Here is a 113,600-nt window from a genome sequence, read left to right as displayed (position 1 = left end):
AAAGACGAACACAGGAGAAGTGACAATGGTGGGTGATTAAAGTACAACACCGCTTGTTGAACGTGGGAATAAAGAAGCAAAACGACTACTATCCGCCATTATTGTTGACAGACTGATGGTTCCGGTCACGCGAGAATTGGCGCATACGTCATCAATCTGCGATAATGCGTCGTCATCCAGCTGCGGCCATTACGTCATCACTGGAGGAGTATCCTGCATATGGTGTCCAGACGGACACGTACGGGGCGCGTTTTAAAATCTTTCCACTCTGGAGCCCGGTTTCAAAAGTGATCGGTTTCAAACTCCGAAACCGCGCCATCGTGTGGCCTAAACGGTAAGAAACTTTTGAGGATACATTGAAACTGGCTTTCGTGTGGACGGGGCCTAAATACACACACACACTAATGACAAAACAAGACACACTTGGGGCAAGACACAAGTGGCTGAGGGCACTGATTGGTTGACACGAGGAAGGGCAGGGTTACACTTAACGAGACCAAGGGGGACACACAAGGAAAAACAACACAACAGATCATGACAGAAACTTAAAGAAACATGACAAAATCAAACAGAATCCAAACTAAACCTGAACCATGACAAAAAAAAAAGAGAAAAAACTAACCAAGACCTAACCCAAACCATGACAAAAACGGGCACATCTTATTTATTTATTTATTTATTTAATTCAGTGCCATGTCTAGTTTGGGAATTTGGCAGACTGTGCCTTGCTGGGAATTCCTGCAGACCCCTGGTGAACCTAACAATTTGGTGAGAGTAGACTAGACCATAGACCAGGTGAAACTAGGTCTAAGTTATGTTGCAGGTGGTGTAATGTGATTTTGGTGGCTTTGATCCAGGCACATGAGGCATAGAAATTCTGCGCTCCGCTGATGTGTGGTGGATGCCATCATATTTCATTCATGAATATATGAGTGCATCGAACCCTATGTATTATTGTAGAAATCGAATAATCAAATGTATGGTTGGGGCGCACTTCCAAGTGGAAATCTTGTTGCAGTTCCTCATAAATGTACGTGCCGATCTCATTAATAGACTTCCGCAAATTATTTATGGTTCAGTCATGTGAACAACACAAATCACCTGTGCTGAATTTAAAGGGAATGAGGTGGGAATCAAGTCGGCTGTGTTCATACCCACAACGGTGCAAAAAGTACCGGTCTATGAAAATAGCAAAACAATGAAACTTCCATTCAACAGTAATACTGCATTTTGCACTAGACTTTCATCGGGCACAAAAATAGGGCCCATTACATCCAAAAGATTTATTAGTAAGAAAGGAATCCTCTTTCCAAAGTTACAAAGCTTTTCTGTCACAAGTTGGAACTCAAACTTTTTTATGCTGGTTGCCGAGTCTTAGTTTCAGATAGTTTAATTACAATTGTGCTTCTGTGTATGCGTGAGAGTGTATGTGCATGTGCTTGTGAGTGTCTTATCTGTCCCCAGAGTCCTGACACTACATCATTACATTCAATTACATGCAGGCCCATTTTTGTCAGTGTGTGCGTGTGTGTGCGCGCGCAAGTCTGAGTGTACAGTATGTGTATGTAGTAGACGTTGTGGTGCCTCCACAAGGACACCCACTTTGCCACTGCCTTGCACCCACTGGTCCTGCCCTGGGTTGCCCACAGGATGCTCGCCTTCTTTGATGCTTTCTCTCATCAAGACACACACACACACACGCACACACACACACCCGCACACACACGCACACACGCACACACGCACACACACACTGCTCTAAAGATCATTCAGTCAGCCGAGTCCTCTTGAGCCTGCCCGGAGCCATGCTCACATTTATCTGATGTTCAGAAGTTTACTTTAGGCCAGCGAAATGTTTTGATCAGTTATGTTGTTTACAACAGGTTTCTCTGGGATTCTTTTAAAATCGTTCCATTTGCTTTTCCAGGATTTTACCACTGTTTATAAATCAATGTTGCTTGTTAACCCCTTCAAGGTAGTAAAGATAGTTTCCACAGTCCAAAATCTTGCCTAGTAGTTTCACTGAAGATACTAATGTAGTAAGTGTGACTAGTGATCTCTCCTACGTCCTATCATTGACAGGTGATCAATCTTGGGTGTAACGTGTGTCTCAGCCGGGATAAGCTCCAGCTCACCCTAAACAGGATAAGCAGTAACGAAAATGGATGTCTGGATGGTCAAAACTGGATTCATTCCACAATTAAAGACATCCTGTCTGATGGTGGATGGCATGGGAAATGGCGCCATTCACCGACATTCTGTCAAACATAAAGGTTTTAGCCTCATTGTCATGGTCATTTGCTAAATTGCCCGTGTATATTCGATGTCTTTGTTAGATACGTGCAGGCTGCCCTCCCCAGGGTCATATAGAATACTGTGGACCACAAATGCTCATGCACTGATAACATGAAATGTATATGGCACACAACACACACACCCGCACACGCACCCCCCCCCCCCACACACACCCGCACACGCACGCACGCATGCCCCCCCCCCCCCCACACACACACACACGCACACACTTTCAATTTCACTTCAGTTACACCCAAAGTGATCCATAACCAGACCATATTTTGAGTTTAAAGAAATGCTAGCTGCATTTTCCAGCTGGAAATTAAAGTAGCAAAATTACTATGTGAGAAGTTGTGTGATGGCCAGACACACCTGGATCAATCAGTTTGTCCAATCATGAAAGTTAGGAAATGAAGGAGTGGTATTGAGTTCAGGAAGTAGTGGATTTGTGCAAAGAGCCCATTATAGATAACTTTGAAAACAGTTCACACATGATTTAGTGCTTTAGTAAGCTACATCATGAATCTATATGGTTAGCATGATACTGGCTCAAAACAGCTGTGGGATGCATTTTTTTTCAAAATGGTGGGTTTAGTGCCAAAAGACCTGGGTTAAGTTGTGCCAATTGCGCAACTCCCCCTAAATTGTGATTATTTATTCTATATTACTTTATTGTATTTCATTGTTGTTGTAAACTGTATTCTTACATTTGACCACTAAAAGAATGTGCCATTCTTAATTTTTGACCAAAATTCATCATGCCACCAGATACAAAAGGAAGACAGACAGGGTTTCAACTCCTCTTGAGGAGTTGGAAAGAGAAGTGACAGAGGGGAAGACCATACGTGAGGTTGGAAAGGAGATACAAATCTGCAGGATAGCAATAAAAAAATATAGGGATAAGAAAAACATAGGCTTAGGCTTACCCTCCCGAGCACTCAACAAGTGACAAATCTGGTTGTTCTGCTCACTTGGGTTGTGTGTCTTCAGAAGTTATTTTTCCCTTGCCAAAATCTACAGAAAGAAAGAACAGAAATGTAAAAAAGAAAAAGAAAATAAGAACTGTGACTGACACACCTGAAAAGATGGAGTTGGAGAAGGCTCACAAAGAAAGAGAAGATAAAAAGGCTGAACACGAAAGGAAAAAAGAATGAAAGAAGAAAAAACCTCTGAAACCTGCAAATCAAAGTTTTGTATTGCATTTGTCTTCGTTTTGTATAGTATTATCGTTTGTGAGATTAAAATTACCTTCTTTTTTTTTTTACTTCATTTATCAATGGCACAACCTACCCCACACCGGGAGCAAGTTGTGCCACAAAATCACTTTTTTTTCAAAAGCTATATTTTCTCAAACTGTTTATTAAAGATCCAAAGTGATTGTTTCCAGGGATGCACCACATCCTAAACTATATGAACATATTTTAGTTGGAGGCATTCCTGTAATCCACTTGCGTAAAAGACACTTTAAGTAAAAATTGGCACTACCTACCCCGCTTTCCCCTACTAATAAATAAATAAATAAATAAATAAATAAATAAATATATCTGCCAATGGGTTAAGCAAAATTTGCTTGGCAAGAATTCTTAAAATTTGTATATAAATATAGCCCTAAAAATTAGAAAAACTTGCCAAAAGATTTAGTAAAATTTTCGTAATACAATCAAGAAATTCTTTTCATGTAAGAAAAGTTTACTTTGAAAAAGTAGTATCGTTCTATTAGTAAAGGTTTGCTTCTTAATTTGAGAATTGACAACTTACTTGGGAAGTAAATACTGTAAAGCTTACATTAGGACAGGGGTGTCAAACTCATATTAGCTGAGGGGCCGCATGGAGGAAAATATATTACCAAGTGGGCCGGATCGGTAAAATAATGGCATATAACTTAAAAACAATTGCCGTCAATTATACGCAGATTTTCGCTATTTGTGGGCCAGCCCTAAATTACGGAGCTCAACTGTAATGATATTGTTCCAAAAAACAACACAAATGCAAATGGTATGCGGCAACACTTTGCCTATATGAATTCCGAATGCGTTGAATCTACCAGTTTTGCATATATATGCATTGTGTGGCGCAGTTAATGAAGTTATAAGGACGTTAATCCTTGTCATATGTGTTTATGTTACCAGTAATTAAATTTGTGTCGTATTTAACACGTTTATGTCGGTCTATGACTTGTTGTTATTATTATTATTTTTAAACAAACTGTAATTTTAGGTTGTGTATAAAATAATGACATCCAGGCCGATTCCATAAACAAGTTGCATTGCTCATCTGAGGAGTGTTTGTGAAATTACAAATTTATATGTTGATTGTGGCTAGTTGCTTAATTGGTCCGACATTACAATTTTTTTCTTACGTTACATAATCGTCCCACGGGCCGAATTAAACCTCTTTGTGGGCCTGATCTGGCCCACGGGCCATATGTTTGACACAAATGTATTATGCCATATTTTCTGGAAACAATTCTGATTCCAACCCTTAATGCAGAGTGTCAAGCAGCGAGGTAACAACATTATAGTCTTTAGTATGACCCATCCAGGGATCGAACTCACAACCTCCCAGTTCCAGGGTAAACACGCTACCACTAGGCCACTTGCAGAGCTGGTAATGCTTTTTATGATACGAAATTATGAATAGCGCGGCTCTGATTCAGCAGCCACGCATGCCTGTCAATAATGGGAAATGTGCTTGAAAACAAAAACAGCTGTGTTCAAACTTTCATTTGGTATGTTATTCCCTAATTTTTCGACTGAGAAGTTAAGGTAATTAGTTTTCCTCATAAAATAAGAAAAAAAAGTATTTCTCCTCTGCTGGTCATCATTGTACAAACCTTTATTTGAGCTTGTTATGAGTATTTTTTTTCTTCTTATAATCAGTTGTAATGTCTTATTTAGAAAAAGTTAGACATTTTTTCCTTAATTTGAGATACATTTTCGAATGCAACAATTTTTTTTTCAAGATTAATTTTCTTGTTGGGCAAAAAATGAGGAAAAAGGTGTTGTGTGTGTGTGCTTTAACTTTCTTAAAAATCATTTTTTTGCAGTGTAATGAAAAGAGCAAATTTCCTTTCCTAAGGAATAGTTTTTAATGTTTGATGTTCTTATAATGTGGTTTTTGTTGTTTTTTAGTCCACAGTGCACCCCGCCTCTCACCTGTGACTCTAATAAGGATAAAAAGTATAGAACATAGCTGAAGATTTCCAATAAAAAAACGACAACAGATTTTATTGGCAGGCTTGTGAATAAAATTTCTGACATACACACACGCACACTTACACACACACACTCAGTCACGACCCACCCAGGGTGTCTACTGAGTTCCGGGCTTTGGGGCAATTAGCAGTAATAGCAGGAAGCTAGTTAGCGTTATCTGCGCCATGGCGGCCTCCATTGGCACTGATGGTCCTGGTTCGGTCACGTAGGGTTACAGTCAGACAGACAGCAAGGGAGGGGGAGCCGTGCCCGGTTGCGAGATGATAGGCGAGCGGCCCCGGATACCGTATGAGAACATCCAATGTAGGGTCCACGCAGCTCCAAGAGAACAATCTTAAAAAAAATATTCCTTGGGTTTCTAGAAGTTGGTCGGCTCGTTAGTTGTTTGGTGGTGTCGACATTTACAAGATGTAGCAATTGTTTCTCAGATTAAAACTTTGACTACATTTGCTTTTATTGAAACGGGTAACAATATGCTTTTGTTTGATTTGCACGAAGGCTCCTGTCTGCGGCAGTAATGTCTCCATTGTTTTAGGAGCTCCCTTCCTGCATTCCTGCATGCATTTACTGTAAGTACGCACGGTGCCTGTCTTGAAGCAGGTGACGGAGTGCCTTGGTTTTGGGGGAACTGGCACGGGCATCATGTTATGAGTATGTGCTTGAAAGAATTTGAGGATGTAGTCAGGGAGGCCCAAAAGAGATCCAACAAAACAAACAAGAGAAATCCCTGAATGGAGCTCAGACACAACAGTCACGTAGCATTCGCTCAGCAGGCAGACAGGCGGGCGCGCGGAGGATGCTGCACTCACTCTTGCATCGACTCTGATTGTATTTATGCTCTATTTGTATCAACATCTGGTAGGGTTGTTGATACAGTAAGTCATGTGTCACCAAAGATAGAGTAAATATGGTCCAAATGTAGCTACTGGCAACTAAATTGACCAAACACCTTGAAATGGGTATGAGTTCATTCCTGCATGGATTCTCAAATTATAAAATAATATTTTTGCAGTCAACAACTGCTCAAAAAGAAGGAAAATTGAAAATATTAACGTTTACAAAAATCAAACAGTATCTTTATTATATGAAAGCTGTTTTTTTGTTTTGTGTATGTCTTTACTTTGTTTCGTGTTTTTTGTTTGGAGGATGGCATCCTCCACTGCAATGTTTGGACATGGACTCATTCACTTATGAAGGCATGCAAAATAAACGTCGTGGCAAACAAACACCTCCCCACTTGAGTGAAATGTTATTTGTTTGTGTGTAAATTCCTGTTTTACAGTGATAACTTTCCATTCAGTGTTCAAAAGTCATCTTGGAACATACTAGACTACACAGTAAATTCTATAGAGTAAATTTGACTCTTTTGAGAGTGGGACCAAATAGACTCAGTTTTAGAGTAATATTTACACTTGGAAGAGAGTAAAATGAAGAATAGAAAAAAATAAAAATGACTCGAGGGTTGATGGACGAAGGGTTCAGGTTGGTAGACAGCCAATCTACTCCCTGAGCCACGTAGCTCCCCCTGTGTATTATGCTCGCGTCAACTGTAATCTTCCTAACTCCAAGAGCAAAAACCACAAAAAACAATCAATTTGACCCAATTTTCTGGGTTTATACAAAATGACCAAATTTTCTGACCCAAGTAAAGGATCTGACCAATATTTATTAGTTGTTTTACACTAAAAGACCCATTTCTTGACTCAAAGTTGAGTCAAATTGGCCCAAGTAGAGAATCAGGCCATTTTTTAGTCATTGGGTTATTTTTGACCCGTTTTTAGAGTGCATGTTTTTGGTCTCCTCTTGGTGATAAGCAAACAGTAGGAGGGGCATAGCTCAGGTGGTAGTGTGGCAGTCTCCCAAGCTGAAGGTCGTGAGTACGTTCCTCAACCCTTGAGTGACTTTTGTTTTTATTTTATTTGTTTCAATTCTTTATTTTATTCTCTTCCAAGTGCAAAAATATTAGCCTACTCTAAAACGGAGTCTATTTGGTCCCACTCTAAATAGTGTCAAATTTACTCTACAGAATTTACTGTGCAGAATAGAATAGAATAGAAGATTTCAAATGTCGTTACAGTACATGAGAGAATTGCAGTGCCAACCAATGAGCTCAACAGTTTGTCGACAAAGGACGGATATGGCAACATCGCGCATCTGGAGCTGGCTCTTGCAGCATGGGTTTAGATGTTGTGGCTGTTCACATTAAGACTCTGATGAGAGAATAAAAGGCAGCAGTCTGGGTTGTTTTAACTACCAAGTTGGATGATGAGTGATGTGTCTTTTACTGGAAAATCCTTTCTTTGTGTACTTCCATACCATGCTGATGTCATTCCTAAATTTGTACTTTTCATGTCATCGAGTCAGAACCACAGAACAGGAAGAATCTTGATTAATCACAATTTGTAGCGTATTTCCCGATGATCTGTCGAAAACTTGGACAGCTCCTGAGTTGACAACGAAAACATGCATACTGTATTTGCACGTGAAGGAGAAAGTACAGTACGCTAAAGCTTCTGTTTATTAGTGACACAATGGTTGTTGTAAACGAATGCTCAAATGACCTCCCAATGAGTTCACTGTGTAAAAACATAATGCGGATAAATATAGCGAGCAGCGTTGCTGTCACTTCTAGAAGGATAACAACAGAGACAATGAGGTAAACGAATGCATCCCTTTTGCTCACAGTTCAGACTACAGAATTGCTTCTCCAGTAAGACCTGAATTTTCAACCTGTACCTTTATCACAGCTCCAGGTATAGGGGAACAAGACAATGATTATTTTAATTACTTAAACTTGGAGGCAAAGATATTTTTGTATGTATTGAGTACCAACCAGTATTCAGATGGTATTTCATTTGGATTTATTGCCAGGGAGTCTTCTTTGGCCTCAATTATATCTGCCACAGTGCCCCATTTTCCAATTAAAAAATTCCAAAGGGGAGTGCCGCTGAGTGGGAAACTCTTACAATAAATAATAATAATAAAAATAAATAACATTTTCTGCATTTACATATATTAATTGAATCAACCAAAGTGAATGGGCAATTTACACACCATACCCTATACCGATAACACATGTTTGTCTTTGTATTGTAGTGGGGACATCTCATTGACGTAACGCATTTCCTTGCCCCTTACCCTAACCCAGGGATAGGCAAGTTCGGTCCTAGAGAGCCGCAGTCCTGCATGTTTTTTATGTCTACCTCCTTGAACACAGTTGAGAGGCTCCTGCAGAACGTAATTATGAACTGATGATTTGAAACACCTGGGTTGGAGGCAGGAGACACCGAAAACATGCAGTACTGCGGCTCTCTAGGACCGAACTTGCCTATCCCTACCCTAACCTTAACCATCACAAAAAGAGGTCTGAACTTGTGGGGACCACCAAAATGTCCCCACAAGATCAAGTCGGCCCCCACAATGGTAGCTAAACCAGTAAAAACACGCGTGTATGGCCCCCATAATGTAGCAAAAACAAAGACACACACACAGAGTTCATTGAGCGGTGCATGGGAGGTGTGTCTTGTCCAGTCGCGAATCTGTGTATGCCTCGCCACTTCCTACTGTCACGCCGGCATATCTTCCCTGTCTACTCATTGTTTTGATGTGTCTCTACCTAACATTGTGCTGTTTATTCAGTCTAGCATGTGCTGAACAAAAATGTATAGATAGAATATATAATTATTTACCACAGTGTATACACAGTAGATTGCATGTATTGTATTGTCTGTTATAGCTGGAAAACAGCAATAAACTACAAAAATAGTACAATGTATTATATATAACGTATTTGAAGTGCATATGGGATTTTGGAACAGGGACGGGTGGCAAGCATCAAATCATATAAAGTGATATAATATCATAGTGATTGTGGGAATGCTTCCGCATATGTTATTGGGATTTTTATTCTCCACACTTTTTTCCGGTGATACAACTCCCACATAATACTTTATTTACACCGTTTAAATTTCAATTTGCTTCAAAAATTCACGCCTCCCGGGGTATATATTGTCTGATTCTACATACAGTATTTGCACAATTTAATGTTAAATATCATCTTTTCCCCATTCGTTTTTAATGGGACAGACATTGAAATATCATCAGATGACAGTTTTCAAAATAAATACGCCATTAGCCATGAATTTCAACAAGTCGAGTTAGATCAGTGCTTAAAAGCAATTGCCTGCCACCACGGACAACCTTGGTTCAAACTTCGCTTGGACCACATTTTAGTACATCTGATGGTTCAATACCAACTAACTATCAGGTTAGGAAATAGATTATAATTTCTCTGAAATGATTAAATCCCACTTTAGACAGATTGCAGTTCAAGTTTTCTTTTTATTAATTTGTCATTTAACCACAATAATAACAAAAAATTCACATAATTTATCTTTCAATTTACTTCATAAGCACATTAATTCAAATCTTAGCATTCAGCTAATAGCATTCAGCTTTTCAGCATTCCCACGCAATTTCTGCTGAAATTGCACTTTGTCTTGTTACATGTTAATATGCATATAATAATAATGATGATATTAATAAATAAGCTGTTTGACATAAGACATTTGCGATTCGGATCAAAAGATGAATATGAGTCCAGCTTTTATTTCATGGCATTTACATCGACATTTGTTAAACATCTCAGGAGAGAGCCCCTTTTGTTTGAAGCCGCCCACTTTTCAAGTGAGTAAAAGTATTGGAACATACCATATAAGATTAACTTAAAGTGAATAACATTTGGTGGCAGTAATGCATCAAGTCTGCGACCCATTCTTGTTTCTTTTTTTTTCTTTTTTTGCGTGCGTGTGTGCGTGCGTGCGTGTATTTGTTAGCTCACCAAAAACCTATTAGAAAAAATCTCATACCGTTCACCTAAACCGAACACCGCCGTCAGGAGACCCGAGGGGACCAAAGAAAACCAATGAAGGTGAAATCCAGCACCGACTAGACACCACCCACCGGGCCACCCACCAGAACTCCTCCCCAACCCAAGGAACATCCAGACCTCAACAAATCCAAAAAACATAAAATCAGGGAGGCCTCAAGAGACCGAAGGAGAGACCGAGAAAAGGAAGGAAGGACAGACGAAGCCGAGTGAGATCCACAGACACCAGCCTCCACCGATTCAATGACCTGAGGAGGAAACAGATTGTGTCTGAGTTTCGGTAGATGCTGGTGTGGTGGATCTGGCATGCATGAAAATCTCCACCAAAGAGGGGAGCCGTCGACCCCCGCCAGAACAGAGCAAGCGCAACACCTCAGGGCCCCCCAGGCCGCGGCAGCGCCAAAGGACGACCCCCAGGCCCCGCCAGGGCCACCGGCCGGAGAGCAAACCCAGGAGCAGGAGCGCCCCCCGCCCCAACACGGCCCGCGCCCCCGACCCAACGCAGCAGGACGGGGCACTGCAGGCCCGCCAGGCACCCCACCGGCCCCCAACCCCCGCACCCCCCACGACCCCCCCGCCCCCCATCCACCCCCGCCACCCACCCCAACCCAGCCCCAGCCGCCCCCAGGTCCCCAATCCCCCAGACACCCCCCACCCCCAGCACCCCCCACCCCACAACCCCCCCCAACAAAGCCGCCCCCCCCGACCAACCGGCAGCCCCCCAACCCCCGACCCCCAGCCCCCGGGGACCACCCGCACCCAGGCACCGGCGCCGAAGAGGGGCCGGACAGCGGAGCGGAGAGGGCAACCGCGCCCACCCCACCCCCCGCCGTGTGGAGGGACGGAACACCGGGGGCAGAAGGGGGAGATGGGGGCATCGTAGGGCGGCCGACACCCCCGAGGAGGAGGAAGGGTGACGAGGGAGAAGGGACAGGGAGGCGGAGGACGGGCGGGGAGAGGCGAGGAGGGAGAGGCAGCAAGGGGGAGGAAGGGGGAGGGGAGAGGGAACCACTGGGCACCCCGGCGGCCCACAGGCCCCGAACCGCGTCGCCGGGCCCAGAGCGACGGACCGCGCCGGAACGGCGCCGCCCCCGACACCAGGGAAAGCCCCGCAACGCAGCACCCCCCAAGAGACCCAGGGAACGGCCAAGACGCAGCCGCCACCCAGCAGCCAACAGAGGGGCAGACCCGCCCACGCCCAGCCAGGGGGGACAGCACCCACAGAATTAACCCACTGGCATGCCGTGAATCCGAATATCAACCCCCGGTGCCCATCGGAGGCGAATCCGCTCGATCCCGCTGGCAGCAGCCGGGTTCCTGACTATAGAAACACAACCATTAGTTACAAATTGCCAAATACAGAAACATCAATGCAAGTTATCACGCTGCTGTGGCTCTCGCTAACAGGCAGAATTAAGATCCAAGTTTAGGTTAAAAAATTCTATATACGTAGACCATGTTTCTTTAAATTTTGACATTTGGTTTTTATTTGAGGCAGATATTTTTTCCATTAAAATATGATTTATGAGGAGGTTAGACCATTGGTCGATATTCAGAGTTTGTTTATTTTTCCAGTTAACAAGAATTGTTTTTTTTGCGATAGTAAGGGCTACAAGTATAGATTGAAATTGTTTATGTGGTAAGTCAGTTGTTGTTAAGTCACCTAGCAAACACAAGTTTGGAGAGAACGGTATCCTACAGTCCAAGACAGCGGAAAGTTTTTCTAAGACTTTAGTCCAGAAACACATAACCGGAGTACATAACCATAAAGCATGAAAATAAGTGTCTGTAGTGTTTTGTAAACACTGGAGACAAATGTCGGAGTCTGAGAGTCCCCTTTTCTTCATCATATATTGAGTAATGTATGTTCTGTGAATAATTTTATATTGGATAAGTTGTAAATTTGTGTGTTTTGTCATTTTAAAAACGTTTTCACAAACTTGAATCCAAAAGTCAGATTCCGGAGCTATAGACAAGTCTGTTTCCCATTTCGAGATGGGTAAAGACGTTTTATCAGTATATGAAAGTAACTTATATATTTTTGAGAGTTTTTTTGTTGTTGTCGGAGAAAGCTTGGTAATATCTTTAGCTAAAACAGGCGGTTGGAGCGTACCCTGAAGTGTTGGAATTTGTTTCTTTATCATACTTTTAACTTATAATAATGTAAAAAGTTTCCGTTTTTTATTTTGTATTTTTGGAGCAAGGATGTATATGATATAAACATATTATCTGAGAAGAGATGGTGGAGATGTGTAATTCCTTTCTGCTCCCACACATTCAAATAAAACGATTGGTTGTTAATTTGAAAGTCGGGGTTATGCCATAGGGGAGAAAGCCCATTCTTGTTTCTGCTTTTCCAGGCCTTTGCTGCATCCTATTTTTCAGTTCTTGTTTGATTGACATGGCCAGTCCTCGACCTTTTGCTTTTTTCTCCTGATGAAGTCCTTTGTTGTGTTGGCAGTTTGTTTTGAGTCATTGCCCTGTTGCATGATCAAGCTTCTCCCAACTATAAAAACGGCTGTTTTTCGCTGGCCTCAAACCGCCTCTTTTCTCACTGAAGTATCTAACAGATGATCTATTTCCCCCCTTAAAAAGGTTAAAGTATAAAGAAAATATGTTTTACTTAATTATTCTCAAGTCTCAGGACAGACTGCTTTACCAGCTGTCTTTATTGCGGTAAAATCCTCCCAGTCACTGCTTGCACTTACTATGCAAATAGAATACTTATATACATGGTAGAAATTATGTCAATGGCATCATTGCCACAAATCGTGTTGAGTGAAAGTCACTACTGAAGAGTGGCGGTCAGTGGATGCCCACCCATGTTAATGGCCCTCATTTTGAACACGCTCCAATTTAATGAGCCATAATAGCACCTCCTGATAGTCAACCTGATAGGTACCCCCAAAGGACTATTTATGTTTTGATTAGCTGCTTGGTCTCTAGCGTGGAGATACTGATAGGCTATCAATGTGAGGTGGGAGGGGCAGGCTGGGGGCAGCAAATGGAAGGGATAGGACCCACAGGAACAGGTACTTAGACTGTAGTAAGATGAAAGAGCTGCAACGTCAAAAAGCCCAGTAATTCCTAGTGTGATATTTGGGTGTGACCGAATTACTTTTGTGTGTGTGGGGGGTGTTGCTAAGACCTTTTTATTGCGAGCACAAGCAACAGTTGTCCATGTATGCAATGGCACTTCACATAACACTAATGCTGAACTATTTCATGATAAAGCATATCATGTCTGTGTTAAATTTGGCAAGAAATGTTTATTTAGTTTTAGTTATAGTCTTTTGATTAAAATTAATGTAAGTTTAAGTCATAATTTTGACAAAATTGACAATTTTGTCAATATTTTCCTTCAGTATACATTTCACCTTTTGTACAGAAAATTATACATTATTATTATTATTATAAGTTATTTGTAACTGTAGTTTAACACGCAAGACACATGGCATTTAAAGTAAAGGCATTTAACACAACGGTGTCTTTATTTTTACAAATTTTGTTTCAATGAAACATGTTGAACTGACAATAATATGACGTCTTAAAACTAAGTTTTCACCTAAAATAAAAAGTGCATAATTGCCTGAGATTAATCTTACAGCTGCACAATGAATGGAAACATGTTTAAATATTAAATAAAGTGCAGTGAACTGTCCCTGAGTGGTTCTTTTCTCCCACCCGCGTTTCATTCCTTTTTCGTCACTGTGTTGTTTTCGTTTTAGTCATTGATGAAATTGTCAGTCAATTTATCGTCATCGTCTTAATGAATGGCCTCTATTTTAGTTTTTGTTTCATTTTCATCTGAAAAAAAATCTGGACGAAAAATACGATGACAAATTTTTGTTGCAAAATTATCACTGCATCATGTACACATCTGACAATGTGAAAAAAATCACGTCATAAAGGGAGAATAGAAAACATAAAATTATAACAAAATATAAAATATAAAATATTAATATGAAATAATTTCACATACTATAAATCTAAAATAATTGTCCTGTAATGAGACGGAGGCCAGATCAACAGCTAAAATATCCTTATAAGAGACTGGCATTTCTTTATTATTTTTGACAAAATAACAAGTGCAATGTAGTGCAATGGGTAGAATTTTTTTTTCTCACAGCCATTTCCCCTCAAATGACAAAATTACATGTTAAGTGGCAGTGTTGTATGAACGTTGAACACAGAAGAGATGAGACGCACATGCTCTCTCTCCGCCCACTTCTTGTTTCCTTTCATCCCTTCTTGAGTCCCTATATAACCTTAGATACAGACCCTGCCTGCCTGTGGTAATAACCCTGAATGTAGGTGTCATATTTGAGGCTGTAAAAAGTATCTTAACCAGCTAACCTGACAGGAATTTTGCGGTGACCATGGCAAAAGTGACCATTTCTGACATGACAACCGCCTTGTTTTTCTTGTTTCTGGTTGTGTGTAGCACAGGTAAGGTCTGCTATTTATTGTTGTTTGTAGTAAGCAATTGCAAACAGCAAATGTCATTAAAATAGATTAATTGATGTATTGTTTTGATCTATTATTGAAAGTGGGCAAAACAATTATTATTTTTTTTAATCTGTAGTACAAATAGAGTAGATGAAAATCGAATGAGAGATGACTAACTCGCAACTTGTAGTTTTAGCTGATAAACTTGAAGTGGTTATTTAATATGCTGTAAATAGTTAAATAATTTGACAAGCATTTGATGTTTGAAGTTAAACTTTCATTTTCATCTCGTTGTCAGATGCCAAAATGGACATCATCACCAGCAAGCAAGATATTCAAGTTGGAGATGAGCTTTTAATGTTGTGTAAAGGTCAGTTTTCCACCTCAAATTAAAATATGGCTGACTTTTACATTACATTGAGCGCATGGCGGATGTCATGTTTTCCTTTCATAGCCGGGGGTGAAGGACAGATAAAGTGGCAAAAGGATGGCGAGGACATTCATGAAGAGTTAATATCACCGGTGGATGAGTCCTCTTCTAAACTGGTCATCAAGAGCGCCACAGTGGCGGATGCAGGAAGCTATACCTGCCTGTGTGACTTTGAAAACGGCCACACGGATGATGTTCAGACACAGATGTATGTTTATGGTATGTACAGTAAGAGTATCATACACTTTGGTGCATGTGCAGAAAATTTGCACTGGCTGCTACATCTGCAACACCTAATGAGCTTTAGCAACAATTCTGTTGTTTTAAGTCTAAGAAGTATTCACATAAGCAATGTGTTCACTAGAAATTAGTGTAGTTTACTTTGTTATATTACTGTATTGCATAATACTGCGGGCAGTAATATTTTGCCCCCCCCCCCCCCCCACCCCCACACCCCCACCCCCACACCCCCACACCCCCACATGGGAACAAATAAGTCAACCAGCATGTAAGTGATGCTCTGTGGTTCCAATACGGTAAAATTGACTTCACTTAATTGGCAGTGTGTAGTTGCTGCTAATATAGCATTCCTGGCAGAGGTTACCTCTCTGACAGGCAGCATCACTCTAACTCAGTATAGGTAGTGCTCAAGTTACGGCGGAGTTCCTTTCCTACGCTGGCGATGTAACCTGAATTTCGGCTTAAGTGGGATTTCCCTGTTAAAGTCGACATTTACAACAAAATACGTTGTACAGTATTATTATTATTATTTTTTTTTTAAGAAAAAACATTTGCGCGACCCGGAAAACGCCGGAACCAATATTTCGTGTTTCCGCACGGACATTCATTGCTGACGAATGGCAGAGCGGAGCTAATTCAAACTTAAACACGGAAATTTGACATTCCTGATGGACGTCCGTTGCTTGAGGTAACAACAACACTACTTTAAATAACTTTAAAATGGCATGATTACTGTGGGAAATTAACGAAAAAGAAGGCGCTACAGACAAGGCACGGGCGCCGTAAAGCCGAAACGACGCAGGTCGCCTACGACGTAACTCGAGGACGGATCAACTTAAAAACTGAGAAATTCATTGGGTTGTGCCGGTTCTCGCTGGTGGATTTGTAAAAGCGCTACTAAAATCATACTGGTTTGTATAAGAAATCTTGCATTTGTTGCCAGAGGGTCCGTCATTTGAATCCACCCCCACCTACCATGAGTTTTTGGAGGGTACAGATGGAGCGGTGCCATGTCGGGTGTCTGGTCAGCCAGCGGTGGAAGTCCGCTGGATTTACAGCAAGGAAATGCCATCTCATGGTGAGTGTATCGTCCAGGAGCTCATTTCCATATGACAAACCTTACTTGAGATTTGGAATGGAATTTTGGGGGGGATTTTCTTAACTTTTTGTCTTTAGGTAAAAATGTGCAACAGTTGTCTGATAACACACTCATCATTGGGAAAATGAAGCGGCAGGATGCTGGGACGTATGTGTGCCAGGCACAGATCAGAGGAAGGCCCGTCTATAAGCAGCTTTCCATATCTATTGTTGTCAATGGTGTGTCATCTTTGCATCATTTATGAAATCAATCATGGCATGATGAATTTGAGTTTACTAAAAAACATTTTGAATTGTATATTAAATTTGCATTTTGCAATTGATGATCTGAAACTTGTACAATAACAAGAACATTCTGAATACAGCTCCTCCTACTGTGCATATGAAAGAAGAGTCCCATAAAGTCATAGCTGGACCAGAAACCAACGTTTCCTTGCTGTGTTTGGTCGATGGCCAACCAAAACCCAATATCACCTGGAACATGTAAGACATGATTTTAACAGTTTGGATGCATCCATTTTATTGCAATACACATACCATGATTAATTGAAAAAATAAATCACACAGAATTTGCCTTTATTCATGACATCGCGGGACTACAACAGATGAACGTTACAGCGGGGGCTTACTGCATTCTCTCTCACAGGCCAGCATTATATGACCCCAAGCATCACAAGTTCAACTCTGACCGCAGCCAGTTGACCATCAGGTCCGTTGTCAGGGACGACTACGGGGAGTACTTCTGCACCGCGACCAACAAGATTGGCGAAAGCCGCGCTACCGTTATGCTTCATGTCTTTGGTTGGTTTTATTCTATTCCCGCTCCATATGGACTGTAAAGTACAGTATCAAAATTGCATTTCAATAAAAAACACAGCTGCTGTGGCGATGATGGAGTTGTTCCATTTCAGAGGCCCCAGAGGTGTCTTTGGCTGTAGAGCAGCAGAATGTCAGCGTGGGTGAGAGTGTGGCAGTGGTCTGTAACGTCTCCGGCCGTCCTCAGCCTGATCTGCACTGGATCAACAAGCGAAATGGACAGACACTGGTACAAGTGATACACACATATGTGCTTGTGTGCATGCACACCCACATCAACTATGTGGCGGCGACGTAATTTATACGTAAAGTTGAATAACATATCACAAACGTTTGCTAACACAGTGGTGAAGGAACAATTACAGTACATATTCTTATGAAAAACACTTTTGTTAGGTGGCGTGAGGCAAAAACAAAGCCAGGACCCAAGATGCAGAGAGACAGGAGCAAACAGTTTATTTGTTCTCAAAGTATCTAGAGAAAGTCACCTTGCTCAGATAAAAATACGAGAACACAAAGTAGCAACTGAAAATCACCTTATTCAGGGAGATACTAGAAACAAAAGTAGCAACAGAAAATCACCTTACTTAGACCAGGGAGAGACTCACAAAAAGAAATAACAACAATCGGATAACAGGAACTTCCTGACTGAGGCGTGTGGCAGGAGGAGGCAAGCAGCAACGTGTCAAGAACACAGTCAGCATAGCAAGGGAATCTTCCAGTGCAGAGCAAAGGCTTGGTTAAGTAGACTCAGGTGTGTAAGCAGGTCTGCGATGTTGGCGACACCTCCTGCCACGCTCCGGAACTGCAGAGAGGGAGAAACAACCATGACATCTTTATTTTATAAATATAAGAGTAAAGCTAAATATGCTTTCCATCTTGTGCCACGTGTTGACAAATTATTCTGAAAGCCTTTGGCACATTAGAATATTGTTAGAGTTTGTCGTGATAAAAAAAAAAAAACACTTTATATCATATGTTAAAACTGTCTGTTGACCTAACAGTAGAATATTATTAAAATATTTTTTTCTTTTAAGGGAAAATCACCACTCTCTGACGCCTTTTTATGGCTCTAATTCAATTTTTTGTTTTTATTTCTGAACTAGTTTCTTGGTCAGTTATTTAACTGGTTAGCAACAGAAGTTAAAAAGAAGAAATTGGAAAGCGCTCTACTTTATGTCAAGGGATACACAACAACGTTGGTGTTTGAGGCATGTACGTCTGCATATGGACAGCTACATACAAATGTAACTGTTAATTGATGGTAAAATCCCCCCCAAAAATGCTACATCCAACCGGTACCATTTCATTTTTGGCAATACAAATAAATCATGCTAGCAATGAAGCAGTCTTGCTGTCCCGTCGTGGATGGGCATTAATTCGTTTATTTTGCCAGACGTGAGGGGTGAAGTGAGGCTAGATGAAAATCTTGCTTGCAGTTACAAGACTACTACATATTCCGAATGGCAGTACACTGAGGCTGAAATCTAATCTCATTGCACAAAACAAATAACATCCACATACATTTATTTGACTGGAAACAGTACAACCAAGAGAAATGTTACGAAAAAAGAATAGACTGTTTGGAGTAGATCTATACAGTTTTGGTGGTAAATGTATGTCAGTGTTTCTCATATTGTTTAGGCCCACAGTAAAGGCCTTGCTGGCTCAGCTTACTTTCATAACTTAAACATTTTGTATATAAACACTATACGGACTCCCACCACATTGGTTTCATCAACTTATGTTTAGTCCAACATGTGTATAACAGTACTGTATATCTCTTGCGTTTGGTTAGGACTCACCTTCTGGTCGCATCCGTGTTGAGGGCGGTGTTTTAGTGATTGATGAAATAGCGCCATCTGATGGTGGCCTGTATTCTTGCATGGCTGTTGGCATCATTGGGAACGCGTCAAGAGATGTTGCAATTTACAGTGAGTTCTGAGCTTTTTCTTTGCACTGCACTCACATTTGTGGACAATCAATTAAACCAAACATTTGCTTAATAATGCTCCATTTTGTAAAACTTGTACATTTTATCTACAATAAGAAACATACATACATTCATGTATACACCTCCAGGACATAATTAATCAAAAATGGACATGTATTATACTAGATCAGGCATAGTTTTTAGCACTGATATTGGATCTCTGTCAATCATGCAAGTGTATGCCAAGTGACGTTACATGTCACATGTGTATATACATATTTCATTTTTCCACTATGTTCTCCCGACCCACAGCTCAGCCTGGTCCACCCCCCTACCTGTCAGTCACATCTGGACCCGCATCAGCCTTCTTCTCCCTCAAAACACCACCCATCAATGGGGGAACACCAATTACACACTTTGTTCTGCAATGGAGACAAAATGCTGCCGAGCAATGGCAAGAAGTCACAGTCCCAGCTTCAGGTAATTGTAACTTGTACATATCAAAGTTAACTACTATTAGATGTGCATTTTCATGTTTGTGCTCGTAGATACCCTGGCAGTAACCTCCCTCATGCCCTACACATTATACACTGTGCGTTTGGCTGCCTTGAATGCAGCGGGACGGGGCCAATTCTCAGACGCAAACACTGTCCGAACCAAAGGGATACGTAAGTATCACACATATACACCATGTTAGTAACACATAAGGTCAGCACACAAACGCACATTCCAATGCCATGCAAAAGTGTGGTCACAGAACTTATAGCCATGCTATTATACAATATGTCATCTCATATTGTATTTATAAATAGTCTAAACAGAGGTGGCAAATCCAGGCCCAGAAATTAAAAACTCCGCCAAAGTTTGGCTTTAGCCCCAGGTGCTAGCTATCGAGCTCTGTAGCTAGCTCCCGGATGCTCATTTACCTACTAGGTAGCTAGCAAGCTAGCTAACAGCCCCTTAGCCCCTTGTGCTAGCTAGCAGGGTTTTTACTTTCTGGACCAGAATTTGCCACCTCGGTAAATAGATATGTTTAATGTTATTGCAAAAATATCCCTATTCATGTTTGCTAATATTGTTATATTGCTTTATTTATCTAATCTGTTGTCACTTTCTGATTAATCTCTTACTCTGTTTTATATGCTTCCATCATTACCATCATCATATGTGCTGCCCAATGCTGTCCCTGACACCATCCGATCTCCCATGATCTATCTATAGAAGGTAAGACAGACACCATGGTTATCTGAACATGCTGAAGTTGTGATTCATGGCTGTTAAATGTAAATAATTCTACACAATATCAAGGAGGCGTAATGTTCTCTTTTTTTTCTTCCTACATTACCATCTAGGTGAACCAGATAGCCCGGTTTTGTTGTGTGATGAGATGAAAATAGGGGGCAACTCCTTCTTCATCCCCCTCAAACATGCTGATAATGGCGGGACTCCTCTCCTGCACTACAATCTCCGTTATCAAGAGGTCAGGTTCATGTATCTGCATGCTTTTAAATTCTTTGAATCATTTAATATACCGTGTGTTCATGTAGGCAAAGGACTGCTACATAAAATGTAAAAGTAAAAACACAGTAATTTAAAGACCCAGTGTGTAGTCCCTAGCGTTATCTAGTGGTTAAAAAATAATAAGAAGAATTAGAAACACGCAGGAGCACGCAACTACGGTGGCTCAGAGAGACCACATTTCACAAGCCTATTCACAAGCCAATTCTTATTTTGCGTGAGCAAACGAGCATGTTGGCGAGCAACGGCGACTTGGCAGCCGTTGTGAAGCCCGGCGAGCGATGCCGAAAGACCAAGCGAGACGGAATTAGCTGGAGCAACTAAGAAGAGCAACTAGCGGGAGGAGATAGAAAACCAAAAAAAAGCTTGTAAAAACTTGCGAGAGCAAAGCAGAAAGTGACAAGCGACGAACCCGAATCACGGGAGTTAGTGAAAACCACCTGCAGGCCCCAGCTGTGGAAGGTGAGCTGCGGTCGACCAATTGGGTCAGACACTCAAGCACCACCTGGGCTCACTACAATAGCAAACTTGTCCTTTGGGCATCCGTAGCAGAAAGATGGCAGTTCTAGTAAGGTGAGACTACAGCCATGTAATATAATTAGTGATTATAAGACATACAATTATAAAAATACGTTTATAGGACACAATAATTTTTTTTTTGCATGCTATTGACATAAAGTCGTTTTTTAAAATGAATGAATTATTAGTTCACCACTAGATGTCGCTAGGGATCACTGGATGTCCCTTTAATTGCACATAAATGTATATTATCGGTAATCATTTTGTGTTCCATACCTAATGCCTCAAAGTTATGTCTCTGTCCAGGATAAAGATGGGGCTGAGTGGAAAAAGAAGCAGTTGTCATCCAACACCGACTCTGTTAACCTCATAGATCTGAACTTTGGCTCTCACTATCAACTGGAAGTCATAGCAGTCAATTCAAACGGATCCTCTTTCCCTGCAACATTCAACTTCACCATTGCAGAGAAACCTGGTAATACTCACATAATCATCTCAAATATAAATGACAACATCGCCATTCATGATGAATCTCTGACAGTGCGTAGCAGCATGACGAAAGGCAGCGTGGCAGGCATCGTCATGGTGATCTTCCTGGGGATTTTCTTGGTGGTGGATGCCACCTGCTGCTACAGAAACCGTTGTGGCCTGCTTATGTCCATCGCTGTGAAATTTTTTGGACAGAAAGTTCCAGGCCTCAAAGTGTTTGAAGAAGGGGAGGGGAGTACGAATGGGTAAGTACAGTAGCTGTGTAGGTTTGTATATATATATTTTTGCACTAATCTTGAATTTGGAAGGAGGTTAACATGATTCTAACCCTATTTGTTGTGCGTATGTTGCTCCAGGGAAGTTAAGATGAATGGGATGTCCACTCCAAGAGTCAACAGGCACCATACAGAAGTTCAGACGCTTCCTCCAAAGGAAGGCGGCACACTCACAGAGGTCACCTGTGACAAAGCCTCTCTCACTAAACAGTATGTACAGTCACACTCAGTAACAGTAAATCTATCGGGATTTTTTTTCTTTGTTACAAAATAAAATAATAAAAAAACTATAATGTTGATTGTAGCTCAGAATGTGTCTGTTTATTAGATGTCCTCAATTATTTCATTTATCATTTTAGCTGTGACAACATCCCCAAGCTTTTACCTGCTATTTCTGAGGAAACTTTTTGTTCTAGTAAAAAATACTGAATCTGAGCTTCTGATAATAATAAATCAATTTGCTAAGTACACCGGGTAGTCCTAAATATAATCAGATGAATACTGTATATACGCCAATGGAATGTATATCTTTCTCCAAATCAAACTGTTTTTGCATAATGGAGCAGAAAGAATAGATGACTGAATGGGTTCATTTAAAATAAAACAAATCTTTCAATAATTATCTATAATGATGGAATGATTTTTTTTAATTCATCATATTTTTCCCTCCACAGGAAAACTCAACCAGACAGAAATCTACCTGCTACAGACCCATGAAGCCAATTTGTATAAACGAAAAAGAGACAACCAAATATATATACTTTTCAAAGAGAAAATAACAATTCAAAGCGTTCATTTGAACAGTCAGTAATACAGTATAAACAAATTCATGATTATTTCTTGTATGTGCTGCTGATGTTTAAACATTAAGAGGACAACAAACACGATGAGCATTTCTTGACATCATATCTTCTTCTCATAATGTAAACCTCCAAATTGGTGTGGACCTTTTAAGGTGACGTGATATTTTATGTTATTATGTCATGTTGGTAATTTCCTGGCTCAATTGAGTTTAACCTAAACTGTAATGCATTCATGCTCGGGTAATCTTGACATCGGTCTTTTACAGGGTAAATGTGTTTGTAATTTATTCTTGAAGTGTTCTCCAATAGGCATACATTTGTTTTGAATGTCAAAAACAGACAAGGGTTTGTTTGTTCGGAAGAGGATCAAGTGCAGCTGTTAAAAGTGCCTGTCTGTGGGCAACACGGAATGCTGGCTCACAATCGAGAAGTTCCTGGTTAGAATCTCAGCTTAGGCCATCCTGTGTCCAAGTGTACACGGTCTCCCTATGCTTATGTGAGTGTCTCCGGGTACTTGCCTTTACTCCCACATTCCTTAAAATGCATGCTTGCTTCATTGCAGTCTGTAAATTATCCATTGGTGTGAATGGTTGCTTGTGTATATGTGACCTGCGATTCGCTGGTGATCAGGACTGGATAGACCTATCCATGCTGGGCTGCTCGCTCAAAGTCAACTGGGATAGGCTCCAGTTTATAGGACAAGCGCTGTAGAAAATGAATGGATTGATGCTTGTCTCTGTTAATATTATTCATATTTTACATTGTTATTAACTTTTTATAAATATTGTGCTGAGGCTGCTATACTGACTTTCATGTTTAGCTATAACCAACTAACACAGGCCATGTATTACTGTTATGACTGTACATACAAAACCTAAGTCAATAAAAAAAAACATGAATTAATATTATTTTAACTTTGCGCATAGTTTATATAGTCTACTTTCAGTTTGCCTATAACAAATAAACTCTGATGCAGTATTTTTACTTTGACAAAAAGTTGTTCATGCTTGCAAGTCATATAAGCTATGCTTGGTTAAATATGTATGTTTTTTGTTTTTTTAAATCTGTCGGAGTTATATCAAGTAAAAGCTTTAACACTATGTTTTGAAGTCAATCTTTATTTTCTATAGAGCACTGTTATTGTGCAATCTGCCTATAGGCCGTCTTGAAAGCACCAGTTCATTTTTCAGATCTTCAGAGAGTTCTTTGCCATGAGGTGCCATATAGTGAGCAGAGTACTAAATGTAACACACCTGCTCCCCATTCAAACCTGAGACCTTCAAAGACGAATGAGGCACAAGGCACTTAGGCTCAATTTGGACATCTTAAGGGTGTACTCACTTTTGTTGCCAGCGTGAGTGGTTTGGACATTAATGGCTGGTTATTTTAAGGGGAAGGTAAATATATACATTTAAACAAGCTGTTGTTGACTACTTAAGATTGTAGCAGTAACATTTCTTCAGTGTTGTCACATGAAAATATTTTTTTTAAATATTTCTTTCTTCATGTTTTATTTTTATTTTAGTACTGATGGTTTATTTAATTGTGATATAAAGAGGTGGATAAGGTCCTACACTTCTACAGTAATAATGATACCGAAACCCGCCAATGAATGTTAAAAACACTGATAAATTGTGTTAAATAACTACATACGTTGTGTATTATGCTCATAATATAAGTAGACAATCGGAAAATTCTCAAAAGAAAGAACAGGCAGGTACAGTATTCCTACGGTAGGCAGCGGTATGCAACACACTGTTGGTTGCATCCACAATATCAAAGAAGAGGTGGCACTCGTGGGCGTGACATGACGTCACATCGCTGATTTGTTCCTGCTGACCAGAAGCACATGACCAGACGTGTTTACATCTGCACACACAACATACAACGCTCGCTGTCACACTTTGCGAAGGACGAACCGTGCCAAAGCATAGTTCAGTAGTAAACTTGGTAAGTAAAGCTATTAATCGGGCTCCCCTTTCACTACTCTTTTGTGTTGATGACGTGTGTGGCGCTTCCGTAGCAGTAGCTAAAGCTAACAGTGAATTAAGGGACTACGTAGAAGTGGGAGGTTTTTGACATACATTGCTTGTGAAAACAAATGCTTTAGGATTTTATACATTATGTTTGTTTCCGACGTTATTGCGAAGTTGCTGCGTCAGGTGCTACTATTTAAAATATTTTTTAATGCCCATTTTTTTCAGTAAGATACTCCACCACTGCTTGTGGCCCTGCAGAATTTAATAAAAGCTATTACAAACGTCTTCATTCGTCATACGTATTGCTGGTAGGGAGTTAATAATGACCATGCGAAAGAAGTAACGTCTACTATGCTTGCAGTTGCTGGTCTAAGGGTCATTGGGCCCAGGAAACCAGTCCACTGTCCACCATGGGCGAGACAGATGTGGAACGTGAGTTTTTTTCTCTCTCTCAAAGTGTACCTGACTTAGATTTATTAGCTTTACTCATTATACACTTCCAACATGGTTATGTGGTGACTAATATATATTTTTCAGACAACAGTAAGTATCTGCAGTTCTGCCTCATGTTCTTCTAACCATTTGTGTTGCACGTGTTACTCTGCAACAACTATAACGATAACCGTTGCGTTTTGTTACTGGCATGTTGCATTTTACTCCAGAGGTGACCCTGGCTCTGCTCGATGCGGCTAATGACAAAGACTTTGATGTCCAGGCTCAGGTCAGGAAGTCAATGCTGACTCTGGGAAATGAGCAGCCTGACAGAGTGCTTGCTATGTGTCAGGACTACCTGCTAAAACACCCAAAGGTAACACCACACTGGACAGTATATCTTCATTATTAGAAAATGATGTCAAAAACACTGCGTAATAGTGATGTAACAAAAACAGTTTTGATTTACAAAATGTGAATGCATCGAATCAAACTGAATTGGACTCATTCCACTTAAAAGCAGCACGCCACTGAAAAGTCATTGTCCTTTATTTGATTAGTGTAAGCCTGCGATCCTCCAAAAAGGGGTTCAAAAACCATGATCGATTGTCACCAAAATTTGTGTGTACATCTCTACTCATAGCCAAATCATACTCTGAAAATATTAAAATGAAAGTGGCAATAATTTTGATTGAAACTGGTCAAAATGGTGCTGTACAGAACAGGGTACGTCATTATTGTATTTGTGATACTTAATCGGTTTAAACTATTTTTCAGGAAATCAGATGTCATTGAAATTTGCACTGTTAAGGTTTTTACACACTGCAAAATTGTGTATAACACACACTCATGAAGTGTCCCAGACGCCAGATGACCGATTGTTGAGTTATGACACACTACACGGGCTGCGGCGCGTCAAGACAATTCAAAATTGACCTTTAGCAAACCACACACCCAAATAGTTAAGATACGTCAAACTCGTATTCAGCCCGTTGATTTCCAGTCTAATGTCGACCTAAAAAAGTCAAATAATAAGTCATAAAACCTTCCCAAAAAACAAAAAACTTCTAACAACCTGTGGATCTCCAAAATGCAAAATGGTGAAGCGATGTGCCCATGGTTTATGTAAATCGGACACTAGGTATCTCAAGAGTTTGTCAGGTGGAGTCCGATTCTTCCCATCTCCAAAGCCAAAAACACAGCTGGACCAGTGTCTTTAAACAAGTATTCTTACGTTTGCTCGATGGGAAGGACCTACGAAGTCACTGTAATGGGCTAGGCTAAAGCCACATCGAGAACTAGCAACCGAACGAGCAGCTCTGTTTTCAAACTAACTTTTGCATCATAAATAATTCGCCAAGTTTGTGATCATTTTTATTAATGTTAGCTGGGTAACTTGACATCCTAGGTAGTTTACGATGAGTCTCATACTGGGAGTTCAGATCTGTAATGTTTGTTCAAAAGTTTACACACAAGGGAACATAACATTGTAACAAGCCCTTTGAACTTATTTAGTTTTCATCTTTCACATAGCATTTTGTGTTGCCTGAGAGAGGCGCCATTATTGTTTACCTCAGACTTAGCAAGAGACCTTTATTCTTTCGCCTCGATAGTTGTGAAGTCCGCTTTTATGCATATTTTAATATTATGTATATATCCTTCCACTGCATTCTGTGTAGACCCTTTTACCTCGACCTGGAGGATATTGCTCCAAAAACACACTCTGACATGCTCTGGTACGTTCATTTACATTGGAAGTGTCCAGAAGGATGTCTGACCTGGACGCATCAACTGAGCGCGGGGCTTTTGCGTAAGGTCAATTGGCCATGACAGTGAATGCTTGCTGGCGACGCGACGCGTCTGTAGGGTCCATATTTGGCTATATTTGTGTACCGGTAGTCTGACCTCATCATTAGACACTTTTCTTTCAGTAAAGAAATGTGTTCCTAGCACTTGGCCTTTGCTTCAGGTCAAATGCAGATGATCTACCATAGTTATGTAACCCAGTTTGTCCTGAAATTTTATTGCATATTTTGATAAATAGTTGTTAATGTCCTTTTTCTTGCTGTGTTTTCTGCCTCACCTCCACCATTTCAAGTTGGTAGTGAGTCACAGAGTTTTGATTCTTCAAACCATTCAGCTGATTGTTGGCAGCAGGATAGATGCAATCTCTTACCCCAGGATCAAGAGCATCATCTCCTTGGCCTCAGATGAGATGACGCGATCAAAGGTGAACAATGTCACATAAGTTTTGTTCAGTTTTTTTGTGGGGAAGTTGATCATCTATTTAGGCTTTTTCTTTTTCACAAAGGATGTTGTCCCTGACTGGCAGCAGGCAGCCAGTAACATTCTGGTAGCTGTGGGTAACAAACACATCAATGACATAATGGAGGAGATACTGAGCAAGTTTCAACCTGGAGTCTTGCCTCACTTTTTTGTGGTCCAAACGTTAGCCAACCTCTCTGATTCCAATGGTATGAAAACTATTGCACATTCAGGCTCAAGCACACAAGAGCTATATATTTTGAAGTTGTTCCCCCCCCCCCCCAAAAAAAAGAGAAACATGTCTCAAACATCTCAAAGTATTGATGGGGGGTGCATTTAGTATTTGTTGTAAAGTTTGATCTAGTGTAGTATTTGCCAAAATAATTCGACTTGTTAATTTTAGTACTCGTTGCCATTTTTGTGGCGGGTGTGATGCCACCACATTGACAGGCTGTCACTCACACCCATTAGTTACTATTGAGTGAGACGCCAGATCGCTTGTCTATGGATGTAAGTCTGTCATCCAGACTCGATTTATTTATTTATTTATTATTATTCATTTAAATGGAAAGGTTATAACCTGATCCGGCTTCCCGCTTTCATACCGTGGGGAGGAATACAGCAGCACCTCCTCATGTCTCATCTCTTCGTTAGTCACATATTTATGGCCCGTCTGAGTATTGACTTTAGAGAGTTGCAAGAATGACTCGGATTTGTTATAAAAAATACCGCGTTTAATCGGGGGAGTTCGGTTGAGGTGACGTCATGGGGCTTCTCTCGTTGCCTGCAAATATGGCATAGCATCTCGACAAATATGTTGCGGGGAGGTATTACTAGCTCGTTGTATTAAAACGTGCGTAGCAAAAAAATAGTTTCAATGTAATTTTTCTTGATAAACCATATATATTTCTGCTTCTGACTACCACAGGTACACTTTAGTATTTACATGCACATGTACATACCAGTTACTGAGTAGCTGTCGTCTTAGGCCAGGCTAAATTATTTTTGTTTATTTGCTATAGGTAATGCCATATTTTTAAAAGGGCCACTGTTTCTTTATTAACACTGTACTCTTCCTTTTTCTCCAGTTTTTGGCATGGTGCCTTTCTTAAATGCTATTCTTGGTACCATGTTGCCTATGTTGAGCCTGACCAAACAAGACAACATGAAGTGGGTCTTCTCCTCTGGTACGAACCGACTTTGGTTTCCAAGTTGTTGATAGTATTTAACACTCTCCTAAAGGTATATTGAAATTCTGCAGTAAATATTCACCCTATCAGTAAGACAGGAGCAATTTCCAGTTTTATTTTCGACAAAAAAGTTGCATCTTTAACTCATTCACTCACAGCCATTTTCACTGAAGCAACCCCCTTCGTTCCCGACTGTTTTACTCGATTTTGACTGATTTCGCAAGGCTCACAGAATATTGTGGTCTATTGCTTTAAAAACATGAATGATGGACCCTACCAAAAGGAAGGTAAGAGTCTCTTCTTTCATCAGGAAAGAAAAGTATATTTGTATCTGTTTCCGTTTTGCAGCAATTAGCATTAGAATATCGTTTCATCATTATTCACTAATCTGTTTAAAACCGTGGGTAAATGAACTTTTTTGCAACATGGCCCTGGTTGATCTCTTATACTCTGCTGCCACCTGCTTGCCGTTTTTGTAATAACTACTATTGCTTCAAGCATTCTCTTCAGTTCAGAGGCTGCATCAAAGCCTTCTGCATGCTCTAGCATTAAATAAAATTAAAAAAAACGTATAAATGCGTCTTTGAGAGCATTGTCATACTGTATTTAAAATGGAACGTATTTATACGTTTTTGGAAAAAATTAGTTAAAATGAATGCTTCTCTAATTATTTTCCTTTTTTTGTGGCTTTCGTTCAGCTCTGTGCCATTTCAGTGACAGCATCTTGGAGTACCTTGCCAATCTCGACAAGGCTCCAGATCCCACAGTCAGGCAGGACACATTCTCAAGTGAGATCTGTGCTTCATTTGACATCCTTTTCAATAATTGGTTACAGAGCAGAGAATCGAAGGTAAGAGCTTACAAGTTTTTCAAATATTTGCCTTTCTGCACAGTCGTGATTAGCACCATCAGCGAGATATCTATTTGCCACTCCAACGCTATGCTTATCACACTTTTATTTCCCCTCTGTTTGAAGACAAAGACGTGTATAAAGTGATGTCCTGTTCTCCTTTTTTCTCTGTCCTTCAGTTGAGGCTAACGGTAGCTGAGGCAGTGGGCTCAATGTGCCATCTGATGGCTAGCGATAAACTCGAGGAACAGATTCCCAAGCTCATCCCCGCCATTCTGTCCTTGTATAAGAAAAACAACGAGCACTACATCATTAGCAAGGTGCCCCTTAGTTGCAACGGCAGTAAAGTTGACTCTTTGGCTTTTAGAACAAGGCTCATAAATGCTAAAAAACAAAACACACCATCTTTAACTTTTTTAACTATTTGATTAAATAAATCTTTCACATTGCATGAAACACAATTGTAAAAGTATAATAACGTCGACAATTGACCTAATTCAAAGAACTACGTTTGTGTCTTTCATCTTCCTTTTTATAGAGTCTTTGCCATGTTCTTGACGCGTCTATTAACATGGGAAGCAGGGTGCTTGAGACGCAACTGGACGGCTTGCTCATTGCACTGCATCAGCAGGTACAGTCTTCAGAAGAGCCTTTTAACTTAAAATGAGCTGACAATTAACAAATGCTCTGCCTTTATTATTCAGTGTGATTTGTCACACTTAAAGTAAAAAGTCTCAACGTTAGCAAGCTAAACATAGCCATGTAGTGCTTTCTTTTAACACATTATCACAGTCATTGTTAGGAAGCATAGCCAACGGTAGAAGGAAAAAATAACTTCAATCATTCATTATTACTAAAACTATTACCGTAATTTCCGGACTAAAAAGTGCTCCTGATTAAAAGCCACAACTGCTAAATTGAGCCATTTTTTGTTGGTCGAGTTTTTTGATATGCTACATATGTAATAATATTGGATGAAGGCTTAATGTAACTGTACCCAGGGCTTTAAATTAACCCGCCAACCTGCCAAATGCCAAACGAGCCCCTTATGACACACGTACAAAAACACATAACACACATCACATGTTGCCATCATCATCATTGAAAACAGACTATATTACTTTTATAAGGTCCTTACTATGAATTACGAGTTAGCGGTTACCTTCGTACCTTATGAGAGACTCTGGGGGACGGTGGCGAGTGCTCGTACGTGGCTTGATTTCAGAAAACTACGACCAATTGTAAACAAACCGATCATATTGCTATTTTAAGAGATTGATGTAGGCCTAAATTAGAGTCGTATGCCCAGTTCAATCTCTGAAAATATAAAAACAAGCGCCATGGTATTTTTGATTATATTGACATTCAGCCTTCCTACCCATAGGCGCTCACTATAAAAATCTTAATGTGTTAACTACGACCAGTCGTCACCAACATTGTTATGCACATCTTTAACTTAGGCCTACATCAATCTCTTAAAATAATAATGCTGCCATATACATACTGTTATTACTTTATATTTAGGGGCTTTGAAAAGAAAAAAAATCTGGGAAAATTTTCACTGGGGGAAAAAAATTGGCTGGTTGAAATTGTTTCTAGTAACTTTAGAGAGTCACCAGCCATGTTTGCTGGTCATCAAAAAAGTTAATTAGGAGCCCTGGCCCTTGACTATACGAACAATACTGCTTTGGTGTACTGTCTTCCGCAAATAAGCATTTACAGTGCATTGCTGGTGGAGCATGGATATAAACAATACTGCATATTAAACTACATTACATTGTACACAAAAAGTGTACATTCTGTGAAAATTAGTTTGACCAAATATTTTTTAATTATATTTTTCCTCTTGATAGTGTTTTTTTCCCTAGCTTTAATCAATGCACGGTAATTGTTTTTCTTATTTATTTATTTATTTTTTCTAACTAAGTAATGTAATGTATAAAAAGGCGCTTATTTAATCTTTATATTGTCCAGCTTATTTGACTTTTTCATAGTTGTAAGAGTTTAAAAAGAAAAACAATATTTAACCATACCAACTGATATGAAACATTTATATTGTGATAATTGTGATATACTTTTCAGCGCTATTTCCCTATGAAAGACTACAATGTTTCCCCCCCTCAGGTGTCCACCTCTGTTGATTACAGCAACCCTCCGACAGTCAAGAACCACAATGAGGTTCTTCGTTGCTTCAGTCTGTTAGGTAGCAGACTCTTTCCTTATATTTTCTGATTAATGTGATATAGACTATTATTTATATCAGCCCCTATGGTGGGTGTATTACTATGGAGTCACAAGATCAGTAATGATATTATACATTATTTGTGTCAGACATGATGTCCCTTTTGAGGATTGTACAGTATTAACTATGATGCTGAACATATGATGTAATCATTTGTTCACTCTTGGCCAATTTGTCCACACTTGTTAAAATCTTATTATGTATGCTATTTTGGTTACAATTTATGGGTTTTGATGCCTGAATATCTTTCCACTTATCCAGCAAACGCCTTCCCAGACCGACTGGTCATGTTTGTTCTTCAGAGACTAGAGAACAGCAATGAGCGGAGTCGGTTTGGCTCCCTGGCTGTCCTGCGTCACCTCATCAACTCAAGCAGTGAGCAAATACACTCACCATATTTATCCCAAACTCATCCCATTCACATTTTTATTTGGCAGGGGCATTCTGAAGTATGTATTTACAAGTTTTATGTAACAACACAGTGGGGTGGTGCTGGTGGGAGCATGCGTCTCACAGTTGAGAGAGTCTGAGCTCCAATCTCGACTCAAGCCCTCGAGTGGAGTTTTGCACGTTCTCCCTGTGCTTTTGGGTTTTCTTGTGTTGATGCATTATTATCCATCCATCCATCTTCTTAACTGCTTGTCCTCACAAGGGTCGCAGGGGTGCTGGAGCCTATCCTAGCTGGCTTCGGGCATTAGGCAGGGTACACCCTGAACTGGTTGCTAGCCAATCGCAGGGCACACAGAGACAAACAACCATCCACAATCACAATCACACCTATGGACAATTTGGAGTGTTCAATTAGCCTGCCATGCATGTCTTTGGAATGTGGGAGGAAACCGGAGTACCCGGAGAAAACCCACGCAAGCACGGGGAGAACATGCAACAGGAAGGCCGAAGCCCGGACTTGATCTCACGTCCTCTGCACTGGGAGGCGGACGTGCTAATCAGTCGGCCACCGTGCCGCCCTGCATTATTCTTATTATTATTATTACTACTACTACTACTCCAGCTTTCATTCCAAAAATAAATGCATTTTTGGGTCAATCGAAGGCTCTAAATTGTTCATGGCAGTGGGAATGGGAATTGGTTTAATGTCCCCTGGCAACCAGTCCAGTTGTGTACCCTGCCTCTTGCCCAAATTCAGCTGGGCTAGGCTCTCACATGTGACCCTAACGAGGAGAAACAGTATAGATAGTGGGTGGATGCATGGATAGAAGTTTTGTGCACTCTCAATTCGTGTATAACTGCCCTGTTAGTTTAATTATGTGATAATATGATAATTGTGCATATGTGTTGCAGCTTCCATGATGGAGACTAAGAAGCTTCTGATACTAGCCAGCATTAGGCAACCAATGGCTGACCACAGTAACAAGGTAACACCTGTATGCATTCATGCAAATGATTCTCATCTAGACAAGCATGAACTCTGTCTCTCGACTTAGGTTAAGAAGCGCGTGGTCCAGGTTATCAGTGCTATGGCCCATCATGGTTACCTGGAGTTGGATGGAGGAGAGTTACTGGTGCGATTCATAGTTCAACACTGTGCATTACCGGACACATATCAGGTATAGCGGTTTTGCTATTTTATTTTTTATTTTTATGAATCTCGGTATTTTATTTTAAAGTATTTCTCTATATATTTGTGTATAGTCAGGACATTTGGTTAGGTTACCAGAGAGTAACAGTGAACACCCAATGTGCGTGTGCCTTATGTGAGCCTTGGGGCGAAAGAAATTGCATTATTTCAATTCTTCATTTGGCGAATCAGCTTGCATAGACTGCAAAGGAGGAGGAAGTGATATGTCTTCATTCTGTCGCGTGGCTTGGTAGTGCCAGGCGAGCGGAAGACAGCTGTGTTTTAAAGTGAGTTAATAGAGTCCTTCATCTTAGCGAGTAATTTAATAGCAATGCTAAGTCCACGTCCCTCGCCTGGAAATTATTCAGGCTTGACAAGACCAAAATAAAATCGTAATGTGTGCCAGAAAATGTTCACTGTAAAGAGCAATTCACTGACACTTTGTTCCACCATGAACCATATGGAGGATAATGCAAATCCACAAGTACGACTACTGCACTACCTAGTAAAGCTGCCGAACACACATAAAAAACCTGCACCGAGATGAGCAAACACACACTATGATTGACAAAGCAAGTAAATGTTGGCAACGCTTCACTAACGCAGCTTCTATGCGAGCGGGTAAAAGTTGACCGGATGTTAGATATTTACTTAATATTCAGTTTTTACACACTTTGTACTCTGCATCATAACTACAGTACATTTGCAACTATATTGATTTTTTTTTTTTGTACCTATATATCACCGACCCCTACACTTTACATTTATACATTTACACATTTCATGACAGCACTGTCATGTTTAATTTAATTCTTTGGACTTGCCTTGAAAATAACTTGATCAACCACAAATTTTAATCAAAAAACAAATAGTGTTGTTCTGGCCACATAACACTCAGCGAATCAATCGGCAATGTGACATATCGCAATGACATATGTCGCAATAATAAATATAAACTAAAGCCAACACATTGTGGAAACGTTTATCTATTTAAAAAATGACAGTGACTGGAAAACTATTTCAGGTTTATCGTGATGCTTCCAACTGTACTCTCGGTTTCAGGATATTGACAAAATAAATGTGTTCAAGAAATGTAAAAATTGTAGCCTCTCTTACTTACGTCTGTCTGGATCTTTCTTTTATGTATGTGCAAGTCTTATAAATGGCACAAAGTATACCTGTCGGTTTGTCACTTAAAGAGTAACTCAACACTAAATCAACTTTTTGTTGTTGTTGCTGATAAACTGTATAAACTGGTGTTTACAAATGCTGTATACATGTCCTGGTCATTTTGACATTTTAGTGCATGTTTGTTGAAAGCTTGAATTTGGGGCAAAAACCGTGTTTGGAGTGCCATCTTAAGGTTAAACACGGAGATAAACACAATTTGGCTGTTTGTCCTCTCATTACACAAGACAATGCGTACTCCATCACTTGTTCCGCATGATGTAGTCGACCCCGCCACCCACTGGCTCATTCTCATACGCCTCTTTAAACGCCTTCTTAGTGAGTTGCTGCTGTCAATCACAGTCAAACCACGCCCAACCCTCTCCCCATTCGCAACCCAAAGGTCCTCCAGGCTACACTCCCTTTGAGCGACGATTTCAAATCTTAGTGAGGGGTGGAGCAAGAGTCTGAGAGTTACTTTTTAAGGCTTAAAGCCGTTAAAACGATTCGGTGTACAGTTACACATACACTTCCAGCACTCTAATTTCCACCATTCAAATCACGGCTACTTTGGTAGCCAAACGTTGTTTTTTTTTACTTGATTTTCACGCATGCGCAAAACATAATGTGCACTTGCTTATGTATAATATACAAAAGTTATTTTTTATTATGAATAACCTTATATTTTACGTTGAATCATTATCAATGATCTTTTATTTTGTTTTGCCAAGTGCTTCGTGGTGTTGTGCTTGTGGTGTTAAAGTGACGAGTTTTATTGATGTGCTGTGTTGACGTCATCATCCCTTTTTAAGATACCTAAAAAAAATAGATTGTTCAATTATTGACAATGCATTATCAAGGAAAGCAAACTATTTTCGAAACTCCAAATTGGTGAATAATTTGTGGTGGGAAAAAAAACATGTGGGGACCGACTAATAGCATAGATTTTTGAAAAAAGATTAAATTGACCAAATTTTAATGTGAGGTATTGGCCCAATGCCAGCAATATACAGGGCCAGTGCTGATTCTGGCAAGGCCACGTTGGGCCACCAACCGAAAAGGCTGAATGTAGAATCCTGCAAATGGTTGTAGATGTATTTTGAATGTACAGTAGCCAAATTTGTTCGGTTTGCAACCAAAATTGCAATGAAAATCACATCAATGAAAATTAAACATTTGCTTGTCTTCCTATAGCGTGGACAGAAACCTGCAGACCCAGAAGAGGTAACAAATGAGTCGTTGCGGACGATGTGTGGTAACACTCTTCATCTACTGACAACAACTGTTGGACGTCTGGCTGATGTATGTAAAAGCAGCAGTCACTCAGTTTTACTTCTGTCTGTTGTAACCATTGATGTTATGTCCCTGGCGCTGATATATTCATTTGATCTTAGGTGCTTTGGCCAAAGTTGCTCTACTACCTAACCCCGCCACAGTACAGCAATGCCACCACGCCACTGTGTAAGAGTCTGATTGTACTTGGCAATAAAAAGAAAGACAACAAGGAACCTACCTTCAATATAGACTTTTCACAGGAAGGTAGGTGCAACATCAGATGTGTGGTAACACACAAATTGGCAAGTTAACTTTTTTTTTGTCTCTTGTAGTCAATCTTCCTTCTCCTCAAACTCTGATGATCAAACTGCTAGTAAGTACAAGCCACGTGTAAACACACATAGAAAATAAAAAATACAAAGTAATTGTTTTCAATTATTTTATTTTAAATCCTTTAATATCCAATCGATCTTAAGAGTACGGTTTAACAAAGTAGCAGCTTCTATTCTTGCTTGGCGCTTCTATTCACTAAACTTATGCCTGATGATGTTTTGTTCATTCCAGGTCAATGCAGCATTTCCATTCAATAACAGAGGTCATGGCGCTCCATCACTCTCCCTCCTACAAATCCTCTCTGTCAACATTCACCGCAACACAGAGGCTGTTTGGGACCAAGAGTTCCCTCCTCTCCTGACTGTACTGGAAGGTAAGATGTTTCGCTGAGAGCAAAAATAGATCCTACTTGATGGAAATAATCTTTAAACCAAGTCAGTTCAAAGAAGTGTTTTTTTTAAATTGTCATTATTTGAATTTCTCTCAAAAGCAAATGTCTTTTTCTGACTTTCTTGGCCGTTTTGTTTTCAGAGTCAACGGCAGAGAGCCTCGATAAGAAAAGTTGGGATGAAAATCTGTTGAAGGTTGATTTTTTTTGTATAAAAAAAATAAGATTATGTGCACTAGAGTAAATTGAACATTCATCCATTATCCATACCGCAGCGTTTACTAATATCCAGTCTGTGGTGTAACCATTGATTTCATTTGAACTGGTGTATTTTAGACTTATTTCATATTCTATCACAAATCTGTATAATTGCTTAATCTCAATGGGTCTGTTATTTTTAAGATTTATTGACCAATATAAAGTGTCAAGAATGGCGTGGTCTTTTTTTAACGATGCGATGTCACTGGCTCGACAAATACGCTAGCTGTATGGTTTCCCCAATCAGAGCCATGAATATCCTTTGTAAATATTATTTTAACAAAATTTATGTTTGACTGAAGTGCCTCTATAATTGAATTGTCTCCAGCTCCTGTCTAAAACATTGGGAGCTGTTGACGATGACAAGTGGGTATGCCAGTTTGCAGCAGAATCAACAAGTTATCTTTCCACCTATAACAATGCTTTGGAGGAGAAGGTACACACCTACTAACTACTTTATAATCAGAAACCATTGCAAGTTGAAGTAATATTTCAAAATGTTCTTTCTTTGACAGAGTTTCCTTTATCGGTGTATTGGAGTCACCCTCCAGCATACTTTTAATAAGGACTTTGTTAAAAAACAGTTGCAGGAAATCCTCCTCACAGCACGACACAATGATGCTGTTGAAAGAGAGGTATTGTCAACTAAATTACTACATTCTCTTGAGCTGATTTTTGCCTAGAGTAATTGACTTGAATTAAACTCTTAGTGAATTTCTCAAATGATGCAGGTTTAGTGGTAGCACTAAGCCAAAATGGCAGCTCATGGGCACTTAATACTATTCAATATTGATACACTTTGCATTTAAAGATGATCTATTTTACAATGTAAAATTTTATGTTCAATAAATATTTATTGCAAGATATGACTAAATAGCACATTAAAAAACTAAAGATTATTTTCTTCTTTTTTTTATGTTTATGTTGAAAAGGATCACCACTGAGAAACTAAATATTCTTGCTAAATGAATGCAGTTGGATAAATATAGGAAAGAAGAACATTTGGATAACATTTTTCCCATAAATTTGATTAAATAGTACTGGACTTAACTTAGATCTGGATAAGGTGAACATAACTCATTTGGTTTACTCATTTGGTCAGGGTGTGGCTCTATGCATTGGATTGTGTGCCAACAGCCATTTAGAAGGAACTCTGGCCAAGCTTGATGAGTTTGGAAAGTCTGATGCATTCAAGAAATCCCCAAGCATCTTCAACCTGCTCAAAGTAAATAGAACATTTCTAATAAATTCCAAATCCTAAAGTTATCAGTTGATCCTCAATTTCTCTTTGCGGCTCCTGTCCTCAGGATCGTAACGACGTCGAGCTGGAGAAGGTAAAAAGCACATTAATCTTGTGTTATGGTCAAGTGGCTGTGAATGCTCCTCCAGAAAATATCCTGAATCGCATAGATCAAGACATTCTTCGCTGCATCAGTAAACACTTCAACACTAAGGTAATACAAATATTGTGGCGATACGCTGTAAAGATGTTTACCGTTGTGATCACAAAATGGAAACTTTAACAATTTATCAGTATTCTCAGAAAGTATTTTTTTTAAGTGTGTTGAATCAATTATATCCACACAGGGAATTACGCAGTCATGAATAATGCATACCGGTACATTTAAATGAACATACTGTATGTCTGTGAAACTTTTGTGATTTGTCCTCTATCATTAATTCTCGTAGATTATTTTTTTTCCTAACAGGCAAAAGCTAATAAATGTAGTTTTATAGGTTGCAACAATTTTTGGGGGGGGGGTTTCAACCCCAATATTCATATTTGGGCTTGTGACTATATTACCTCTATTTCATACAGGTTCTGGGGATTAAAGTAGAGACAAAGGTATCGTCACAGGGATAAGAAGGGCTATTTCAATTCAATTTCAACTTGCAAGTTAACTTTCTCACTTTCCTGGTCTTTTTCCTTTTTCTGGTGCACACGTTTGCAGTGATGCTGTCTTTGAAATCTTACCTTAACTCCTAAAAATCTAAAATATCTTTGTTGCATTAAACATTTTCATTTGTATCCAACTTTTTTAACAACCTTACAATTTTCCACTACAAGGGTATCATCTTGTCAATGGGATTGGCACTATGATGGGAGCATTTTTTGGTTGCCAAAATGCTTTAAGTCTGCGTTAAAGTCTTTCTCAGTTGCTTACGAAAGGTAAACGGAACAATAATGAACAACATGTGAATGCTGAGCAGGCTACTTCTTATTTTCTTTTTCCTAGCAGCTTGTTCATGCATCTCAGCTTCAAACGGGTCTGTCACTTTCTATGCCAGAGCCTGTGGGTGGCTGTTGAACTGACCTCCTCTAATCAACACTGATTCATTCTCTTCATCTACAACAGGTGTGTCCAAATCCGGTCTTCGAGGGCCTCTATCCTGCATGTTTTAGATGTCTCCCTCCTCCAACACACCTGATTAAAATGATCAGGATCGTCTTCAGGCTTCTGCAGAGCTTGATGATGAGCTGATCTGAAGCAGGGGTGTCCATGTCTGGTCCTCGAGAGCCCCAATCCAGCCGGTTTTCTATGTTTCACTCCTCCAACACACCTGATTCATAATCAGTATCGTTATGAGGCTTCTGCAAAACTGGCTGATGATCTGATAATTTGAGTCCGATGTATTGGATTAGGGAGACATGGAAAACAGGCTGGATTGAGGCTCTTGAGGATCGGATTTTGGGCACCTCTGATCTAAAGCATGCAGGATAGTAGTGGCCCTTGAGGACTGGATTTGGACACCCCTGAAGAATGGCAGCTCAATCTTCAGGTCTAGAAGGTTTACATTGCATATTGCTCTTAATTCTCAAATTTACTTTTGCTTTGCTGTTAATAAAATCTGCTACTGGTGGTGGAATACATATTTCATTCTTCAGAATTGGCATTTAAATCTGTCAACATAATGTTGCGATGTTTGTGTCCTCTCACCTTGCTCTCTTTTGTGTCCCCACCTTTTTTGTGTACCTGCAATTGTGTGTCTGTGTGGCCAATGTTAGGATTTGACAATGAAACTAAGTTTGATCCAGAGTGTTGGCCTTGTTGCCAAAGCCATCAGTGAGTGTGTAAAGAAGCAAGGCTATGTCTTCTCTCGCAAACAAGAACTCATTGCTATGATCCAGGTGAGTGATCAGCACTTTTAAGTTGCTTCATAAAACAAATGGTGGAGCATGTGGTTAATGTGGCATCTGCTAGTTTGCTTAGCCCTACCTCTGTGGAGGCTGTATGCTCTCACCTAGTTTGTGTGGTTTTCCTTTAGGTACTCTGAATAATTCTGACCACATACCAAATACATGTTAGGTTAATTAAAGATTTAATTGATTGGAAATTATTATTTGCCTGATTGTTAAGTAACAATAGGGCCAAAATCAGAATGGCTTGGTAACAGACGGGCAGATCAGATACAATTTGAATTTGTTGTATAATTTCATAATTGATACGATATATTTAGGCAAGCAATTAAAAAGTAAATTTTCAATTATATACTACACTGCTGCATATTCACCCTTTCACAAATGTTTGGTAGCATAATTTTGGGCTAATTCTGCTAACTAACTAACGACAAGTAGAACAAAACCTTGATTGATTCTTGCTGATTGGTTTTCATGGACAGGATTTTATAAAGGCAGAACCTGCTGATGCACTTCGAACTTCAGTGCGCCACCTGGTGATGAGCACTTGTGCCAACCTAATGTATCCTCCTACAGTTATGTTCCTTAGGAGTTTCACATTTGAAGTAGACTAGCTATTGACATTTATTCTCTGCAATGAATATGTTTTTTTCCCGCCTAACAAAGAACTACTGACAGCTGATCTTGGCTAAATGAAAGAAACAGTTTTATGAGATTGAGTTTGTACAGCTTATTGCAAACAGAGAGTTGTCATTCTTTCTGGTGTGACACTCATTTCATTTTCCAGTGTTTTATCCTTTGACCTTTTAGTGCTTCAGGCCTCTCGACCCGGCATTGAGTGAGAATGAGAGTTTTGACTTGTTGAAGGTGTGTGTGAACAGCGTGTTCTCTCTTCCACCGGAGACACACTCTCCAGAGAAAACAACAAAAGAAGAAGAAATACTTGACCCCAAACAAAGAAAGGTGAATTGAGTAAATTTTTACCGCCTACCTTAAGATACAAACACGCTTGCACATGTACTACATTTTTATGACACCACATTGTTAATCAGACCAACATGTCATGTGTGCAGGCCTTGTATAAAGACACATTGTCTTCACTGCATGGGTTACTGAGCAGTGTGCTCGGCAAGGATCCCACGCCTGATAGTTTACAGTGTGTATTCAAGGTAGGACTCTTTCCCATGTAGCTCTCCTAATTTGAAACATTGCCAGTATTCATTATCATGAATTATTAATTTACTGTGCACAGAATAAATGACATACATCCAGTTCTCTGAATAAGATATGTTGTACAGAAATTTTGTTGAAAATAAATTTTCGCTTCCAAAACATTGAAGTAATTTCACATCATAAGACTGCGTAATATATACAACTGACATTTATTAGGAGTATCTTCATTTGTGCGTCATCATTTCAAATAATGTTATCTTAAACAAAAATCTCATGAGCCAATCGCAATACTAGTCTTTACTTTCATGTTCAAGCAATGTGGAAAAACCAGCATACCTAGTTTATTTTAAGTTAACATTAACTGATAGAGAAGACTTTAATTTGTGACGGTGCCATTGTACATAAAACAGACCGTTTAGAGGAAATTGTCCGATGTTCGTCCTCCAACACACCTGATCCATATAATCATCTCAAACCTGCAGGGCTCCGGTCCTCAAGCACCAGGATTAGGGAAGCCTGATGTCTATCTTTCTTTATTCTAAAAGGAGATATAGGACAAATCGATTGAGGTGCTCACATTAGCATTACATGAAAAATTGTCACAGCTTTTGTTAGTCAGTTTTAGTTTCATATAACAATAAGATTATGACTATCTATAAATGCTTTGTTTGACGCAGATTAAGCGCATAAATGTCTCAAATTTGTTGTGATTAATTCCAAGTATTTTTAATGTTTATAATGCATCTTCCTCTAATTGGATATTTAATACTCCTGAAGTGGATAAAAGTATATATTCATTGAATGCTAATAGATAGATAGATAAATAAATAAATGAGTACAAGTTTAATACACAAACAAAGCCAAGCATTGTCATAGTTATGTACTGTCACATTTTTACACAGATTTTAAGTTCATTGCATTGACAGTCTGTCATACTATAGGGAATTAAATGATAAACATAACAGATGTATTGTGTTCTTTGTAACCTAATAATAATTAAATCTGTCTGATGTTTCCCTCCGTTGCTCTTTATCGACTAACATCATCATGTTGTTATGTCTTACACAGCACGTTGAATGCTGGCTGACCTCAACATTAGACCACGAGAGAAAGAGAGCTATCTCGGCCACTGCTCACATGCTGACTCACTACCTGGACAACATGACAGTAAAGGTGAACACGTAGCTTGTTTCCAAATTCACAAGGCTGGGTCCTCCAAAGGCCAAATTTGTCGGCTGCATGACTCGACAGCACGCGCGGACTTACATATGAACGGATTGTCGATGCTGCTTGTCGGTAGCGCATTGACCGACACTTCATTCCTGTGTAAATCTGTGTGTGTTGTCAAGTCGCGCCAGGAGTGGCGTCATGCAGCCGACAAATTCGGCCTTCGGAGGACCCATCTTTGTGAATTTGGACACAGGCACAGATTCAAGTGTTGATTTACTACATGACATCTAATTTAGACTTTTTCTTGCTTGCAACCTTGTCTAGAACATGATGTCCTTCCACAACCTTGGAGCTCTGCTCGGTCGACTGTCTCCACGCTGTTCCGACCCTCATCTTGCTGTCCGCACCACCGCTATTGACTGTGTATACATACTGCTTTCTATCCAACTACACTATGAAGGTGAAAACACTTTTCTATTTTTTTTTTAAACAAAAAAACATTGATGAGCTTGTCATGTGTGTTATTATGTAATATAATGTGTGGGCTCTCAGTTTTTTTGTTTTTATTTATTCATTTTTAAAATAGTTTTTAGTTTCAGGTTGACATACACTGACAAAACTGGATCACTGGCAATTACAGCTAAAAGGAATTAGGATGTCAGGTTCTTCCACACCCAACTAACCCAACTATGGAGAATGCTTTTCTGCACTGTGTGCCAGGCATGTTGGAACAGGAAAAAAAATTGCCAATCAAACTGACTAAATCATAAATTGTGCAATAAGACTCAGCTGTAATGATGATGTATAGTATACAGTAGTCTCATTTTTTTTTTTTTCAAATGCATGCCTTTTAATTAAATTTGTCCTGTTGAATATGAAAATCAGGTTTCGCCCTTGACTATAAAGATGAAGCAGTGGACGGTCTCTTACACCTTAAAACACAACTAGAAAACCCTGACCATTCAATCCTCTACAAGACCTGCTCTGAGCTCACCAAGGTACATTTCAGCACATACTCAGTCATTAACAGGCTCTTTTGGGATGAATGTAGCTTTAATCTATAATTTAGAACCACTAAATGTATGAATGTAGTGAAGTGAATGTAACACATGTGCTGTCACTGTGTATTTTCTCATGCACTTCAGGTGATGAGTAAGCGTCTACCTCAGCAGCAAATGACCACATTGGTGTTCATGTTGTTCGAGGGGCTGGTTGACAGTCAGACGAACTGTTGCAGAGCTTCATCCGTCATCCTGAACACGTTGTTGAAGAACAGAGGAGGCGGACTACAAGAGATGGTAGCGCTATTGCTTACAGGCGGCACACCCTTGATTGCTGGACACTGTGCTTGTTGCGTCATTTGAAATAACGGTAGTTTTGGTCTCACAGAGTCTGAATTTATTTGTGCCAGGTACCAGAGATGCTGGAGGTGCTTCATGTGCGACTGCAGAGCATCACTGAGGAGCAGGTAGGCTAAGGCAATACCACACATCAATATTTATTAGCTTTTATTGAATGTTTTTTTTAATACAAAACCTATTCCAATGAAGTTGGGATGTTGTGTTAAACGTAAATAAAAAAACAGAATGCAATGATTTGCAAATCATGTTCAACCTGTATTTAATTGAAAACACTACAAAGACAAGATATGTAATTTTTAAAACTGATAAACTTTGTTTTTTCGCAAATTATCATTAACTTAGAATTTTATGGCTGCAACATGTCCAAAAAAGCTGGGACAGGTGTCAAAAAAGGCTGAGAAAGTTGAGGAAACACCTGTTTGGAACATCCCACAGGTGAACAGGTTAATAAAGATCCGGACATTGAAGTCACACATCCCAAAATGGGCGTTAGCGCAGCCATTTTGGCAGCACAGAAAACGCGTCTGCCACTTTAAATAAATGGCAAACGCCACACTTTAACAATGATTGACGGCTGTTGTGGATCAGCTGCCACAACGAGAAAAGGCAAAAAAAGAATCCACCATTCATCAGGCTACCAAAAGAGGAACCAATGCGTAGCCAATGGATCACAGCAGCCATAAAAAGGGTCAACAACAAGGATTTGGGATCCTCCTCATTGCTTGTGTAGAGATCACTTCATATCAGGTGAGTCAATTACTGAATCACTAATCGAGTAGCTCGATCCGGATCTCTATTGGGAACAGGTGGGTGCCATGATTGGGTATAAAATGAGCTTCCCTGAATTGCTCAATCATTCACAAGCAAAGAACAAGAAGAAGTGAACAACTGTGTGAGAAAATAGTCAAACAGCTTAAGAACACTGGGCCTCATTCACTAACAAATGCACAGGAATGTTCGTACTCTGCGCACAAGTTGGACATATACACAAAATCACCGTTGGACTCACAACACGTGCACACCAGCTCGTTTTGTTCGCACGACTGCGTATGTTGATGAATCAGAATTCGTTCTAAATAAAAGCACACGTGCCTGCGGCGCCCCAATTCGCATAACCCGCGCTTATTTCCACCCTAAAAAGGGCATCCGTTTGACGTATCTCAGCCAATGCACAGAGGTTAGGAAAAAAAAAGATTCACGAGAGATTTTTTCAAAGTTATTCTATTTTCAAAATATTTGTGTGCGTACACAGAACACACATAGAAAATATCAATTATGAGGCAATCAATAAACAAACCCCACACAAAAATTATTGTTAAAATACATAGTAAGGGATAAATATAGCACGGAAAAGCAGCGTTTGCAGTTGAAGAAATGCATGCCGAGCAGATCACAAGCAAGCCAGAGACGTGTGCCCCCTTTTTGACGGTCATTTCTCAACTGTAAATTTCTAGATTTTTTACGTGCATGTGTAAGGCTACTAGATTCATCCGAGTGGTGTAGTGGTGCGGCTGCACTGCTCTTGAGTGACAGCCACAGCGCGACGGCGGACACACTCAATCCAGTACATAATCACATACAAGCACTTAAGCAGAACCAGACTAAACGTGACTAATGTCCTTTTTCATGTTTATTTAGGACATTAGTCAACTCATTGGCAAATTATTGATTTAATATATTAATTTTATTATTAGTGTTTTAATGTAGTTCCAAGTATGTTGTGTATATAGGGTAAAGGATAATTTTTTTAAATGTTTTTTTATTTTTTAGATAGTCTGTCATTATTTGTGCGAACGCATGGTCAGAGGATGTTCTAAATTTGCAGAATACATTACGATCAAGTTCAAGTACGAAGATATTGATGAATCATCCATGTCATGCTTACGCATGTTTTGATTTTATCATCTATGGTCAATAATATCAAAAGGTTCAGAGAATCTGGAGAAATCACTGCAACATCGGCATCAACATCATACAGATAAACCAGATAAAAATCTGCCGATAATAATAGACATGCCACGTTGGTCCATCTGTTGTGGTTGTGCCCAACTCCTCAACCCCTCCGCTCTCCTATGTAGTGTCGCATTTGTGACATCATAATGCGCACAACCTCGCGTTCACAGAAGATGCATAATGGCGACATTGCAGTCGCCAGTGTGGGCTTTCTTTACTGTGTCTCCCCAAAATGTTACCCTTGCAGTTTTTTGTTGCATGTTTTAAACATGACTTTTGTTTTGAAAGTCAAAATGAGTTACTGGTTGTCTTTGAAGCAGAGATGTCAATAAAATTCAGCTTCATGGTTTTACACAATGTTTCAATGTATTTGTACATGTTAGACTTATAGTAGGACTCAAAAGTATATTTGTATTAAAGTTAATTTTGCAATCAATTATCGGCTAACTCATCGGTTATCAGCATTGACACTTTTTAAATGATTGGTTTACCTTATCCGTTGAAAATAGCATTATCATGCATCCCTACCGAAAACATCCCTCAGGCAGCACTGCACCAAAAACCGGCATCAATGTGTAAAAAATATCACCACATGGCCTCAGGAGCCCTTCAGAAAAACAATGTCAGTAAATACAGCTTGGCACTACAGCCTTAAGTGCAACTTAAAATGCAACTCTGCGAAACAAAAGCCGTTTATCACTAACACCCAGAAATGCCGCCAGCTTCTCTGGGTCTGAGCTCATCTAAGGCTGCTTTTCCACTAGCCCCGCACGACACGCTACCACACCACACTGTACGGAACGACACTACACGGCCTCCATTGCCATTGCAGGCGCGTGGCGGGAAGGGGGCGGGATCATGGTTTTATTATTGATACATACATCTATACAATAACCTTGTATACTTCATGAAATTTGTTGATAAAGTCATACTATGGACTTGTCATTCAAAGCAGAGTAAATCTTAATAGCAAAAGTTAGGAAAGGGGGGATAGTTTTATGCATTATATATTAAAATAATCGCCCGATTCATCGATAATCTGCATTTTTTTTCTGCCAAAAATCGATATCGGCATTGGCCTAAAAAAAATGCATAACGGTCGGGCCCTACAAATCATATTCTGAAGGCGTTTCAACAGCTTGGCTTCGCAGTAAAACAGTGCGGGCACTAGACTGGCCTGCCTGCAGTCCAGACCCGTCCGTCTCCCATTGAAAATGTGTGCCGCGTTATGAAGCGTAAAATACAATGGAAAACCCAGACTGTTGAACAGCTGATGCTGTAAATCAAGCAAGAATGGGAAAGAATTCCACCTACATAGCTTTAACAATTAGTGTCCTCAGTTCCCAAACATTTATTGAATGCTGTTAAAAGAAAAGTTATGCAGCAGTGGTAAACATGATGACCTTGTCCCAGCTTTTTTGGAATGTGTTGCAGTCATAAAATTCCAAGCCATAAAGTTACCGGTAATCATTATTTGCTAAACACAATAAAAAAATTCTGTTTGACCATTAAATATCTTGTCTTTGTAGTTTATTCAATCATATAAAATTTTAACATGATTTGCAAATCATTGTATTCGTATATAATTTATGTTTAACAAAACATCCCAACTTCATTGTTTGTATTTTTTTTACGTTTGAAATGGCAATCGTTTTATAAGATTGTGTCATGCATTATGGTCATTTAAAAAACTTGCGCATGAATTTAGGTGAGAGTGGCAGTTGGGCAGACGGTGCTAATCATGGCCTCTCAGCATCTCCAGATTGTTGTTAATACACTTGTTGAGCAACCACTACCATATGACAGGTAAAAGTACACAACATTTTTACATTTGGTCACCACACACTTTAGTGCCATGAAAGAGTTAATGCAAATACTTTTGCCCCTCAAATAGTCTTTCAATGCATTTTTTTTCATATCTTTTCAGCTGGACCGGCGAGATGTGGATGGCTTTAGGAGCAGACCCCATAGTGGCCAGTCAAATCATAGAGATAGTGATGGAGAAACTTGCCGTCATGGCTCCCTATGTGGACAAGAAAGAGTCAATGATCAGAGGAGGAACAACCAAGGTGGCTACTAATAAGCCACTTGCTGTAAGTGATAAACACACTGCATGCTGCCACCCTGGTATTGTAGTACATCACTGTCACAAATGTGTGTGTTTTTTTTTTTTCCTTTCTAGATGACATGTGGTCTCAAGGAATTGTTATTAAATGGCCAGAGTCAGGAGCCGGCCGTAAGCAAGTTTTCTCAGCTCTTCTCCTGTCTCATTGTCAGACTGGCAGTGAGTGTTGGTGTATTTGCACCAAAGGATAACGCCACCAAACGCACCGCCTCCGTCCACGTTGCAGGGTTGGCATATTTGTCGTCTTGTATCCACAAGATTATAGTGACTAATATTTTTGTCTTCTCTGTGTGTCCAGAGTGGCGGTCGATGCACTGAGAATCTTGCTAGCGAGAGCTCAGTTAGATGAAGTGCTGAAAAGACTAGATGAGGATAAAGCTTGGGAGGCAATGAGGGAACAGAATACGCACATCACTGGAGTAACACTACTAGCAAGGTAAATGCATTACACATTGTATCTCTATTTTCTGACAAGTATTATTACAAATATTCTTAAACACAGCTAAGATGCATTGTGGTGTGCCAATCTATATCCACTAGTTGGTATGACTTGACAAGAGGGCACTGCATATAATAATAATATTAATAAATTTTGGGGATGCACAATATTTATCGCACGTATAAAATATCTGCCGATTTGGGAACAGATTGTCATTTTGATCGCCCGGATAGATATAGATTCATTAAAGTCTGTAAAGTGTTTGCAAGGCGAGCAGCCCTCGATAGACAACGTCGCGCTGCTTCCGCCATCTATTACGCCTCTCGCTCCAGACCGGCCTCACTTGGCATAACCCAAACCTGGCCCACACTAGTAGCAAACTAGCACGTAGCAATCAACATGTCCTCACCACTGTGGTCAGTTTTTCTCCATGGCAGAAGATCAGAACCTGTTTAGCAAAGATTCCGAGAAAGAGAAAGAAGGCTTCTGCTCACCCGAAAATTCGTCATTGCGGCGAAGCCATTTTGAAAGAATTGGAAGGATTGAGTCCCCGGCTGGAGTGCTCTCCAGCAACCCCTCGGAGGTCTTCCAAAACGTTGGGCACTCTGAACTGTTGTTTGGTGCACAAGTACAAACAACATGACCTGTCGGAGCGAGGCTATCCTCTCCTTTAGGCCGTGAGCCAGGTCCACTCCTAACAATGTTTCTTGTTACGTTTTTTTTTTACTATGATTTCCTGTTATCTCATACCTTGGGTCATCACAAGTTAATAGGGACCACCCTCAACTCGGGGCCGTTTGGTCACAGGGGCCAAAAAACACCCTTTTTGGGAAAAGCTTCTGGCGAAATTGTGTAATTGCAAATTTCAAGGTACTGCAACTGTATAAATGGTTAGAAAACTCTCAAAATGTTGCATAATGTATCTATCCTGACACATGGGGGAACTAGCAGGAAAATAATCATGGGCTTCCTGTATTTAAATTCTCAAATATCACCCTCAACATACCCTAAAATACTATTTTTTTTTTAAATGTCACTCCGCCTAACGAATTACCATCAAAAGTGATCCATTTCAAACATTGTATTATACATCTCACTGCCTTAAATGCATATTAAAGACTTCCCACATTTGTAACCTTCAATGTAAGTCCAAGATGAGCTTTCTATCTGAAATATTAGAGGAGCTATGGCCAAAATACTCCCATGTACCCTAAATCGGGGGGAAAAAAAAGAAAATTCCAGAGTTACCATTTCAAATGGGATTAAGCAATTTTTCTGCATCTAAATAAAATCTTAAACAATATTTGAAACATGGGTTATGTAGTACCATATTATTTAAAGTATATAGGAGATTTAGAAAAGAACAAGATTCTGACAAGGAATAAAAATGACTTGTGAACATTTCTTAACAATAGATTAACATTTTGTGTAGCCAAATTGAGAAATAGTAAAGTGCGGTTTAACCATAAAATTGAAGTATGATTAAAATATAACTGAAATTCAATCATCCTCCTCTTCCTGATCATCATCATCCATATTTGTATGGATTTCATCAGTTGGCTCCTGCATGTTTTAGAGGTTTCCCACGTTCAACGCAGCTGATTCATATTTAAGATCATCAGCAAGCCGTGCAGGAGCTTGATAATGATCCTGATCATTGAATCAGGTGTGTTGGATTAGAGAAACTTCAAAAACATGCACGACTTCAGGCCCTCGAGTACCGGACTCTGACACCTGTGGCTTTGGGGATGACATCACCCTCAAACCAGAGTGGTCCTAACTTGCCAGTCTCTGTGTTCACGTGAAATCCATGGTTGAGATGGGATGGGATCTCTGTAGTGTTCATGAGCCCTCTTACAAACACATACCTGGAAGTTGACTCTTCTTATGTGCTGGAAGGTACTGTAAGGGTCTCTCTGTTGAACTCTCCACCTTCCCCTTGAGTTTTTCAACATTCTGGCACGGTACGACCACAAACAAATATATTTTATGGAAATTTTATGTGAAAGTTAAACACAAAGTAGCACACAATCTTGAAGTGAAACAAAGGCCCAATCCCAATACCGCTCCTTACCTCTTGTCCCTCCCCCTTATGAATGCGTTCATGTGGACAAAGGAATTTCCCAATTCCCCGTAAAATGTAGGGGGAGGGTTAGAGACAAGGGCTGCAAGTCCCTTTTCACGAAGATAGACCTCCGTCGGTTCTCCCTTACTACAGTCACGCCCTCTCGGCAACACCGCGGGAAGCAATGGCGGAAGTAATGGCGACACCAGTAAATAACGAAACGCAGGAGACACGTAAATGTAAGTATACTAATAGTTATAGTCATAATAAGGATAGTGGTTTTATTGAATGTTCTATACTTTGGCAGAAATTGGCACAATTGTGTGTTTTAGTAAATGCTCGCTTTTGTCGCGTCCGTTAACATCATAACCAGCCCGCACCTGCGGCGGCTCGAGGTGACAACGTAGCGGATTGGATAGCGATAGTACGTTACCAATTCCTCGAGGGATTTTTTTCTTTGCCTCCCCGAAGAAGTAGAAGGGAGAGGGTGCAGGGTGAAGAGGAAGTAATAGGATTGGGCCAAAGTGTCTATCTTATTTCAAACTTGTTTTATAAAAAAAAAAAAAATGGAAAGTAGGGTGTGCAAAAGTATTCAGCTCCCCCTGAACTAATACTTTATCGAACCCCCTTTTGCTGCAATTACAGCTTCAGGTCTTGGGGTATGTCTCTATCCAGTTTTGCACATCAGGAGGCTGAAATGTTTGCCTATTTCTCCTTGCAAAACAGCTCCGGTTCAGCTAGGCTTAATAAAGAGCGTTTGTGAACCGCAACCTTAATCTTTAGTCAGCATTATGAAGACTAAAGAACACACCTGGCTGGTCCAGAGCAATGAGAGATTTAAAGCCATAGAAGTATACAAAAGCATTTCAAAAGCTTTGATCATCACAGAGTACTGTTCAATCAATCACCCACCCAAGTGGATGGTGTACCAAACAACCACAAATCAACCAAGACAAGGCCGTCCCTCCAAAGTTTCTGACAGAAGAAGGAGGGCACTCATCAGAGAAGTACCCAAGAGGCCTTTGATCACTCTAAATCAGGGGTGGGAAAACTCGGTCCTTGAGGGCTGGTGTCCTGCAGGTTTTGGATGATTCCCCTTCTCCAACACAGCTGATATATTATCACCTCATCAACACACTATGCATAAGCCTGATAACTATCCTGTTGATTGGAATCAGCTTGGGTTTGAAAAGGGAGACCTCCAAAACCTGCAGGACTCCTGCCCTCGAAGACCGAGTTTGCCCACCTCCGCTCTAAATGAACTGCAAAGATCAACAGCAGTGGTTGAGGAATCTGTCCATAGAACAACCATCAGCCGTGTACTGCACAAATCTGGCCTGTATGGAATGGTGGCAAGAAGAAAACCTTTTCTAAAACCGAGCCACAAGAAGTCACGTCTGCAGTTTGCCAGAAGCCATGTAGGAGACACTATTGAGTGGAAGAAGGTGCTCTGGTCAGATGAGACCAAAATTGAACTTTTTGGCATACATTTCAAACGCTATGTTTGTAAGAACAACACTGCTCATCAGTCTCAATACACCATCCCCACTGTCAAACATGGTGGTGGGAGCATCATGCTCTGGCGATGTTTCTCTTCTGCAGGGACAGGGAAGGTGGTGTGAGGAGAAGGGAAGACTGTTAGTGCCAAATACAGGGCAATCTTGTAAGAGAACCCGTTGCGTTCTGCAATAGACCTGAGACTGGGACGAAGGTTCACCTTGCAGCAAGCCAAAGTCCTGATCTAAAGCCAATAGAAAATCTGTGGATAGATCTCAAGATTGATTCACAAACACTCTTCATCTAACCTACCTGAGTTGGAGATGTTTTGCAAGGAGAAATGGGCAAACATTTCAGCCTCCTGGGCCCGGTTGTTCAAAACTCGGTTATATCTCTAACCACTGGTTAAGTAGATTTAACCGACCGTTAACTTTAAGAGCACTGTTATCTTGTTGTTCAAAACTCTGTTAACTTTAACCGGCTGTTAAGATTCTGTTAAAGTTAACACACCTAAGGACCGCAGCTAACTTTTTAACAGTGTGGTGTGCAGTTCTGCCTTCGTAGCTAATGCTGCCTTCATTATGCCTGTTGAGCGAGCAGGGGGGAAAGAGTATCGAGGGCTTGACTTTGACATTGGTGATTATTCTGATGAAGAGTTACACACATGCTACCACTTAGCAGTAATACAATGCCAAGTCTCATGCTGAGTCAAAAGAGAAAGAATACTTCTTTTTTTTTTAAAGATGAGTTCTAAAAGGGGGCTTGCCCAACATTTAGTGGGAGGTGATTCCAAAGAGGGGTTTTCTGCGATGTTTCTTGTTTGTTTTCACGTCAATAATTAAACAACACTGTGAACAGCGGCTGATTATTTCAGTTAAATTATTTTAAATTTAAATTAAATATAATAATAATAATAATAATAATAAAACATTATTTTCTATTAATTTTAATTTAAAACAGTAATTACAAATATTAGTAATAATTATAAATAGATGAAAAATACACACAGAAGTATGTAAATACAAAAACAAGACAAATAATTCAAAACTATTCTATCAAAATATAAGAAGAAAAAAAATACAAACATTGTAGAAAAAAACATGCAATATTATATGCTGCAAAAATATTACACAAAATATTCACTGAAAATACACACAGTAGAAAAAAATTATTATAATGAATAATAATAAAAATATATTATTTCACAAAAACTCCTAAGTTGCTTCAACCATTGAACCATTGAATAACATTTTCTTCATCAGCAAAATACCTCCTGCTTCTTTCTATTCTGCAAGTGCCAGGAGTCGTTTGGATAGTGTCCATTTCTTTCGCTCACCTGGAAGTAAACAAAAAAAGGGATTGTGGGATATATCGCTGCTAACCAGTGACGTCAACGGCATGGTTAACTTTGACAATGCCGTAAACAAACAGCGTGACTAACCATGTATTAAACAATGCACATTTAACGACCGGTTAGTTAACGGCGGGTTAAGAATTTAACCGGCGGTTAGGGGTTAAACAGTGGTTAGAATAACTGAAAATTGAACAACTGGGCCCTGATGTACAAAACTGATCAAGAAGTACTCCAAAAGACTTGAAGCTGTAATTGCAGCAAAAGGGGGTTCGACAAACTATTAATTCAGGGGGGACAAATACTTATGCCACACCCTACAAGTTTGAAATGAGATATACAGTTCCTTCCATTTACTTCACGATTGTGTGCTACTTTGTGTTTAACTTTCACATATAATTTCAGTGAAATATATTTGTTTGTGGTTGTTTCGTGCCAAAAATGTTGAAAAACTCAAGGGGGTGAATGCTTTTGCAAGGCACTGTATATGTCTGGAAGAGGGCTTATGAGCACTATCCAAATATCCCATCCCCTCTTGACCATGGATTTTCACATGAACACAGAGACTGGTAACTTTTTAAAATCTCCTATTTGGTTCCCGAATTTTGTGTGATTTAATGTTGTGCCTTGATACCCTGGTCCACCTGGGGGCATAACATTATTCACTTTTTATGTAATTCACTTCAGATATTATAGTACAACATAACCCATGTTTCAGACAATATTTACGATTTTATTTAAATGCAGAAAAATAGCTTAATCCCATTTGAAATGGTAATTCTAGAATTATTATTTTTTTTTCCAATTTAGGGTACAGTGGAGTATTTTGGTCATAGCTCCTCTAATACTCGAGAAAGAAAGCTCATCTTGGACTTACATTTAAGGTTATAAATGTGGGAAGTTTTTAATATACATTTGAGGCAGTAAGATGTCCAATAAAATGTTTGAAATGGATCACTTTTGATAGTAATTTGTCAGGTGGAGAGACATTTTTTGTTTTTTTTAGGGTATGTTGAGGGTGATAATTGAAATACAGGAAGCCCATGATTATTTTCTTGCTAGTTCCTCCATGTTTTAAGATACGCCAACCTTTTTATTTTTAAAGAGTTTTCTGACCATTTATGCAGTTGCTGTACCTTTTGCAATTACACAATTTCGCCAGAAGCTTTTCCCAAAAAGGGTGTTTTTTGGCCCCTATGACCAAATGGCTCAGAGTTGGGGGTGGTCCCTATCAACTTGTGATGGCCCAAGGTATGAGATAACAGGAAATAATAGTCAAACAAAGGTAACAAAAAACATCCTGAGGAATGGACCTGGCTCCCGGCCTACTTATTTCAACTTTCAATTCATTGAATGAATTCAATGAGTATCTGAGGGTATGGATACTTATTTGATCCACAAGGTCAATTTCAAGGTCAACTAAAACAAAAGGTTTCTAAAATATGAACCAGTCTTGTAAATGATTGCAGATTTCAAACCATTGTTAAATTCCCTTTAGATGTTTTGTGAAGATTGACTCGGTAGTTCCTAAGATACACAGCTTCAAAGAAAAGTGGCCACACCCCTTTTTGCAGAAAATGTCAAAATTCGTCAGGCCATAGCTCCCAAACCCCTGTTTCGATTGACATAAAATTTGTGTCATCATTATCAACAAGTACACCAAGTTTCATTAAAATCAAGATCTGCTTGGTTAAAGCCACTGGGTGATTTGGCATGGTACGACCCCTTCATTAGAAATGGGGTTTGTCTTTAATTATGTACGTTCTATACTACTGCTTACAGAACAATAACGGGATAGTAAGTATACACTCCTCCAATCATCGGTGGTAGTTAGTAGAGCTTCGATCGATCAGCCCATCGATCATGATCCGATTAGCCATCAATCATGATTGGCCGGTTTACATGGAAAAGTACGTGATCGGCATATGTCAATGTCTTTCATTGTCAATCACAAAAACAATCACTCACAGCTTGTACTTTGCAGTCTGCAGCCAACTCGAGACCAATCCGTGTGCAGTGTATTGTGTTTTCCCCGGTTTCGTGTTCAGACCAAACCAGTAACTGAATCGTAATACGTTTGAACCTTTTCTGCACTGGCAATTTGAAATAGAGGTAGTTCTTTTTTGTATAAGAAAGGGACGAAAATTTGGATAGAATTATTATTATTTTTAAGTCTGATTCTTCAGTTAATCGAAAGTTACAAGTTAACTGGTTATTAAAATTAGTGAGCAGCTCTAAAAATTCAAACATGCAAGAAATCCATGTGATCGGTATTGATCGATCTCACTGATGGATGATCGATTTTGTTATCGGTAACATAAAACCCTGATTGGAACACCCTTTGTGGTCATGGCTGTTGTCTCAAGAATTCGGTTATTTTCATCAGTCTCCCTTTCCTCTATACCTCGCTCTGCCCAAGCGGTCTTAATAAAGGTACCGGTATATTTCTCTTGTCAACAGGGCTATGGCGAAACATGCCGGTCCCAGGTTGCCTGCCATTGTCGAGTGTTTATGCCCTTCCTTGAACAGTATTTATGAATGTCAGCGAATCACCGTCACTGCTTTCTTCTCTGAGGTGACAACTACAGAAAGATGCCACTTATGTGAATATTCACAAAGTTTTTTGTTTTTTCTTAACAATATTTTGAATCAAACGACTCTTTCTTTCTAGCTCTTGAACCATCATGTGGCTACAGAGTTGATGTTTATTGACGTGTTAATGAATAACATGATGGAAAGGATATCGGATCCTTGCTGTACTGTCCGCATGTTGGCCGTGCGGGGTCTCGGCAACATAGCAGTCGGATCACCTGAAAAGGTACACGCGCTTGCAAACACGTGCGAACATTGGCATGACTAGATTAAGATCACTATTCATCTCTCCTTCTCTACAGGTGAACAAATATGCCAAAGAACTGCTGGCGGCCATGAGTTCAGGCATGGAGGAGAAAGATGACCCAGGTAATTGTCATGTCGGACAACATCATAGTTTGAGAATCTTATGGGGATTTCCTGTTATCTGGTCTGATACAATTCTCTAAACTTGGTCTTGGTTACTTTTCTTGATGTAAAAAGAAAATCCATCCATCCATTTTTGTAGCTAGGGGTGCACATACTGTACCTGTAAGTGGTGCACATCAAAGTTGTTTTAGCGAATGAAAAGTGATAAAATAACAAATAAAGATGACTAGACTAAAATAGAAAAAATCTCTTTGACTAAATAAAATTAAATTAAGAGTGATTTAAAAATAATAATAATAATAATAATTTTTAAGATGACTATCTGAAATAAAATTTTACTTTTATAAAATTAGCTATAAATATAGCAAATTTATTTTGTTGTCATCTTTTGTCAATTAATTTCATATATGAGCTTTCGGGCTTAATTTTTTTATTTTGTTAATTTTTTATCACTACAAATACAAAAAAAAATAATAATAATTAAATGCAGCATAAGGTGGGTTACCAGCCACCTTTTTTTTTTCTTCTCCCCTTTAAAATGTTACTTAGAAATTACAGAACGTGTGTATTTCTGAATGATTTTACAAAATAATTGACTGTAATTTCCCCCCCAAATATGTAATGTCGGTGTGAAGCGCTTTGAGGGCCTTAACATGTGAAAAAGCACTATACAAGTGAAAGACCATTACATTGGGATTTTTAAGAATTGCGATAATAAACCAGAATGGTAACGCTACAAATGGAAGAAGAAAAAAAAGGCACACAAACGTGTTTACGCTTGGAGGGATTTTTCAGCATATCAAAAAAAGGAAAATGTGAATTTTGGCTGTGGAAACAAGTTTTGCAAATAAACGATACCACGTTGCATGTTTTGACCAGATATTACGCACGTACATATTGTTCTCACACAAATTGGCAGTGGCTGGTAAAGTAAGGTATGTTTGGGGAGTTGAAGAAATTGAAATGTTTCTGGAAGAAGCAAACATTAATGCCATTCTTGATAGAAAACAATAAAGACCGTGACTGCATGACGGTAACACGCGGTGAGAAGGCGAACTTCAAAGTAAACCAAATAATACATGGCCATCAGTGCCTTGGACTGCTTTTATTTTGAAGTTGTTCCCAGCAGCGCGTGTGGTGGCGTGGCGGCTGTCTTAACTTGTAGTTTGAGGCAGTTTGTCATTGTCACAAATTGTTGCCACCATTATCAACATGACATCCCCAAATCATCTTCAGTTGCTAATTAAGGATGCTTAAAAAATATTAATAATTAAGCTGACAGTCAGCCGGTGTCTTGTGGCAGAGAGATGCTCTCATATCTCAAAATAATAACAAATGGAAACGGGGATAAGTTCATGTTCATTTTGCTAATTTTCACATAAAAAGTTAAACATTTGGATGTAAACCCCATTATAGAGGGACCGCTTTATTTTAAATGTCTTTATGTCAAATTAAATATTACCTTTCGGCCTTACTCTAGAAGGAAGGTCAAGCAGTATTTGGTATTTGTAGTTTACCTTATTAGACAGTACTTTGTGGCTTTTATTTTTTTATCATGCACTCAACAAATTTATTTATGGGAAACAAAAAGTCAAACTAAAGTAAAAAAAGTTTTTTTTAAACGAACAAATTCACTATAAACACTTAAAACTAATTGAATTGAATTTTTTTTTGAAAAATCTATGTATAGATTTTGACTTCTCGAGCATTGGTTCTCAAATGTGTACCATACATGGCGTGCCACAAGATGCCAGCATATCGTGTGATATGCATGTTGTTGGAGAACTGTGAGGCAGACATGAAAGCCACTCGTCCATCATACTGCAGTAAAAAAAAAATCCATACGTAATTTGTTTATTTTGATGGTTGATTTAGATGGTGGGCTGATTCCCTTTCCACCACAATTGAACCAGTGAACTCACGAACTGTAGCTGGACAGCTTTTCATTTTTGTTTTGGTTGCTGTGTGATCTTGTGTGCAGGCAAGCTGATTACTCTTGAGGCAATGTCAGGGCTTTCGAAGGTTCTGCTCTACCTGGAAAAGAAGAATGTCCACCTACTAGTGGTTTATATTTTCATGAAGATCAAACCTTTTTTAGAAAGTGTAAGTTGCAAAACAGTCTTATTTGCATATCAAATGATATTCTGAGAAAAGTGTATGTTCCCATCCAGGAAAATGATGAGATTCGCTGTGCTTCCATTCACCTCATGGGGAAACTTTCCAAGTTCGGCTCTGGTGAGCCAGTGTTCAAGGACCAGATACACAATGTTCTGGTCAGCCTGCTTTTACACCTGGTTGATCCAAACCCACATGTGGTCAAGGTAGGAAATACGCAGGTACACTAACACAAACCTGCAATCGAGATGTCGGTACGATTGTTTCTTCAGATGTGCTCTTATCTGTTTGCAGGCATGTAAGTATGCGATGCGCGTGTGTGCTCCAATGGTGGGCTCGGAGCAGATCACAGCCATGTTTCAGAACCACCTCTATGAGGACAAGAGCTTGCACTATGGGGAGTTCACCAATGATCTCACCAAGTATCTGGTGAGACAGACAGAGACAAGATTTTACTGGCACTAAAGACGTGATCATTCACGAGATTCACATAAGGACAAACACAATAGAGAACTAGACAAAGTGCAATTTCTGCAGAAATTGCGTGGGAATGCTGAAAAGCCACTCGTCCTTTTAGCAAAGATTTGAATGCAAGTGGTTATGAAGTAAATTGAAAGATAAACTAGAAAAATTTCCGTGGAAATTTTGAATGGGCCTGCTGACTCTTTTAAATGAGCTGAACAGTTTAAAATTTAAACCATTGAAATCGCTCAAGAAATGTGGAAGTTAACCATAATCAACAGTATCTTACTGCCCCTTTAAGAAACATGCACATTCACGCACACACATTTGTTTTGAACTAACATTTCAATGAGCTGAACAGTTTAAAATTTAAACCATTGAAATCGGTCAAGAAATGTGGAAGTTAACCATAATCAACAGTATCTTACTGCCCCTTTACGAAACATGCACATTCACGCACACACATTTGATTTTAAGTTGTATAGGAGACGTCACGCACCAACATTCCATTGATTTGTATAGGATTACGCTCACCTCAAACAAAAGCCTCTCACGACTTAACGGTTGAAGATGCAGATTCCAGAAATGGCTCGTTAGAACGGCAAGGGTTTGGGGAACGCGAGCATGTTCTCAGTTTTTTAATCGGATGAAAAATGACCAAATGAGAGCAGGTTGAAAACTTATGATTTATCGAAAATGAAGAAAAAAAGGCGGCGAAATTAACATGGAGGAGATAGGCGCTCAAGTCCGACTTCTCCTCGCTTAAAGTGAAAATAAAGGTACTAAATGACACCTTAGCCAAATAAAACTAGATTTGTCAGAAAGCAGACCCTTGTCACTACAAAATGTGTGAATTTGATAGTCTAGTGAGTGTTGGAAATCATTTCTTTGATTTCTGCGTGTTCAAATAAAATTCAAAGTTGAAGTCTCGTGGAGAAGTTTTGCTAGCTTTATTTCAGAATCTGAAAGACATCTCTAGAACCCGGCTCAAATAGCCCTGGTCCAAGAAGTGTAACATTCTCAACATACACTCACTCATTTATACATAAAACAGTTCCCTCCCCCTTCATTGACAAAGAGGTACCTTTTGCCCCTCCAGGCATAGAGCAACCCATGTGGCACTCTTTGTCAAGACAAGAGTCTTCAAGTCCACACACACCCTCTCCTTATCTCTACCTCAGGATGTGGGTAAACACTTGGCTCCTGGAGCCTCCTGGCACCAGGAATTCACGCAGACGGCCTTTTGGTCAGACACCTCTCATTTAGATTAAATCAGACACCTTACTTCCTCAGGGAAGAGAACAAAGACCACAGACTAACCACACATGGGGAACAGTTGTAACATATCTAACTAAAATCAAAAACACTTTGAAAAATATAAATTGAAACAGCAAAACAATGTCAATTAATCCAACATGAGCAAAGATTGTGGCCATGGTGACGAGTTGAAGTGAAACTTTTGGAAATAGATTTTTTGGTTCCCGTCACTCAGTCCTTAATTAGTCACGCTCTAGCCGATGCAAAAAAGGCTATTTTCACCCCTTCGCTCACTGTCTTTGAACCCGCACAGGGGGGAAAGCTTTCATTCCTTAATTTTTTTTTGACACTGAGCTAAAGATGGGAAAAATTCCAACAAAATGAGCTAAAATTCATATCGGTCGGTTAACGTATGCGCGCCCAGAGTGTCTTGGAAAAAGGTGCTTGATTGGAGTTGATCTCTTTCAGTTTCCAATTCATTCCTATGGGACTTTTTTGGGGAGTTTTTTGGGAATAGCGTCGCCATGGTAACTGGGAATTCTTAGAAAAATAATGCCGCACCGAGTCAGATCGAGCCGCATCGTTTGATACCTCATTTGTCCCGGTGTGATCTACGGTACGGGCCGCATTTTAGCAGAAAAAAACGCGGAAGATTAAAAAATAACTAGAAAAATTCCCGCGGAAATTTTGAATGGGCCTGCTAACTCTTGCAACTCTTTTCAATGAGCAGTTTAAAATTTCAACCGTTGAAATCGCTCAAGAAATGTGGAAGTTATAATCAACTAAAAGTATTACTGCCCCTTTAAGAAACATGCACATTCACGCACATACATTTGATTTTAACCAACATTTCAATGAGCTGAACAGTTTAAAATTTCAACCATTGAAATCGCTCAAGAAATGTAAAAGTTAACCATAATAAACAGTATGTTACTGCCCCTTTAAGAAACATGCACATTCACGCACACACATTTGATTTTAAGTAACATTTCAATGAGTTGAACAGTTTAAAATTCAAACCATTGAAATCGGTCAAGAAATGTGGAATCTACCATAATTAACAGTATCTCACTGCCCCTTTACAAAACATGCACATTCACGCACACACATTTGATTTTAAGTTGTGAGGAGACGTCACGCACCAACATTCCATTGATTTGTATAGGATTACGCTCACCTCAAACAAAAGCCTCTCGCGACTTAACGGTTGAAGATGCAGATTCCAGAAATGGCTTGTTAGAACGGCAAGGGTTTGGGGAACGCGAGCATGTTCTCAGATTTTTAATCGGATGAAAAATGACCAAATGAGAGCAGGTTGAAAACTTATGATTGATCGAAAATGAAGAGGGAAAAAACGGCGAAATTAACATGGAGGAGATAGGCGCCAAAGTCCGACTTCTCCTCGCTTAAAGTGAAAATAAAGGTACTAAATGACACCTTAGCCAAATAAAACTTAGTTTTTCAGAAAGCAGAGGCTTGTGGCTACAAAATGTGCGAATTTGATGTCTAGTGAGCAAAGATTGTGGCCATGGTGACGAGTTGAAGTGAAACTTTTGGAAATAGATTTTTTGGTTCCCGTCACTGAAGCCTTAATTAGTCACACTCTAAATAGGCGACTTTTCCCCTTTGCTCACTGTCTTTGAACCCTCACAGGGGGGAGAGCTTTCATTCCTTAATTTTTTTTTTGACACTGAGCTAAAGATGACAAAAATTCCAACAAAATGAGCTAAAATTCATATCGGTCGGTCAACGTATGCGCGCGCAGCGTGTCTTTGAAAAAGGTGCTTGATTGGAGTTGATCTCTTTCGGATTCCCATTCATTCCTATGGGACTTTATTTGGGAGTTTTTTGGGAATAGCGTCGCCATGGTAACTGGGAATTCTTATAAAAATAATAGCGCAGCGAGTCAGATCGAGCCGCATCGTTTGATACCTCTTTTGTCCCGGTGCGATCTACGGTTCGGGCCCTATTTTTGCGGAAAAGTCGCTGGAAGATAATATAAAAATAATATTAAACCCTTTTTTCTAGGATAGTAATATGTGCCTGCTTGCTCCGCAAGCAGCAGCTTCGCTGCTGCTTGCTCCGCTTAGCAGGCCCATAACTAGAAAAATTCCCGCGGAAATTTTGAATGGGCCTGCTAACTCTTGCAACTCTTTTCAATGAGCTGAACAGTTTAAAATTTCAACCGTTGAAATCGCTCAAGAAATGTGGAAGTTATAATCAACTAAAAGTATTACTGCCCCTTTAAGAAACATGCACATTCACGCACACACATTGGATTTTAACCAACATTTCAATGAGCTGAACAGTTTAAAATTTAAACCATTGAAATCGCTCAAGAAATGTAAAAGTTAACCATAATCAAGATCAAATAAAGTATCTTACTGTCCCTTTAAGAAACATGCACATTCACGCACACACATTTGATTTTAACCAACATTTCAATGAGCTGAACAGTTTAAAATTTCAACCATTGAAATCGCTCAAGAAATGTGCAAGTTAACCAAAATCAACAGTATGTTACTGCCCCTTTAAGAAACATGCACATTCACGCACACACATTTGATTTTAAGTAACATTTCAATGAGCTGAACAGTTTAAAATTTAAACCATTGAAATCGGTCAAGAAATGTGGAATCTACCATAATCAACAGTATGTTACTGCCCCTTTAAGAAACATGCACATTCACGCACACACATTTGATTTTAAGTAACATTTCAATGAGCTGAACAGTTTAAAATTCAAACCATTGAAATCGGTCAAGAAATGTGGAATCTACCATAATTAACAGTATCTTACTGCCCCTTTACAAAACATGCACATTCACGCACACACATTTGATTTTAAGTTGTGAGGAGACATCACGCACCAACACTCCATTGATTTGTATAGGATTACGCTCACCTCAAACAAAAGCCTCTCGCGACTTAACGGTTGAAGATGCAGATTCCAGAAATGGCTTGTTAGAACGGCAAGGGTTTGGGGAACGCGAGCATGTTCTCAGTTTTTTAATCGGATGAAAAATGACCAAATGAGAGCAGGTTGAAAACTTATGATTGATCGAAAATGAAGAGGGAAAAAACGGCGAAATTAACATGGAGGAGATAGGCGCCAAAGTCCGACTTCTCCTCGCTTAAAGTGAAAATAAAGGTACTAAATGACACCTTAGCCAAATAAAACTTAGTTCTTCAGAAAGCAGAGGCTTGTGGCTACAAAATGTGCGAATTTGATGTCTAGTGAGCAAAGATTGTGGCCATGGTGACGAGTTGAAGTGAAACTTTTGGAAATATATTTTTTGGTTCCCGTCACTGAAGCCTTAATTAGTCACACTCTAAATAGGCGACTTTTACCCTTTGCTCACTGTCTTTGAACCCGCACAGGGGGGAGAGCTTTCATTCCTTAATTTTTTTTTTGACACAGAGCTAAAGATGACAAAAATTCCAACAAAATGAGCTAAAATTCATATCGGTCGGTCAACGTATGCGCGCGCAGCGTGTCTTGGAAAAAGGTGCTTGATTGGAGTTGATCTCTTTCGGTTTCCCATTCATTCCTATGGGACTTTATTTGGGACTTTTTTGGGAATAGCGTCGCCATGGTAACTGGGAATTCCTAGAAAAATAATAGCGCAGCGAGTCAGATCGAGCCGCATCGTTTGATACCTCATTTGTCCCGGTGCGATCTACGGTACGGGCTGCATTTTTGGTGAAAAATCTGTGGAATAATAAAAAATAAAAAAAATAAACCACTTTTTCTAGGATAGTAATATGGGCCTGCTAAGCGGAGCAAGCAGCAGCGAATATGTGCCTGCTTGCTCCGCAAGCAGCAGCTTCGCTGCTGCTTGCTCCGCTTAGCAGGCCCATAACTAGAAAAATTCCCGCGGAAATTTTGAATGGGCCTGCTAACTCTTTTCAATGAGCTGAACAGTTTAAACTTTCAACCATTGAAATCGGTCAAGAAATGTGGAAGTTATAATCAACTAAAAGTATTACTGGCCCTTTAAGAAACATGCACATTCACGCACATACATTTGATTTTAACTAACATTTAAATGAGCTGAACAGTTTAAAATTTCAACCATTGAAATCGCTCAAGAAATGTAAAAGTTAACCATAATCAAGATCAAATAAAGTATCTTACTGTCCCTTTAAGAAATATGCACATTCACGCACACACATTAGATTTTAACTAACATTTCAATGAGCTGAACAGTTTAAAATTTAAACCGTTGAAATCGCTCTAGAAATGTGCAAGTTAACCATAATCAAGATCAAATAAAGTATCTTACTGCCCCTTTAAGAAACATGCACATTCACGCACACACATTTGATTTTAAGTAACATTTCAATGAGCTGAACAGTTTAAAATTCAAACCATTGAAATCGGTCAAGAAATGTGGAATCTACCATAATTAACAGTATCTCACTGCCCCTTTACAAAACATGCACATTCACGCACACACATTTGATTTTAAGTTGTGAGGAGACGTCACGCACCAACACTCCATTGATTTGTATAGGATTACGCTCACCTCAAACAAAAGCCTCTCGCGACTTAACGGTTGAAGATGCAGATTCCAGAAATGGCTTGTTAGAACGGCAAGGGTTTGGGGAACGCGAGCATGTTCTCAGTTTTTTAATCAGATGAAAAATGACCAAATGAGAGCAGGTTGAAAACTTATGATTGATCGAAAATGAAGAGGGAAAAACGGCGAAAATTACATTGAAAATAGATCAAAATAGTGCGACTTCTCCTCGCTTAAAGTGAAAATAAAGGTACTAAATGACACCTTAGCCAAATAAAACTTAGTTTTTCAGAAAGCAGAGGCTTGTGGCTACAAAATGTGCGAATTTGATGTCTAGTGAGCAAAGATTGTGGCCATGGTGACGAGTTGAAGTGAAACTTTTGGAAATAGATTTTTTGGTTCCCGTCACTGAAAGCTTAATTGGGTATCAGAGTGGCGATTACACTCACTGTCTTTGAACCCGCACAGGGGGAAGAGCTTTCATTCCTTAATTTGTTTTTTGACACTGAGCTAAAGATGGGAAAAATTCCAACAAAATGAGCTAAAATTCATATCAATCGGTTAACGTATGCGCGCGCAGCGTGTCTTTGAAAAAGGTGCTTGATGTGTGATTTTGTCTTTCCTTTTCCCATTCATTCCTATGGGACTTTTATTTGGGAGTTTTTTGGGAATAGCATCGCCATGGTAAGTGGGAATTCTTAGAAAAATAATGCCGCATCGAGTCAGATCGAGCCGCATCGTTTGATACTTCATTTGTCCCGGTGCGATGTACGGTACGGGCTGCATTCTTGCGGAAAAAACTGTGGAAGATTAAAAAATAAGAAGAACTAGAAAAATTCCCGCGGAAATTTTGAATGGGCCTGCTAACTCTTTTCAATGAGCTGAACAGTTTAAACTTTCAACCATTGAAATCGCTCAAGAAATGTGGAAGTTATAATCAACTAAAAGTATTACTGGCCCTTTAAGAAACATGCACATTCACGCACATACATTTGATTTTAACTAACATTTCAATGAGCTGAACAGTTTAAAATTTCAACCATTGAAATCGCTCAAGAAATGTAAAAGTTAACCATAATCAAGATCAAATAAAGTATCTTACTGTCCCTTTAAGAAATATGCACATTCACGCACACACATTAGATTTTAACTAACATTTCAATGAGCTGAACAGTTTAAAATTTAAACCGTTGAAATCGCTCAAGAAATGTGCAAGTTAACCATAATCAAGATCAAATAAAGTATCTTACTGCCCCTTTAAGAAACATGCACATTCACGCACACACATTTGATTTTAAGTAACATTTCAATGAGCTGAACAGTTTAAAATGCAAACCATTGAAATCGGTCAAGAAATGTGGAATCTACCATAATTAACAGTATCTCACTGCCCCTTTACAAAACATGCACATTCACGCACACACATTTGATTTTAAGTTGTGAGGAGACGTCACGCACCAACACTCCATTGATTTGTATAGGATTACGCTCACCTCAAACAAAAGCCTCTCGCGACTTAACGGTTGAAGATGCAGATTCCAGACATGGCTCGTTAGAACGGCAAGGGTTTGGGGAACGCGAGCATGTTCTCAGTTTTTTAATCGGATGAAAAATGACCAAATGAGAGCAGGTTGAAAACTTATGATTGATCGAAAATGAAGAGGGAAAAACGGCGAAAATTACATTGAAAAGAGATCAAAAATGTGCGACTTCTCCTCGCTTAAAGTGAAAATAAAGGTACTAAATGACACCTTAGCCAAATAAAACTTAGTTCTTCAGAAAGCAGAGGCTTGTGGCTACAAAATGTGCGAATTTGATGTCTAGTGAGCAAAGATTGTGGCCATGGTGACGAGTTGAAGTGAAACTTTTGGAAATATATTTTTTGGTTCCCAGCACTCAGACCTTAATTAGTCACGCTCTAACTGATGCAAGAAAGGCGACTTTCACCCCTTTGCTCACTGTCTTTGAACCCGCACAGGGGGGAGAGCTTTCATTCCTTAATTTTTTTTTTGACACTGAGCTAAAGATGACAAAAATTCCAACAAAATGAGCTAAAATTCATATCGGTCGGTTAACGTATGCGCGCGCAGCGTGTCTTGGAAAAAGGTGCTTGATTTGATGTGATCATTTTCGGATTCCCATTCATTCCTATGGGACTTTTTGGGGGACATTTTGGGGAATTGTGTCGCCATGGTAACTGGGAATTCTTATAAAAATAATAGCGCAGCGAGTCAGATCGAGCCGCATCGTTTGATACCTCTTTTGTCCCGGTGCGATCTACGGTTCGGGCCGCATTTTTGCGGAAAAGTCGGTGGAAGATAATATAAAAAAAAAAACTAGAAAAATTCCCGCGGAAATTTTGAATGGGCCTGCTAACTCTTGCAACTATTTTCAATGAGCAGTTTAAAATTTCAACCGTTGAAATCGCTCAAGAAATGTGGAAGTTAACCATAATCAAGATCAAATAAAGTATCTTACTGTCCCTTTAAGAAATATGCACATTCACACACACACATTTGATTTTAACCAACATTTCAATGAGCTGAACAGTTTAAAATTTAAACCATTGAAATCGCTCAAGAAATGTAAAAGTTAACCAAAATCAACAGTATGTTACTGCCCCTTTAAGAAACATGCACATTCACTCACACACATTTGATTTTAACTAACATTTCAATGAGCTGAACAGTTTAAAATTCAAACCATTGAAATCGGTCAAGAAATGTGGAATCTACCATAATTAACAGTATCTCACTGCCCCTTTACAAAACATGCACATTCACGCACACACATTTGATTTTAAGTTGTGAGGAGACGTCACGCACCAACACTCCATTGATTTGTATAGGATTACGCTCACCTCAAACAAAAGCCTCTCGCGACTTAACGGTTGAAGATGCAGATTCCAGAAATGGCTCGTTAGAACGGCAAGGGTTTGGGGAACGCGAGCATGTTCTCAGTTTTTTAATCGGATGAAAAATGACCAAATGAGAGCAGGTTGAAAACTTATGATTGATCGAAAATGAAGAGGGAAAAAACGGCGAAATTTACATGGAGGAGATAGGCGCCAAAGTCCGACTTCTCCTCGCTTAAAGTGAAAATAAAGGTACTAAATGACACCTTAGCCAAATAAAACTTAGTTTTTCAGAAAGCAGAGGCTTGTGGCTACAAAATGTGCGAATTTGATGTCTAGTGAGCAAAGATTGTGGCCATGGTGACGAGTTGAAGTGAAACTTTTGGAAATAAGATTTTTTGGTTCCCGTCACTGAAGCCTTAATTGCATATCAGAGTGGCGATTACACTCACTGTCTTTGAACCCGCACAGGGGGAAGAGCTTTCATTCCTTAATATTTTTTTTGACACTGAGCTAAAGATGGGAAAAATTCCAACAAAATGAGCTAAAATTCATATCAATCGGTTAACGTATGCGCGCGCAGCGTGTCTTTGAAAAAGGTGCTTGAATTGGAGTTGATGTCTTTCCTTTTCACATTCATTCCTATGGGACTTTTATTTGGGAGTTTTTTGGGAATAGCATCGCCATGGTAACTGGGAATTCTTATAAAAATAATGCCGCAGCGAGTCAGATCGAGCCGCATCGTTTGATACCTCATTTGTCCCGGTGCGATGTACGGTACGGGCCGCATTCTTGCGGAAAAACCCGTGGAAGATAATATAACTAGAAAAAAAAATTCCCGCGGAAATTTTGAATGGGCCTGCTAACTCTTGCAACTCTTTTCAATGAGCAGTTTAAAATTTCAACCGTTGAAATCGCTCAAGAAATGTGGAAGTTATAATCAACTAAAAGTATTACTGCCCCTTTAAGAAACATGCACATTCACGCACATACATTTGATTTTAACTAACATTTCAATGAGCTGAACAGTTTAAAATTTCAACCATTGAAATCGCTCAAGAAATGTAAAAGTTAACCATAATCAAGATCAAATAAAGTATCTTACTGTCCCTTTAAGAAATATGCACATTCACGCACACACATTAGATTTTAACTAACATTTCAATGAGCTGAACAGTTTAAAATTTCAACCATTGAAATCGCTCAAGAAATGTAAAAGTTAACCATAATCAAGATCAAATAAAGTATCTTACTGTCCCTTTAAGAAATATGCACATTCACGCACACACATTAGATTTTAACTAACATTTCAATGAGCTGAACAGTTTAAAATTTAAACCGTTGAAATCGCTCAAGAAATGTGCAAGTTAACCATAATCAAGATCAAATAAAGTATCTTACTGCCCCTTTAAGAAACATGCACATTCACGCACACACATTTGATTTTAAGTAACATTTCAATGAGCTGAACAGTTTAAAATTCAAACCATTGAAATCGGTCAAGAAATGTGGAATCTACCATAATTAACAGTATCTCACTGCCCCTTTACAAAACATGCACATTCACGCACACACATTTGATTTTAAGTTGTGAGGAGACGTCACGCACCAACACTCCATTGATTTGTATAGGATTACGCTCACCTCAAACAAAAGCCTCTCGCGACTTAACGGTTGAAGATGCAGATTCCAGAAATGGCTCGTTAGAACGGCAAGGGTTTGGGGAACGCGAGCATGTTCTCAGTTTTTTAATCGGATGAAAAATGACCAAATGAGAGCAGGTTGAAAACTTATGATTGATCGAAAATGAAGAGGGAAAAAACGGCGAAATTAACATGGAGGAGATAGGCGCCAAAGTCCGACTTCTCCTCGCTTAAAGTGAAAATAAAGGTACTAAATGACACCTTAGCCAAATAAAACTTAGTTTTTCAGAAAGCAGAGGCTTGTGGCTACAAAATGTGCGAATTTGATGTCTAGTGAGCAAAGATTGTGGCCATGGTGACGAGTTGAAGTGAAACTTTTGGAAATAGATTTTTTGGTTCCCGTCACTGAAAGCTTAATTGGGTATCAGAGTGGCGATTACACTCACTGTCTTTGAACCCGCACAGGGGGAAGAGCTTTCATTCCTTAATTTTTTTTTTGACACTGAGCTAAAGATGGGAAAAATTCCAACAAAATGAGCTAAAATTCATATCAATCGGTTAACGTATGCGCGCGCAGCGTCTCTTTGAAAAAGGTGCTTGATGTGTGATTTAGTCTTTCCTTTTCTCATTCATTCCTATGGGACTTTTATTTGGGAGTTTTTTGGGAATAGCGTCGCCATGGTAACTGGGAATTCTTAGAAAAATAATGCCGCAGCGAGTCAGATCGAGCCGCATCGTTTGATACCTCATTTGTCCCGGTGCGATGTACGGTACGGGCCGCATTCTTGCGGAAAAATCCGTGGAAGATAATATAATAAGTTGAAAAATAACTAGAAAAATTCCCGCGGAAATTTTGAATGGGCCTGCTAACTCTTGCAACTCTTTTCAATGAGCAGTTTAAAATTTCAACCGTTGAAATCGCTCAAGAAATGTGGAAGTTATAATCAACTAAAAGTATTACTGCCCCTTTAAGAAACATGCACATTCACGCACATACATTTGATTTTAACTAACATTTCAATGAGCTGAACAGTTTAAACTTTCAACCATTGAAATCGGTCAAGAAATGTGGAAGTTAACCAAAATCAACAGTATGTTACTGCCCCTTTAAGAAACATGCACATTCACGCACACACATTTGATTTTAAGTAACATTTCAATGAGCTGAACAGTTTAAAATTCAAACCATTGAAATCGGTCAAGAAATGTGGAATCTACCATAATTAACAGTATCTCACTGCCCCTTTACAAAACATGCACATTCACGCACACACATTGGATTTTAAGTTGTGAGGAGACGTCACGCACCAACACTCCATTGATTTGTATAGGATTACGCTCACCTCAAACAAAAGCCTCTCGCGACTTAACGGTTGAAGATGCAGATTCCAGAAATGGCTCGTTAGAACGGCAAGGGTTTGGGGAACGCGAGCATGTTCTCAGTTTTTTAATCGGATGAAAAATGACCAAATGAGAGCAGGTTGAAAACTTATGATTGATCGAAAATGAAGAGGCAAAAACGGCGAAAATTACATTGAAAAGAGATCAAAAATGTGCGACTTCTCCTCGCTTAAAGTGAAAATAAAGGTACTAAATGACACCTTAGCCAAATAAAACTTAGTTCTTCAGAAAGCAGAGGCTTGTGGCTACAAAATGTGCGAATTTGATGTCTAGTGAGCAAAGATTGTGGCCATGGTGACGAGTTGAAGTGAAACTTTTGGAAATATATTTTTTGGTTCCCAGCACTCAGACCTTAATTAGTCACGCTCTAACTGATGCAAGAAAGGCGACTTTCACCCCTTTGCTCACTGTCTTTGAACCCGCACAGGGGGGAGAGCTTTCATTCCTTAATTTTTTTTTTGACACTGAGCTAAAGATGACAAAAATTCCAACAAAATGAGCTAATTTTCATATCGGTTGGTTAACGTATGCGCGCGCAGCGTGTCTTTGAAAAAGGTGCTTGATTGGAGTTGATCTCTTTTGGATTCCCATTCATTCCTATGGGACTTTATTTGGGAGTTTTTTGGGAATAGCGTCGCCATGGTAACTGGGAATTCTTAGAAAAATAATGCCGCACCGAGTCAGATCGAGCCGCATCGTTTGATACCTCATTTGTCCCGGTGCGATCTACGGTACGGGCCGCATTTTAGCAGAAAATTCGTGGAAGGATGATATAATAATAACACCAATAAACCCTTTTTTCTAGGATAGTAATATGTGCCTGCTTGCTCCGCAAGCAGCAGCTTCGCTGCTGCTTGCTCCGCTTAGCAGGCCCATAATAAACCCCTTTTCTAGGATAGTAATATGTGCCTGCTTGCTCCGCAAGCAGCAGCTTCGCTGCTGCTTGCTCCGCTTAGCAGGCCCATAATAAGTTGAAAAATAATAAACCCCTTTTCTAGGATAGTAATATGTGCCTGCTTGCTCCGCAAGCAGCAGCTTCGCTGCTGCTTGCTCCGCTTAGCAGGCCCATAATAATAAACCCTTTTCTAGGGTGGATAGTAATATGTGCCTGCTTGCTCCGCAAGCAGCAGCTTCGCTGCTGCTTGCTCCGCTTAGCAGGCCCATAACTAGAAAAATTCCCGCGGAAATTTTGAATGGGCCTGCTAACTCTTTTCAATGAGCTGAACAGTTTAAACTTTCAACCATTGAAATCGCTCAAGAAATGTGGAAGTTAACCATAATCTACTAAAAGTATTACTGCCCCTTTAAGAAACATGCACATTCACGCGCATACATTTGATTTTAACTAACATTTCAATGAGCTGAACAGTTTAAAAATTCAACCATTGAAATCGCTCAAGAAATGTGCAAGTTAACCATAATCAAGATCAAATAAAGTATCTTACTGTCCCTTTAAGAAATATGCACATTCACGCACACACATTTTATTTTAACCAACATTTCAATGAGCTGAACAGTTTAAACTTTCAACCATTGAAATCGCTCAAGAAATGTGGAAGTTATAATCAACTAAAAGTATTACTGGCCCTTTAAGAAACATGCACATTCACGCACATACATTTCATTTTAACTAACATTTAAATGAGCTGAACAGTTTAAAATTTCAACCATTGAAATCGCTCAAGAAATGTGGAAGTTAACCATAATCAAGATCAAATAAAGTATCTTACTGTCCCTTTAAGAAATATGCACATTCACGCGCACACATTTGATTTTAACCAACATTTCAATGAGCTGAACAGTTTAAAATTTAAACCATTGAAATCGCTCAAGAAATGTAAAAGTTAACCATAATCAACAGTATGTTACTGCCCCTTTAAGAAACATGCACATTCACGCACACACATTTGATTTTAAGTAACATTTCAATGAGCTGAACAGTTTAAAATTCAAACCATTGAAATCGGTCAAGAAATGTGGAATCTACCATAATTAACAGTATCTCACTGCCCCTTTACAAAACATGCACATTCACGCACACACATTTGATTTTAAGTTGTGAGGAGACGTCACGCACCAACACTCCATTGATTTGTATAGGATTACGCTCACCTCAAACAAAAGCCTCTCGCGACTTAACGGTTGAAGATGCAGATTCCAGAAATGGCTCGTTAGAACGGCAAGGGTTTGGGGAACGCGAGCATGTTCTCAGTTTTTTAATCGGATGAAAAATGACCAAATGAGAGCAGGTTGAAAACTTATGATTGATCGAAAATGAAGAGGCAAAAACGGCGAAAATTACATTGAAAAGAGATCAAAAATGTGCGACTTCTCCTCGCTTAAAGTGAAAATAAAGGTACTAAATGACACCTTAGCCAAATAAAACTTAGTTCTTCAGAAAGCAGAGGCTTGTGGCTACAAAATGTGCGAATTTGATGTCTAGTGAGCAAAGATTGTGGCCATGGTGACGAGTTGAAGTGAAACTTTTGGAAATATATTTTTTGGTTCCCACCACTCAGACCTTAATTAGTCACGCTCTAACTGATGCAAGAAAGGCGACTTTCACCCCTTTGCTCACTGTCTTTGAACCCGCACAGGGGGGAGAGCTTTCATTCCTTAATTTTTTTTTTGACACTGAGCTAAAGATGACAAAAATTCCAACAAAATGAGCTAAAATTCATATCGGTCGGTTAACGTATGCGCGCGCAGCGTGTCTTTGAAAAAGGTGCTTGATTGGAGTTGATCTCTTTCGGATTCCCATTCATTCCTATGGGACTTTATTTGGGAGTTTTTTGGGAATATCGTCGCCATGGTAACTGGGAATTCTTATAAAAATAATAGCGCAGCGAGTCAGATCGAGCCGCATCGTTTGATACCTCTTTTGTCCCGGTGCGATCTACGGTTCGGGCCGCATTTTTGCGGAAAAGTCGGTGGAAGAATAAAAAAGAAAAAAAATAACTAGAAAAATTCCCGCGGAAATTTTGAATGGGCCTGCTAACTCTTGCAACTCTTTTCAATGAGCTGAACAGTTTAAAATTTCAACCGTTGAAATCGCTCAAGAAATGTGCAAGTTAACCATAATCTACTAAAAGTATTACTGCCCCTTTAAGAAACATGCACATTCACGCGCATACATTTGATTTTAACTAACATTTCAATGAGCTGAACAGTTTAAAAATTCAACCATTGAAATCGCTCAAGAAATGTGCAAGTTAACCATAATCAAGATCAAATAAAGTATCTTACTGTCCCTTTAAGAAATATGCACATTCACGCACACACATTTGATTTTAAGTAACATTTCAATGAGCTGAACAGTTTAAACTTTCAACCATTGAAATGGGTCAAGAAATGTGGAAGTTAACCATAATCAACACTATGTTACTGCCCCTTTAAGAAACATGCACATTCACGCACACACATTTGATTTTAAGTAACATTTCAATGAGCTGAACAGTTTAAAATTCAAACCATTGAAATCGGTCAAGAAATGTGGAATCTACCATAATTAACAGTATCTCACTGCCCCTTTACAAAACATGCACATTCACGCACACACATTTGATTTTAAGTTGTGAGGAGACGTCACGCACCAACACTCCATTGATTTGTATAGGATTACGCTCACCTCAAACAAAAGCCTCTCGCGACTTAACGGTTGAAGATGCAGATTCCAGAAATGGCTCGTTAGAACGGCAAGGGTTTGGGGAACGCGAGCATGTTCTCAGTTTTTTAATCGGATGAAAAATGACCAAATGAGAGCAGGTTGAAAACTTATGATTGATCGAAAATGAAGAGGGAAAAACGGCGAAAATTACATTGAAAAGAGATCAAAAATGTGCGACTTCTCCTCGCTTAAAGTGAAAATAAAGGTACTAAATGACACCTTAGCCAAATAAAACTTAGTTTTTCAGAAAGCAGAGGCTTGTGGCTACAAAATGTGCGAATTTGATGTCTAGTGAGCAAAGATTGTGGCCATGGTGACGAGTTGAAGTGAAACTTTTGGAAATATATTTTTTGGTTCCCAGCACTCAGACCTTAATTGGGTATCAGAGTGGCGATTACACTCACTGTCTTTGAACCCGCACAGGGGGAAGAGCTTTCATTCCTTAATTTTTTTTTTGACACTGAGCTAAAGATGGGAAAAATTCCAACAAAATGAGCTAAAATTCATATCAATCGGTTAACGTATGCGCGCGCAGCGTCTCTTTGAAAAAGGTGCTTGATGTGTGATTTTGTCTTTCCTTTTCCCATTCATTCCTATGGGACTTTTATTTGGGAGTTTTTTGGGAATAGCGTCGCCATGGTAACTGGGAATTCTTATAAAAATAATAGCGCACCGAGTCAGATCGAGCCGCATCGTTTGATACCTCATTTGTCCCGGTGCGATCTACGGTACGGGCCGCATTTTAGCAGAAAAAACGCGGAAGATTAAAAAATAAGAAGAAAAACTAGAAAAATTCCCGCGGAAATTTTGAATGGGCCTGCTAACTCTTGCAACTCTTTTCAATGAGCTGAACAGTTTAAAATTTCAACCGTTGAAATCGGTCAAGAAATGTGGAAGTTAACCATAATCTACTAAAAGTATTACTGCCCCTTTAAGAAACATGCACATTCACGCACATATATTTGATTTTAACTAACATTTCAATGAGCTGAACAGTTTAAAAATTCAACCATTGAAATCGCTCAAGAAATGTGCAAGTTAACCATAATCAAGATCAAATAAAGTATCTTACTGTCCCTTTAAGAAACATGCACATTCACGCACACACATTTGATTTTAACTAACATTTCAATGAGCTGAACAGTTTAAAATTTCAACCATTGAAATCGGTCAAGAAATGTGGAAGTTAACCAAAATCAACAGTATGTTACTGCCCCTTTAAGAAACATGCACATTCACGCACACACATTTGATTTTAAGTAACATTTCAATGAGCTGAACAGTTTAAAATTCAAACCATTGAAATCGGTCAAGAAATGTGGAATCTACCATAATTAACAGTATCTCACTGCCCCTTTACAAAACATGCACATTCACGCACACACATTTGATTTTAAGTTGTGAGGAGACGTCACGCACCAACACTCCATTGATTTGTATAGGATTACGCTCACCTCAAACAAAAGCCTCTCGCGACTTAACGGTTGAAGATGCAGATTCCAGAAATGGCTCGTTAGAACGGCAAGGGTTTGGGGAACGCGAGCATGTTCTCAGTTTTTTAATCGGATGAAAAATGACCAAATGAGAGCAGGTTGAAAACTTATGATTGATCGAAAATGAAGAGGGAAAAACGGCGAAAATTACATTGAAAAGAGATCAAAATAGTGCGACTTCTCCTCGTTTAAAGTGAAAATAAAGGTACTAAATGACACCGTAGCCAAATAAAACTTAGTTCTTCAGAAAGCAGAGGCTTGTGGCTACAAAATGTGCGAATTTGATGTCTAGTGAGCAAAGATTGTGGCCATGGTGACGAGTTGAAGTGAAACTTTTGGAAATATATTTTTTGGTTCCCAGCACTCAGACCTTAATTAGTCACACTCTAACTGATGCAAGAAAGGCGACTTTCACCCCTTTGCTCACTGTCTTTGAACCCGCACAGGGGGGAGAGCTTTCATTCCTTAATTTTTTTTTTGACACTGAGCTAAAGATGACAAAAATTCCAACAAAATTAGCTAATTTTCATATCGGTCGGTTAACGTATGCGCGCGCAGCGTGTCTTTGAAAAAGGTGCTTGATTGGAGTTGATCTCTTTCGGATTCCCATTCATTCCTATGGGACTTTATTTGGGAGTTTTTTGGGAATAGCGTCGCCATGGTAACTGGGAATTCTTATAAAAATAATGCCGCACCGAGTCAGATCGAGCCGCATCGTTTGATACCTCATTCGTGCCGGTGCGATCTACGGTACGGGCTGCATTTTAGCAGAAAAAATCGTGGAATAAAATATAAAAAAAATAAAAATAAACCCTTTTCTAGGGTGGATAGTAATATGTGCCTGCTTGCTCCGCAAGCAGCAGCTTCGCTGCTGCTTGCTCCGCTTAGCAGGCCCATAATAATAAACCCTTTTTCTAGGATAGTAATATGTGCCTGCTTGCTCCGCAAGCAGCAGCTTTGCTGCTGCTTGCTCCGCTTAGCAGGCCCATAACTAGAAAAATTCCCGCGGAAATTTTGAATGGGCCTGCTAACTCTTGCAACTCTTTTCAATGAGCAGTTTAAAATTTCAACCGTTGAAATCGCTCAAGAAATGTGGAAGTTATAATCAACTAAAAGTATTACTGCCCCTTTAAGAAACATGCACATTCACGCACATACATTTGATTTTAACTAACATTTCAATGAGCTGAACAGTTTAAAATTTCAACCATTGAAATCGCTCAAGAAATGTGGAAGTTATAATCAACTAAAAGTATTACTGCCCCTTTAAGAAACATGCACATTCACGCACATACATTTGATTTTAACTAACACAACTAAAAGTATTACTGCCCCTTTAAGAAACATGCACATTCACGCACATACATTTGATTTTAACTAACATTTCAATGAGCTGAACAGTTTAAACTTTCAACCATTGAAATCGGTCAAGAAATGTGGAAGTTAACCATAATCAACAGTATGTTACTGCCCCTTTAAGAAACATGCACATTCACGCACACACATTTGATTTTAAGTAACATTTCAATGAGCTGAACAGTTTAAAATTCAAACCATTGAAATCGGTCAAGAAATGTGGAATCTACCATAATTAACAGTATCTCACTGCCCCTTTACAAAACATGCACATTCACGCACACACATTTGATTTTAAGTTGTGAGGAGACGTCACGCACCAACACTCCATTGATTTGTATAGGATTACGCTCACCTCAAACAAAAGCCTCTCGCGACTTAACGGTTGAAGATGCAGATTCCAGAAATGGCTCGTTAGAACGGCAAGGGTTTGGGGAACGCGAGCATGTTCTCAGTTTTTTAATCGGATGAAAAATGACCAAATGAGAGCAGGTTGAAAACTTATGATTGATCGAAAATGAAGAGGGAAAAAACGGCGAAATTAACATGGAGGAGATAGGCGCCAAAGTCCGACTTCTCCTCGCTTAAAGTGAAAATAAAGGTACTAAATGACACCTTAGCCAAATAAAACTTAGTTTTTCAGAAAGCAGAGGCTTGTGGCTACAAAATGTGCGAATTTGATGTCTAGTGAGCAAAGATTGTGGCCATGGTGACGAGTTGAAGTGAAACTTTTGGAAATAGATTTTTTGGTTCCCGTCACTGAAAGCTTAATTGGGTATCAGAGTGGCGATTACACTCACTGTCTTTGAACCTGCACAGGGGGAAGAGCTTTCATTCCTTAATTTTTTTTTTGACACTGAGCTAAAGATGGGAAAAATTCCAACAAAATGAGCTAAAATTCATATCAATCGGTTAACGTATGCGCGCGCAGCGTCTCTTTGAAAAAGGTGCTTGATGTGTGATTTTGTCTTTCCTTTTCCCATTCATTCCTATGGGACTTTTATTTGGGAGTTTTTTGGGAATAGCGTCGCCATGGTAACTGGGAATTCTTATAAAAATAATAGCGCACCGAGTCAGATCGAGCCGCATCGTTTGATACCTCATTTGTCCCGGTGCGATCTACGGTACGGGCCGCATTTTAGCAGAAAAAACGCGGAAGATTAAAAAATAAGAAGAAAAACTAGAAAAATTCCCGCGGAAATTTTGAATGGGCCTGCTAACTCTTTTCAATGAGCTGAACAGTTTAAACTTTCAACCATTGAAATCGCTCAAGAAATGTGGAAGTTAACCATAATCAACAGTATGTTACTGCCCCTTTAAGAAACATGCACATTCATGCACACACATTTGATTTTAAGTAACATTTCAATGAGCTGAACAGTTTAAAATTTAAACCATTGAAATCGGTCAAGAAATGTGGAATCTACCATAATCAACAGTATGTTACTGCCCCTTTAAGAAACATGCACATTCACGCACACACATTTGATTTTAAGTAACATTTCAATGAGCTGAACAGTTTAAAATTTAAACCATTGAAATCGGTCAAGAAATGTGGAAGTTCACCATAATCAACATCAACTAAAACATGCACATTCACGCACACACATTTGATTTTAAGTTGTGAGGAGACGTCACGCACCAACACTCCATTGATTTGTATAGGATTACGCTCACCTCAAACAAAAGCCTCTCGCGACTTAACAGTTGAAGATGCAGATTCCAGAAATGGCTCGTTAGAACGGCAAGGGTTTGGGGAACGCGAGCATGTTCTCAGATTTTTAATCGGATGAAAAATGACCAAATAAGAGCAGGTTGAAAACTTATGATTGATCGAAAATGAAGAGGGAAAAAACGGCGAAATTAACATGGAGGAGATAGGCGCCAAAGTCCGACTTCTCCTCGCTTAAAGTGAAAATAAAGGTACTAAATGACACCTTAGCCAAATAAAACTTAGTTCTTCAGAAAGCAGAGGCTTGTGGCTACAAAATGTGCGAATTTGATGTCTAGTGAGCAAAGATTGTGGCCATGGTGACGAGTTGAAGTGAAACTTTTGGAAATATATTTTTTGGTTCCCGTCACTGAAGCCTTAATTAGTCACACTCTAAATAGGCGACTTTTACCCTTTGCTCACTGTCTTTGAACCCGCACAGGGGGGAGAGCTTTCATTCCTTAATTTTTTTTTTGACACAGAGCTAAAGATGACAAAAATTACAACAAAATGAGCTAAAATTCATATCGGTCGGTCAACGTATGCGCGCGCAGCGTGTCTTGGAAAAAGGTGCTTGATTGGAGTTGATCTCTTTCGGTTTCCCATTCATTCCTATGGGACTTTATTTGGGACTTTTTTGGGAATAGCGTCGCCATGGTAACTGGGAATTCCTAGAAAAATAATAGCGCAGCGAGTCAGATCGAGCCGCATCGTTTGATACCTCATTTGTCCCGGTGCGATCTACGGTACGGGCTGCATTTTTGGTGAAAAATCTGTGGAATAATAAAAAATAAAAAAAATAAACCACTTTTTCTAGGATAGTAATATGTGCCTGCTTGCTCCGCAAGCAGCAGCGAAGCCGCTTAGCAGGCCCATAATAATAAACCCTTTTTCTAGGATAGTAATATGTGCCTGCTTGCTCCGCAAGCAGCAGCTTTGCTGCTGCTTGCTCCGCTTAGCAGGCCCATAACTAGAAAAATTCCCGCGGAAATTTTGAATGGGCCTGCTAACTCTTGCAACTCTTTTCAATGAGCAGTTTAAAATTTCAACCGTTGAAATCGCTCAAGAAATGTGGAAGTTATAATCAACTAAAAGTATTACTGCCCCTTTAAGAAACATGCACATTCACGCACATACATTTGATTTTAACTAACATTTCAATGAGCTGAACAGTTTAAAAATTCAACCATTGAAATCGCTCAAGAAATGTGCAAGTTAACCATAATCAAGATCAAATAAAGTATCTTACTGTCCCTTTAAGAAATATGCACATTCACGCACACACATTAGATTTTAACTAACATTTCAATGAGCTGAACAGTTTAAAATTTAAACCGTTGAAATAATAAACCCTTTTCTAGGGTGGATAGTAATATGTGCCTGCTTGCTCCGCTTAGCAGGCCCATAATAATAAACCCTTTTCTAGGGTGGATAGTAATATGTGCCTGCTTGCTCCGCTTAGCAGGCCCATAATTAAACCACTTTTTCTAGGATAGTAATATGTGCCTTCTGCTTCGCAGCAGGCCCATAATTACTAAAGTACTCAAATGTGGTCCAAGCGGGATTTGAACCCATGTACTCTGTAGTGGCAGGCACTTGCTCTAACCACTGATTTAACGTGACTTGTTTGAAATCCTTGCTAATGGTGTATTTATTTTGAAAGTGTCATCTAATGCTGAAAGCTTGCATGCATTTAATAATTTCAGCGAATATCACACTGTGTATCACTTAGCATAATGGTCATGGACATATTTGCAATGTACAGTCGAACTTGGGATTTGAACCCGTGACCTCCTTGTTACTGGAGAATGCACTTAAACCAACTGCACCACTCAGCAGTATCAGACCTGGTAATGATTATAAGTTGTATAATGTGGGCGTGGAAAGTGGGACTTATCAAAATGTCAATGTCAGTCCCATTGAAAATGAAAGGAGAAAAGTTGATATTTAACGTTAAATTGTGTGAATACAGTAAGTAATGTAAAATCAGACGATATATATACCCCGGGAGGCGTGAATTTTGAAGCAAGTTGAAATTTGAACGGTGTAAATCGGAAGTATTATGTGGGAGTTCTTACACTGACGCATTTCCGCATATGTTATTGTGATTATGATTCGGAAGGGCTTTCCAGATTTTGTGTGGGAGCATTGTTTACAATCAAGTTTTAAATAATGAGAATCGATCATGAAAATATGTTTGGTATTTTTGTAGATCCAAGACTTTCCAGGCATGCTGAACTTCTACCATATCTCCGTACTCCAGTTCTTCAAGAGCAACTGGTCTGAAGTCCGAGCAGGAGCTGCAATGTTCATAGGTATGGATGAGTCGTCCAGTCGCTGATCAATCGTCAACATTCTCTTGTTTTAACGTTTTTGAGGGAGCTGCTAAAATGTGTGCGTTTATCAGGGTTTCTGCTGGGGAATCTTCCAGAGGAGCATTACTCTCACCTCAACATGGGCAGCATTACTAAAGGTGAACCAACTTTGGCATATTCGAAATAGAATACAATATGTTGTTGCTTCACTGTACCTAAATATTTCTCTTGAATGTGCGTATGTATCTGTATGTATGTTAATCATCAGGCCTTGTGATGCTGCTCCAAGATCCCGACCCTGTGGTAAGAGTGAAGGCTGCGGAGGCCATGGGACATTTCCACTGATGCAAACATCCGCATGCCATTAAATTGCTGGCAAATGGTCGTCAACATGAATAAGTCCATAGTTTTTGAATCGGTCATGCAATTAGTCATGACTGTATGTATGTGTGTATATAGGACACAAAACCCCGCTATCTTCAAGCCATTAAAGAAGGCTTACTGTTTTAATGACCTCATACAGGTGAGACCACATTCGCATTGACAAACACCTGCACTTAAACACGCGTAGCTTTATTGACTGTGTTTTGACACTTCACTTCTGGTACAGAGAAAGTCATTTCTTGTTCTATTTTAGCAACCAAAGATTGTAGTTTGTAGCACAGGCATGGCAGTGACGTACTGTATACCTGTCACACACATGCATTTTTTTTTTACTGCACATGTAGAGAATTATGTTCATAAGAATAAACAAATTTTGTTTCTTTAAATATTGTCTAGATGACTCATATTTACAAATTGAAAAGTCGACTTTTTACATGAGACTTGGTGTTGGTCAAGTCTGTGTGGGTGAACTTTTCAATTAAATGTGTCAACATTGCTGATTGGGACCGCGTGTTTGAGCCGTGTCTTTGCTCTTATAAGACACAAGCAATATCCTGAGGATGATTAGACTATGATAGAGGATATTATCCTTTATCATAGTCTAAGCCATCATGTCCTGAATGCACCTCGCTGAGCTGTATTTTTCTTTTATTTTTCAAATCTTTTATTAAAGTGTTATTTTGGTACATGCCATCACTGTAACATAGCAGTCAAGACATTTGAAGTGCAATAAAATGTCACAATTCATAGAGGAAGGACTGTTTAATGTTGGAACAAGCCTGACTCTTTTGTGCCAAAATGTCTTTTTGAGAACAATTTTTTTTCGTTGTCTATGTCACAATGAATGTGTTTTAGTTTTTTTTTCTTCAGGCTTTTCAGGCAAGTCTCTCAGGCTTGTGAATATTTGATCAATTGAGGGTTGGGATAGGTAGAGAATTAAAGTAACCTTGTGAGGATAAGCGGTTAGGAAAATGGATGAATGGATAGTTCAGCTATTTCCTCCGTTTTCATATTTCTGTAGCACTTTAAGATTTGCAGTTTTTACCTTTAACAAAAATAACTTGATGAAGGAGCTGCGTTTTTACATTCCTATCCTAAAACCATGGCCAGCCACTTAGTCAGCTGAGTTTAGCCCTCCACAGTATAGCGTAATTATCAGTAATATAAAGTTAAGGCAAACAGCTGTCCCTGGACCTGTTTATTGTATTGTGATGCTAAATGAAGATGTGAAATCTTCAGACACTTTCTGTGTTAATGTAATTATAATGAGTCTTTGTTGTTATTTTAATTGTCAAATTATGCTGATATGGCTTTTCATGGTTACTATATTATGTGAATTTAGAACATTCAGCATTGTGTCTGTTGACTTTCTGTCTCTGCGTGTCACATGATGTCTTATTGCAAATGGCTCAATGTATGAATGTGGTGGAAAATAAAAGTTTACGTCACTGGTCATGTATCAACAGCCCAAGGTGGGAAGACACTGTGTAAATGAGGAAATAAAGACATGTATAAAAATAAGCTTGATTTGTTTTAATATTTCAAAAGCAAAATTATTATCTGCAGGAAACGCAATTGCATACATTAACTCTAGAATATAATAAGTGAACCGTCACCTTAAAAAGTGTGATCTTTATTATAATCAAAGCAGACGGGATATAGCCTAATTCATGTGATGTACCTGCAGTTTCATCGATATCCACATGGATGTGCCAAACAGCTATACAGTATATTTTTGTTTTGCACACTTTAAAACCAAATATTAAATCCATTCTGAGCTCAAGTTTTCTGAATATAATTGCACCATGTTATGTTCTCTACACTTTTGTTCACTATGTATGCGTTATCCCGCTTAAAAACAAGACCTTGATCTTAATGTTTTTTTTTGTTTTTAAGATTCTGGTAAAATAAAGGTTTTAATTCAAATACATGCAGGGATACGAGGAGGGCTTCAGAGAGAAAGAGACGAGCAAACAGTGCTGCGTAACTTATGACAGTGCCTTGCTAAAGGGTAGCACAACAACAGTAGCCAGCAAACACTCTCGAACCTGGCCCCCTCAGGCTTCGAAGCCCAACTCCTTACGGGTGAGTTAATGCAATCCTGATTTATAAGTTAAGCAATTAGACTTCCATGTCTCTGTTTAGATTTAACCGGTTTAATGTTGGCCTTGTGATTTTCAAAGTTCTGTCCATTAACTAATGATATATAAAGAGAAATGGAAAAGAGCAAGTCAACTATTCAAATAATTTCATTCATTGAAATTTGTATGTGATAGGGTGAGGACTAAAATGCTGGCAATTCTGAAATTACGTCACAAGTCAAAATGGCGGTCTTATGGTGCATTCGAGGAGAGTTTGAAGTTGGATATATTTACTTGGAGTGTCTCAGTTACACCCTTAAAGCATTTGAGGCAAATGTAAACAACAAATATGGCTGATTCCGATATTTTTTTTGTTATGGTAAACGCAGTCATTACAAATCACATTGTCACGTGAACATATGCCTTGCATTGACATTTGCCTCGAACGCTTTGAGGGCAGAACCGACACAATCCGAGTGGGAAAATTCAAAATTTTTACCTTCCCCAAATGCAGCATTTTCCCTCAATGAAACATGCTCTCTCCGCTCATTGAATAGCGTTAGACATTGGATCGTTGTAATTTCATTTGTGAGGATTATTTTGATTTTAAAATGTGATAAATGTATTCATGTTTATGTGCAGTGTATTTAATAAAACACCTGCTGCACTGTTTCAAGATGTGAAAAAGATAAATCAAATGAGAATAAGCTACTGCTGAAAATAGTCACACGTGACATTGAGAATGAATACAGTAAGAACCAATTTAGGACTAAGAGACAGTGATGACCACTATGACAAGTTGTTTTAATAGGAATATCATATTAATATACATCATATCTGCCTATTGAAAAAAAAATACAGATAAACTGGGTTTTTCATGTTTTATTTATGTAGTTTAGAAAGTGCTTATAATCTTAGCTTTAAGATTTGCAGTAGTATTTAGTCATTAAATGGCCGATGAATATACAGTTAAGACAAAATTATTCACACCCTGGCAACATTTGTAATGAACTTTTATTTGAGAAATGGTTTAGTGGCAAAAGACTGCCATATATAATTATATTTTCCCCCAAATGATTAATACTCTTTCTTAAAACAGACATAGCCTACCCAATGTTTTAAATGTTTACAATGTTCTAAATTGGGGATAAAAAAAAAATCAGGCATATGAATACTTTTCCAAAAATAGTTTTTGTTTTCATTACTAGGCCTAATTGTAACCCAATTTTTTTAGCATCTTTTGCCACTACCTTGTGTCATTTCCATCCAATTACCAAATACAAATTCACATATCATGCAAGAGTGTGAATAATTGGTTTTAACTGTACGATTGTATCACATTTGGCTACTTGAGCACTGTGAGTAGGACAAATATGGTGGGGGGTGCTTTTTATTTTTTGACAATGTTGACGACTAGCACTCTGCAAAGAAAGAAAGTAAGCTGTGCCTTTAGGAATAGTATAACGCCTCTGCGCTGCGCCTCCCAAAATCCATCCAGCCCTCGTAATCTCGGTCCTTTATCCTGTGCTCGGCTGCGAGACCGCTGGCTCTGCTTGCGATCGGTGATCTGCTTTGGTAGGGCATGCCTAGAAAAACCCGGGACAAACGTGAGTCAACATCACATCCTAGTGACTCGTGTCTACTTCTTATAACCTTTATTGAGCTGAGGCACATCTTTTACTTTTATTCGAAAAATCTCATGGCATAAGATCAAACATGTCAAAAAAAGGATATACTGTCAAATTGATCTAAATCTGATTAGTTGTATTAATTGAACCCAGGTTAATCATAACTTCTGCCACCTAGGGAAGACCATTTAATTAATTCTACCTACCACTATATGTCGCCCGCATAGATAGATGGACATCACTTCTAGTGAATAAATAATTTTTGGACTAATTAAGTCACAATGATGTGCCACAGTAGTGTATGTGAATCACTACTCTAAAGTTTCCACAGGTGTGAATGTGGGTGTGATCGGTTGATTGTCTATTAAAGGATCACTTTGGGTTCCACCATTTCTCTGCCACAAATTGAAAATACATTGTTCATATTCTTGATTCCCTACTCACAAATTCACCTCTGACATCATTCTGAAATCAGATTTATTGACCAAGTATGTAAAAACACACAAAGAATTTATCTTCACAGTCACAGCCCGTCAAACAGGAAAAATAACACTGACCAACAGAAGGAGAATGAGAAGCCTGGTGGCAGAGGCTATTCTAGGATCAGAGGTTTAGGGGTGCTATAAAGACGTTCTAGCGGTGCTTGGTTGCTACAAAAAGAGCGGGGGGGGGGGGTATAGTTGGGTGTGGTTTTGGGGTACTACCTGCTCCCAAAAAATGCATGGGAAGTCAATGAGTAAACCAAATCTAATAAACATTATGCAAAGGAGAAAAGGACTATAATAGTAAAATATAAATATATCCTAACTCTAATTTATGGGGAAGGGTACTCTTTTTGATACAACAGCTCCTCTCGATACGCATTGACAGTATGTATGTTTTTGGAGTAAACCAGCTCCCCACAGTTTACAGTGAGAACACAAATGGGCCTTGGACTTGTTTGTTTTTTGACTATATATTGCTTGTGTACTTTGTTAGAAAAAAGAATATATACATTAACATTCACATAATTTTTTTTTAAAAATGCGCTTGAATCTGCAAAATAATATTGCATGTACAAGTCTGTGTATTGGTGAAGTGCAGACACAATATAAAACATTTTAACAAAACAAATTGACTTTAGCACTGTTTGTCTCTGCCTTTTTACATTTTGTCTTTAATACAAATATATAAATAAAAAATACACTACAAAATGGAGGTTTTGTTTGCAATCTTGTGTCCATGACTTTCTCCATGAGGCGACTTTCTTTCTTTGCAGATACACACATGCAAGCACGCCACACACATTAGTTAATATAACCAATAGCAGCACAAAAGAGACATTAATATTAATACTTGTTTCCCTCATTCCATTTAAAAATGACACTGATGGGTATAAGCCTTCATTCTGACCACCAGCAACGTTTCCTAGCTTTGGGGGAAACTTCAGCTAACTAACTAACTAACTAACTAACTAACTAACTACCTACCTACCAAGTAGCATGACTACAACAGCACACACACACACACACACACACACACACACACACACACACACACACACACACACACACACACACACACACACACACACACACACACACAAAGCCGACGAGTAATGAAAAAAAATGTGTTGGTAGAGTAATAAACCTTTCACATATGCTGGTGGAAGTAAGGAATTTACAGTTTCACTCGACGAGGGAGGAAACGCTGGAGGACGATCAGCGTGCTCTGCTTGTACACAACGTCGCAACAGCGGGGGGTGGGAGGGAGCGTAGGGCTTACGTGGATTAAACCTTTTTTTTTTTTATTAAATAGGGTTGTACTGTATTTTTGTTGTTTAAATATTAATTTTAAACTCTATGGTTTATATACATACTATATACTTTTTTAGCTTGTTAAAAAGAATACACAGTAAAAATATACCTATATACTCTAAATTGTTGGGGGTGCTATTGTTCACACACTGCTGAAGCACCCCCCAAAAAGGGATAAATACGTATCTGCCTGGTGGTTCACTATTTAGTGGCCCACATTTCTTAAATTGGGGGGGAAGAAAACATGAGGAAGGTTGGAGGGGGAAAACAAGGCCAAATATGCACTCCCTTACTCACCTATTTACTGTTTTTATGCAAAAGCCCTGTCCAAAATTAAAGTAGTGCTTTGGTTCCATGTTTTGCCATTTTGTTGCTGATAAATTACGCTGAATGAATGAGAGAAGCCTCATTAAGTCAGACCACAACCCTGTCTAGAAAAAAGGTGCTGCCATCGGGGGCAGTGTGATGCCATGCATCCATGGCGTACACACTTAATGTGAGTACAGAAGAAATTTGCGATTTAATTCTATTAAGATAACTCGTTTTTCACACATTGGGAAGAATTTGTGCCTTTGCGTAGTGTTATCTCAAAATTTGTGTGTGGATATTCATTATTTGAAGGAAAAACACTCAAAAGTCGATGCTAACTTCCTGTTATCATTTTAATAAAATCCTCCCTTCGCTTTTAGCATTAGTGCTAGGCTAGCGATGTTTTAAAAATGAAGCATGTTTTGTATTTATTTAAATATAAAGTGGATGTAATTCTTAACGTAGTGTGTTTATTAACTGTCATTAAACAGTTTAAAGGACACTTAGGGACAACGGAATAACCAGAAAAACATACGCTACACACTAGTGCTAATGCCACGCAAGTAAAATGGTGCATTCAGGGTACTTTCACAGCGTCGGAAACTTTGGATTTCGTCGATTCTAACGTTTTAAGGGGAAAATAATCGGCCATTTGGCCGAATTGGCCGATTGTTTTGGCCTATGTTTGAAGGCCAATAATCATCCAATTATAAACGGCGGCCGATTAATCGATCAGGCCCTAGATAATGTCTATAAAGCAGGCTAACAAATCAAGCATCATGATAACTAAGATAAATTACAGGGGATAATGAGAAGAAAATAAGGAAGGGATAAAAAGAAAAAGCTAAAACAGACGGAAAGATCAATGCTGATAATAGATTGAAGGCAGAGCAAACTAGAGTGAGGCGGCAATTGCCAGATGGTGGGACTGCAGCACAGCATGATTGGATGTCGGGGACGCTCGTATATCCTCTCGGTTACTCGTCACGCTCGCCAAGCGCATCGTCACACACCTTTCCTGGAGATGAGTCTGACCAGGAGCTGGCTCAAGGTGTCGAAAGCCGCCGCGTCTTCCGGGAGTTGGTTGTAGGTGGCCAGCTGCGCCGAGGGGAGTGCTCCAGCAGAGCGGGCCTGGCGCGTGTGGTTGTACGGCGGGCCACCCGACACCACGGCCTTGCCATCAGATCTGTCGAGGGTCATCTGAAGATAAGATAGGCGCATCTCTAAATTATTCGTAGAAATATTTGATTTGTGTGCTGTCTCATTTTTAATGCAACTGACCGAGGTGTGTCCAAGCCTTTGTTCTGTGCTGGTCTGTGTGAGGGCCACACAAATTACATTGACTAATGTGGTGCAAAAAGCAGACAAAAAAAATCCGAAGCCATAATACACTGTAAAAAATAAATACAATTATATTAAAAAATCTAGGTTTTTTTTTCACTCAGAAATTCTAAGTTTATTTTACAAGGAGAGTTTTGAGGACATGTAACAGTTAATTAAAAAAAAAAGAAAAGAAGCTAATCCTAGCTAAACTCAAGCATTGAGGAACGAACCCACAACCTTCAGATTCGGAGACAGCTACTCTACCACCTGAGCCATGAAATTCCTATTGTGTGTTAGTATATTGATGGTGTCAGGCGGAATCCTTGTACCTTGAAGATTCCCGTTTTTGGTCTTATTTTGGACACACTAGTAATGCAGTATTGTGGCAAACAGCAAGAGTGGCATTATTTAGGTGGTAGAGTGGCTGTCTACCAAGCTGAAGGTCATGAGTTCGTTCCTCAACGCTTGAGTAACTTTTTTCTTTAAAAAAAAAAATTGGCAACAATTTTTTCAAAACTTTCCTTGTAAAATTTACTTCGAATTTCTGGGTGAAAAAAAATCAAGTAAATATTACTCTCTCTTTTTTTTTCTTTTTTTTTTACAGTGGTGTGTTTATTCATAGACCTTAACTCTTGACATATAAACGGAAATAATTTCCCTTGTAGACATCATGTAAGCAACACACCTGCTGGCGTGTGTGTGTAAGAGTGTGTGTTCATTGTCATTCTATTCCTGCATGGAGCAACTCTTAACAAGCAACCATTTTTGGAGGATGGATTTTTCCCTTGTAGACATAATATGACTGCCACATAAAGCAAAGCAAAATACCCCAAGTCATAATAATACAGCTGCTCTTCTGTGTGTGCGTGTGCGTGTGTGTGTTTGTGTGTGTGTTACTTACAAGGGATTGGGTGGGGAGACTCAGGGAGACCTTGGACAGGGCAGCCAGAAAAACGACCACGTAGATACCTACATTCATGCCTGCAGTCATAAGTGAGGGTAAAATGATTAACAGTTCCAATACTCGAGTACTTTTCTAGCTGTCTGCTCCTTAAACAAATGTATGCTCCCTATAGGTGAGAGCATAAGGCCAACAATCATAACTTAATTTGATGTGAAAGGAAAAAGATCTTAATGCCGTGCAAGAACAATGAGGCCGTCATATTGTACGCACACACAAACACACCCCCCCCCCCCACACACACTCACGCATGTTGGATTTACATGTCTAGTGGGGATATCTTATTGACATAATGCATTTCCTAGATCCTTACCCTAACCCCGATCATCAAAAATTATTGCCTACTCCCATTCCTTACCCTAACCTCAAACATAACCCAATTCAAACCTAAACTCTAAAACCAAGTTTTGACCCTCAAAAAGAGGTTTGGACGCATGGGGACCACCAAAATGTCTCCACAATAACACATGGTACCCACAATGCTAGTAAAAACCCAGAAAATGGTCCTCATGATGTGATATAAACCCGCGCGCACACCCACCCACACACACACACACACGCACACACACGCTGAATGTAAACTGCAGTGTGAGCAGAATCCCAATTTAAAATTTCTTATTTTATTTGTATGTTGTTTGCATTAGTCTATATTTGTCATGTCACCCCTCACAGGGATAAGTTTGTAAAGTACTTAATCAATCAAAAAATAATCTTTAACATATGAAGTATGAAGTAACAATAGCTGTAAGCTACAGATTTATTGGGTCCAGATCTTTGAAATAAATGACCCTTAAAATCATAATATCAGATTTTGTGCACTCCAAACATTGTATACATCTAATATAAATCAAATCAAATATGACATAAATCTTTCTTAAAATCATTAATTGAGCCATGTCTTTCCTTTTTGGCACAATATGGCTGATTTAAATAGTCATTCTTTTCATGCTAATATTATTCCTTTGTCACACATTTATTATTCAAACGGTTGTTAAGGATGAGCTGCAATGTGTTCAAGTTGTCTTCGCTTTTCGCTTCCTCTCTCCTTTCAAGGCTTTTTACCAGAATTATGCGTTTTAACAACAACTCCGGGGAAGTTAATGTGATGTACAACATTGGACAATCATTAACAATTCATTAGATGGGATTAATAGTTAATGGATTATTTGAAATGATGATGTTAAATATTTCCTCTAGTTGGAATGCTACAGTGACACTTTGTGAATCTTATTTTTTAACTCATTGTCACATTCAAGGATCCAGCATACCTCTTTATATATACTGTCAAATAGAGTGACACTTAAGATCAAATAAAAAAAAAATACAGACCAATGCATACTAACTCATTTAAGAATAGCTGACATAAATCATTGAAAGCCTGAAACTAAGACAAATTAAGAATTTTTCTGATACTTACCTGCAGCCATGTGTGCTGACGAGGACGTTGTCAAGAGGTTTGCTTCAGTTGTGAGTGCATGAGGGAGACGATGCATGCAATATTTTATACTCACAGGAAGGGGTGGGGCCTGGGCGGTAGGAGGGGCCTTTCTGGCACCGAAACTGAAGCCGGTGATGAATGTGAACATGCAAAATGGCTTTGACGTGCACTTACAGACTAAGAGCACATGAGCTTGAGACAACACAAACATAAACAGCATATATCACATCTTCGCGTCACGCTTCAATCTGTTTTCCTCCAAATCTTTGTCGTAGTGCACTTTGGTGCCATTTCAATTTCAGTGAGGCCAACGAGGCTACGGCCAATGAAACTCACAGGAATTGTTGACATGCCAGGTCACCTCTGTGTCATAAACCAAACATATTTTTATATTTCTCTGGTGAACTCGTGTTTACCAGTGATTAAAGTTCACACCAAATGAGACCAAAGAGAATCCTAATGTCATCCTCACTTTTTCTCGTGTCGGATGCTCACAGAGATTGTCTCAAATGAGCACTGTGTCAAATGTTTAATAACACTCTAAAAATGATGGTTGGTAATGTTTTGCTGATTCTATAGCGTTTGTCTTCATTAGGGTGAGCTGAAGCTTATAACTGATTATGGGTGAGAGGCAACCAACCATTCATCCGTTGTCTACGGTACTTTTCCTTAAGCACCCCTATATTAAATCCCAGCACCCCTAAAATTTAAGAAAGTATTTGTTTTATTTTCACTCCCAGCCATTTTCACTGAAGCGACCCCCTTCGCTCCCGGTTGTTTTACTGGATTTTGACAGATTTTTCAAGGCCCACAGAATATTGTGTTCTATTGCTATAAAAACATGGAACCTACCAAAAGAAAGATTCAATTCTCTTCTTTCATCAGGAAGTTTGTATCCGTTTCCGTTTTGCAGCAGTTAGCATTAGAATATAGTTTCATCATTATTCACAAATCTGTTTAAAACAGTGGGGGAAAGAGCTTTTTGCAACATGGCCCTGGTTGATCTCTCATACTCTGCTGCCACCTGCTGGCCCTTTTTTGTAATAACTACCATTGCTTTAAGAGACCTCTTCAGGCTGCATCAAAGCCTTCTGTATGCTCTAGCATACAGACTACATCTATCATGGAAAGCTTTTTACAATGTCGCACCAGATGATGGTCGCTCCACATAATATTTTCCAGAGGTGGGCATTCCGTCACTATTGACCATCAACCCGTCAATGATGGACACCCATTTTGTTGACGATTGATGGCAAACTTAAAATTTTTTGATGAACTAAGCATTGACGGAAGGTGTTTTTTTGTCAATCCATCAATAAATTCAACAATCCGTCAATGACGGACGTCCCATTTTGCCGACGGATCGACAAATGACGATTCACGGATGCCCACTTTGAATGGCGGAAACATTGGCGCTTGACGCTCATTTTGCTTCGACAAATGACGGATTGACGGTTTGGCTTGAAATATTGACGGATTGACGATGACGAAGGGTGTCCCGAGTCCCGACAGTTGATGATTGCCAAATGACGGACACTCAAAATTCATTGATGCACCCACCTCTGATATTTTCAACTTAAATCAACTTAAGAGGCTAACAATTAGCCATCTAAACAAAACAGCTAGCTAGCCACACAAGTAAAATCATAATGAAAAAATATATTTGTTGGACAGGATTAATCAATTTTTTTCAGTTCACACCACCTGATGTCCAAATGTGACTATATAAAACTCAAAGTAACTTTATTTGTATTTTTTTACATAGTTGTGAGGGAGACAGTACAAACCTGACTGCTGCCCCACGTGTTCTTGACTTTCTATAAATGTATTTCAAATTAATTTCAAAGTTATTTGTTTTTGGTCGCACCACATGAAAATTCCTAAAATGGGCATCATCGGACCTCAATACTGTATTTTTGGTCTCTTGAGGTCTCCCTGATTTGTTGGAATTTAGATGTTTCTGGGGTTGGTGAAGAACTCTGGTTGGTGGCCCAGTGGATGGTGTCTGGTCGGTGCTGGTCACTTTCCTTTGTTTTCTTTGGTCCTTCCTCGGGTCTCCTGACGAAGGTGTTCGGTTTAGGTGAACGGTATGGGATTTTTTTAATAGGGTTTTGGTGAACTAACGAATACACACACACTCGCACGCACGCACGCATATACACATACTCACCCACATACAAAATAATAATTAAAAAAAGAAGAAGAAAAAAACGAGAAAAAAAAAGAGAGCAATGATGATGACATTACAGAATGAACAATACTGAGCTCTTTAAAAAAGGAAAAAAAAATCCTAAAATGGGCATCATCGGACCCCAATACTGTATTTTAACCCCCCACCCTTCTTAACTTCGACCACAGTACCGTACCAAGTCTGACACTCAATTATCATTTCCAGTCCTCATTGATGCTGAATTTAATTGTAGCTCACTGTTTTATGTTGTTAAGTAGGAACTAGCTGACCTTTGTTTTTAAGGTAGGAAAGATTTCAGGTGGTCCGAGACAACACTGTCCTCTGTTTGAATTGGAATGTGAGAAGCTAGCTGTTATGTCCTGACCTGTGTGTGTCTTATTGATGCTGCATTCGAGGATGGTCGGAAGTCGAATATATCAGAGTTGTTTTCCCCCAGTTCGGACGTGGAAGTGTTCGAAACAACCAAAATGGCGTATAGTGGTAAATAGTTTTTTTTAATTTTGGTCCTCAAAACTAATTTTGACCTCCAGCAAACTTACAATTTTGCTTGATTTATTTTTTTAATCTTATTTCATAATCATTCTATAGTTCAGTAGTTCACCGTATAATTTCAGGCAGGGAGTTAGCGGCATACTGTCACGTACGTTGTCTTACGTGAAGTTATGTCGAATATTTATGAATGAAGAAAGCTATCTAGTTTTATACTTGATTAAATTGTGTTTTACCATTCACGGTGTGTTTCCAAAGGGGTCGCCATTGTAGAGTGACGTCACTTGTAGTCCGTCTTTTTTTTTCAACTTTGCAAGTGGAATTTCCGAGTGAAAGGGGGCGTTCCGGCACACACTTCCCGGTTTGAAATCGGAAAAGTCCAACTTCCGACCATGCTCGAATGCAGCATAATAACGCCAAGGTGCTACTGACAAGCTAATTGATTGGATGCCCATGAACAAAAAGTGTAATGCTTCTCCTTCATAACTGAGAGAATGAAATTGTGTTCAACTGTACAAAACGTTTAAATTTATCTTGCCTGGCCTGGAGCTCAGCACCCCTAAACCTCTGATGATCGAATCGCTACTGACTGGACTCATTCAAAATGAGTTGTGCTTTGCTATAGTAAAGAAATTCAATTGTGTACATACAAATTGTGCCAGGGTCATAAGAAAAAACCCATTGATTTGACAAATGTAATGTAACAGCTGAATACTTTTTTCATGAAGCAAAGCACTTGAATGCACTGCAACCTTCAGCGTCAAAGAGCCCTTTGACATTCGTTGTTCTTGTTGAGAGAGAATGTGAAGATACTGTACATGTGGTGGCAGAAAGCAAACACGACATCATAAGTGTGTTTACTGGAAAAATGCTGCTTGTCCTTCATACTTTAATGGTGAAAGCCGCACACTGTAGGTTACGGTGGTGTCTTAGTAATATTATAATGTGTGGTTTTTAAAAGCTTTCAATTGACTGGTCGAGCTGGAGTATCAATCAATGCCTGACATCTTTTTTCACAGCATTCAGAGTTGCCTTATACTATTGTCATCCAAATGTATACAAATCATTTTTTATGCCTATATGATTAGTAAATTTTTTATCCCAGTCAACGGTTGACCTTCTCGTTTAGAGCATGTGCAAGAAAACAAAAACTCAATCTCTGATATATAATTGCTTACTGATTGCAACATTTCATTTCAGTTGCAGAGCAATTAAAAACAAGTCATTGTAGACTTGAGAACTCACGTCGGTCCTTGACTTTGTATTCCTCGCTTATCAGTCGATGCTGGAGCCATGCACATCTTTTCTTTCCTTTGTTTGTGCTATCTTTTTAAGTTTATGAACTGTCAAATTTGAAGCTCACTGGGGATATTCGCTGGCCCTCTGGCTTAACTTATTTAAGCAGCATCTGACCTGAAGAGGTAGCTTAAAGCAAAGGTAGTTATTACAAAAAATGGCCAGGAGGTGGCAGCAGATTATATGACATAGGTGTCAAACTCTGGTCCTCGAGGGCCACTGTCTTGCTGGTTTTGGAGGTTTCCCTCTTCCAACACAAGCTGATTCCAATCAGCAGGATCCTTATCAGGCTTATGCAGAGCTTGCTGATGAGCTGATCATATATCAGCTGTGTTGCAGAAGGGAAACATCTAAAACCTGCAGGATTACGGCCCTCGAGGACCGGAGTTTGACACCTATGGTATAAGATATCAATCAGGGCCATGTTGCAACAAGCTGTTTTCCCCAGTGTTTTCAACAGGTTTGTGAATAATGATAAACCTTGCTAATTGCTGCAAAAATGAAAACAGATACAAATATTTTTCTTGGTAAAAGAAGAGACTCTAATCATTATTTTGGTATGTTCCATGTTTTGATAGCAATAGAACACAATATTCTGTGGGCCTTGCAAAATCAGTCAAAATCCAGTAAAACAGCCAGGAGCAAAGGGAGTTGCTTCAGTGAAAATGGCTGGAAGTGAATGTTAATATGCTGTTGTTCACCAGAAAAAAAGGACTATTTTATTGCTCACCTCATAAAATGTCCCCCTTTTTTAAAACTGAATATATCATGGATGTTGCCCTTAATGGTATTGTCACAAAATTATGACTTTATGCCTTCTATATCTTTTCCCTCTGAAAATTACAGCTTTATTTTCATATTTTTTATTGTATTCTCGCAGTTTGTGTGTGTGTTTGAATGTGTGTAATACTGTTGCGAGACACCAAGGATCAGCCACTTTTCTAGTTGTGTGATCAGAACTAAATCCTTTTCAAACGTGTAGTAGATGTGACTGTGTGTATGATCCTACTACTCAGGTATGCTAATGATGCTAAGATTAGTTGGATCTTCCTGTCATGTGCAACTGCTCTCATTCAACTATGCTGTCAATGGCACCTGTCTTAATGGCACCAACTTTGTTCCACCACTTTTTTCATCCCATCTGGTTATCTGTTCTAGGCTACTCTAAGACTCAATCATGAGCATTTAGCTCAGTTCTCACAATTAAGAGGACATCCATCAGTATATTTTCTATGTCCTCATTCGGTCGTGGACAAGTTAGAGTCTATTTCAGTTGACTTTAGACAAGAGGCAGGTTACTACCTGGACTAGTCTTCTTGCAGTTCCTTATAAACGTCTTTTGTGTACACCGTTCTCATGCATGGACTTAAAGGGGAAGTCAACCCCCCCAAAAATTCTTGGCAATAATATGTTCTATGCAGCCCCACTAGTCTAAACACGGTACTCTGGTTAATATTGCGTTAGTGGAATATGAGTTAAGCAGAAAAATCCAGCAGTATTTACCAATATCAGAAGGCGGCCATTTTGCCACTTGCTGTCGAGTGAAAATGCCATCACAGTTGCTCAGGTCTCAGGTAACAACCAATCGCAGCTCAGCTTCAGAAAACAGGTGAGCTGTGATTAGTCGTTGCCTGAGCACTGTGAACTGTGATGTCATCTTCAGTCGACAGCAAATGGCAAAATGGCCGCCCCCTGAGATGGATAAAAACGTCTGGATTTTGCTTCATAACTCATATTTCACAAATGTAATATTAATAAGAATCTCATGTTTAGACTAATGAGGTCACATATAACGAGGCATGGGGAGTAACGGAATACATGTACCGCCGTTATGTAATCAGATTCCCTTACAGTTACAGGAAAAAACATGTAATCAGATTACAGGTACATTTATTAAAAATGGGGATTACTTTGAGGAGTACAATTTCTACGATTAGAGAGAGAGAGAGAGATAGAGAGAGAGAGAGAGAGAGAGAGAGAGAGAGAGAGAGAGAGAGAGAGAGAGAGAGAGAGAGAGAGAGAGAGAGAGAGAGAGAGCGTGCACGTCCGCGCAAGTGGGTCCGTTGCTACATGTCGGGGAGGTGGGGCCAAACGAACTGACTTGTCGTGTCCTCCACACGCGGGCATTTTGAAAAAGCTTCACGGACGAGAGGAGGAAATGCCGACAAGTATTCAATGGAACTTACTCGGAGCGAAAGTTTGAGCTGAGAGCCCAGCGGCATGCTACGCGCTGTAGCTTCTTGCTAGCTATCCCGCTAACCTACAACCATCATTTGTTACACCTTCCAAACTAACCTTCCTCCCACCAATTCACTATTTAAACATCATACACAACATATATATGGCTAAACTTGTGACTGGGATAAAAGTTAATTTTGCAGTTGATGTCACATATCTATCTATCTATCTATCTATCTATCTATCTATCTATCTATCTATCTATCTATCTATCTATCTATCTATCTATCTATCTATCTATCTATCTATCTATCTATCTATCTATGCTTTCAGTGACAGTTCGGAAAACAGCATATGGACATCAATCAATCAATCAACTAATTAATCAATCAAGCAATCAATCAATCAATCTCTAGCCTACATGCTTTTTAATTACACAAGGATTTTTGCTATTTTTAGGCTGCCCGGGTCCCTCTCACCCCCGCAAATAGCAAGGGCACATTGTATAGAATATATATTGTGGTGATATTTATTTTTTATTTTGTCTTCATGAGCATACTCGGTATTGGAGTAATTCAAAAGTAATCAAAAGTAATCAAGTTGCATTACTTTAATATTATGGTACTTGATTACGTTATTAACTACATTTTTTTAGCAGGTAACTTGTAACTGTAACGGAATACATTTTAATACATTTGCCGCTGCTCCTTGCCCTTTTTGTCGTCTCCCTTCCCCCGCCCCTGTCTGCCTTCCTTCCCCCTCCCCTGTCCGCCTTCCTTCCCCTCCCCTGGCCCTCTTCGGCGCCGATGCCTGGGTGCGGGGGGTCCCCGGAGGCTGGGGGTCGGGGGCTGGGGGGCTGCCGGTTGGTGAGGGTGGGGTCGGGGGCGGCTTTGTTGGGGTGGGGGGCTGGGGGGGATGTCTGGGGGCTTGGTGGCCTGGGGCCGGCTGGGGCTGGGTTGGGGTGGATGGCGGGGGTGGATGGGGGGTCGTGGGGGGGAGCGGGGGCTGTGGACCGGCCGGGTGCCTGCCGGGCCTGCAGTGCCCCGTCCTGCTGCGTTGGGTTGGGGGCGCGGGCCGTGTTGGGGTGGGGGGCGCTCCTGCTCCTGGGCTTGCTCTCCGGCCGGTGGCCCTGGCGGGGCCCGGGGGGCGTCCTTTGGCGCTGCCGCGGCCTGGGGGGCCCTGAGGTGTTGCGCTTGCTCTGTTCTGGCAGGGGTCGACGGCTCCCCTCTTTGGTGGAGATTTTCATGCATGCCAGATCCACCACACCAGCATCTATCGAAACTCAGACACAATCTGCTTCTTCCTCAGGTCATTGAATCGGTGGAGGCTGGTGTCTGTGGATCTCACTCTGCTTCGTCTGTCCTTCCTTCCTTTCCTCAGTCTCTCCTTTGGTCTCTTGAGGTCTCCCTGATTTGTTGGAATTTAGATGTTTCTGGGGTTGGTGAAGAACTCTGGTTGGTGGCCCGGTGGGTGGTGTCTGGTCGGTGTTGGATTTCACTTTCCTTTCTTTTCTTTGGTCCTTCCTCGGGTCTCCTAACGGCGGTGTTCGGTTTAGGTGAACGGTATGGGATTTTTTTAATAGGTTTTTGGTGAACTAACGAATACACACACACTCACACGCACGCGCACATACACATTCTCACCCACATACAAAATAAAAAATAAATAAATAAAAAAGAGCAATGATGATGACATTACCGAATGAACAATACTGAGCTCTTTAAAAAAAAAAAGGAGAAAAAAAAAATAAAAAAAATAAAAAAGGAATACATTTTAAAAGTAACCCTCCCAACCCTGCATATAACATATTATTATCAAGAAATGTTTAAGGTTGACTTCCCCTTTAAGCGAGTTTATTACACTTCCGCCATGTGGACTGCGTCCCTCGTCTGTGCTGAAATTAAAAGGAATAAGGGGAGACGCTTCGATTGGCCGTTTCTAAATGCCAAAATAAAGAAAACTCCACTCACATTTACCACATTTCACTTTGTGCTAGACTTGCGCTGGACATGAAAATAGGACGCAATATTCCAAGTCTGAACCTCAGACGTGCTAACCACTTTCTCACCATGCTGCTGACAAGAGAACAAATGAAGAAAATTCACCTCACAGAGTTTCATTACCGAGGCGTCTGCTAAATTAATTGTGTTTACAACAAACTCACTTTCATTTTGTTTGCTCAACTCGTGCCTCAGGTGTAGTGAAGCTTTTTGGTCACATTTTTGTCTCTTTAACCTCATTTCCACTTTATCCACTTTTTTATTTTGTATTTTTTATTAATTTTAATCAATGTATTGATTGGTGGGTGGGCGGCCACATTTTCAGAATTGATCTACCCTTCCTACCTGGTTTGACTCTTCATCAGTACAAAATCTAAAAAAATTAGTGCAACTCTGCCAGGGAATGTCATGATATTGCACAAGCCTATTGACGTCCCACGGCAAAACGAATAGATGAGATGTTTTTGCATGGATGCTTGACTTTATTTGCCACTTGGTACCATCAACACTGTTTGCTGTCAACAAACACTCTGGAAAAACATACAAATTAACACCAATTTGCCAGACCGGTCTGCACCAAAATGGGTGCCCGCCTCCCAGCGCCACATCTAAATCCTGGCGCAGCTGGTCGAACATGATTTTGAATTGATTCAGATTTAGACAGATTCGGAGCTCCTTGGGCATGTGTGGTGGATGTCAAATTCATAAATATTTGAGCAGCAGGCAGCAAACCGTCTGAATCATTGCAGATTATTCTTATTCTTATTACCATCACTATTTTATTGCACTGGCCTGTACAGCTTTTGGGGGGAGTGGTAAGAGCACAGGAACGGTCAGTGGTGGGGGGAGGTCTCAAAGTGCCCTGTTCATGGCGCAGATGTGCACCATTAGCATGCTGCATTTAAAGCGAACAACAGGGAATGTTTTGGGTGGCCATGATTGAAGTGCTGTAAGCACTCCACCGCGGTGCAGTCCTCCCTCTTGGAGATCCGTCAGCCTGCGCTCATATGCAAAATTACCAACATAGAGACCGGGACGTCACGCTTTAATGGACTATAATGACAAGGAGGGATCAACCTATCGTTTATCCGTCAACTTGCCGCCCAAGAGCATTGACAGTCATTTTGATGAAAAGGACATATACATGCGCGAGGTGGACATGTTGGATTGACGATGAAGTGTCAGGTGTGCTTTTTTTTTTCCAACTCGGCGATGCTGCTATGTGGAATTGCCTCCTCTCTTACACTGGTGAGTGCTTAAAAATCTGATCATATAAAGATTTTACAAGTTTGTACAATCCAGATTTATTTCCCCTTTATGTGTGGTCAAAATGCCATCGAAGTTAGCAGTTTCACGCAAGTCTTGGCAGTGTTATTTATGTACTGTTGGGAGGATGCTTTTCCTCCGCATGTTCGTTTAATTTCGGGTAGTGAGAATGTTGGTTATCCGAATACAGGCTGGAGACGATGAACAGTTCCTTCAAATCTTTTATTTGCAGAATATTCCGGGCACAAATGAGTTACAGACAATGGCTGTAGCAGATCACAAGTGCGAAGTTACAGAGGACTTCCAACATTCTTATACTATCAGAAGGGCGGTACCACAAAGTTTCCAGTAAACAGTTGAGCAAGGTTAACTGATGAGCCGACGTGCAGAGATACGCGATATCACTCAAGGGCACATCTGGCCACAGAACAGAGCTCAACTGAGGAAATTAGGAAGTTATACAGTCATGACTAAATCTGGGCAAAAGACACACTTCAATCCCCCTTTCGGACTCGAAAGAGTCCAACACATGAAATGAACAAAATTAAAGAAAGGGACTCGAAAGAGTCCGACACATGAAATGAACAAAATTAAAGAAAGGGACTCGAAAGAGTCCGACACATTACAAGGTGCTCCTTCCCCAGAAGCTGCGGCGCCTTCCCCTTTGCACTGAGTGGAAATATTTAAAGCGCCCAAAGTAATATTACCAATGTCTTGGGTATAACATTGTTCGTAAACATAATGAGTGTGGTTAAAAAGCACTTCCACTGCCAATGGTGGACCTGTCATGTTGAAATGAAACATAGGAAAGAACAACGTACTACATCTTCCATTCTTGATAGCAGCAGCATGTTGATAGGGAGGAGCAACAGTTCCATTAAGAACTATCCCATGGTGTTGGAAGCCTAAGTGGGACATGGATGCGAAACATTTGGCTTCCTCTATAGACATCCCTTTAGCAGTGAGAGAAGGTTGTTTGGCAGTATGTGGCATTAAAGAGCATACATAACAATTTGATTTATTAAAAGATTTTGCAGTGGAGTAAGCATATGTGTACCACATGTTGATAGTTAAGGGATGTCCCCTGTCTATGGGGTGCCAGATGTCCGCCGGGGCAGGATCATGAAGGAATCGACGAAAGCGTTGTGTTGGTGAGCTGGACGACCAGGAGAGACACACCAAAACCAGGAGAGAGGCTGTTGCAAGTCTGAGCGGAAATGCCATGGTGAGACTTGCGCCCGTTCTACAGTGATGAGTTGAACTAAGACGCTGTCGGCTTCTTCAGGACCTTAGGGTTAGACTACCTGGTCCCAGGCTGATTCACCGGGGTTATTCTGCCCGTGTACCGTGAAATCAACCTTTGTTGAATGATGTCATCAACAGGTGGCAGCTGACACTGGACCAGTAGACGTGGTTTTCCGGTGGTCGTCAGGTGGTGGGATCGCTGAGCCTGAGGCGGATCTGGCGGGTCGTGTAGACGAGATGTGGAACCACGTGTCCCCCTTTCCTTCAAGACGGAGTGCTGTGGCTGTCCGCTCAGTGACCTGGAAAGGACCTGTCCACCTAGGTTCAGACCATTTTCGTTTAATTACTTTTAACCACACAGATTCACAAATATTCATTTCGAGGGGAGTGTCTGGTTGTCTTTCTGTCAAATGAGAGAAATGGATGGTTAGTTGTTTGAGCCCAGGTGGGCCTGGAACTTCAGCCGCAGCCAATGGAGCCGTGGGTGCAGGAAACGGTCTGTTAGTGTGACACTCGAATGGAGTCCAACCTTTAGAATAATTTAATGGCATTCGAACGTTCATTAATGCCAAGCTTGCAACCAATTGAACGTGGATGAAGCTAAAGCCTTAGCTATTTTTTCCTTGATGTTCCTATTCATGCGCTCAACCTGTCCTTGCGATAGTGGATGACACACAGACCCAAAATGATGTTTCAAACTTAAAAACATTTCTACAGCCTGGAGATGTTTGTTTTTGAAATGAGTTCCATTGTCTGATCTGATTTTTCTAGGAAACCCATGCGTTGGAATGTAGTGATTAACCAAATGTTTTATCACTATGCTTGCTGTTTCAGATTTGCAGGGATATGCCTCTGGCCATCCTGAAAAGGAATCGACTATGACTAACAAATACCGGTAACCTGACACTGTTTTAATCATGTCAGTGAAATCCATTGAAATCACCTGTCCAGGAGCGTCCACGTCCGGATCGTGTACCCCCTGCATTCGTTTTGTTGTAGGCATACTGTTATACCTACTGCAAACGCTGCAGTGCTGCAGTTCACCTTTAACAATTTGTCTCATGAAAGGATGCCACCAGGAGTGAAGTCGTCTCAGTGTTTCTTCCACACCTACATGGCATGTTCCATGGGCTTCAGAAATTAAATTTTTCAATTGTTTCTGAGATGGAATGCATTTACCCTCTTTTCGCTATATGCCATCCTCATCTTTGACACCCCCTTTCGACTTCCACACACTCTTTTCTTATGGACTTGCTTTCTCCTGCCACAACTTAACTGTTTATACTGTCACTTCCTGTGGATTGTCACATTCAGACTCACTTACAGTTAGTTGGAGTGTTGGTCGGTACCCCGCAATCTTTTTTGCTGCTCGATCTGCTGATTAGTTTCCTGCCGATACCAAATCATTAGTTCGAGAGGGACCTTTGCATTTTATTACTGCCACCGCTGTTGGGAGCATTAAAGCATCTCGCAATTTGAGAATGTCGTCCTGATGTTTAATGGGTGTACCAGTTGCAGTTTGGAAATCGTTTCACTGCCATTCTTTTAATGCAACATGAACTGTCATGTGTGCATACGCCGAATCTGTGTAAATGTTTACTGACTGGTTTTCTGCCAATCTGAGAGCTGCTGTCAATGCCAAAATTTCAGCTCTTTGTGCTGACTGAGAACCTGAAATTCTTTCTGCTTGGACTTCTTCAAAACATGTTTCTGTGGGTTGGGTTACTGCAAATCCAGATTGTAGGCCATCGTTGCCTTTGAAGCAACATCCATCTGTGAAAATGATCAAGTCCGGGTTGTCAATAGGTGTCTCATAGAGTTCAGTACTGAGTGAGTTTTCTTCCGTAGTTCTTTGTACGCAACAATGCGGTTCTCCTTCGAGCAGACCTTCAGCCATGTTTACTCTTTCATGAGTAAAGAGAATATGTGGTTGTGTTAAAATTGCTTCAATTTTTCTCTGTCTTCCTCCGGTCATGGGGAAAGCTTGACTTGTGACGTACTGGACTGTACTGTGTGATGTTCGCACAGTCAGCGGGTGATGGAGAACAATGTGAGATGTTTTCTGAATCACTCTGGCTAGAGCAGATGCGAAAGAAGCGCAAATTGGGTGTCTTTGCTCGTATTTTTCCAATGGAGTTGATGCATACAGACAAACTTGTCGACTTCCTCCTTCCCCTTTCTGATAAAGGGCAGCAGAAACACTGCTGACCTTTTCAGACACGTCAAGATAGAATATGCGACTGTAATCAGAAATCGCAAGAGCTGCAGCAGTGGAAAGATGCTGTTTCAAGGAGATGAAGGAAGTGTCTGCTTCCGTGGTCCAACAAAGAGTGTTAGAAAGGTTTCGCATACACTGTTCATTGACCATCTGTCGGAGTGGGTGAGTGAGTTCAACAAAGTTTGGAACATGATGTCTGGAGTACTTGCAAAAACCAAGAAAGGCCAGCATGGTTTTGACATTTGTTGGTTTTGGGTGATGGAGGATATCGTCATTGTGAGAGGGAGACATTCCTGTTCCGTGGCGTGAGATCAGACTTCCGAGAAAGGAAACCTGTGATCGGGCAATCCGGAGTTGGACTTGGAACACTTCAGTCCAACAGAGGCCAAATGAAAAAACAAAGACCTGGTGGCTTCAAGACAAGAAGTTTCAGATGGAGCTGCCAGCAAGAGGTCACCAGGGGGCAGTTCAAGTAGAGACAGCAACTGGCGAAGACAGTCGTTGAAGAGATTGTAGGAGTAGCAAACACCATTCCAAGTGAAAGTAAAAAAATGCTTAATTGAAGGATGGAGTGGAATGCAAAAGAAAGCATTAGCCAGGTCAATGCAAGTGAAATGAGTGTGGGTTGATGTAATTTGGGACAATGCCGAGTGAGGGTTCGGGACGGGCAAAGTGGGAGTTAAGACGGCCGCATTAATCGCTCGTAGGTCATGAACCATGCGAAACTTTCCAGTGTCTTTCTTCTCAACGGGTAAAATGGGCGTATAATAATCAGAGCCGGGAATTTCACACAACACTCCTGCTTTGAGCAAGCCGTCAATTGTTTCTGAAATGCCAAACATCCCAGCCTCTTTTACAGAGTATTGGGGAACATATATTTTTCCTGGTTTCATCTGAAACACAATAGTTGAGATGTTGCAGAGACCAACATCAGTGGGATCCATGGACCACAGCAATGTGGGAAGGGAATCAAGAAAGTGACCAGCAAAATCGCTGTCGGTTGTTTCACGTCCATGGTGCCTATCCAGAAGCTGGTGCTCCAAAAACGGAAGTGGATAAAAATGTGTTAGACTAAATCCAATAAGCATCAAGTGACGGGGGAATAGAGCAATTGAGAGTGAAATCAATTTTGCCAATCAGTGGCCTGTGTGCATGCTAGGACAAACGGACTGAGATTCTTCGCTGTGTGCTGAGGCGAGACCATCAAGGAGACATGTGGGTGGCAAGGAGGCATAGAAGGATCCGGAGGATCCGCCATCATGTACCATTTGAGTTGTTCAGGAGTCGGGGACACCGAAAAGGCGACACCTGGTTTGCCTGCAAACAAATCACCCATGTTCAATTCCCATATGTTGTTTTCAATTTCCTGAAATGCCTCGCTATAGATCTCATCCCCTGATCTGGGCATAGTACAGACTGTAATGCATACAATCAGTTACCATATCATAAGATCTGAGGTTACGAACCCAAGGTGACCAGAGAGTCCAAAAGTGCTCAGCTTCGAGCCAACCACTGAAGTCAATATCCACTCTTGCCCAGTAGATGTCGGCAGTGGCGTATGCCACAGGGCGTTGTTCAACAAGCGGGAATGGGAGGTGGCACTGGAGGCAGAGGCGGCAGAGCAGCAGTAGATGTTACCATCCGGAAATTCCAGGATAAGTCCTTCAGGGCTGCATTTGGTGAGAGGGCATGTGGCGATGAGGAGATCTCTGCCCAAAAGATTGACTGGACAGTTAGGTGCAAACACAAAAGAATGCAAAAGAGTCTGTGAAAAACATTGAACAGTCAGGGCAGTTTCTTCACCCTTGAATCCAACAAGTGAGATGATTTTTCTGGTAAGAGAGCTATCAGGTGGCAAAGCTGTGACAGTAGAATGCCGAGCTCCTGTGTCGACCATAAATTATAAAGAGGATCCTCCTACCGTCAGGATCATCAAAGGTTCCTGCAAGCCTAAGCATTTGGATTCAGGGCACCATCATTGTGGAAACTGTCCACCAGAGGGAGGCAGATACTGTTGGTTTGGCACCGGGGAATATCCTTGTTGCTGCTGGTGCTGTGCAGGATATCCTCTCCCTCTGGGTTGGTTGTAGCCTCCTCGATTGTAGCCACGAGCAGGTTGTTGGCCTCTGCTTCTCCACCCAGACGCTTGAGGTCGCTGTCTGCAATCGTGGGCCCAATGACCAGGCCGTCCACAATTGAAGCACATGTCACGGCCACCAGGGGGCGCACCTCGACCCATGAATGAACCTGCTTGATACATCATGCACTCGGAACCGACAGAGGGAGATGAGATCACAGCAAGAGCGGCTTCTTCCTGCTTTTTCAGATTTTGCAACTGCAACATAGCAAGTTGTGTTTCTGTACTTTTGTGTTTGTCTACCTTAGACTCTTTTTCTTTAGCATGTCTCCTCAAATTATGTTTAAGATGTGACAACCACCGGTCAACCTCTGCACCGGGAAGATCCGGATTGGCCTCCATGGCCTGTGCCACAGACTTGGGAACGCCCTTCAAAATGGCTGCTCGGAACACTTGCGAATGCAAGGCGGAGGCCGTAGTGCCGTGTTTTGTGGAAAACACTACTTCACTTTTATATTTGTATGCAGGATCGTGAGTGGTCGGCGGCAACAATGAATACACAGAGACTGATATGCTTTGCTAGAATAATCGTGCCTTTTATTCCCCGCAAACAGCAATCAACACCTGGGCTGTGCTAGAATAATTGTACCTTTTTCTCCCCGCAAACAGCAATATATATACACCTCACTTTGCTAGAATAATGGTGCCTTTTATTCCCCGCAAACAGCAATAAACACAACTCACTTTGCTAGAATAATGGTGCCTTTTATTCCCCGCAAACAGCAATCAACACACTTCAACGCTAAGTAGCAGAATATGATCATCAGCGCTTACCTTGACACTAGACCGGAGAGCCCAGAGAAAGGTTTGTAAAACATAGCAGAGTTACCAGTGGACGGGTCAACTTTGGCTAACATGGGTGCCTGCAAGATTTGGGAACGAGTCACAGGCCGATGAGGAGGAAAAGCTGGACCTTCGGAAGATTCTTCGGGGTCTTCAGGACCTCTGGTTCGGTCCAGAACGGAGTCAGGGTGGGCACCTGAAAGATTCTGGACGTGACACTTTAATTGTGCTACTTGATTCTGTAACTGAGCAATGTACAACCTGTTTTCCACTTCCCCATTCGAAGGGCCTCTAGCTGCGTGTTCCACAGCGTAGACAGCAACTTCCTGTTCTCTTTTCAGTCGGGCTGCTTCTTGTTCAGCGCGGAGGGCTGCTCTTCCGCTTCAGCGTTTGCTCTGTCTTCATGTTCAGTGGGGATACTCTTAAGCTGATCTCTGATATTTTGTGGATCCTCTTGGTATCTGTTTAATTCTGTCTTGTACAGTCCTAGCTGAGTCAAACATGTGAATGGATCAGCTCTCAAGTCTGCAACTTTTTCCAATCTTCCTTCTAATTCTCTAATGGCGGCGGTCACTCCAGCAGCCAAAGTTTCCGCAATTGTATTCATGTTCGATGTCCGTTGTGAGCGAGTGAGAGACGTTTGATCGTCTACATCTACTTCAAGTCGGCCCGCAGTTACATTCAATACTGGAGCCTGAAATTCACTTAAAGCTTTCCTGACTTCATGGTAAGGTGACGGTACACATGGGTTAGTTGGAGACAACGCCGAAAGCCGTTTCTCCTCCGAGTAAGGAGGCGGCGCGGAGGGCTCTTTGGGTGTTGACGGTACCAGACCAACACTCTCTTCCTTGGCAGCCAAACGGGACAACTTTAACGCACATCCCATCGCCATCACGCTTTCATTTCCACAACTTTCTTAGCATTCTCTCTCACCTTTCTACCTTTTGACAACCTGTTAGTTGTTTTCACTTCCAATTTTAGAGCCGCCGCTCTTTAAACACAAGCTTTTTCCGTTTCTCTCATTAATGTCACCAAACACGCAGTTGAAGACATTGGAGGAAACCATCCATTCTCGCAACACTTCCTCATCCATTTTTTTAACTGTTCTTTCTCACTCTCTTGTTCCTTTTCAGGCAATCCTCCTACGCACACATCACATGCATTCTTCACTTGTTCACTTAACAACACTTGTTCAGAATGGTTTGGTATTTGCCGCAAATCGAACCATTCACTTTCACAATGAGTTACAGACAATGGCTGGAGCAGATCACAAGTGCGAAGTTACAGAAGACTTCCAACATTCTTATACTATCAGAAGGGCGGTACCACAAAGTTTCCAGTAAACAGTTCAGCAAGGTTAACTGATGAGCCGACGTACAGAGATACGCAATATCAATCAAGGACACATCTGGCCACAGAAAAGAGCTCAACTGAGGAAATGAGGAAGTTATACAGTCATGACTAAATCTGGACAAAAAACACACTTCAGTACGTTAGCAACTTAGCATCTGCTAATTTGGGCGACGGAACTGTCATTTAGGCCGTAAAAAGTCTTTATGGTCAGTTATTAAATTCAACTGTGTAATATCTAAAAAACTGTAGCATCACAAACGAACGAAACAGATTAATTCCCCCACATTTTGCGTGTGGTAAATGTTAGCATCTGCTGATTCAGCCACCATCTACAAAGTGCCCAATCACGTCTTTTGCCTTCATTTAATAACTATACAACCGAGCTACATTTGCACGACTAACTGATATGAAGTGATTGCTACACAAGCAATGAGGAGGATCCCAAATCCTCCGTCTTGTTGTTGACCTTTTTTATGGCTGGTGTGATCCATTGGCTACACATTGGTTCTTCTTTTGGTAGCCTGGAGAATGTTTGATCCCTTCTTTTTTTTTGCCTCTTCTTGTTGTGACAGCTTTTTGCAGTTTGCCATTTACTGTTAAAGTGGCACGTTTTCTATGCTGCCAAAATGGCTGCGCAAACGCCTATTTTCTGATGTGTGACGTCAATGTTCGGATCTCTATTGGATCTAACCCGCATACACATAGAGAAACAGTTGTGCGTAAAAGTTTACATACCCTTTAACAAACGAAATTAAACACGTTAAATCAAGGTTCCACTTTACTACAGTGTGAGTACATTGTCCTTTGAAGATTATGAGCCCGATGATGAAAATTCATTCAAATGTTGTTGTGCTTGTGTTTAAAATCTTTTTCCATGCTACATTTGCCACATTTTACTGGTAATGAGTTTCAACAGGAAGTTAACATACGCTGGTTTGAGCATTCAGTCCACTTAATTGGATCAAAGAAGGTCTATGGCTCACGTTGACATCATAGCAAATGAAACATGCATCATACCATTTTTCAAGGAATGTGTTTGTTTCCACTCTGAAGCTCTCCCCTGTCAATAATGACTCATCCTACTTCAATTAATTGCCACATTCTATTCTGCGGGTCAGGAACCTCTTCAGTCGACAGACCGGTTGCGATTCTGAACAACTAGCTGAACAAGTAGACTTTTGTCAAAATCTATAATTAAAGGTGACGTTGATGATAACGTCAATGAGTTTTAGTTTGGACAAAAGCAGTGAAAGCCCGAGCATCCACCTGATAGGGGACATCCAATAAATGGCAGTTGCATATCAACAGAAAAAAATTCCATCCACAGACCCCTTGCCCCCGTCGATGATTATTTTTTAAGGGGCATCCGTGTTGGACAAATGGGCAATGCCGGACATCATCTGTGCTTTGCCTGCCATTGACTAAATCCAACAATGATCTGAATCAAAATAAAGGACATTCATTTGGGAACTCTGACAATAACAAGAGAAGTCAAAATATCAGTGCGGGAAGAGCCAGAAGAATCATCCGCGTCCCTGTAGGATTCGAAGCGTGAATAAGTGTTGCAATCAGCTCAGCCAAAGATGAGTACAGAGGTGTAACTGCTATTTCATTGCAGGGTGACAAGAAGAACATCCATCCATCCATTTTCTTTACCGCTTAGTCCTCACAAGGGTTGCGGGGGGCACTGGAGCCTATCCCAGCTGGCTTCGGGCAGTAGGCGGGGTACACCCTGAACTGGTTGCCAGCCAATCGCAGGGCACACAGAGACGAACAACCATCCGCACTCACAAGCACACTTAGGGACAACTTTGAGTGTTCAATTAACCTGACATGCATGTCTTTGGAATGCGGGAGGAAACCGGAGTACCCGGAGAAAACCCACGCAAGCACGGGGAGAACATGCAAACTCCACCCAGGAAGGCCGAAGCCCAGACTCGATCTCACGTCCTCTGCAAGAAGAACATATTAAACTAATATTATAGTCATTGGATTGGTACAGTATATTTTGATTATCTTTAGTCTATTCACAATTGAATTCAACAGCACAATTCAATAAGATGATGCAAAAACCAAATATCTATTTGAATCAAGTAGGGGGATGTGAGGCATAACCTCATTTAATTTCATGTTAATAGCAAGAAAAAGAGGAGACATTTCAAGCGGCCATTTGTTTTTCATTTGTGCTGTTGCAGTTTGTTCCCCTGACCACTGTTTCATGTGTTGGCCATGCAAAATCTAATATGTGTAATAAATAATGATTCAGGGCTTTTTGTTTATAGGCTATTTTATTTTATAGAACACATTCTGCTCATCATTTGGAATTAACCGAGTGAGTGGCTTGTGTGATTAGGAGCCTACGGTGAATGTTTTTTTTTATGGCAATTTGTCTTAAAAACTTAGTTACTCAGGGGAAATAACATGACTAGACATTGGACTGATTGTGCTAATAGATCCTTACCACCGCTCTTTGATCCATCGTAACATTTGTTGCTGTGTGGTTTTCCCTGCCTCTATATGGGCAACTAGTCTCTGACCTCATTCTCTAAGGCTTGGTACACACAAAATGATTTTTTTTGTTGTGACTGCCCACAAACATAAGGATAGAAAATCAGGCATTTTATACTTTTGGTCGTATTGTATTTGGTCTGCTCTGAAAGGTTCAACACAGAGTAACATATGCTACATTGCTTGGTCTATCTACTGTATGCTCCAGGGAATTTGGTGTGATCAGTAGTCGACTTTTGACTGTTGTTATAGTACATCGTGTAATTTCTTTATTATTGTAACCAGGGCTCTAAATGAACTTTTTTGATGACCAGCCAACGTGGCTGGTGTCTCTCAAGTTACTAGCCAAACACAATTTCCACCAGCCAATTTTTTTTCCTAGTGAAAATTTTCCCAGATTTGTTTTCTTTTCAAAGCCCCTAAACATAAAGTAACAACAGCATGTCTATGGCAGCATTGCTATTTTAAGAGATTTATGTAGGCCTAAGTTAGAGATGTGCATGTCAATTTTGCTGGCAATTGGTTGTAGTTAACACGTTAAGATTTTTATAGTGAGCGTCTATGGGTAGGATGCCAATCCAAAATACTATGGCGATTGTTTTTAGATTTTCAGAGGTTGAACTGGGCATACGACTCTAATTTAGGCCTGCATCAATATTTTTAAATAGCAAAATGATCAATTTGTTTTTATTTACGATTGGTCGTAGTTTTCTGAAATTAAGTCGCGTACGAGCTCGCCCCACCCTCCCTCACAGTCTCTTATAAGGTATGAAGGTAACCGCTAACTCAGTTGGCCTAATTCATAGTAAGGATATAGAGGACCTTATTTAAGTATTATAGTCTGTTTTTAATGATGATGATGGCAACGTGTGATGTGTGTTTGTGTTTTTGTACGTGTGTCATAATCCCAGTATGTACTGACCAACTTTCCGGTGAGGGCTCGTTTGCTTGCAGTAGCATCGATCAAAAACACAGATTCGCTCGTAGGAGGTGGCGTAAAGTTAATCTAAGGGAAAAGGCTTGAAACAGCCTCAGGTTTCGGGTATTTGACACTTTAGCCCCAACACAAAATCCTCGGAGGTGAAATGCTACTGTAGACTTGCATACTGCCCTTTCCTGATAATAAAATGTGGTCTTTAATCCCGCCGAATCCACTTATATTTTAGTTCCATGTCGCAGGGAAACAAATGAAATGAAAGGTAAGGCTGCTTTAATAAAGTTTAAAAAGCAGGAAGAGCATCTCAGTATGATACAGTGGATTTTATTTTTCGCCTGCGGCATTGTTCAGTGGTTGTGAACAACACCGGAAGTTGATGCGCACACTGATCACTTAACTTCCGGGTTTTGTGAAAAAGGTCTATGCCTCTCGCATTACCAGCTAAATTGGCTAGTAAATATTTATGACCACCCGCCAAATGCGGGTTAATATTCATTTTGGTGGGTGTTAATTTAGAGCCCTAATTGTAACCCCAACATACCACCTTACAGTATGGCGAGCGAAAAAAGAAAATGGTCAGACGGATATGTGCAATACGAATTCTCATGTATAATGGAACGTTTGGTGTTCCACAGGGTTCAATTCTGGGGCCTCTGCTGTTTTCATTGTATCTGCTGCCCCTGGGTCCGATCTTAAGAAACCTCCCAACACTCACAGCCTGACTGCATGATTTGGAATGCCAAGCTGAGCAATTCTAGTCCATCACAACTAGCTATTTAGCAAAACTAAAAGAACACTTCCTTTAAGTTGCATGGAGATGGGAATGCAAGAAAATAACCTTTCTGAATTCCAGCTAAAGAAACCCAAATTCCATGAAAAGGCTACTCTCCCTATTCATTTTGTCCACCAATAAATCCGACAGCTATGTGGGGGACACACCATATTTTATTTGGAATATATGGGCAATTGATGAGACAACAAGGCACAACTGAACAAGAGAAGAGTGGCTGGATGTAGTTGATTGGTTGAAAAAAGGAACAGGCCTGACGAGAACGGGTGTAGCTGAAAACCAAATGAACAGGCAAGACACGATCATGGACGCAAGAAAACAAGACATAACAAGACAAAACAAAATCTGTCCCATAAACTGTGAAGGTCCACAAACCACAGATCACAATATTTCATTGACTTTACACTACAGAAAGAACACAATGTTGTCAGTGAATGAAGATTTACATTCTGCTTTCCCTCTCTCCTACAATCCTTCCCTAACCCTTTTCTTTCCTCCAACCCGCTCATGTTTTGACAGTTAGTTTTAACAGTCTTATTATGAGCCTGAGGCTGTCTGTCACCGGCTGGAAATAGAGATTTACTGGATGAATGAAAGAAATTCACCACAGGGAAAACACCACAGTCTCACATACACACTCTGTCTCACACACATAGTGAATATAAAAGTGTGTCCTTTGATAAAAACGCAGATGGAAATAAATAAATAAATAAATAAATAACAGCTCCAAAGCATGCTACATGCTGCCACGACTGTGGTTCGCTGTCGGTATATTTTTTTTGGGTGATGAGCAGTGTTTTGCTTGCACCAAATATGCCTTATGGAATTATGGCCCAAAAATGTCACCTTGGCTTCATTATTCCTTCTCCGGGACATGTAGCAGGTATCATGTGGGTGCGTCATGTTCTTTGAATACACTCAATGGGCCTTATTATTTTCATGCCCAGCGCCGGTCTAGCGCAAAATGCAGCTAACTATGCGCATGAGAGGAGTTTTGTTTCTTCTGGCATTTTCATAGATGGGTGCATTTAAAAATAATTATGCAAAGTGCATTTAAAAAGAGGATGGAGGATGATGAAGGACTTGCGAATGACGTATAGCTGCCCACTGCGAAGCCTTCCACCACAATGATGATAAACAATAGATGACATAAATGTTATGAATGAGTGTTTCACCACCCGCGCCACAACTAAGACCTGGTTTTACCTGGTCTAAAGTATTCTTTCTGTCAGCCAGAATGCCCAGCGAGGTCCAAAAGGTAAAACTGGACTTGCCCCGGGATGAAAATGAAGATCCAGCAGTTTTTACTCCAAGCGCACGTGCACCTGTCTA

General features: G+C 40.0%; 3 protein-coding genes across 7 annotated transcripts; 2 read left to right on the top strand and 1 right to left on the bottom strand.

Moving 5' to 3' along the window:
• Window positions 1-14,679: 14,679 nt before the first annotated feature.
• Window positions 14,680-24,068, top strand: ncam3 (neural cell adhesion molecule 3). Of its 2 annotated transcripts, XM_086079618.1 has the most exons (16): window positions 14,680-14,847; window positions 15,146-15,217; window positions 15,302-15,496; window positions 16,461-16,595; window positions 16,694-16,834; window positions 16,981-17,098; window positions 17,262-17,416; window positions 17,527-17,660; window positions 19,230-19,365; window positions 19,677-19,844; window positions 19,913-20,032; window positions 20,717-20,844; window positions 21,708-21,876; window positions 21,943-22,135; window positions 22,247-22,375; window positions 22,840-24,068. In XM_086079618.1, exons 1-16 carry the CDS (start codon window positions 14,778-14,780, stop codon window positions 22,880-22,882), a joined length of 2,106 nt encoding a protein of 701 aa, XP_085935744.1. In that variant the 5' UTR covers window positions 14,680-14,777; the 3' UTR covers window positions 22,883-24,068. The 2 variants fall into 2 exon arrangements, with proteins under 2 accessions (XP_085935744.1, XP_085935745.1); XM_086079619.1 differs by lacking the exon at window positions 16,694-16,834.
• A 706-nt stretch (window positions 24,069-24,774) lies between these two features.
• On the top strand, window positions 24,775-82,862 carry mroh1 (maestro heat-like repeat family member 1). 3 transcript variants are annotated; one of them, XM_086078397.1, is made up of 45 exons: window positions 24,775-24,918; window positions 25,309-25,379; window positions 25,610-25,755; window positions 27,478-27,609; window positions 27,691-27,853; window positions 28,733-28,831; window positions 29,533-29,684; window positions 29,864-30,004; window positions 30,223-30,315; window positions 31,809-31,887; window positions 32,188-32,301; window positions 33,229-33,302; window positions 33,372-33,494; window positions 35,867-35,974; window positions 36,067-36,211; window positions 36,280-36,320; window positions 36,512-36,653; window positions 36,812-36,864; window positions 37,255-37,362; window positions 37,442-37,561; window positions 38,029-38,151; window positions 38,234-38,380; window positions 38,746-38,772; window positions 39,934-40,056; window positions 40,548-40,627; window positions 40,884-41,028; window positions 41,139-41,234; window positions 42,307-42,411; window positions 42,733-42,868; window positions 43,294-43,406; window positions 43,554-43,706; window positions 43,820-43,876; window positions 47,431-47,528; window positions 47,650-47,815; window positions 47,905-48,074; window positions 48,146-48,283; window positions 55,660-55,774; window positions 55,871-56,017; window positions 56,094-56,160; window positions 58,142-58,263; window positions 58,332-58,481; window positions 58,570-58,704; window positions 80,855-80,957; window positions 81,050-81,115; window positions 81,226-82,862. In XM_086078397.1, the coding sequence occupies exons 2-45, from the start codon at window positions 25,358-25,360 to the stop codon at window positions 81,300-81,302; spliced, it is 4,914 nt and encodes a 1,637-aa protein (XP_085934523.1). In that variant the 5' UTR covers window positions 24,775-24,918; window positions 25,309-25,357; the 3' UTR covers window positions 81,303-82,862. The 3 variants fall into 3 exon arrangements, with proteins under 3 accessions (XP_085934523.1, XP_085934524.1, XP_085934525.1); XM_086078399.1 differs by having other exon boundaries at window positions 24,828-24,918; window positions 25,663-25,755; XM_086078398.1 differs by lacking the exon at window positions 38,746-38,772.
• Window positions 82,863-84,205: 1,343 nt separating this feature from the next.
• On the bottom strand, window positions 84,206-91,645 carry LOC147171830 (cholecystokinin-like). 2 transcript variants are annotated; one of them, XM_086077345.1, is made up of 4 exons: window positions 90,857-91,645; window positions 89,380-89,459; window positions 88,169-88,355; window positions 84,206-85,008 (listed from the first exon to the last, which is right to left on the bottom strand). In XM_086077345.1, exons 1-4 carry the CDS (start codon window positions 91,095-91,097, stop codon window positions 84,872-84,874), a joined length of 645 nt encoding a protein of 214 aa, XP_085933471.1. In that variant the 5' UTR covers window positions 91,098-91,645; the 3' UTR covers window positions 84,206-84,871. The 2 variants fall into 2 exon arrangements, with proteins under 2 accessions (XP_085933471.1, XP_085933472.1); XM_086077346.1 differs by lacking the exon at window positions 90,857-91,645 and having other exon boundaries at window positions 89,380-89,671.
• Between the last annotated feature and the right edge of the window lie 21,955 nt (window positions 91,646-113,600).

Source organism: Leptonotus elevatus, chromosome 6, assembly GCF_054856555.1.
Source record: "Leptonotus elevatus isolate MCC_2025b chromosome 6, RoL_Lele_1.0, whole genome shotgun sequence".
Taxonomy (NCBI): domain Eukaryota; kingdom Metazoa; phylum Chordata; class Actinopteri; order Syngnathiformes; family Syngnathidae; genus Leptonotus; species Leptonotus elevatus.
Note: the sequence above shows the minus strand (reverse complement) of the source record. Positions and strands in the feature narration are given on the sequence as shown.

What these genes read in the sequence shown, in the direction of transcription:
- LOC147171830 (XM_086077345.1), bottom strand. Translation starts at nt 91,097, where the DNA reads ATGCTGTTTATGTTTGTGTTGTCTCAAGCTCATGTGCTCTTAGTCTGT. An exon ending in GTCTCCCCACCCAATCCCTT is followed by an intron (nt 88,356 to 89,379) that starts GTAAGTAACACA and finishes TCTTATCTTCAG; the next exon opens with ATGACCCTCGACAGATCTGA. An exon ending in CAGACTCATCTCCAGGAAAG is followed by an intron (nt 85,009 to 88,168) that starts GTGTGTGACGAT and finishes GGGTTTTTCTAG; the next exon opens with GCATGCCCTACCAAAGCAGA.
- mroh1 (XM_086078397.1), top strand. Translation starts at nt 25,358, where the DNA reads ATGGGCGAGACAGATGTGGAAC. An exon ending in CCTGCTCTGAGCTCACCAAG is followed by an intron (nt 43,407 to 43,553) that starts GTACATTTCAGC and finishes CATGCACTTCAG; the next exon opens with GTGATGAGTAAGCGTCTACC. An exon ending in GAGGCGGACTACAAGAGATG is followed by an intron (nt 43,707 to 43,819) that starts GTAGCGCTATTG and finishes TATTTGTGCCAG; the next exon opens with GTACCAGAGATGCTGGAGGT.
- ncam3 (XM_086079618.1), top strand. Translation starts at nt 14,778, where the DNA reads ATGGCAAAAGTGACCATTTCTGACATGACAACCGCCTTGTTTTTCTTG. An exon ending in AAGAGATGTTGCAATTTACA is followed by an intron (nt 19,366 to 19,676) that starts GTGAGTTCTGAG and finishes CCCGACCCACAG; the next exon opens with CTCAGCCTGGTCCACCCCCC. An exon ending in AGTCACAGTCCCAGCTTCAG is followed by an intron (nt 19,845 to 19,912) that starts GTAATTGTAACT and finishes TTGTGCTCGTAG; the next exon opens with ATACCCTGGCAGTAACCTCC.